Source organism: Bufo gargarizans, chromosome 10 (genome assembly GCF_014858855.1).
Source record: "Bufo gargarizans isolate SCDJY-AF-19 chromosome 10, ASM1485885v1, whole genome shotgun sequence".
Classification (NCBI taxonomy): Eukaryota; Metazoa; Chordata; class Amphibia; order Anura; family Bufonidae; genus Bufo; species Bufo gargarizans.
Genome location: NC_058089.1, coordinates 117,706,934 through 117,851,112, shown reverse-complemented (window position 1 = coordinate 117,851,112; position 144,179 = coordinate 117,706,934). Strand labels below are relative to the sequence as shown.

Sequence of the window (144,179 nt, the reverse complement as noted above, 5' to 3'; positions counted from 1 at the left end):
GAGTCCACCAACGCCTGGGTCGTCACCGAGCCCCCGACCCAGGAGAGGACAACAGTAATCAGTGGTTTGTCAACACGGGAAACCGGGGACGAGGAGACTCCACCCAAGATCTGCCCCCGACAGGATCTCAGGTGCGAGCGTTTCCCGGACGGTTCGGGCATGCCAACCGAAAATGCCCACCGAGACCACAGTACATGCATCGGCCCTCGCGTCTCCGGAGTACCCTCTCCCCCTCGGACAGGCGAGCAACCCCCAGCTGCATGGGTTGACCCCCAGACCAGTCATCCCCAGGAGGCGTGGGAGGAGAGGGAGGCACGGGTGGGACAGCAAACGTAGGCGCCAATCTGTTAGAAGGCCTCCGCAGGCTCTCCTTAAAGGAAGGTCTCTCCCTGAGTCTGGTGTCAATCAAAATCAGGAAAGAAATAAGGGACTCGAGCTCCACTGGTAGGTCCTTGGCTGCAATCTCATCCTTCAAGGCATCCGAGAGACCATGAGAGAAAGCAGCGACCAGAGCCTCATTATTCCAGCCCACCTCTGCTGCCAGGGTACGAAACTCAATGGCGTATTCAGCTACGGATCGTGAACCCTGTCTGATGGACATAAGGAGCTTCGCAGCAGAGGCAGCACGAGCCGGCACATCGAATACCTTCCGAAGAGAAGCAACAAAACCGGAAAACTCGGCAACCACCGGATTGTTGTTCTCCCATAAAGGGCTGGCCCAGGCCAAGGCCTTGTCCGAGAGCAGCGAGATCAAGAAGCCCACCTTTGATCTCTCAGTAGGAAAGGCATGTGGCAGCAACTCGAAATAAATGGCCACCTGGTTGAGGAAACCTCGGCACTGAGTTGGCTCTCCCCCAAAGCGCTGTGGAAGGGGGGCAGAACCGGTCATACCCCGAAACACCGCAGGTGCAGCAACAGGTGTCGGGGTAGACTCTGGCGCAACAACCGGAGCGGCAGTAGGAGCGGGCCCAGGAGCGACAACCGACCCATCGGCAACGGAAGCTAAATGAGCCGTGCGTTCAAGCAGGGTTTGTAACGCCACAGCGAACCGACCCAACAGGTGATCCTGCTGATCAAGTCTGGCAACCAGCGTAGGTAGCGAGGATGGCCCTGTACCGTCAGAATTCATGGCTTGGTCCTAATGTCATGGAACCATGAACCAGACGTACAACAGAGATAGGTGGAATAAGAAGGCTTTATTGAAAATCAAGCCGTAGCTAAAGTCCAAACGGATGGCTAAACTGAAGCAGGGTCTTGCGTAGACGGAGGTCAGGAACCAGGAGGGTAGTCAGACGTAGCCAGGATCAGGAACCAACGGGGTAGTCAGACGAAGCCAGGATCGGGAACCAACGGGGTAGTCAGACGAGGCCAGGATCAGGAACCAGAAGCAGCAGCAGTCTTTGAAGCATGTGCACACAGGAGGACCAAGCAAGGAACTGAAGCCACAGACCTTCTATATATATGAGCTAGACATCCAGCTCCTCCCAGTGGGAAGGAGGAGCCGCAGGGTGGGAGGCTACAAGAAACCCAGAAACCAAGATGGCCGCCAGCACATGTCAAACGAAGGAGAACAGTGAGAAGGTAAGACCATGACAACTGGGTGAATGTGGTTCCTGCACAGCCACACCAGCAACTTGGCCAGGTGACGCCGCTTATGCCTCCATGTTCTCACGCAGGTGGTCCTGCGACAATGTCCGTCTCTGCCTCCTCATCCTCCACCGTGTCCTCAGCCTCCACTGCAGGGACAATTCACAGTGCCCCTCCAACATACCACATGTGCAGGGCACGACGGTGTCACGCTGTTCTGCACCTCGTTTGCCTGGGCGAACGGAGTCACACAGGGGAGGAACTGCTCCGTGTCCTTCATCGAGAAATCGAATCCTGGCTTTCTCTGTGACAACTGAAAATCGGAAACATGGTGACCGACCATGGAAAGAACATGGTGTCGGTGCTGTGTCAAGGAGGGCTGAGCTATGCACCCTGCATGGCACACGTGTTCAATCTGGTTGTCAAGCGGTTCCTGAAGTCTTCCACCCATCTGCAATACATCCTAAAATGGCCAGGAAACTTTGTATGCACTTCAGCACCCTGAAAGCACATCCTCCTTGAGCTGCAGCGGCAGAACGGCATCCCCCAACACAGGCTGATATGCAATGTTTCCACCCATTGGAATTCCACCCTCCATATGTTGGACCGACTATACGAACAGAGAAAGGCCATAAACGATTTCTTGATGATCCAAGCGGACAGGAGTACTCCCCTGGGTAACTTCGATGTCAGCCAGTGGCAGCTCATGCGTGACACCTGCCATTTGCTCAGGCCCTTTGAGGAGGCCACGTTCTTTGTCAGGACTACGGGATGAACAACGTCATTCCACTGCTTCATATCCTGGAACAGATGCTGGTAAATCTGGCAGGTCAGGGGACTGGAGATGTGGCGCCTAGATCTCATGGGCACATGTGGGGCCTGAACTGGAGGAGGAGGAGCACAAGCAATGTGTAGCGAAATGGGTGGTTTTTCTACACAGTTGACAGGAGAGGAGGAGCAGGAGCAGCCAGAGAAGCTACAGGGCGATGAGGAAGACGAGGCAGAGGACCCAGACACACCGTGGCAGTATGCAGTGGAGATGGAGGCAGGGAGTCCCTCCGAGTCACTTGCACAAATGGCCCGATGCATGCTCACTTGCTTACGCAATGACAGCTGAATTGTCACCATTCAGCAGGGGGATGACTTCTGGCTCTCCACCATGTTGGACTCTCGCTACCAGTCCGAAATGGGGGCCTTTTTTTACACCCGCTGAGAGGGAGGACAAACTGAACTACTATAGAGACATCCTATGTAGACAGTTGGCCGCTGCCTATCTGCGCTATCGTCCATCCTCTCGCAGGTCTGACCAGGGGGTCCTCTGCACTCACGTTCCTCTGCCATGGCTGCTGTGGCAGGGTGGGGTGGCAGGAGCAGTACCAGCTCCATCAGCAGCAGCCTGAGTCTAGAGTCGCTGATGAGCAGCTTTCTTCACCCGCCCAGTGAAGAAACTACTCACCAGCAGCAGCTAGACCTGGAGCAGGACCTGAACCAGCAGGTGGTGGCATACTTGGACAGCACCCTGCCACCCCACAATGAAGATCCACTGGACAACTGGGCAGCCAAACTGGATTTGTGGCCACAAATGGCAGAGCTTGCCCTGGAAAAGCTGTCCTGCCTGGACAGAGCACAGAATTTGTGCTGTATTTGAGGAGATTAACCATAATACTGTAGTTACTTGTCACTGTAACTGTGGAATTTTATAGGAGAACAAAACATCTAATAACCTTATAAGGTAAAGGGGCAAATTCAGGCCGAATACAGGTGAAACTCGGTGAAAAATTTATGCAAACTCGAATATTGTGCAAAAGTTCATTTATTTCAGTAATGCAACTTAAAAGGTGAAACTAATATATGAGACTCATTACATGCAAAGCGAGATATTTCAAGCCTTTATTTGTTATAATTTGGATGATTATGGCTACAGCTTATGAAATTCACAATCTCAGAAAATTTTAATATTGTGAAAAGGTTGAATATTCTAGGCTCATAGTATCACACTCTAGTCAGCTAATTAATCCATAACACCTGCAAAGGGTTCCTGAGCCTTTAAATTGTCTCTCACTCTGGTTCAGTAGGAATCACAATCATGGGAAAGACTGCTGACCTGAAACCATCATTGACACCGTCCATAAGGAGGGAAAGCGTCAGAAGGTAATTGCAAAAGAAGTTGGATGTTCCCAAAGTGCTGTATCAAAGCACATTAATAGAAAGTTATGTGGAAGGGACAAGTGTGGAAGACAAAGGTGCACAAGCAGCAGGGATGACCGCAGCCTGGAGAGGATGGTCAGGAAAAGGCCATTCAAAAGTGTTGGGGACTTTCACAAGGAGTGGACCGAGGCTGGAGTTAGTGCATCAAGAGCCACCACACACAGACGGATCCTGGACATGGGCTTCAAATGTAGTATTCCTCTCGTCAAGCCTCTCCTGAACAACAACGTCAGAAGCGTCTTACCTGGGCTAAAGAAAAAAAAAAAACTGGTCTGTTGCTCAGTGGTCTAAAGTCCTCTTTTCTGATGACAGCAACTTTTGCATCTCATTTAGAAACCAAGGACCCAGAGTCTGGAGGAAGAATGGAGAGGCACACAATGCAAGATGTTTGAAGTCCAGTGTGAAGTTTCCACAGTCTGTGTTGATTTGAGGAGCCATGTCATCTGCTGATGTTGGTCCACTGTGCTTCATTAAGTCCAGAGTCAACCAGGAGATTTTGGAGCACTTCATGCTTCCTTCCGCAGACGAGCTTTATGGAGATGGTGACTTTGTTTTCCAGCAGGACTTGGCACCTGCCCACACTGCAAAAAGTACCAAAACCTGGTTCAATGACCATTGGATTACTGTGCTTGATTGGCCAGCAAACTCGCCTGACCTGAACCCTATAGAGAATCTATGTGGCATTGCCAAGAGAAACTTAAGAGACATGAGACCGAACAATGCAGAAGAGCTGAAGGCTGGAAGCATCGTGGTCCTCCATAACATCACAGCAGTGCCATAGGCTGATAGCATCCAGGCCACGCCGCATTGAGGCAGTAATTGATGCAAAAGGGGCCCAAACCAAGTACTGAGTACATATGCGTCATTATAATTTTCAGAGGTCCTACATTTTTCTATTTAACATCCTTTTTTTTATTGATTTCATGTAATATTCTAATTTTCTGAGATTGTGAATTTGGGGTTTTCATAAACTGTAAGCCATAATCATCCAAATTATAACAAATAAAGGCTTGAAATATCTTGCTTTGCATGTGAGTCTATCTCATATGTTTTACCTTTTAAGTTGCATTACTGAAATAAATGAACTTTTGCACAATATTCAAATTTTTCAAGTTTCACCTGTACTTTATAATTTGTGCTCAGGTAAACAATAATTGCCTTACCTGTAAAAGGGAATGTGGTATCTACCCATCCAGGAGTAAGTGCATTAACTAGAAGAAAAAATACAGATGATCCAACATCATTATAATCATTATGATAATAAAAAAAACAATAGTATAGAAATTTCCATATGTACAACAATATAACTACTATAATACCGCTCCTATGTACAAGAATATAACTACTATAATACTGCTCCTATGTACAAGAATATAACTACTATAATACTGCCTCCTATGTACAAGAATATAACTACTATAATACTGCTCCTATGTACAAGAATATAACTACTATAATACTGCTCCTATGTACAAGAATATAACTACTATAATACTGCTCCTATGTACAAGAATATAACTACTATAATACTGCTCCTATGTACAAGAATATAACTACTATAATACTGCTCCTATGTACAAGAATATAACTACTATAATACTGCCCCTGTACAAGAATATAACTGCTATAATACTGCCTCCTATGTACAAGAATATAACTACTATAATACTGCTCTTATGTACAAGAATATAACTACTATAATACTGCCTCCTATATACAAGAATATAACTACTATAATACTGCTCCTATGTACAAGAATATAACTACTATAATACTGCTCCTATGTACAAGAATATAACTACTATAATACTGCTTCTATGTACAAGAATATAACTACTATAATACTGCTCCTATGTACAAGAATATAACTACTATAATACTGCTCCTATGTACAAGAATATAACTACTATAATACTGCTCCTATGTACAAGAATATAACTACTATAATACTGCTCCTATGTACAAGAATATAACTACTATAATACTGCTTCTATGTACAAGAATATAACTACTATAATACTGCCCCCTATGTACAAGAATATAACTACTATAATACTGCCTCCTATGTACAAGAATATAACTACTATAATACTGCTCCTATGTACAAGAATATAACTACTATAATACTGCTCCTATGTACAAGAATATAACTACTATAATACTGCCTCCTATGTACAAGAATATAACTACTATAATACTGCCTCCTATGTACAAGAATATAACTACTATAATACTGCTCCTACGTACAAGAATATAACTACTATAATACCGCCTCCTATGTACAAGAATATAACTACTATAATACTGCTCCTATGTACAAGAATATAACTACTATAATGCTGCCTCCTATGTACAAGAATATAACTACTATAATACTGCCTCCTATGTACGAGAATATAACTACTATAATGCTGCCTCCTATGTACAAGAATATAACTACTATAATACTGCTTCTATGTACAAGAATATAACTACTATAATACTGCTCCTATGTACAAGAATATAACTACTATAATACTGCTCCTATGTACAGTAATGTGGATCTGTCCATATAGAAGTATTGCCCAGTAACAGTAGCATTACAGAATCACTAAGGTCACACTGATGCCATCAATTGCCATGAAAATAAGCATAAATGCCATATGTCACTGATACAAATCTCTGTGTAGGGCATGACAGGATTATGATTATGGTTGCTAAAAATGGGACTTTAAGCCAATGTTATTATTAGGATGGAAAATATCACACAGGAGGAGGACGTGCATTTTTACAGAAACCAAATATAATATGTGACTCAATATAAGTTCAAACATTCAAGATTTGATAAAGCTGTACAGCAAAAGCTATAATTCACTGCATACAAAACATGTAGTAATACACTACTTACAAAAAGTTAGGGATATTTGGCTTGTGGGTGAAATTTCAGAATGAACCTAAAATGTACTCTAACCTTTGGAGGTGAACGTAATGTGATCTTCTCTAAACTTTTGCATTCACATGCCCAACTGTTTCAGAAGTTTTCTCACAACTTGCTGTTCTCTAACAAGGAGCTTAACAGCAAAATTCACAATAGGTGTTTGATCCATGAATCACCTAATAGATTTCTTAGTTAAATTAGAATTGGTATTTAAGCAGTCCTCCTCATCATGATGTTCACATTTTGACATCATGAGACCAAGACGACACCTAACAATTGATCAACAGTACCTCGCCATTGCCAGGCTTCAAGCAGGATGTTCAGACGGAAGTGGCCATTGAGCTTAGAGTGTTGCATCGAGGTGGCATCATTAGGGAATGGCTGCTGGAGACTGGGTGACCTCAAATGGAGTGGCCTGCACTTTCTCCCATTGCAAACCTATGGGATCAGCTAAGTCACCGTATAGAAGCTCGTAACTCTGTACCTCAGAACCTCAATGACATAAAGGCCGCCCTTCTAGAAGAGTGGGATGCCATGCCTCAGCATACAATAAGTTGACTTGTGAACAGCATGAGATGTCGTTGTCAAGCTGGACTTGATGCTGAAAGCCACATGACAAGTTTTTGATACATTGGAATTTTTTTGTGAGGATATACCCACCACTGGGGTTGGCTTTTGTTTAAAAAATAGTTTGAGATGAGGAAATCACCATTGCATCCTTTTACTTAAATGCCCTACTTTCATGATATAATATCACTGTAGCGTGAACTTTTTACGTTTTCCATAAATTTCACCCAACTTTTTGTGAGTAGTCCATTATGTAAACATTGGGTCATAATATAGGAATTCTTAACCACACCAAAATCAAACGAGTGCCACAGTGTGAGAACCAGCCTGCGGGAGAATGGTGCACATATTTTGTAGCAAAATGCAGTGCATATCAGCATCCTGGTATGAGTCCTCTCCATTATGTGCCTGAGCTCAGGAGTCCTCTCAATACAATTTACTGCTGGTTTGTTGGCGCACAGCTTCAGAATGCCAGTGAGTATAAGGATAAAAATTACATAAATGGACTCGGCATCACTTACACTATACACTGCTTACTCTAGTTTGGGGTTATTTCGAACCTGACAGAATCCCTTTAAGGACTTATGCACACAGCCCTATTTTTCATCCAGGTGCCTTCAATGACCGATTCATTTCTATGGTGTCAAGAACACATCCATATTATTATTTTTTTGCAGATCCGTGAGGCATTCTGCAAATTCTAGAACATGTCCTATTTTTGTCCGTACCATGGACAAGAATACTTCTTTCTAGTGATGAGAGTGATAAAAATGTGCAATGCACACCAGAGGACCAAAGTATGGGCACGTCCATGTGCATAAGAGTATGTTCACATGATGGATTTCGACCGTGTCAGAATCCACCGGGTCTCCCATGGCAGAAACCACAGCATTTTCTGCAATGGTTTTTAATTTTAAATTGTGCGGTCCCTCTCTCAGGTGGTCAGGATAACCCCATGTGAAAAATCTTCGGCTGCATGAACTGCGACGTCCCATTCAAACAGTTGGGGAGCAGTATTAGCTCAGATTCAGAGCAGTTTTTGGTGCCGAATCTGTGCTAAAGCCCACACCAAAAATTCTCCATGTGAACATACCCTAAAAGTTTTATTATCAATAAATATAAGTAATAATGGTCGCTTTTTTATGTTATTCAACAGACCACTGCTCATTGAGAGGTCATATCTAGAGTATGTGACTGGTCCCCATTACTCACAGGTTCAGCCATTTTTGACATTGGTGGGAACAGCCATCCACCCTGACATATAGAGGGAATGTAGGCAGGATAGGTGGTGGGCCGGCCGCCTCTCTTATTCCACCCTGCTCCTGTCACGGTAGGTGAGGGAAGGGAAGCAAACCAAATACAACAAAAGCAACAAAACACCAGGTTAGGCCCCAAAGCTAGGGAACACGGAAAGGTCACCACCTGACAATCCCTGAGCCTTTCCCTGACTGCTGACAACACGAGCAAATCCTTAGGGTGGAAGTGCTCATGCGCTGGAATCTAAACCTATGAAACTGAAATAAACCCTCAGCTAGGGAGCTGGAGATAAGACAACCGGTTCCTAGCGCAAGGTGCAGGAACCAGCGTCTTCCTGAGGCCTAGTCAGAACAAACAACAAAAAGGGAAGGATCAAGACTTAGCTTAAGACGGACGGGGAGCAGGAGATCCACCAAACACCAGCTGAGAACTCCAGAAGCAAATATAAACCGCAAGGGCTATAGTGAGAGGCGGGTATAAATAGCACCACTAAAATGCTAATGAGCAGAACCTGTGGGGAGGTGGGATCCTGCCCAAACCCACAACAAAGAGAAACAGAACAATCTGTCAGATAGACTCACGAGTAGCAAGTCTGTCAGATCTTCTCAGGCCTCTCACTGGGCAGGGTGTGACAGCTCCGTTTTTAAATTTAATTAGACGACCCGAAGGCTGATCTCCAGAATCCATCTCTACATCCAGTCAATAAATATTCTGCGATCTGCTCACAAAGTGAGCTAATTCTTCCCATCAATGGGATAATGATCACTCTGAATTCGTTTCTCAACAGACGAAGAATACGAGAAGATGGGAGCGAGAAGCTGTCTCAATATTGACTTTAGAGGATTGCCAGCAAGGAGACACTTGCCAGATTGCCGCAGGATTTCGAGCAACTCTTGTTCTATTGCTGCATGAGAGATGTCTGGGCCCACCTGCAAAAGTGGAAGCAGCTGGGGCGCGAGGTGGGGGAAGATGTCAGGAGTGGAGACTGAATGGAGATTTGCATACTGATAAAAGACACCACAAGGCGAGAAACACAAACGCCTCTCCACTGGCTCCAGGTGCCAATGTGATACCATCAAAATAACAGACTTTTTAATTCTGTTCTTGGGCAGTGTGAATGTTTAACTATTACAGTTCTGGTGGCACAAACACACATTTGCTGACGCAAGAGCAGTGGCGTAACGATCGAGAGCACATGGGGTGTCACGGATGGTGTTACAGAAAACTAGAAGACACAAATGAAGATCCGACTGACTTAGAAACATAGAATGTGTCGGCAGATAAGAACTATTTGGCCCATCTAGTCTGCCCAATATACTGAATACTATGAATAGCCCTTGGCCCTATCTTATATGAAGGATGGCCTTATGCCTATCCCATGCATGCTTAAACTCCTCCACTGTATTTGCAGCTACCACTTCTGCAGGAAGGCTATTCCATGCATCCACTACTCTCTCAGTAAAGTAATACTTCCTGATATTACTTTTAAACCTTTGCCCCGCTAAGGCCTCTTTCACACTTGCGTTGTCCGGATCCGGTGTGTACTCCACTTGCCCGAGGTACACGCCGGATCCGGAAAAACGCAAGTGTACTTAAAGCATTTGAAGACGGATCCATTTGAAGGGGCGCTCCAGAATGACGTCAGAGCGCCCCATGCGCATGGATGACGTGCCATGCGATCACGTCATCCATGCGCTTGGGGCGCCCTGACGTCACTCTGGAGCGCCCCGGGAGGCGCACGGTTGGTAAGTATACTGCTCCCCCGCTCCCCACTACACTTTACCATGTCTGCCGGGACTTTAGCGTCCCGGCAGCCATGGTAACCATTGAGAAAAAGCTAAACGGCGGATCCGGCAATGCGCCGAAACGACGTTTAGCTTAAGGCCGGGTCCGGATCAATGCCTTTCAATGGGCATTAATTCCGGATCCGGCCTTGCGGCAAGTGTTCAGGATTTTTGGCCGGAGCAAAAAGCGCAGCATGCTGTGGTATTTTCTCCGGCCAAAAAACGTTCCGTTACGGAACTGAAGACATCCTGATGCATCCTGAACGGATTTCACTCCATTCAGAATGCATTAGGATAATCCTGATCAGGATTCTTCCGGCATAGAGCCCCGACAACGGAACTCAGGATGCCGGAAGACAAGAACGCAAGTGTGAAAGAGCCCTAATTTAAAACTATGTCCTCTTGTAGCAGTTTTTCTTCTTTTAAATATTCTCTCCTCTTTTACCTTGATCCAAAACTAAGGAACAAAAGGGTAAGCCCTGTAACAGCCCTAGCTCTCTCCCTTACTGCTCAGCCTATGCAAAAATCTCAATGGTAGAAAATTGCATACCCTCGTTCCTCAACTGTATGACACCTGAACACCCTATAATAGTGAGGGGACACGACCACCGGCTCCCTACACTTAATACGTAGGGAGTCAGGGTCACCTAGGATCAAGCCCACAGGAAAACATAAATAAAGAAACAGACTTATCTTGTGGATGCAGCAGTAACAGCTTCTAGCATCAGCACACTCCAGGAAGTTGTATAAACTGCAAGGTGAGGCAGTATGGGGAGGAGATATATAGGGAGGCAATCACTGCTAATAGATGAAAGCTGGGAGAGGGAGGAGAGATGTCAAAACTAAAGCAAAACAAAAGAAGATCATGCAGAAGGTACTGAAGAACGTCTAACAGAACTTCTCAAAGATCTGGTGGTGACATGGGGTCCGACTGGGTCTAGCAGGGACAGGGGTCCGTCCAGAATCTCCATGAATGCGCCAAACAAAAGTATGGCAAAACCATTGGCTCTCTGCCCAGCCATTTTCTCAGGGTGTTTTAAAAGGATTTTCTGACATTTTATCCTATCCTCTGAATAGGTCATCAGTATTTGATCGGTGGGGGTCCGACACCTGGGAACTCCACTAATTAGCTGTTTGAGAAGGCACCGGTGCTCCTGTGAGCACTACGGCCTTCTCTCAGCTCACCAAGCACAGCACCGTACATTGTAAAGGCTCATGCACACAAACGTATGGGTTCCGTTTCTGTATCGCAGACTGCATATGTGGATCTGCAATAAACGGACACCGCTCCGTGGGCATTCACTTGTATGACTCCGCAAATCCCGAGATGCGGAATGGAAGCAAGGAACGGAACCCACAGAGGCACTACGGAGTGCTTCTGTGGGGTTCCGTTCCGTACTTCCGTTCTGCAAAATGATAGAACATGTCTTATCTTTTTGCGGAACAGAGGGATGCGGACCCATTCAAAGTGTGGTGTCCAATGCACGGAACGGAACACATAAGTTCGTGTGAATGAGCCCTAAAGCAGCTGTGCTTGGTATCTCAGCTCAACCCTATTCAGTTCTATGGAGCTGAGCTGCTCCTAGGCCGCGTGATCAATGAACACAGCTTAGGTCACATGGCCTAGGAAAAGCTGTGATAAGGCCGCCACGAACGCTTGCAGCTGCCTTCTCGAGCGGCTGATCAGCGACAGTCCCGGGTCCCACCAGTCAGATACTGATGACCTATTCAGAGGATAGGTCATCAGTAGTAAAATCTCAGAAAACCCCTTTAAGCCTGTTACCTAACAGAGGCCGGGAGCACATGGGAGGAAGTCAGGTGGCACAATAATGTCACTGCATCCTGCCACCTGTGCCAGGCCATGGGCATCTAGGCAGGGGAAGTTGACCGGGCCTAGCATTCATAATGAGAATTGGGTTAATTGATTTAGTTTTTTTATATTAATTAATTCAAAATGTAGCATGAAGGGGTACAAATGGGGCATAAAATGGGCAATTAGTCTTGTAGGGGGATAACATTTTGCATAGGTGCACAGGGGGTATATTATTATTACATGATGGCACAAAAGGGCCATCATTATTGCATAGGGCACAAAGCAGGACATTATTATTGTACAGGAGCACAAAGGTGGCATTGTTACTTTGTGGGGCACAAAAGGGGGTATTATTACAGTGTAGTACAGGGGGGGATTGACATTATTACCATCTGAGGTACTACTACGGATAAGAAGTGTTGAGGTAAGGAAGATACTAGAAAGTAATGAGCCAAAGATGCATTTGCTTTAAACTGTGCAGAAATATATTGTGGCTGGAAGAAGTCTTCATGGATGTCTGGTCCAGATGGAGAAGAAAGGGGAAAGTGAACAACTCCTATCAGAGATGTCACCTGTAAGTCACTGGATATAACCGTACTATAATCACTTAAAAAGCCTGTAAAGCACTGCATAGAACTGGTAATTACCAAAATACTGTCAGCGTATGGTGGTAATTTTGATCTTAGTACAGTGGTCAGTATGGTGGCTGCATATCCAAGCAACGTGGACATTGCTGCACAAGAGAGTTGTATGTTTCAATCATGCAATATATTATAATAATATAATATACATAATATACATTACATGACATTACATGACGTTTCATAACACAGCATCCACATACTTCTACTGTACCTATAATCTTTAAAAAAAAAATTGGGACATGCCCCAAAATGATAGTATGGAGTTCTCTCTGAGAAACATCTCTGCATGTCAGAACATGTATTGCCTACAAGTCTGCAATACGTGTACAAGGACCGTGAAGATGACCTTTTCCACACATACACACATATGTCTCCACGGGTGTTGCAATGTTATCATGAAATTACAATGACAGCACAAGTACAGATTGTGATGCTGTCAAGCAGCAGCTAAAAGAGGCCTCCGGCGCTCCAGCTGTGGTAAAACTACGACTTCCAAGATGTACTTGCTTGGCTGTTCTCAGAACTCCATAGAAATGAATGGAGCATGCTGGAAGTTGTAGTTTCACCACAGCTGAAGTGCCAAAGGTTAGCCATCACTGTTCTAGGTCCACGAACACTAGCACTGTAGCAGCCATAGCAGTACCTGAGACCATAGCCAGCTGAAGGATGGGCTGCTTTAACTGGCTCTATCTCAGGCTATATAGCAGCTAGAGTTATGAGCAAAGTCTTGTTTTAAAGCTGATACTCTAAGTGGTGCTAGTTATTATACAGATGGGAATAGGGCTTTAGAGACTGGGTCATGAGTGAGATCTGCAAGTAATACCTGCAGATATCATTCCCAATCTGGCTTCCAAAGATTCTATTTCTGGGTGTATTGTTAAGGTCTTGTTTTAATGCTTAAAACACCTTTGTCAGCTTTAAAACAAGACATGGCTCACATCTCTAGCTGCTATACAGCCTTTGACAGAGGAGATTAAAGCAGTCTCCACCTTTAGATGGCTATGGTCTCAGTCAGCATAAAGGAGGAGAGAGAGTGCTCACAGACTGTACAGAGAGGATAGAGACAGACATACATACTCCTCTCCCTGTGTAAGTGCTGTACATGACCCCAGGGGAAGGAGTAGCATGGACTTTATTCTCTCCCCAATCAATCACAGAAAAGGAGTGAAAGGATTAATGCTTGGATAACGGCGTAAAATAAGTTGCAACAAACACTTGCACCCCACTCACACTGTCCCTTTTACACTGTCCCTATCCCTGTCCTGTCCTTGTTCGATGAAATGCGCTATTACTGTACAAAAGTAGTAATAGGCAAAAAAGCTACACATATTTGGTATCACTGTGGGGCCCCTTTCACACGGGCGTTACGGGAAAAGGTGCGGGTGCGTTGCGGGAACATGTGCAATTTTTTCGTGCGAGTGCAAAACATTGTAATGCGTTTTGCACTCGCGTGAGAAAAATCGCACATGTTTGGTACCCAAACCCGAACTTTTTGACAGAAGTTCAGGCTTGGGATCAGTGTTCTGTAGATTGTATTATTTTCCCTTATAACATGGTTATAAGGGAAAATAATAGCATTCTGAATACAGAATGCATAGTACAATAGCGCTGGAGGGGTTAAAAAAATTTAAAAAAATAATTTAACTCACCTTAATCCACTTGATCGCGCAGCCCGGCATCTCCTTCTGTCTTCTTCTTTGCTGTGTGCAGGAAAACGACCTGTGGTGACGTCACTTCGGTCATCACATGGTCCGTCACATGATCTTTTAACATGGTGATGGATCATGTGATGACCGGAGTGACGTCACCACAGGTCCTTTTCCTGCACACAGCAAAGAAGAAGACACAAGAGATGCCGGCTGCGCGAGCAAGTAGATTAAGGTGAGTTAAATTATTATTTATTTATTTTTAACCCCTCCAGCGCTATTGTACTATACATTCTGTATTCAGAATGCTATTATTTTCCCTTATAACCATGTTATAAGGGAAATTAATAATGATCGGGTCCCCATCCCGATCGTCACCTAGCAACCGTGCGTGAAAATCGCACCGCATCCGCACTTGCTTGCGGATGCTTGCGATTGTCACGCAACCCCATTCATTTCTATGCCTGCGTTACGTGAAAAACGCACAAAGAGGAGCATGCTGCGATTTTCACGCAACTCACAAGTGATGCGTGAAAATCACCGCTCGTGTGCACAGCCCGATATAAATGAATGGGTCGGGATTCAGTGCGGGTGCAATGCTTTCAACTCACGCATCGCATCCGCGCGGAATACTCGCCCGTGTCAAATTGGCCTAATAGTACCAACCAAGAGAGTAACACATTATTTATGCCCCTTGGTGGTGGGGGGAACCATTCAAAAGTCTGCCATGGGGCCCAGGCTTTTCTAGCTACACCCCTGATGTAGACCACTGACCACAATAGTCAAATGTTGCCGTTGTCAACACTGTTGCTTTGCACATATTGAGTGGCTCTAGGCATCCATACAAGCACACACTTTCACCCCATTAACATTAAGAGAGGAAGCCACAGGTTTACAAAAAATCTTGATTTTTCAGATCACATTTCCAAGAACTGCTGCATTTCATGAACCGCGGAGCTGAACCATTGTTTTGCGGTGGAAGCATGATGTGCATTTCTGCAGGACCATTTCCGGTATGTATGAATCTACCCTCAGGGCCCGAGAGGCTGCCCGTCATGGAGTGTTCAAAGATAATGTACAACCTTAAAGGATCATCAAAACGGAGGCTGCCTGTCATCCGGCTCAACGTGTGCTTCTTTTGCTTATTATACAGAAATTCTTGCACTGTGTATAACAATAGAAAAGGTTCTGTGACCTGATTTGCCCGCGAGATTTTACTATTTAAAAGATATTCGGACAAGGGGTTTGGGAGTGAACCAATCATAGGTAATAAAAAATGCAAAAAAAATTGATTGCAGAAAGGGCAGCATAGGATCCTAGTCTCTACGGAGGAGCAAGCTGCCCCTCAGCCACAGCTAAAGACTAAGCCCTTTCTCCAGACATATTGTTGCACATGTTAAAAGATTGGGAGGATGAGATTTTTGTAAAGAGGTATTAATCATGTAGAGAAAGTTAATGCAAGCCACCTTAAATAAGGGAACTCCCCTATTGTATGTGAGCTCCAAATTCTGGGATTATAGGAATTCATGCATGTCTGTCTAGCCCCATGTCTGTCCATGGGTTGTGTCTTGTATTGCAGCGCAGGGTCATTGAAGTAAAGGGGGCTGAGCTGTAATATCGCGCAGGCACGGTTGGTGCTGTTTTTGGAAAAAAGCACTCATCCATTACTAGTCCTGGACAATTCCTTCAATAGGGGGTCATGCAGAGCAACTGAAATCAAAATCCACTTCATTAGCAGCTGAGGCTTTCATGCAATTGCTCAAGTCGCTCTAGAATTAAGGAGCCTTGCGTCATGAGTAGGAAAGGCATCACTGAAGGGTTTGTTAATTTTTGCACTTTCTTGCCAAAAATACCATTATAATGCAAGCTGCATTTGGTGAGGCCGGCTCGCTCTGGGCTGGAGATGAAAGGGAATCGGCTGTGGATTGCAGAATTCATCTGAGAGGTTATTTCCTAGCAACTCAATACATGGAACAGAAGTGACTTACAGGCAGCTCCGAAATGTGTAAAACCAAGTAAAATCTGCAATTCTGGCCTTTGCTTCTAAGTATAAGGTTATACATGACAACGTCAAACATCCAGGGAGACTGCAGGATTTATAAACAATGACAGTGGGGGCTATAATGACAGCTGGAGCGCTCACATAACAGTGACAGCTAGAGTGCTCACATAACAGTGACAGCTGGAGCGCTCACATAACAGTGACAGCTGGAGTGCTGCCCAGTGACAGCTGGAGTGCTCACATAACAGTGACAGCTAGAGTGCTCACATAACAGTGACAGCTGGAGCGCTCACACAACAGTGACAGCTGGAGTGCTCACATAACAGTGACAGCTAGAGTGCTCACATAACAGTGACAGCTAGAGTGCTCACATAACAGTGACAGCTGGAGCGCTCACATAACAGTGACAGCTGGAGCGCTCACATAACAGTGACAGCTGGAGCGCTCACATAACAGTGACAGCTGGAGCGCTCACATAACAGTGACAGCTGGAGCGCTCACATAACAGTGACAGCTGGAGTGCTCACATAACAGTGACAGCTAGAGTGCTCACATAACAGTGACAGCTGGAGTGCTCACATAACAGTGACAGCTGGAGCGCTCACATAACAGTGACAGCTGGAGTGCTCACATAACAGTGACAGCTGGAGTGCTCACATAACAGTGACAGCTAGAGTGCTCACATAACAGTGACAGCTGGAGTGCTCACATAACAGTGACAGCTAGAGTGCTCACATAACAGTGACAGCTGGAGTGCTCACATAACAGTGACAGCTAGAGTGCTCACATAACAGTGACAGCTGGAGTGCTGCCCAGTGACAGCTAGAGTGCTCACATAACAGTGACAGCTGGAGTGCTCCATAATGATTGCCACAGTGACAGCTAGAGTTCTGCATAGTGACAGCTACAGCTGCTCATAAAAGTGACAGCTAGAGTGCTCCGTAATGACTGCCACAGTACCCCATAACAGTAACAGCTGGAGTGCTCAGTAATGACCGTCAGAGCGCCCCATAACAGTGACAGCTGGAGTGCGCACATAACAGTGACAGCTAGAGCGCTCACATAACAGTGACAGCTGGAGTGCTCACATAACAGTGACAGCTAGAGTGCTCACATAACAGTGACAGCTGGAGTGCTCACATAACAGTGACAGCTGGAGTGCTCACATAACAGTGACAGCTGGAGTGCTCACATAACAGTGACAGCTGGAGTGCTCACATAACAGTGACAGCTGGAGTGCTCACATAACAGTGACAGCTAGAGTGCTCACATAACAGTGACAGCTAGAGTGCTCACATAACAGTGACAGCTAGAGTGCTCACATAACAGTGACAGCTAGAGTGCTCACATAACAGTGACAGCTAGAGTGCCCACATAACAGTGACAGCTGGAGTGCTGCCCAGTGACAGCTAGAATGCTCCATAATGATTGCCACAGTGACAGCTAGAGTTCTGCATAGTGACAGCTACAGCTGCTCATAAAAGTGACAGCTAGAGTGCTCCATAATGACTGCCACAGTACCCCATAACAGTAACAGCTGGAGTGCTCCGTAATGACCGTCAGAGCGCCCCATAACAGTGACAGCTGGAGTAGTCCGTAATGACCGTCAGAGCGCCCCATAACAGTGACAGCTAGAGTGCTCCGTAATGACTGTCAGAGCGCCCCATAACAGTGACAGCTAGAGTGCTCCGTAATGACTGTCAGAGCGCCCCATAACAGTGACAGCTAGAGTGCTCCGTAATGACCGTCAGAGCGCCCCATAACAGTGACAGCTAGAGTGCTCCGTAATGACTGTCAGAGCGCCCCATAACAGTGACAGCTAGAGTGCTCCGTAATGACTGTCAGAGTGCCCCATAACAGTGACAGCTAGAGTGCTGAATAGTGACAGCCAGAGTGCCCCATAACCATGACAGCTGGAGTGCTGCACAATGACAGCTAGGGTGCCCACATAACAGTGACAGCTAGAGTGCTGCATAGTGACAGCTAGAGTGCTGCATAGTGACAGCCAGAGTGCTGCATAGTGACAGCCAGAGTGCTGCACAATGACAGCTAGGGTGCCCACATAACAGTGACAGCTAGAGTGCTGCATAGTGACAGCTAGAGTGCTGCATAGTGACAGCCAGAGTGCTGCATAGTGACAGCCAGAGTGCTGCATAGTGACAGCTAGAGTGCTGCATAGTGACAGCCAGAGCTCCTCATAAGAGCACATGGGTGCAGGTGAACATGCAGAATATCCATACAAATTTCTGTGCGGATGTTTGTGCGATTCTGCACCCAAAATGCACAAAAAAAAACATTTTTAATGCGCATTTGATGCAGTTTTGCAGCAGATTTCGCCCTTCATTTTAAAACGGTGAAATCTGCAGCTAAAGCCGCAAACATAATTACCATGCTGCAGATCTGAAAATCTACATCGTAGGTCAATTTCCATGCAGAAAACATCCACAAAGTGTACATGAGAATGGTCCCCTCTCATACACTTTGCTGGTACTGTGCTATTCCATTCAGAAAAACGCACGTAATCCGCAACATGTGCAGGTAGCCTAATGGTGACAGCTGGAGTGCTCTACAGTGACAGCCAGAGCGTCCCATAACAGTGACAGCTGGAGTGCTCTACAGTGACAGCCAGAGCGTCCTACAACAGTGACAGCTGGAGTGCTCTACAGTGACAGCCAGAGCGTCCCATAACCGTGACAGCTGGAGTGCTCTACAGTGACAGCCAGAGCGTCCCATAACCGTGACAGCTGGAGTGCTCTACAGTGACAGCCAGAGCGTCCCATAACAGTGACAGCTGGAGTGCTCTACAGTGACAGCCAGAGCGTCCCATAACCGTGACAGCTGGAGTGCTCTACAGTGACAGCCAGAGCGTCCCATAACCGTGACAGCTGGAGTGCTCTACAGTGACAGCCAGAGCGTCCCATAACAGTGACAGCTGGAGTGCTCTACAGTGACAGCCAGAGCGCCCCATAACAGTGACAGCTGGAGTGCTCTACAGTGACAGCCAGAGCGTCCCACCATAACAGTGACAGCTGGAGTGCTCTACAGTGACAGCCAGAGCGTCCCATAACAGTGACAGCTGGAGTGCTCTACAGTGACAGCCAGAGCGTCCCATAACAGTGACAGCCAGAGCGTCCAATAACAGAGACAGCTGGAGTGCTCTACAGTGACAGCCAGAGCGTCCCATAACAGTGACAGCTGGAGTGCTCTACAGTGACAGCCAGAGCGCCCCATAACAGTGACAGCTGGAGTGCTCTACAGTGACAGCCAGAGCGCCCCATAACAGTGACAGCTGGAGTGCTCTACAGTGACAGCCAGAGCGTCCCACCATAACAGTGACAGCTGGAGTGCTCTACAGTGACAGCCAGAGCGTCCCATACCAGTGACAGCTGGAGTGCTCTACAGTGACAGCCAGAGCGTCCCATAACAGTGACAGCCAGAGCGTTCCATAACAGTGACAGCTGGAGTGCTCTACAGTGACAGCCAGAGCGCCCCATAACAGTGACAGCTGGAGTGCTCTACAGTGACAGCCAGAGCGCCCCATAACAGTGACAGCTGGAGTGCTCTACAGTGACAGCCAGAGCGTCCCATAACAGTGACCGCTGGAGTGCTCTATAGTGACAGCCAGAGCGTCCCAGAACAGTGACAGCTGGAGTGCTCTACAGTGACAGCCAGAGCGTCCCATAACAGTGACCGATGGAGTGCTCTACAGTGACAGCCAGAGCGTCCCATAACAGTGACAGCTGGAGTGCTCTACAGTGACAGCCAGAGCATCCCATAACAGTGACCGCTGGAGTGCTCTACAGTGACAGCCAGAGCATCCCATAACAGTGACCGCTGGAGTGCTCTACAGTGACAGCCAGAGCGTCCCACCATAACAGTGACAGCTGGAGTGCTCTACAGTGACAGCCAGAGCGTCCCATAACAGTGACCGCTGGAGTGCTCTACAGTGACAGCCAGAGCGTCCCATAACAGTGACCGCTGGAGTGCTCTACAGTGACAGCCAGAGCCCCCCATAACAGTGACAGCTGGAGTGCTCTACAGTGACAGCCAGAGCATCCCATAACAGTGACAGCTGGAGTGCTCTACAGTGACAGCCAGAGCGTCCCATAACAGTGACAGCTGGAGTGCTCTACAGTGACAGCCAGAGCGTCCCATAACAGTGACCGCTGGAGTGCTCTACAGTGACAGCCAGAGCGTCCCATAACAGTGACCGCTGGAGTGCTCTACAGTGACAGCCAGAGCGTCCCATAACAGTGACCGCTGGAGTGCTCTACAGTGACAGCCAGAGCGTCCCATAACAGTGACAGCTGGAGTGCTCTACAGTGACAGCCAGAGCGTCCCATAACAGTGACAGCTGGAGTGCTCTACAGTGACAGCCAGAGCGCCCCATAACAGTGACAGCTGGAGTGCTCTACAGTGACAGCCAGAGCGTCCCATAACAGTGACAGCTGGAGTGCTCTACAGTGACAGCCAGAGCGTCCCATAACAGTGACAGCTGGAGTGCTCTACAGTGACAGCCAGAGCGTCCCATAACAGTGACAGCTGGAGTGCTCTACAGTGACAGCCAGAGCGTCCCATAACAGTGACAGCTGGAGTGCTCTACAGTGACAGCCAGAGCGTCCCATAACAGTGACAGCTGGAGTGCTCTACAGTGACAGCCAGAACGTCCCATAACAGTGACAGCTGGAGTGCTCTACAGTGACAGCCAGAGCGTCCCATAACAGTGACAGCTGGAGTGCTCTACAGTGACAGCCAGAGCATCCCATAACAGTGACAGCTGGAGTGCTCTACAGTGACAGCCAGAGCGTCCCATAACAGTGACAGCTGGAGTGCTCTACAGTGACAGCCAGAGCATCCCATAACAGTGACCGCTGGAGTGCTCTACAGTGACAGCCAGAGCGTCCCATAACAGTGACAGCTGGAGTGCTCTACAGTGACAGCTAGAGCGTCCCATAACAGTGACAGCTGGAGTGCTCTACAGTGACAGCCAGAGCGTCCCATAACAGTGACAGCTGGAGTGCTCTACAGTGACAGCCAGAGCGTCCCATAACAGTGACAGCTGGAGTGCTCTACAGTGACAGCCAGAGCGTCCCATAACAGTGACAGCTGGAGTGCTCTACAGTGACAGCCAGAGCGTCCCATAACAGTGACAGCTGGAGTGCTCTACAGTGACAGCCAGAGCGTCCCATAACCGTGACAGCTGGAGTGCTCTACAGTGACAGCCAGAGCGTCCCATAACAGTGACAGCTGGAGTGCTCTACAGTGACAGCCAGAGCGTCCCATAACAGTGACAGCTGGAGTGCTCCATAACGACAATTAGAGCGCCCAATAACAGTGACAGCCGAGTTCTCCATAGTGACAGTAGGAGTCAGTGTGCAACTTGTGCAAGGGGTGGGGGACCGGAGGCCTACCTTGCTCAGGGGCCATCGCGGTCGGTACCTGTCCCTGTCGGCCAGTCCGAGCCTGGATGAGCCCCAAGTCCTTTGTCCAATAGTGGCACCAGAGGACAGATTTCTAACTAGATATACAGGTCCTTCTCAAAAAATTAGCATATTGTGATAAAGTTCATTATTTTCTGTAATGTACTGATAAACATTAGACTTTCATATATTTTAGATTCATTACACACCAACTGAAGTAGTTCAAGCCTTTTATTGTTTTAATATTGATTATTTTGGCATACAGCTTATGAAAACCCAAAATTCCTATCTCAAAAAATTAGCATATCATGAAAAGGTTCTCTAAACGAGCTATTAACCTAATCATCTGAATCAACTAATTAACTCTAAACACCTGCAAAAGATTCCTGAGGCTTTTAAAAACTCCCAGCCTGGTTCATTACTCAAAACCGCAATCATGGGTAGGACTGCCGACCTGACTGCTGTTCAGAAGGCCATCATTGACACCCTCAAGCAAGAGGGTAAGACACAGAAAGAAATTTCTGAAGGAATAGGCTGTTCCCAGAGTGCTGTATAAAGGCACTTCAGTGGGAAGTCTGTGGGAAGGAAAAAGTGTGGCAGAAAACGCTGCACAACGAGAAGAGGTGACCGGACCCTGAGGAAGATTGTGGAGAAGGACCGATTCCAGACCTTGGGGGACCTGCGGAAGCAGTGGACTGAGTCTGGAGTAGAAACATCCAGAGCCACCGTGTACAGGCGTGTGCAGGAAATGGGCTACAGGTGCCACATTCCCCAGGTCAAGCCACTTTTGAACCAGAAACAGCGGCAGAAGTGCCTGACCTGGGCTACAGAGACGCAGCACTGGACTGTTGCATGTCATTCGGAAATCAAGGTGCCAGAGTCTGGAGGAAGACTGGGAGAGGGAAATGCCAAAATGCCTGAAGTCTAGTGTCAAGTCCCCACAGTCAGTGATGGTCTGGGGTGCCATGTCAGCTGCTGGTGTTGGTCCACTGTGTTTTATCAAGGGCAGGGTCAATGCAGCCGCTATCAGGAGATTTTGGAGCACTTCATGCTTCCATCTGCTGAAAAGCTTTATGGAGATGAAGATTTCATTTTTCAGCACGACCTGGCACCTGCTCACAGCGCCAAAACCACTGGTAAATGGTTTACTGACCATGGTATTACTGTGCTCAATTGGCCTGCCAACTCTCCTGACCTGAACCCCATAGAGAATCTGTGGGATATTGGGAAGAGAAAGTTGAGAGACGCAAGACCCAACACTCTGGATGAGCTTAAGGCCGCTATCGAAGCCTCCTGGGCCTCCATAACACCTCAGCAGTGCCACAGGCTGATTGCCTCCATGCCATGCCGCATTGAAGCAGTCATTTCTGCAAAAGGATTCCCGACCAAGTATTGAGTGCATAACTGAACATAATTATTTGAAGGTTGACTTTTTTTGTATTAAAAACACTTTTCTTTTATTGGTCGGATGAAATATGCTAATTTTTTGAGATAGGAAATTTGGGTTTTCATGAGCTGTATGCCAAAATCATCAATATTAAAACAATAAAAGGCTTGAACTACTTCAGTTGTGTGTAATGAATCTAAAATATATGAAAGTCTAATGTTTATCAGTACATTACAGAAAATAATGAACTTTATCACAATATGCTAATTTTTTGAGAAGGACCTGTACAGGCTCGTCCATATGTGGCCATAATGGTTGACAAAACCTAAAATATCTGCCTATGTATGAAAGCACTTACTGTCTGGTATCATTATCTATAATGACTCCTAACCCCAGCTATTTATAGGATTGTCAGAAGCGCCGCGCTGTGACACATGATGTAATGCTTTATGAACAATGTTACACAACACTTCAGGAAATGTATACATTTCCAGATAATGTCACATGAGCGCCTGATACAATGTAACCCCCCAAGCATTGTTCCTGCCGCCTCTGAAGTCATCAGTTTTAGCTCTTTCACACATTTATTCAGAATATGCAGGAGAATCAGACACAAAGGGGTCCATTCGCTTCAGGTCGCTGTGAACCACACCTGCCGAACACTGCTAGTTACTGCTGAGTCATAATGTGAACAACACTGAATCTTTCACAGCAATGATCTCCAACCTGTGACTCTCCAGCAGAAACTACAACTCCAAGTAGGCAATGATAAACTTGTCATGCCATGTTAGGAGTTGTAGTTCCTAATTTAGTAAATTTAGTAAAGCGGTTATCTGCTGCCAGTGTTTCCTTTCAGCCGTTTGCTGCTGGTTTCTTGCAGCATTTCCTGAAGGGCCGGCGCACGTCACTTCCTGTGTTTTATGGGTTGGATCATGTGACCTCGCCAACCAATCCTAGCCCTCCTGCACATATATAAGTGGCTCAGCCTCCTTCCCAGATGCCTCAGTGTCAGGGTGGATAAAAATCTAAGATTTTTATTTTTTTTTAAATCCGATTTTTTTCATTTAAATGGGATTTTTTTCATTTAAATGGGATTTTTTTTATATAAAATGCTTTTTGAGGAAAATATATTACCATCCAAAAGGTTATTCCATCATGAAATAAAGATTCGTTTTTTAATTATGTAGAATAAGGCTGTATATGTTCAATTTTTTTGGTAAAAAAAAATCCATTAATCCATTCACAATGACATGCTCTTCCAGAGGTTTTTGTAAGATTATTGGGCAGTTTCTCTGCCTACAAGATATTATCACAGATGCTTGGTTTACTTTTGCAGTTCTCAAAACTTTATTTGACTCAGCAGAGATCACATGCCTCTTCTTCACAGCAAAAATGTTATAACACGAACAGAGTTGAGAAAAAGACCTTAATCCTAACTTCTACAAACCTATGAATACAGAATCAACCTAATATGAAAAGTTGTTATTCTAAAAATCTTCATCTACTTGCCTATTATAAGTTATACCAGAAAGAATTAGTCTTTATGTAGAAAACTATGATTTAAATCAAATCCACCCTGCTCAGTGTTAAGGTCCTTGTGTCCTGCTAAGGTCCCTGATAGTTGCTTGTGGTCCTGGGCTCTGCTACCTGTTTGATCCCTGCCTGCTTGACTTGACTCTCCTGTTGCTGATCTAGATTGCCTGACCTGTGCCGCCTGCCCTGACCTATTTCCTATCTGACTTTGCCTCTGCCTCATCCTTCGGTCCTGCACTGTTGCTCCTGGTAATGACTGCTGACAACGCCTGTACCTCTGGTACCTTTCTCAGGTACCTCCTGGACCAGTTGCCTTGTGTGCCTATCCTCCTGAAGAGGTAGTGACCTGGTGTTCCCCTCGGGAAAGTCTATCCCCACCATCAGGGGTACTGTGACGATCGAGGGGTTCACTTAGACAATGACCTTAGAGGAGGTAGGACTCGTGGCACAGTGGGTTCACACCCGCTAGTTTGTGACAAAAGTGAATGGGGTTTCCAAAACCCTGTTCACATGCAAAGGAAAATTTCCGAGTGGATTTCAATTAGCATGGCAGAAAAAATACTTTCCATTAGAAATAACTGTTACTTATTTTGGGTGGAAAATGGGAGGAATAAACTCCCATTGAATGACAATGTTGCTATTCTGTGGGTCAGCTGAGGGTTAACCTCAGATATCTGCTACGGAAGATGCACAGTGGGGGTGAATATGATGTGTGAACAAAGCTTTATTGGTGCAGCCAAAAAAGAGGTACATTAGGAGACATGGCTTGCAAATAAAAAAAAGAATCATTACTCACCTCACCTGTCTACTGCCTCTAACGTCTGGTACTGTTCTGGTCTCTACTGTTCTCCACTTCCTAGTCCTAGCTTGACACACAGGAAATGGTTGGAAATGCCCAATCAGCTAATCACTGGCTGAGGGGGGTCACCGCTGTGGCCAATGACTGGCTGAGTGGGCATTTCGTGTGTCAAATGTGGATCAGGAAGTGAAGAGCAGCAGGGATTGGAGCGGTGATAGAGACTGGTGAGGTGAGTAATGCCTTTTATTTCATTTCCAAACCATTCTGTTAAAAAATTCACCCAGTAAAACCTCTTTAACCCCTGTAGAAATGCATGGGCTTTATCTATTGTGAAAGATAATAATCATACACTATTATACATGGGTCTTGGGCCACAATGCAAAACTTGTAGCAGGGTCCCGACCTACCATGTGCCATTTGTGCCTTCTTATGTAGCAGAGGGACTCTTTGTTTGGGCCCCATTAGGCACCATGGCCTGATTGTGACCATTACCTCTATGCTCCCCATAGCTACAACCTTACACAAAATATCAGCTAAATAGCTAGACATTCGGGTCCAGTATGAGGATGGTATTAATAGTACAAGCTGTATGATGTGGAGAAAGTGATGGATATTTGTCAGAAGGTTCTCCATGCAATGGTACCTCCTCTTAGGCTAGGTACACGTTATTTCACATAGAAGGAACCTCGAAAACAGATGTCTTACAAAACAATGGCAAATGATCATACCTTATGCAGTCGTGCGCAGTTTTAGCATTAATTTTGCAATGACAAGTACTGTTGCTGACAATGTGACTAATGTGAGATATCCGGGTTTATTAATGTAAAGTTGTCTTTCGTTGTTTTATCACATTTATTGTTGCTGTAGGTTATTTTTTATTGAACTTGGACAACCCCTTTAAGGTGTATTCTAGGGGTTGTCGGCTAACACCAAGAAATGGTATAAAATAAAAATAACCATTAAAGGCGTTATCTGAGCCTGGAAATGCCCCCCCCCCCCCCCATATGCCTGGGCCCCTCACATGGATTCTACTTAACCCTCTACCTGCACCGCTCCTGGTCCCCGCACCGCCTCAGCTGCTTCTCCCCGTGCGCGGATGAAAACACTCGAGGTCGGGGGGGCTTTCTAACAATGGGAGTGAGAAATATGCGGATTGCACACGGAATGTGTCTGTATTTTGTGGATCCGTGGTTTGGTGGACCGCAATACGGACATCGTCCTGTACATGAGGCCTTGATGTGTGTAGTCACAAAGCAGTGGTTTTCCAGGGTCCGTGGTGACACCATGGAAGCATGTCCTACTTTCTGAGTGATTACAGGTCCTCCATGCAGGTTATAGTCTAGGGGTCAGTCAACATCTGTGATACAACACGTGTTTGGTCGGTGGTCTGCATGGACCATTGGTAGGAGATGGACTGGGAACTAAATTTCCGCCTAGCTGAATACGGATGACACCCGGACCAAACACGGATCCTTGTTGGACATCTTCTCAGAAGGACGACCAACCATTTTGTCAGTGGTTGTGTGTTTTAGCTGGTATTACATATCAGCCCCCTTCACTTGAGCTGTAATACTAGACACTGGCCATGGACAAAAGCGAAAAAAAAATAGACTTTTTTTTTTTTAAACAAATTTGTGACTAAATTTAAAGGTGTGAGTCATGTAGTATGGCTGGATGTGGTCTCCTCTCTCGTTACCCTGTTCTGATCTTCTACATGGCCTGGCCTCCACCACAGAGATCAATGCTGTCAGGATCCATCTCGCTGACATTCACCTGTCAAATACAACAAAGAGCGCGGACGGTATAAAGACAGGAGTGCGCGCTCTATCCCTGCAGGGCTTGTCCTGTAGGAATACTACCACGCGTTCTGTTGTGTTTAGATTGGGGTTGTCGGGGTAGTAACAGCAAGAAATAGCATAAAATAAAGAGAAAAATTACCTATTACTCATTAAATTTTCCCACCGCTCTGGTGGTCAACTGGCAGCATTGATCTCAAATGTGGAAGCGAGGACAATTGGCCAAAATAAAAGATGCATCAAAGTGAAATCACATTCTATGTGAGCGCATAAAGTAACTAGATGTGCTCACACCTTCTACAGCTCCAAATTTTATAGGGTTCCACGAAATTCGAAAAAAGTGTGTCCCCCCCCCCCTCGAGAAACAGCGCCATTCTTGACCATAGGTAGCACAGTGATTGGAGCTGAACTGCAATACCAGACAAAACCCATGGATGATGGTGGCGCCTTTTCAGGAATAAAAAAAGTACCCTTTTTGTCACATCTCATAGAACCCCTTTAATTTCAAGAGCAGCAGCCGAGAGCCCCCCCCCCCCCATGATTTGATGGTAAACTTTTTACGCCGATATATTCGCTTTTTTTTTTTTTTGCATCTCTGATTAATTTAAAGGGGTTGTCCTACCATAATACACCGAACCCATCACAGGGTTAGCAGAACCTCAGGCGGTCCGGGTGTTGCAGACATAATATGCCCCATTATGACCCAGCCTAAATTCATTTAAAATCGGATAGCTACCCCCCAATATCCCACTGCTCCGATGTGACCCTTATGGAGGTCTACGGAGAAGAGACCCAGGAAGCTATTTGCTGAGATCCTCACACTGTGTTCACCATTTGCTGTCATATATACATCCCCCACCATCACCTGTCCTAACAATGCGCCACGCTCCTGACAGCCAATGGCACTTGATGCCCACCTGTAATAATATTACAAGAGGTTTGTGTTGGCTGCCGTCAGCTGTTGCCGGCTGCTGTGTGCAGCAGAGATGGATGCAGGAGCAGCGGTAAGGGCCACAGGAGCAGCCCAAGTCCTCAGTGGCACATTTAGCAGATGAGATCATAGTATTAACCCCTATCAACCCTGATGCAGACTGTACGGACAGCAATGGAAGCCACTGCAACGGCGCAAAGCTGGGGGCACAATAGGAGTTATTGGCATTGCATCCAGTAGATACCCCCCAATATCACGCACTATGTAATCCTCTGCTGTGGTTATAAAAGGAAGGGGGGGGGTGCAGGTACTCACCAAAGCAAATGACAGATATATGATGGAGAAAGTCCAGCCTGGCAGAGCTGTGCATGGTGTTGAGGGGGGCTGTGTTCCTTTGTCAGGCAGCCAGGGGGGTGCAGGAGGAGAGAGGCTCCACATCAGCTGTGTCTTTTGTTAGACAGGGGATGAGCACTTGTCATTTCCAGCAGCACATGCATTGAGTGAGCCTTTCTCTGTGTGTGTGCTGTATGGGAGGAGGAGTGCAGGCTGGAGGAGGTGGGGAAAAGGAAGCATCTCCTGGTGCAGCAGCTGATGACACTACTTCCTCATACACACATTGCCAGACCCCCCAACCCCCTCCTCTTCTTCCCCTGGCACTAGCACCATTCCCCCTTATTCTAGCAGCAGGATAGCCACTCACCTCAATATACCTAATGGCAGAAACCACCCCCAATACTGCTCATCTCTATCTGCCTCCCTCTCCTGGTCAGTCAGAGTACTGCACCTCAGGGAAGTCACCAGCCCCATGTCCCTGCACTGAGATCATCTGGAAACCCCCCTGGGTCTGTGTGACACTGACCTGTGACTGGTGCTTCTCAGCCCAGCTGTCACCAGATAGCAGTCTCCACATTGCTACTATGTATCAAGCTTTGCAGTAAAAGGAGGCATGAGGAAATCTGGAATAATTGTTACATATTTTATTTATTTATTTTGGACATTGTTATTTTTAGTAAACAAAACTACATATTGCAATTGGAGACACAGACTACAAGCTACACTGGGCTCCCCCTGGCAAAGTCAGAAACGTTTACGTCTTTCACACCAGCGATACGGATCTTGTCAGGAAAAAAACGGATGGTTTTGCACACAAGTTCAGTCAGTTTAGGGTCCATTCGCACATCCGTAGTGCATTATGGATCTGAAAATTGCGGATCCGCAATACACCCGGCCGGCCCCCCATAGAAATAACTATTCTTGTCTGCAATTGCGGACAAGAATAGAACTTGTTCTATTTTTTTCGGGAGCTGCAGACAGGAAGATCGGGGCCGCGCTCCGGAAATGCGGATGCTCTTCGCATCCATTCCATCCCCATAGAGAATGAATGGGTTCGCATTATTACAGATGTGTAAATGGAGCCTTAGGGCTCATGCACACGACAGTATTTCTTTTTCAGTGTTTTGCGGTCCGTTTTTTACGGATCTGTTGTTCCGTTTTTTGTTTCCGTTGTGTTTCCGTTTCCTTTCCGTTTTTCCATATGCCATATACAGTATACAGTAATTACATAGAAAAAAATTGGGCTGGGCATAACATTTTCAATAGATGGTTCAGCAAAAACGGAACGGATACGGAAGACATACAGATGCATTTCCGTATGTGTTCCGTTTTTTTTGCGGCCCCATTGATTCGAATGGAGCCAAGCATGCTGCGGTTTGCTCTCCGGTATGGGAATGCAACCAAACGGAAGGGAATGCATTTTGGAGCGCTGCGTTCTGTTGAGTTCCGTTTTTCTCCCGTATTGAGATCCTCTGCCGGGTCTCAATACCGCAAAAGTTAAAAAGTTGTGCGTGCAGGACTTTTGTCTCCGCTTCAAAAATCTTGCACTGAGCGGAAACCTAATGGACCCCATTATAATCTATGGGGTCTTTAGGTTCTGCTCGGCTCAGTTATGTGCCGAATCCGTCCTTTCCGTTCTCCGGCTACCAAACGGATCAGGAAAACGGATGGGCTGAACGGTGATGTGAACTCAGCCTTATACAGGTTTTATGTACAGTATTTGTATACGTAGAGTGTTGTTCCCTTCCAGGTTTCTGACCTGTAGCAGCAGCATATGGCCTATTGCACACGACCGTATGGCTTTTTCAGTGTTTTGCGGTCCGTTTTTCATGGATCCGTTGTTCCGTTTTTTGTTTCCGTTGTGTTTTTGTTTCTGTTCCGTTTTTCCATTCCGTTTTTCCGTATGGCATATACAGTATACAGTAATTACATAGATAAAATTGGGCTGGCCATAACATTTTCAATAGATGGTTCAGGAAAAAACGGAAGACATACGGATGCATTTCCGTATGTGTTCCTTTTTTTGGCGGATCCATTGACTTGAATGGAGCCACGGACCGTGATTTGCGGGCAATAATAGGACATGTTCTATGTTAAAACGGAACGGAAAAACGGAAATACGGAAACGGAATGCATACGGAGTACATTCCGTTTTTTTTGGCGGAACCATTGAAATGAATGGTTCCGTATACGGAACTCAAAAAACGGCCAGTAAACGGGGGAAAAAAACGTCCGTGTGCAGGAGGCCTATGTATGAGGATAATTGCACTTCACATCTCACACAGCACTTCTCTAGCTGACGTTGGATTTCAAAGGGCCATTATCAACAGGAAATGATCGGGCTCCTGGAATGAAATCACTTTCTTTTTTTTTTTTTTTTTTATGGCGCCATCTTTTAACTTTTAGCGGTTCATTAGTTATCGTAATCATAATAACTTGGGCTCGTTTGCTTTGAACTTTCTGATTATTACAGCTTTCTGCTCACTAGGATTACTCATCCCCACTTCTCAGTGTCTCACACCAGGATGGAAGTCCCTTTATTCTGGATCTCCTCTCTATTATTTATAGATTATTTTTTCATTCAGAGATGTTTTGCATTAGCTTTAGAATTATTAATAACCGTTCGGTGCTGATTCTCCCCAGAGTTTGCCCTCATTCTGTCATTATCTCCAGCGAGCAGTAATAGTATTTAGTGCATTTACAATCTAAAGCGTAATGCCATTAAATGGGAAACCCATAGGAAAATGACGCTTATGATTAACCCCTTGTTTCATATATATAGTAAGAGGAATTTCCAGAAAGCCACCTATTGAATCCACATTTTTTGTCATTACATTTTGTAAAGACCTCAATATAAAGTTGGAATTTTACCTGTACTAAAATTTCCTAACAAGCCAATAAGGGTCCATTCACACGTCCGTTGTTTCTTTCCTGGACCAGATCTGGACCCATTCATTTTGAATGGGTCCAGAAAAAAATCGGACAGCACAATGTCTGATTTTTTTTCAGGACCCATTGAAAATGAATGGGTCCAGATCTGGTCCAGATCTGTTCCGCAAAAAAAGGAACAGATCAGGAAAGAAACAACGGACGTGTGAATGGACCCTTAGAGCTTCACCCGTATTCCCCTCCCGTCTACAAACCCTGACAACCAATCAGCGGGGCAGAAGGGAGGACATCACGTACTACCCTGCAGTCTGCTACTTTCACATCTCCAGTTTGAATTCCGGCAGGCTGTTCCGGCAGAGAATAGCCAGCCGTAACTCCACCGGATCCGGCGCTGCTGGATGCAGACGTAATGTCTGCCAGCCCCATTAGGTATGAGCGGACAACCAGCTGGACAGAAATCGTTGTGCGCTGCGGTTTGTGTCCGGCTGATCCTCCACTTGTCTACCGGTACGGCCATGCCGTAATTTCAAACCGGAGATGTGAAAGTAGTCTTAATAAAGTGCAGAGGGCGCAGCAGTTGCAGAGAGAGCTGAGCCTCTAGGTGTAATGGTAACGCCCCTGTTGCTCCTAGAGGCTCATTTGCATATATTAAATCATCATTTTTCTCAGCGATGCGGACACATATGAACATGGGACCAACACAGAAGCCTTCAGCTGCCAAGTGCACATGTAACAGGTCAGCCAGTGTCATAGGGACAAATCTCCTGACAGAAGCCCTATAAGAAACTCCCTAAGGTGTCAGGAGTGCAAAGCCAGATTTAAGGCTCATGTATATGAACACGTGCAGCCCGTGTCCGTATTTCGGCCCAGCGGGTCCTCAATGCATAGGCATCGGCCGTGTGCGCTCTGTATCACGCATACGGACCCATCCACTTGAATGGATCTGCAATCCACAAGATACAGAGCAGTGCAGAGCATTTCCGTGGGATTTCGGTCCGTGCCTCCGCACTGTAAAAAATAGAACTTTTTTTTTTTTTGCGGTGCGGACTGAATCTTGCAGATCGCGGATCCATTCAAGTGAATGGGTCCAAATCCGCAAACGTTCGTGTGTGTGAGCCCTGGTCCACTCTATTCCGATGTGCCTGGGATCTGAGAATATTGGACTCCTAAAGCTGGCCATATATCTAATGTGCATGGGGCCTCCCGACTTTGCCAGCTGATGTTGGGGGAGATAAGGATCGGGCATACTGAAATTCCTTTTGTTCTCTAGGACATAAGCTGCTGCCAGAGATGTCTGCATCAGTTTCCCCCCTTCTATCCAATTACTCCATATGCATGCTTGGCTGAGCTCGAGCATGCATATGTATGGGAAAACCGGGAGAGATGCCTGCCAGGCCGATAGTTATCTCATGTGTATGGTGGCTTTAGGCAAGGGCTACGCGGCGAGACTGGTCGCTGAGTAGAGGTGATCCTATAGAAATTAATGGGATCTCCGCCATTCATTTCTATGGGATCACCGCCACTCAGCAATCCTGGCCGTGACCAGTGTCCCCGTGTGGCCCTTGCTTCAGAACCAGAATCTGATCCCAGTCCAGCACTGGGTGGGACTCATTTCACTTTGGCCCACATATATTGAACTGATAATGTCTCGATTATTAATATAGAACCCCTCTATCTGGGAGGAACGTATAGTGATGATTTCTTCATCCTGAGCTCCTGATGCATGAATACAGTGCTACATCTTCTTTTAAAGGGTTCCATGCTTAGAAACACATGGTCTTTCAAAAACAGCACCGCATGTGTTCGTAGATTGCGGGTGGTATTGCAGTTCATTTCTATTCACTTCGCTGGAGCTGGACTGCAATACCAGACGCAGAAAGCTGTACAGAATATTGACCGCACTGGTGAATGTGCATGTTGTTTTCTGCTCGTGCATTAATATAGCAGATTAAAATAAAACAGCAAAGCATTTCCTGCCTACTCCTAAGTAAGCAAAGCTGTCATCGACGGGGGAGCCTGGTCAGCAGAGCTTATCTGCACACAACCATCATGGGGCTTACCGTGGGCGCAGCTCTCTGTGGTCATCGGCTGGTGGACACGGATAAAACGTCTGCATTACAGTCCTCTAATCCATATCACAGAGAGCTGGGTAACAGCCATAAAAGCTTGCACTGGAGGGATACACATTTATGATCTGAACAATGTGGGATCACAGGGGATCTGATCCGAGCGATTCCCAAGTGGACAGGGCTAAGCTGCAATACCAGAAAATGCACCACTATGCCTGGATAAGCACCGAAGTAGCTATAGTCTCTATGTTTTAGTGATCGCTGGGGGGGACCAGAGGTCGGACCCCCACCGACGACCTATCCTGATATGGATATCTACTATAGGCCATCAATATCAGATTGGCGAGGGTCCTACACTCCGCACCGCCACCGATCAGCTGTTTCATCGTAGCTCCAGCTCCCAAAGTAGGCACTGACATTGCTCCCAACTTCTGAAACCTGCAAAGAGGAACAATAGGCAATTTGGGCAATCTAGGCCGCACCTCTGACTTCACCCAAAACATAACTATAGACACCCAGTCCCCCTGATGCCACCACATTAATTATTCCCTTTGTGCCACCACACAGTGGTAATGCCCACATGTGCCCCTTCACAGTAGTTATGCCCCCATTGTGCTCCCTTCTCAGTAGCTATGCCCACATGTGTCCCCTCCATAGTAGTTATACCCAGAAACGTGCCCCTTCACAGTAGTTATGCCCAGATGTACCCCCTTCACAGTAGTTATGCCCAGATGTGCCCCCTTCACCGTAGTTATGCCCAGATGTGCCCCCTTCACCGTAGTTATGCCCAGATGGGCCCCCTTCACAGTAGTTATCCCTAGATGTCTGCCCCTTCACAGTTGCTATGCACAGATGTAGCTATACTTGGATATATGCTCCCTTCACAGTAGTAATGCCCACATGTGCCTCCTTCACAGTAGGTATACCCAGAAATGTGCCCCCCTTCACAGTAGTTATAACCATATAAATGCCCCCTTCACAGTAGTTATAACCAGATATGTGCCCCCTTCACAGTAGTTATAACTAGAGATGAGCGAACCTCTGTTTTAAGTTCGGCGTCTAAAGTTCGGGTTTGGATTAGCGGAGAATCCCTATCTGGAACCGGATATGGATTCCGACTTCCGTTGTGGTCCGTGGTAGCGGAATCAATAATGGCCGATTATTGATTCCGCTACCACGGACCACAACGGAAGTCGGAATCCATATCCGGTTCCAGATCGGGATTCTCCGCTAATCCAAACCCGAACTTTAGACGCCGAACTTAAAACAGAGGTTCGCTCATCTCTAGTTATAACCATATATGTGCCCACTTCACAGTCGTTATAACTTATAACCATATACATGCCCCTTTCACAAGAAGTAAAAAAATAAAAATGTAAATACTCACCAAGTTCCTCCAATGATCATCGCAGCTGACCCTGCACTCCCCGGCAGCAGCAGGCAGGATACAATCACACATCGCGCTGCTGGGCTGTGTAGGAGGAGTACAGGCTGATTCCCGGGCCTGCACCGCTCCTCCTACACAGTCCAGCCGAGGGATAGTGGAATGCCCAACAGCATCCTGCAGGGGAGCGGCGGCAGCTGAGCTGAATGGTGAAGCGGGAACGGACGGATCCCTGCTTCACCATTCAGCTCAGCTGCCGTCGCTCCCCTGCAGGATGCTGTTGGGCATTCCACTATCCCTCTGTGCAGTGGATGGAGCTGGTTACCATTCACTTCAAAGGAAGCTGCGCTGCAGTTACAGCTGCATCCACTATACCACGGACGGAGCTGTTCAATCCTGGAACCGACTTCCAGCATCAGAGCTACAACTGAACTGCTGATTGACGGGGGGTGAGGGTTGTCGCACCTCCGCCCATGTCACATCAACCCAAATGCAAATCCCATTCAGTAACATACAACGCGGTGGTAAAATAACTGCAGCAGCCAGAACGTAACTGCAATGTGTGAACAGGCCTTATATGCTTGATTTACAGTCCCTGAGTCTGACCTCAGTTGTGCAGGTGTTGCATTCTCCGGCAGTTCTTAACAGATTTAAACCTGACTCATTAGCGCTGATTTCTGACACAGAATTGTTAGAAAATCGCAAACCTTCACACTATTCCTGCGAACAAACCGAGAGGGGAGAGATTCAAATCTATTCATGTCTCCTGCAAAACGTTCTTAACTGACCCCCGAGAGGAGGCCGGGCACAGAGACCGCTCCTGGACCACCAGGCCACAGAGGTGTTTTTTTTATGCTGCTGCGGTTTAGGGTAAATGCACAGCAAGGTTTGCAATGCACAGTTCTGTTCATCTTGAGGGACATGAATAGAATGCGAAAATGTCGTTTAAGACTGACGCTGACACACAGGGAGAGCAATGTTGGTTACTAAAACGAAATGTCTGTGGATCACTGCAGCTGATTAATGGATTCAAGGTGCTCATGGTTTGTGTGACCCACCCAGTCACATAAAACGTATAAAACGTATAAAACCATATTTACCAACGTATAAATCCATATTTTGATCTATAATCCATATTTGAGTGCCTGGTTTAATCTCTATAATGTTGGTTACTAACCTTAAAGGGGTCGCCTCATCACAGACGATGGGGGCATATCGCTAGGATATGCCCCCATTGTCTGAGACCAGCACTTATACCGGGAGGGCGCATGCGCAGCCGCCCTCTATTCATTTTCTATGGGGCTGCCAAAAATAGCCGAGCGCTGGCTATCAAGAAGGTTTCTCATGTGCCCAAAAGAGACAGAATCTAAAGGGTATATTAGACTGCCAGATTTTCCCGCAATCATCTAATACTGCCTCCAAATGCCCAATGAACGAGCATGTTTAAAAATCATAACGGCGCGGCCCTGCATGTGGATGAGCGGTGGACATCGCTGCATGTAACGGCAGCAGTGTCCTCCGCAGCGGAGTCCACGGGTGCAATCGCAGACACTCAACAGACTCCCTAATGGTAGCTGTTCAGTGGGTGCAGTAGCACCCAAGGGCGCTGATAGATGCCCCTGGCAGGTCCTTGTTGATTCTGAAAAGTCTTGATTGTCACAGATGCTGCACATGTCACCCCCGCACCGTGCGCGCCATACTCTCCCATCATATAACGTGTTGTGTATACGAGTGACGCCCTCGGCAGCCTCATGTCGGGACACCTTTCATCAGAAGCTTTCATCCCCGTTGCCTAGCAACACCTGTTTGTTAATAGAACCCAGAGCCGGCGAGACGCTGACGAGGGTAAACACTTGTCTTCATGCCGCCAACAATAAATGAAGGCACCTTCACATGGCGGCTGGTTACGACAGTAGATGTGAAGATGTGGGTCCTACCTGATGTAAGAATCGGAAGATCTGAAATAAATTCACCGTTTTTAAAAGAATCTGGATGGGTGCCAACTTCATATCTTTCACTTTTTGCAAATTTCCCAAGGACACAACCAATACCTCTCCGACTGTTGTATGTTAGGCCCTGCGTGCACAGGACATGTATGGAATCCACTATAGCGTGCAACGTGTTATGTTAATAAAGTGATATTCCGGGGAGTTAAATATCGATCACCTATCCTCAGGTAGGTCATCAATATCTGATCGGTGGGGGTCCGACTCTCAGCACCTCCGCCGATCAGCTGCAGCGATTGGCATTGTATACCGAGCGCAGCGCCGTACATTGTATGGTGGCTGCACTTAGTATTGCATTTCATTCCCATTCACGTGAATGTGACCAAAGGCCATGTGACTGATGAATGTGACCTCGCAGGCCAAGGAAGTAGGTGTAACGCTCTCCCGGGTGGGGTGACCCCTTCCAACAGCTGATTGGTGAGGATGTGGACAACCTGATCTATGTGGGCCCAAATCAGACACATGCGCTGCCTCTATGGCAGGGGTCAGCACGCCTCGGCACCCCAGCTGTTGTGAAGCTACAACTCCCAGCATGCTCCATTTATTTCTAGAGGAGTTCAGAGGACAGTTGAGCAGCGGTGAATGCTGGGAGTTGTAGTTTCACAACAGCTGGAGGTTGCTGAGTCCTGTCTATGGCATATTTGGTCTTGTGTCACACTGAGAAAGGGATAAGAATTTCTATATTTAAAGTGGTTATCCCATGAAAAATATTCTAAATTTTTTCAAACCAGCCCCTGGATCTGAATTATTTTGTAATTGCGTGTAATTAAAAATTTTGCATAGCCACTGAGTTATTCAATAAAATGTATCTGTATAGCGCCACCTGCTGTTTGTATTTTTCCTATTTCTTTGTCCGGCTCACTGAGATGGCCGCACATGCTCAGTTTCATCCTTCAACTGCTTCCTGAGCTGTGATAGGAAGAGCATGGACACGCCCCCTGAGCTGTGATAGGAAGAGAGGGGACACGCCCCCTTAACTGCAGCAGAAAAGACACTCCCCTTCAGCTGTCAGCCTGATATAAATCCCGCAGAGCAGTCAATGCGGAGATCTCTGGATCCATGTGAGGTACAGGGCTGGTTCTGGCTTTGTTAGAAAGAGGTTGTCATGTACTAGATGATGTCTGATTTTAATTTTTTACATTACTCATGGGATAACCCCTTTAAAATAGAGCGGTGTCTATTTTTATCTTTTCGGCCTAAAACCATGAGAACCTCTATTCTAAATGCCATGGGAATCACAGCTGGAATGGGACGGGAAATACGGGATGTCTGTGTCCCGAAGCCAAGGACCCAGAGGAAAATAATCAACTACATTCTATATTACATAGAAATGATGCCAGAAGTCCACATTTGTGAGCGGGGGTGCACCTAACCTTTCTGCTGCCTGAGGCGAAAATTGAAACAGCGCCCCCCCCCCATGCAAATTTCTTAACCTAACCCCTTTACCACAATGAAAGCGCTCATTACCCATGGCCCTTTCGCTGCCCCCCTCTTGCCCCTACCTGGTGCTGCCTGAGGCGATCGCCTCACCTGGCCTCATTGGTGGTGCACCCCTATTTGCCATGATCTGGACCCTCATCATCTACAAATACTCTGGCTTCAATGGGGATGTAACTTGCGGGGAGCAGCATTCACAGAGCGGTCAGATGGCGGCTGTTCCACCGCACACAAGACCACTGGCCACATTCGCAATCGTTCTATAAACGCAAACTTCTGGCAGCTGTTGGGTGCTGTATACAGAAAGCAGATGTACATTTAAAGGAACGCGTTCCCTTTAAATTACCGTATATACGATCGTGTCGATATCCAGTGCATAGATCTCAGTCTGCAGACCCTGCCATCCGTACATTTAGTGCTCCTGATTTACAATCTGTTTATGTGAGATGCAAATGCTGCGCAGCGCGCGTGGTAGGTCCACGTCATTTTACAGCACCAGCCAAGTGGAGGAGAGTCTACAGTGGATGAAATCTGCAGTGTAAGGGCATGGCCACATGGGGGCGCAATTTACACTGCAGATTTTCTGTGCTTCAACAGCAAAACCTGCAGTGACTTTGAGACAAAATTCCCATGTGCTACATGCAGATTTGTTGAGGATTTTTAGTGGACTTTACCCGATGCATTGCAAAAAGCGAAATCCAGGGAGCAAATCCGCAGAATGCTGCGTATCATTTATTTAAAATCCGTACTGCAATGCAGTGAAATCCGCACCAAAATCCATGACAAATCTGTATGTAACACTGAAAATCCACAGAGTAATTTAGGGCGCAGAAAATCCCCCCCTTGTGATTGTACCCTTAAAGGCTATGTACACCTTTGGAGGCATTTTTTATGATTGCATTTCACTCATTTTTGGCTAAAAATTATATTTATATTAAAAATATTGAGCCATTCTGTCACAAAGGGTTAACTGATTTTCTAGCTGTGTGACTAGTACTTTCACTTTCACTTTCACTTTGTGCCGGTGTTCTGCCAGATTCCTATACCTTGCCAGAACGCTATACCGGAAGTGACGCGGTCGCACAGGAATCAGCTGGAAAAGGGTGTGTGCAGAGCTGCGCACGCGCACATCCACTGGATTAGCAAAAAATCATTGCAGCGCTGCGGGAGAAGGACCTCATGTGCATGCGCAAAACCGTACACCGCGCGTGCGCACTTAGGGGTAGGTAGATTTTCCAGCGCAAAATGTTCCATCAGATCTCCCTACCCCTGAGTGCGCACGCGCGTACAAGTCATCAGGGTCAGTTCATCCTTATCGCAGAGCTGAGTGCAGAATATCGAGGTCACCACATAGCAGAGCTAAGTGCGGGATATTGGGGGACACCGCAGAGCTGAGTGATGGATATTGGGGTAATATCCCGCACTCTGCTATGTGGTGACCTCGATATTCTGCACTCAGCTCTGCGATAAGGATGAACTGACCCTGATGACTTGTACGCGCGAGCGCACTCAGGGGTAAGGAGATCTGATGGAACATTTTGCGCTGGAAAATCTACCTACCCCTAAGTGCGCACGCGGTGTACAGTTTCGCGCATGCGCATTAAGTCCTTCTCCCGCAGCGCTGCAATGATTTTTTGCTAATCCACTGGTTGTGCGCTTGCGCAGCGCCGCACACACCCTCCTCCAGCTGATTCCTGTGCGGCCGCGTCACTTCCGGTATAGCGTTCTGGCAAGGTATCTAATAAACCTTATCTCTAAACTACTGACAGCTCATAAACACTTATTTAGGCCGCATTATTATCAGTAAGATAAGAACTGAGCTATAATTAGTGTTTATAACGTCATCGATCAGAGATAAGGAGCCCGTCTGCTCCCTGACTGACGCAAAAGAGAAAATTCAGATCCTGCTACTAGAGCATCTCAGCCCTGTACCGAGAAAAAGGCTCCATATTTTTAATAAAAAACGAATTAAAAAAATATTTTTAACTCAAAATAAGTACAATGAAATAATAACAACAAATGTATCCAAAGGTGTACATACATAGCCTTAAAGGGATTTTCTGAGATTCTGGAACTCTGTCCATATGATCAATTATCAGGGGGTCAGACACCCAGGACACCCAATGATCAGCTGTTTTAGGAGCTTATAGCACTCCGGTGAGAGCTGCGGCCTCCTCACAGTATACCAAGCACAGCGGAATCCCTTGTAGATTGCATCTCAGCCCCCAGTCATGTGACAGATGTACGCAATGTCACTGGCCTAGGAAAATGCCCCATGGCCTTCAAAAATTTGCTGTGGGGCCCAGTCAGTTGTGGTTCCTGATAATTATTTTATAAATCTAGTTAATAACAATAATATAAAATAATAAAACTGCAGAACACGTAACCACTGAGCCAGGAAGCAAACTGGAAACAAGACTGAGCCGCGCTGGTCAGGACTATGTTCTCCAGAGCGAGGATCAGGAATGACGGACAGGGCGCATTCCCAGCGGGGACACAGTCATCCTGTATTCTGGGCATACATGGCGATGTATGAGCCTAAAAGCCCTGGCATGGGGTCCGTGGGTCAGGACCCCCCGTATCAGTCCAGCACCAGGATAAAAGCAATTCTTTTTTATTGAAAAATCACATTTAAAAAAATGGATGTTTTGCACCTTCAACAGATACGTATGCAGTCTTACATACAAGCCACTGTTCACACTGCACACAAAGTGGACCTCACGTATCGCTGAGCCAAGTTCACACTTCAGTGATTTCCATCGGTGATTCTGAGCCAAAACCAGGTGCGGCTCTAAACCCAGAACAGGTGCAGGTCTTTCCCTTATACCTTATGTCTGTGGAGGCTCCACTCCTGGTTTTGGCTCACAATCACTGATGGAAATCACTGACCGAACACTGACGTGTGAAGTGGAAGATTTTATACACCACCCATGGACACGGGACATTTCACTTTTCTGTGGTGCAGTTTTTGAAACCGCAAGCGGGGAAAAAAAGCAATGCAAGTTTTAACACCCCCTAAAGACCGGGCCTATTTTCATTTTTATATTTTAGATTTTTCCTCCCCAGGTTCCAATAGCCATGACTTTCTTATTTTTCCGTTCACATAGCTATATAAGGGCTTATTTTTTGCGGGATGCTATGCATGTTTTAATGTCACCATTTGTCTTGTATTAGAAAATGGGAAAAAAATCATTTGTGTGGCAAAATTGAAAAAAAATTAATAAAAAGAGCTCCGCCAAGGTTTTTGGGGGGTTTTGACATCACAGAATTCTCTATGCACAGAAAATGACCTGACATCCTTATTCTGCAGCTCAATACGAATGCGGCGATACCAAACTTGAATTGTTTTTATTTTGTTATACTACTTAAAAAAATATAAAAACCTTTGGAAAAATCAAAATTTTCTTTGCATTGCTACATTCTTACAGCCATAACTTTTTAATATTTCGGTCTACAGAGCTGTATGAGGGCTTGTTTTTTTGGTACTAGTTTTGTAGCATGTACGACTTTTTGATCACAGTTATTCAATTTTTTGGGGGGACAAGATAACAAAAAAAAGGCAAATCGCATGTTTTTCATTTGTTTGGTCACGGCGTTCACCACACAGGATTTTTTTTTATATTTTAATAAAGGGGGGTGATTTAAACAGTTAATATATTGGGGTTTCTTTTTTTAGACCTGCTCCATACATCCCCTCTTGCATTATGACGTACAGGGTTATGGGTTATGGGTTACGGGGCACTGAAATGAACGGGAAGCTTCTGCAGGCCTTTCTGGCGAGGATTTTTGGTGCGGAATCTGTGCCAGAATCCTCATCCAAATACTCCGTGTGAACCTAGTCTTACAGTTTATGGGGGTACTCTCTGGCAGTTTATGGGGGCACTCTGGCAGTTTATGTGGGGTACTCTCTGGCAGTTTATGGGGTACTCTCTAGCAGTTTATGGGGGCACTCTCTAGCAGTTTATGGGGGTACTCTCTAGCAGTTTATGGGGTACTCTCTGGCAGTTTATGGAGGTACTCTCTAGCAGTTTATGGGGTACTCTCTGGCAGTTTATGGGGGTACTCTCTAGCAGTTTATGGGGTACTCTCTGGCAGTTTATGGGGGTACTCTCTGGCAGTTTATGGGGTACTCTCTAGCAGTTTATGGGGTACTCTCTGGCAGTTTATGGGGTACTCTCTAGCAGTTTATGGGGTACTCTCTATCAGTTTTTGGGGGCACTCTCTGGCAGTTTATGGAGGTACTCTCTAGCAGTTTATGGGGTACTCTCTGGCAGTTTATGGGGGTACTCTCTAGCAGTTTATGGGGTACTCTCTGGCAGTTTATGGGGTACTCTCTATCAGTTTTTGGGGGCACTCTCTGGCAGTTTATGGAGGTACTCTCTAGCAGTTTATGGGGTACTCTCTGGCAGTTTATGGGGGTACTCTCTAGCAGTTTATGGGGTACTCTCTGGCAGTTTATGGGGGTACTCTCTGGCAGTTTATGGGGTACTCTCTAGCAGTTTATGGGGTACTCTCTGGCAGTTTATGGGGTACTCTCTAGCAGTTTATGGGGTACTCTCTGGCAGTTTATGGAGGTACTCTCTAGCAGTTTATGGGGTACTCTCTGGCAGTTTATGGGGGTACTCTCTAGCAGTTTATGGGGTACTCTCTGGCAGTTTATGGGGGTACTCTCTGGCAGTTTATGGGGTACTCTCTGGCAGTTTATGGGGTACTCTCTAGCAGTTTATGGGGTACTCTCTGGCAGTTTATGGAGGTACTCTCTGGCAGTTTATGGGGTAATCTCTAGTAGTTTATGGGGGCACTCTCTTGCAGTTTATGGGGGTACTCTCTGGCAGACTATGGGGGTACTCTCTGGCAGTTTATGGGGGCACTCTCTGACAGTTTATGGGGGCACTCTCTGGCAGTTTATGGGGGCACTCTCTAGCAGTTTATGGGGGCACTCTGGCAGTTTATGGGGGTACTCTCTGGAAGATTATGGGGGTACTCTTTGGCAGATTATGGGGGCACTCTCTGGCAGTTTATGGGGGCACTCTCTGGCAGTTTATGGGGGCACTCTCTAGCAGTTTATGGGGGCACTCTGGCAGTTTATGGGGGTACTCTCTGGCAGTTTATGGGGGCACTCTCTGGCAGTTTATGGGGGCACTCTCTGGCAGTTTATGGGGGCACTCTCTGGCAGATTATGGGGGTACTCTCTGGCAGTTTATGGGGGCACTCTCTGGCAGTTTATGGGGGCACTCTCTGGCAGTTTATGGGGCACTCTCTGGAAGATTATGGGGGCACTCTCTGGAAGATTATGGGGGTACTCTCTGGCAGTTTATGAGGGCACTCTCTGGCAGTTTATGGGGGTACTCTCTGGCAGTTTATGAGGGCACTCTCTGGCAGTTTATGGGGGTACTATCTGGCAGTTTATGGGGATACTCTCTGGCAGTTTATGAGGGCACTCTCTGGCAGTTTATGGGGGCACTCTTTGGCAGTTTATGGGGGCACTCTTTGGCAGTTTATGAGGGCACTCTCTGGCAGTTTATGGGGGCACTCTCTGGCAGTTTATGGGGGTACTATCTGGCAGTTTATGGGGATACTCTCTGGCAGTTAATGAGCAGCTTATGACTGGCACAGTTTATGGGGGCACTCTCTGGCAGTTTATGGGGGCACTCTCTGGCAGTTTATGGGGGTACTCTCTGGCAGTTTATGGGGGTACTCTCTGGCAGTTTATGGGGGTACTCTGGCAGTTTATGGGGGTACTCTCTGGCAGTTTATGGGGGTACTCTCTGGCAGTTTATGGGGGTACTCTCTGGCAGATTATGGGGGCACTCTCTGGCAGTTTATGGGGGTACTCTCCGGCAGTTTATGGGGGCACTCTCTGGCAGATTATGGGGGTACTCTCTGGCAGTTTATGGGGGCACTCTCTGGCAGTTTATGGGGATACTCTCTGGCAGTTAATGAGCAGCTTATGACTGGCACAGTTTATGGGGGCACTCTCTGGCAGTTTATGGGGGCACTCTCTGGCAGTTTATGGGGGTACTCTCTGGCAGTTTATGGGGGTACTATCTGGCAGTTTATGGGGATACTCTCTGGCAGTTAATGAGCAGCTTATGACTGGCACAGTTTATGGGGGCACTCTCTGGCAGTTTATGGGGGCACTCTCTGGCAGTTTATGGGGGGTACTCTCTGGCAGTTTATGGGGGTACTCTCTGGCAGTTTATGGGGGTACTCTCTGGCAGTTTATGGGGGTACTCTCTGGCAGTTTATGGGGATACTCTCTGGCAGTTAATGAGCAGCTTATGACTGGCACAGTTTATGGGGGCACTCTCTGGCAGTTTATGGGGGCACTCTCTGGCAGTTTATGGGGGTACTCTCTGGCAGTTTATGGGGGTACTCTGGCAGTTTATGGGGGTACTCTCTGGCAGTTTATGGGGGCACTCTCTGGCAGTTTATGGGGGTACTCTCTGGCAGTTTATGGGGGCACTCTCTGGCAGTTTATGGGGGTACTCTCTGGCAGTTTATGGGGGTACTCTCTGGCAGATTATGGGGGCACTCTCTGGCAGTTTATGGGGGTACTCTCCGGCAGTTTATGGGGGCACTCTCTGGCAGATTATGGGGGTACTCTCTGGCAGTTTATGGGGGTACTCTCTGGCAGATTATGGGGGCACTCTCTGGCAGTTTATGGGGGTACTCTCCGGCAGTTTATGGGGGCACTCTCTGGCAGATTATGGGGGTACTCTCTGGCAGTTTATGGGGGCACTCTCTGGCAGTTTATGGGGGCACTCTCTGGCAGTTTATGGGGGCACGCTCTGGAAGATTATGGGGGCACTCTCTGTCAGATTATGGGGGTACTCTCTGGCAGTTTATGGGGGCACTCTCTGGCAGTTTATGGGGGCACTCTCTAGCAGTTTATGGGGGCACTCTGGCAGTTTATGGGGGTACTCTCTGGAAGATTATGGGGGTACTCTTTGGCAGATTATGGGGGCACTCTCTGGCAGTTTATGGGGGCACTCTCTAGCAGTTTATGGGGGCACTCTGGCAGTTTATGGGGGTACTCTCTGGCAGTTGATGGGGGCACTCTCTGGCAGTTTATGGGGGCACTCTCTGGCAGTTTATGGGGGCACTCTCTGGCAGATTATGGGGGTACTCTCTGGCAGTTTATGGGGGCACTCTCTGGCAGTTTATGGGGGCACTCTCTGGCAGTTTATGGGGGCACTCTCTGGAAGATTATGGGGGCACTCTCTGTCAGATTATGGGGGTACTCTCTGGCAGTTTATGGGGGCACTCTCTGGCAGTTTATGGGGGCACTCTCTGGAAGATTATGGGGGTACTCTCTGGCAGTTTATGGGGGCACTCTCTGGCAGTTAATGAGCAGCCTATGACTGGCACACTTTATGGGGTCAGTCTCAGGTTGCTATGAGGTCAGTGGAAATAGCTGTGACGCAGGGTGTAAGTAGAAGGTAAACGTCTCCTGACGTCATGACGAGCACAGTCCTACAGTTCAAGACAGGCCTGGAGAATCACAGACTGCGACTTTTTTACCTCAGAAACCCGAAATGTCACCCTAATTGGACAGACTCGTCACTCCAGTTCGTGACACAGCGGAAATAAAACGGATTATTCCACCAATGAAGAGAACATATGTTACACAAGAAATAAAGCCACATAAACGGTCGTTTTCTACGTCACCTTATGACGTCACTTACATCCTGCAACCAGTGTGGGAAAACTCAGCCGCGGATCCCAAGTAGCCGTGCTCTGCCGCCAGATGGCGCACCGCGCAACGTAATGTCTCCTGGGCGCTCCGCCCGTGACTGGCAATGGACGCACGACGTGAATTATACCACTTCTGTAATATTATATTATTTTATAAGCACCAAGGAGGCGCCATGCGCTTCAGTCCAGAGAGCTGGCAAAGTGCGGTATGAACGTGTCCATTTTACACGAATAAAACACATGAGGGCAAAAGCTCTGAGGGAAAATATTAAAAGGTGCGACATGTCTCACAATCAGGCCAATCTAGTGAATTCAGAAAACACACACACACAAAAAAATGGGTTAAAACAAAAAGGCACCGCTGGGATTCGAACCCAGGATCTCCTGTTTACTAGACAGGCGCTTTAACCAACTAAGCCACGGCGCCGCACGGTGGCTTAGCCTCAAAATAGAATCCATCAGCCACACAGCGTCACCATGGAGATGAGTCAGCAGATTAGGAGGCCTTCAATCAACATTTATAACTTTATTTGTGATAATTATTCATATTTTATTACAGAGTATAGAATGAAAATGACATTATTCAGTTATGAACCAATGTCCTGTCTTTGGCCGTGAGATCCGGATTGCGGACCCATTGAAGTCAGCGGTCACGGTCGTATGTATGGGGCCTAATGTGGGCGTATTTTAGCGTCCGTATGACAGCCGCAAACCCTGCCTGACCACAGGTCTACCATACTGTACCCCCGATCATTAGACCTGCGGTCAGGCTGGGTTTGCGGCTGTCATACGGACGCGAAAATACACAGATATAATGAAAGTGAGAAATATTTTATTATATCATTTCCTGGGACAACACTGACGATCTGACACTTTGATAAAATGTACAGTAGTCCGTGTAAATGTAGTGTGCCCTCAAATTAACTCAACACGCCGCCATTAATGTCGAAACCGCTGGAAACAAAAGTGAAAATGGCTAAATTGTGCCCAAATATTTGGTGTGGCCACCGTTATTTTCCAGCACTGTCTTAACTCTCTTGGTCATGGCGCTCACTGGAGCGTCACTGGTGGCCACTGGAATCCTCTTCCATCCTCCATGATGACATCACGGAGCTGGTGGATGTCAGAGACCTTGCGCTCCTTCACCTCCCGTTTGAGGATGCCCCACAGACACTTAATAGGATTTAGGTCTGGAGACATGCTTGGCCGGTCCAGCACCTTTAGGCCTCATGGACACGACCGTTGTGTTCTGCGGTCCACAAATCGCAGATCCGCAAAACACGGATGGCGTCCGTGTGCGTTCCGCAATTTGCGGAATGGCACGGACAGCCGTTAATATAACTGCCTATTCTTGTCCGCAAAACGGGGCCAAGAATAGGACAGGTTATATTTTTTTTGCGGACCACGGAACGGAGCAACGGATACGGACAGCACATGGAGTGCTGTCCGCATCTTTTGCGGCCCCATTGAAGTGGATGCGGACCAAAACAACGGCCGTGTGCATGAGGCCTTACCCTGAGTTTCTTTAGCAAGGCAGTGGTTGTCTTGGAGGTGTTTGGGGTCGTTATTGTGTTGGAATACCGCCCTGCGGCCCAGTTTCTGAAGGGAGGGGATCACGCTCTGCTTCAGTATGTCACAGTACACTTTTGGCATTCATGGTTCCCTCAATGAACTGTAGCTCCCCACAGCCGGCAGCACTCATGCAGCCCCAAACCAGGACACTGCCACCACCATGCTTGACTGTAGGCAGGACGCACTTGTCTTTGTACTCCTCGCCTGGTTGCCTCCACACGCGCTTGACACCATCTGAACCAAATAAGTTTATCCTGGTCTCATCAGACCACAGGACATGGTTCCAGTAATCCACGTCCTTAGTCTGTTTGTCTTCAGCTAACTGTGTGCTTTCTTGTAAATGATCTTTAGAAAAGGCTCCTTCTGGGACGACAACCACGCAGACCAATCTGATGCAGTGTGCGGTGTATAGTCTGAGCCCCCCTAACCCCCCTGAGCACTGACAGGCTGACCCCCCAGCTGAGCCTGTGCACTCAGCTTCTTTGGTCGACCATGGCGAGGCCTGTTCGGATGGAACCTGTCTTGGTAAACCGCTGTATGGTCTTGGCCACCGTGCTGCAGCTCAGTGTCAGGGTGTTGGAAATCTTCTTATAGCCTCGGCCATCTTTATGTAGAGCAACAATTCAGTTTTTTTCAGATCCTCAGAGAGTTTTTTGCCATGAGCTGCCATGTAGAACTTCCAGTGACCGGTATGAGAGAGTGCGAGAGCGATAACACCAAATATAACACACCTGCTCCTTATTCACACCTTGTAACACTAACGAGTCACATAACAATTTGGCCATTTTCACTTACCCTGCTTTCACACCTGAGCGTTTCTCAAACACGCGTTTTACGCGCGTTTTTGTCGCGCGTTTTTATGCACGTTTTTTGTAATAATAAACGCGCGTTTGACGCGCGTTTGTGTCATTGACTGCAGTGTCCTATGGCCACAAACGCGCGTCAAAACGCCCCAAAGAAGCTCAAGTACTTGATTATGCGTCGGGCGTTTTACAGCGCGATCGTACGCGCTGTAAAACGCCCAGGTGAGAACCATTCCTATAGGGAAGCATTGGTTTTCATGTGTTGAGCGTTTTACAGCGCGTTTGAACGCGCTGTAAAACGCTCAGGTGTGAACTTAGGCTGGGTTCAGACCTGAGCGTTCTGAAACGAGCGCTCTGTATGCGCGATTGTACGGGCGTTTACAATCGCGCATACAGAGACTGGCGTTCACACATTGTCGCGCGTTCCCGAATATCTATGTGCGGGAACGCGCGACAAACGCCCCAAAAAAAGCTCAAGCACTTGTTTGAGCGTCGGGCGTTTTACAGCGCGATCGTACGCGCTGTAAAACGCCCAGGTGAGAACCATTCCCATAGGGAATCATTGGTTCTTGCCTGTTGTGCGTTTTACAGCGCGTAGGAACGCGCTGTAAAACGCTCAGGTGTGAACCCAGCCTTAGGGTCAGGGGTGCACTCACTTTTGTTGCCAGCAGTTTAGACATTGATGGCTCTGTGTTATTTTGAGGACACACTGTTATACAAGCCGTACACTGACTACTTTACATTGTATCAAAGTGTCATAGCTTCAGTGTTGTCCCAGGAAAAGATAGAATAACATATTTACAAAAATATGGGAGGTGTACTGACTTTTGTGAGATACTGTATACAGACACACACATACACAGATATATACAGATACTGTACACACACATACCATATTTTTCAGACTATAAAACGCACCTCAGATTAAGAGGAGGAAAACAACATTTTTTTTATTTTTGATCAGATCTCAGATCACACCCCAAAAATCAGACCGCCAAGCTCCATTAACCTCAGATTGGACCTCCACCCCCCAGCCTAAGATCAGACCACTATCAGCTTCAGATCAGACCCCCATGAGCTTCATATCAGACCCCATCAGCCTCAGATCAGACCCCAATCAGCCTCAGATCAGACCCAAATCAGCCTCAGATCAGACCCAAATCAGCCTCAGATCAGACCCAAATCAGCCTCAGATCAGACCCAAATCAGCCTCAGATCAGACCCAAATCAGCCTCAGATCGGACCCAAATCAGCCTCAGATCGGACCCAAATCAGCCTCAGATCGGACCCCCATCAGCCTCAGATCGGACCCCCATCAGCCTCAGATCGGACTCCCATCAGCCTCAGATCGGACTCCCATCAGCCTCAGATCGGACTCCCATCAGCCTCAGATCGGACTCCCATCAGCCTCAGATCGGACTCCCATCAGCCTCAGATCGGACTCCCATCAGCCTCAGATCGGACTCCCATCAGCCTCAGATCGGACTCCCATCAGCCTCAGATCGGACTCCCATCAGCCTCAGATCGGACTCCCATCAGCCTCAGATCGGACTCCCATCAGCCTCAGATCGGACTCCCATCAGCCTCAGATCGGACTCCCACCAGCCTCAGATCGGACTCCCACCAGCCTCAGATCGGACTCCCACCAGCCTCAGATCGGACTCCCACCAGCCTCAGATCGGACTCCCATCAGCCTCAGATCGGACTCCCATCAGCCTCAGATCGGACTCCCACCAGCCTCAGATCGGACTCCCACCAGCCTCAGATCGGACTCCCACCAGCCTCAGATCGGACTCCCACCAGCCTCAGATCGGACTCCCACCAGCCTCAGATCGGACTCCCACCAGCCTCAGATCGGACTCCCACCAGCCTCAGATCGGACTCCCACCAGCCTCAGATCGGACTCCCACCAGCCTCAGATCGGACTCCCACCAGCCTCAGATCGGACTCCCACCAGCCTCAGATCGGACTCCCACCAGCCTCAGATCGGACTCCCACCAGCCTCAGATCGGACTCCCACCAGCCTCAGATCGGACTCCCATCAGCCTCAGATCGGACTCCCACCAGCCTCAGATCGGACTCCCACCAGCCTCAGATCGGACTCCCACCAGCCTCAGATCGGACTCCCACCAGCCTCAGATCGGACTCCCACCAGCCTCAGATCGGACTCCCACCAGCCTCAGATCGGACTCCCATCAGCCTCAGATCGGACTCCCATCAGCCTCAGATCGGACTCCCACCAGCCTCAGATCGGACTCCCACCAGCCTCAGATCGGACTCCCATCAGCCTCAGATCGGACTCCCACCAGCCTCAGATCGGACTCCCACCAGCCTCAGATCGGACTCCCATCAGCCTCAGATCGGACTCCCATCAGCCTCAGATCGGACTCCCACCAGCCTCAGATCGGACTCCCACCAGCCTCAGATCGGACTCCCATCAGCCTCAGGTCTTACCTTGCATTCTCCGAACAGGCACACATACACAGATCTATACAGATACTGTACACACACACTTTTACATCTACAGGACACGATAGGAAACATTTTATTTTGCATTCTCAGTTCTTTGACATTTATTTCTGGTTTAAAAATATAAAATATCCAATAATGAACCGCTATCACATGGCACACAAGGTCTGGGGCACGGTGGGTAAGGAGGGCACACTATTGGACGGGGTGGACAGGCGACAGAAGACGCATTTGGTGATTACGTTTGCGTTGTCCCAATGCATGACAGGAAATGGCTTCTCACATTCTTCACACTTCAAGAAAAAAAGCATAAAAAGGTCAATTTTAGGTAAAGAAATGCAATTGTGATTGGACATTGCCGCTGCTCAAAATATGGCTGTCTGGCTGCACACTGAATTCATCCGCACCCTCAACACATGTGCATCGGTCAAACCTGACGATTTCAGCAGGACAAGCCACCATCTAATGTGTGTGGGGGCCTCCCGGTGGCAGATGTTAGGGGAGAGATTGGGCTGTTCAACTTGAACATGTCCCATCTTTTAATTCTAGGGGCATTAAGCCACCGCCATAGGCGCCTGGAAGCAGCTTTCTCCTCTCTCCCCAATCAGAACACATGCATGCTTGGCCAAGCCTAGCGAGCATGTGTATGGAGGGGTCAGGGACGACAGGTGTCGGCAGAACAGCTATTATATGTGCATGGCCTGCCTTATAATCAGGCGATAGGTTTGCAAATATCAGGGTCTTCAGAGTCCTGGTAAAGGGCTGATGCTGAGCAAAGGATTATAAAAGAAGTTGCTCTGTGCTCATTTATCAAGCCTTTACACAGGCCAATGGAAACCATATGGGGATGAATGATCGTTATTACGATTGTTGTCCCCCATACTTTCACATTATGTCTGCAGCACATTCCCTGCTTAAACGGGAGAAGTGCTGCAGATCTTTTCGTATACAACAGGGAAGCCCAACCTCCAGCTGTTACAAAACTATAACTCTCAGCATGCCTGGACAGCCTACAGCAGGGCATGGTGGGAGTCAGGGGCAGACATAAGCCGGTGCAGCCGGTTCAGCTGCACAGGGGCCCGGCGTGTGAGGGGCTCATTCATACTAGTGAGCACATCCAGAAGCGCTCACTAGTATGCAAGAGATCGGCGTTTACTCACCCCTCCGGCTCCGCTTCCTTCCTGGTCTCCTCCAGCCTGACTGCGTACAGCGCGCACTATGACGTGAGACTGTACGCAGTCAGGTCATGTGACTGTGCAGCGCGGGCTGTTGGAGCCCAGCAGGGCAGGCACTCACATCAGGACACAGAGAGCAGCGGAGCAGGAGAGGTAAGTTTCAATTATTTATTTTTAGTCTGATGGGGGCCCTGGGGGTCTGTCACACCGATATGGGGGGCCTGAATGAGCATATGGGGGTGCCTGAGCAAGTGACATTTGGGGGGCCTGAATGAGCATATGGGGGTGCCTGAATAAATAAACAACTGATATTGGGGGGTTCCTCCTGATCATCTTATATGTGGGGGGTCCTAGGCAACTGACATATGGGGGGCCCAAATAAGCAACTGATATGGGTGCGGGTCCTGAACAAGTGAGATATGGGAGGTGGGTCCCCCTGAGCAACTGATATGGGGGGGAGGGGGTCTGAGCAACTGATATGGGGGCGTGAATGGGCATCTAATATGGGGGAGGGGGGGTCCTGAGCAACAGATATGGGGGCCTATCTGAGCAATTGATGTATGGGGGGGCCTGCCTATTTTATATACTGGCAGACATGGGGGGGAACTATGGAGGGGGAAAAGCACTATGGGGGGCACTATCTTGTATACTGGCACACATGGGGGGGCACTATGGGTGCCCTATCTTATATACTGGCACACATGGGGGGGCACTATGAAGAGGGAGGAGCACTATGGGGACCCTATCTTGTATACTGGCACACATGGGGGGCACTATGGAGAAGGGGGGAGAGGAGCACTATTGGGGTCATTATATAGGGGAATTATATTGGTACACATTATGGGGGAATTTTATACTGGCACATTGTCAGGCACCATGGGGATAAGGGGGGGCACGATATAGGAGTATTTTATACTGGTGCAAATTATAGGGCACTATGGAGACCTTGTCTCAACTGGGGGCACTAAGAGGGTTTTTTGGGCACACGGTAGGGGGCATTGGCACACATTATGAGGGTACTATGGGGACATTATAAAGAGAATTATTACTACCGGGGGCATTATGGTGGGCTTTATTACAGTTGAGGGACTATGAGGAACATGAATACTAGTATGAGCACTATAGGAGCATTATTACTTCTGGGACACAGTGGAGACATTATTACTGTAGGGGCACTATTACTACTATGTGTTGTCTGGTAGATAATTATTTCTATTGGTGGGATTGTGGGGAGCACTGTTACTGTGGGGGGCACCCTGGCACGGTATCAGCTTAGCACAATTATTTTTGGGGAACATAATGTTTACACTATTAGTGTCAGGGACACTGTTTCCTGGGCGCAGTTATTTTTTAGGACACTGTGTTCCAATATTGAAGGGGAACTATCTGTGTGTAACTAGTATATGGAGCACAGCGGGTACCGTATTAGAGGGGTGTTGATTAGGTGGGAGGATGATGGAAATTAGGAAACTAAGATGTCTGTCTGTCAAAGAGAAGCGATGACTGAAAGAAATCATCATGGCGGTCTGGTCTGAAAGGAGAAGATGAGGACAGAGAACATCTACATCAAAGAAGACGTCCCTGGATGTAAGAGATATGTGGTCCTGTATTAGGCTACCTTCACATCTGAGTTAGTGATTCTGGCAGGCTGTGCTCCGGAACTGCTGGATGCAGACAGAATGTCCGCCGGCCCCATTAACTATAATGGGATCTGGCAGAGATCCGGCCACAATCTGGCAAAAATGCAGAGAATCAGCGGGACACAAACCGCTGCATGCTGCGGTTTGTGTCTGGCCGATTCCTTGCATTCTTTGCCGGATCAGGTGCCCGGAGCGTAGTGCCGCAGGTGTGAAAGTAGCCTTAACCTGTATGTTTTGTATTGCTATAAGTAATGTTAGGACGGAATTGGTTAGGTTGCAAATTTGGCTTGGGGGGGGGGGGGGAGGCACATTCTTTGCACAGGGGCCCTCTGCTGTCTGTGTCCGCCCCTGGTGGGAGTTGTAGTTTTACAACAGCTGGAGGGCGGCAGGTTGGGCATCCCTGGTATAAAAGATCAGTTGCTCATTTGTTGGCTGATTGGCAGAGCCCGGGTGCGAGCGTTTGTATGAATGCTCGTCTCCCCGATCATCGGGCCTCAAGTCCTCTCAGTTGTTCTTCTATGAGTCAAGGACAATGCTAATTCTTACTTACTGACGTGAGCACTTACCTGAGACAGCCGAGGGCCAATTGCTTTCTTGTTCTCGATGACAGCGGGAATTTCCTGATAATTCTCTATGCTCCACAGCCGTAATGTAGAGTCCTGTGAATATACAGACCGAGAGGCACTGCCCATAACACCACTGCTTTCATGTGGCCAAAGCTCCTGAGACATCATGGTCTGAACAGGCGGCAGAACCGGTCATGTAGGTGCCAGCAGTAGGAGTATGTCATGTTTATGTGCCTCTAATGTCAGCCGCTTATGTGATCGTCTTCAGAAAATGCTGTCATGACTGATGAAGGAGAAGCTCGTGTTTTTACCTTTGAAGAAGAAAGAATCCACTTCTTACTGGCGCTCAGTGCAACGTCCAGGACCCAATCAGTGTGACCCTAATGGGGTGAAAATAATAGGGTGATATGAACTGCAAAGATAGATAGATAGATATGAGATAGATAGATAGATATGAGATAGATAGATATGAGATAGATAGATAGATATGAGATAGATAGATATGAGATAGATAGATAGATATGAGATAGATAGATATGAGATAGATAGATATGAGATAGATAGATAGATAGATATGAGATAGATAGATAGATAGATATGAGATAGATATTAGATAGATAGATAGATAGATAGATAGATAGATAGATAGACAGATATGAGATAGATATGAGATAGATATGAGATAGATATGAGATAGATAGATATGAGATAGATAGATAGATAGATAGATATGAGATAGATAGATATGAGATAAATAGATATGAGATAGAAACATATGAGATAGATAATAGATAGATGATAAATAGATAGATAAATAGATAGATAGATAGATATGAGATAGATAGATAGATATGAGATAGATAGATAGATAGATAGATAGACAGACAGGACAGATAGACAAATAGATGCAGCTCGCCAGAATAACGCACCTTTAGCACAAGCTTCTTGCACTTGGAGGGCACGTCCCAGAGGACTATTGTTCTATCGTATCCTCCAGATAAAAGGACAGAAGCTGGCAGGACACAATAACATCGCATTACATGGTACCTATCATTTCAGAATGAGCTGTCCAGTTTGTAAATTGTAATTACTATTGTTATTTATATAGCGGCAACATATTCTGTACACAGACGGTCATTGTCATCACTCACACTATATCCGTCCATTATATGGCGGCACTTTTCAGCAGTTTTACCCCTCTGCAGGCTCCATCTCTAAGGCCTCATACATCAGTGAATCACAGACGTGTTCTGTCTACACGGACCGCTCACATACCCGCTGACTTTAATGTGTGTAGTCACACATCAGCGGTTTTCCATAGACAGTGGGCGACACCACGGAAGTATGCATTATTTTTGTCAGTGACTACAGATCCCTAACGCACATTATAGTTTATGGGTCCGTGAAAACCACTGACCCAACACGGATGCCATCCGTGTTTTAACCGTGATTTTTCATGTCCGTTGGTAGGAGTTGTGTCGGAAACTAATATTACACGGGGCGCAAAAAACAGACACACAAATCAAACATGAACCCTTCACGGACACCACTATCTTGTCACATAGGTCATCACAGATATGGACGTGGGAAGGAGCCCTAATTGTCACTTTCCCCTAAGTGATTGGGCAGAGACAAGCTGCTATCATGTCTCTGATACAGTGCCCCTGGAGAAGAGGAGATTCTCCTCCCCACCTCTCTGTATACAGCAGTACAGCTCAGTGTAGTTGTGAATCCTGCACTGCAGTGAGGTAATACACTTACTAGATGTAGCATCAGGGTCCCTGTGTCTCTACCTCTTTCTCCCTCCAGCAGCTCTCCCCCTTCCATCTCCATAGAATTCTATGGGCAGCTGTAACCCAATCTCTCTGTACTCTGATTAGTGCGGGAGGCTGGGAGAGAACAGAACAGGGGTCTGAAAAGTGGAAAAATAGGTATTTTTCCTCTATTAATATATATTACAAAGTTTCTACTCTTTTCTTTGCTTGTACTATTGTTGATCGGTAGGAACACAAGGACATTGGTTACTATCTGCATCCAATGTATTTTCCGTATTTCTGCACAATAAGAGACGGTACGGCTCTGTTCACACTGGTATCACGCCTTCTGTATGTTCACAGAATCCGTGCTGGATAAGTCAGATCCGTTATAATTTACTACGATCGCCATGATCTGTTTATTTCCTCTTATTGATTTATAATGTGTGGGGTCAGTTTGCCGAAAAGCAATGTAAACCGGACAGAGGGGTGAGCAGAACTACTTGGACTTTCCAATATAACTCACCATCCTGAGAGAACGCGCAGGAGCTGACCGATCCCGTGTGGGCGCTGAGGAGATTATCCGCTCCGCGGTGGCGAAACTCTCCAGTGTTAACATCCCAGATTCTCAAACCTTTGTCCCAAGACGCTGTGCACAAGGAGCGGCCATTGGCACTGAAGCCGCAGTCCGAAATAACATTGCTGTGTGCTCTGCAATAAAAAAAAATATTATAAAAAAGTAAAGGACATCTCCTTAACATTGCTGTTGCTTACCGTTGTATTTGGATAGTTGCACGTTTTGCAGTTACGTCCCACAATTTCACGGATCTGTCAGATGACACTGAACAAATTCTCAGACTTTCTGGATCAAAACAGCATCTTGTTATGGTGGACGTGTGATGGTCTGGAGGAATGAAGAATAAATGTGCATTATACATGAACCTACGGAGCGTGGGGCCTCATTTATCCCATACGTCAGCAGCTAATTATTTGCAAACATGCCAGTCTTTGCATGAACATTTAAAGGCTATGCAAACCTTCGGAGCCCAATTTTTTTTATGATTGCATTTTACTCATTTTGGGCTAAAAAACTTTTTTTCAATAGGTCTTAATTAAAAATATTCAGCCGTTCTGTCACAAATGGTTAACTGTTTTTCTATCTGTGAGAATGTACTTTTTACTTACACTTTGTGCCCATCTAATAACTCTTATCTCTAAATTACTAAAAAGGTCATAAACACCTATTTTAAGCCTGTATTACACTGTAGTGATCATCTGGCAGTGTAATACTGCCACCGATTGCCCGATGAACGAACAAACGCTCCATCATTGGGCAATCCAAATCTTAGGACATGTTAAAAAATTATTATTTGCAGGCGGCAGGTTGTGCTGTCTAATCACGATCTGCCGCCGGAAAATCACTACAGCATGGGGACGAGCGATGGCATGGAGATCTCTCCTTCCCATGCTGCGGAGGAGATTGCTGCATGTAATAGCAGTGGTCTCCTCCACTAGCGAGCAGGGGATTGCCGGGAAGGAACGCTTTCCTCCCGATAATCGTCTGCTACATCTGGCTGTGTAATACCGTCTTAAGCTGCACTGTTATCAATCAGATAAGAACTGAGCTATAATGAATATTTGTTAGATTAGAGATCAGAGATAAGGAGCCTGTCAGATGAGCTGCCTGAGTGAAAATTTAGATCCTGTTACTAGATAAACTCAAGGCTGCAGAAAGACAGTGGTTACATTTTTTAATAAAGACCAATTGAAAAAAAAATTTTTTAGCTCAAAATGAGTACAATGCAATAATAAAAGAAATTGCTCTCAAAGGTGTACATAGCCTTTAAGGGGGTAGAGTTTTTAAAAAAAGAGGAATTATGCTTAAACAGAAAAAAAAAAGTGCAGTCAATATGAATAATTATAGTTCTTAAAGGCGATGTACACCTTTGGAGGCAATTTTTGTTTGGCTAAAAATCATATTTTTAATTGGCAAAAATATTGAGCCATTCTGTCACAAAGGGCTAACGGTTTCTCTAGCTGTGTGACTGGTGCTTTCACTTTGTGCCGGTCATCTAATAAACCTTATCTCTAGGTTACTAAGAGGTCATTAACACTTATTTAAGCCACATTCTTATCAGTAAGATAAGGATTGAGCTATAATGTCAAAGAGCAGAGATAAGGAGCCTGTGTGCTCCCCAGATGACGGAAGAGACAGTAAAATCCACAGGCAGCTAGTAAAGCATCTCAGCTCTGTACACAAAAAAGGATTCCATATTTTTGAATTAAGACCAATTGAAAATAAATACAATGCAATAATGAAAAAAAACAATTGCCCCCAAAGGTGTACATAGCCTTTAAGTCTCTATGTTCTAGCGCACTAATACAGAGGCCCCAGCCGATGCAGCTCATGGAAGACTATGAGGGGAAAAGGAAAATATATTTTATCACAGCAAGAACTCCCCTTGTTGCCTGTAATATGATAAAACAGGTTGGTGACCCCTGCACCACTAATATAGCATTATTGAGAGACTTGCCTTTAACATACATCACTTTGGAAGCTGTTGCACAATCAATGATACAGATGGCATTGTCCACGTCCACGGCACATACTACGTGCTTTCCATCTCCTGAAACATTGCATGATGTCACCAGGCCGTCCAGGCTCACCGACCACTGTTAACAGACAATGACATCCTGGGGTGTGTTATATGGTATGTATTATGCAGAATTTATCATAGAATATATGTAGACTGCGAATGCATTTATGTAAGAGCAGTACATACCAGGACTTTCCCGGTCTGCATATCCCAAAGCTTCACAGTTTTGTCATATGATGATGTCACCATCCTAGATAACAAGGAATTGGGGGAAAATTATGACACTAGAGGTGGAAATATTAAAAGGGTTCCTGGATATAAAATAATGATGACCTATACTGAGACTTGATGGGGGAGTCCGACTTCCGGCATGGCCACTAATCAGCTGTTTGAAAAGGCTACGGGGAGAGCGGTGGCCTCTTCCTCGACCAGTGACGTCACGTTCATCAGTCACATGGCCTAGGTGTAGCTCAGCCCCATTCAATTGATTGGGCCTGGGCTGCAATACAATTAATGGAGCTGTTCTTGGTAAGATGTGAGAAGGCTGCGGGGCTCGCCCCTATCAAACAGCTGATCAATGATTTTGACCCGAGAATTTCGGTGAAGTTTTGGTGAAAAATGGTGCACCTTAGGCCACGTCCCATTCCCCCACTAATTCCTGCCCTTTCTGCTAAACCCCACCCCTTAAAAAAAAGAAGAGGTAGAAGCCCTAGCTGAACCAAATTGCACCACTTTCTAGACATTAGTAAATCTGGGACTATGTGTTCAAGCCTATGTGAGTGCAACAATGTTAAAAGTGCATTATATTATTTGTTGGGTCAGTATTAACTTCCTTCTAGAATTAAATTCATCTGTCTTTATTGTCTTGAGGTGCTCTGTAGACTATCTAGTCACGATTCTGGGAAATGCGCCAGTTCTGGGTGTGCAAACAAAGAGTTAGCAAGGAGACAAAAACATAGGTATGGGGAGTATGTACAAGGAGAGTACAAGGGACCATCCTTCTTCTGTACCAATCAATGTAAATGTCGAATGTTATTTTATGGTTTATGAAGGTTGGTATCATGGTGTGAACCCACTGTGCCACGTGTCCTACCTCCTCTAAGGGCTTTGTCTAAGTGAACCCCTGGATCTTCACAGTACCCCTGATGGTGGGGATAGACTTTCCCAAGGGGAACACCAGGTCGCTACCTCTTGAGGAGGATAAGCAAACGAGGCAGCTTAGAAAGGTAGCAGAGGTGCAGGACCGAAGGATGAGGCAGAGACGTAGTCAGACAGGCAAAAGGTCAGGGCAGGCGGCACAGGTACAGGTCAGGAAATCTGAGTTGGCAACAGGAGAGTCGAGGCAAGCAGATAGAGATCTAACAGGTAGCAGAGTCCAGGAATACAGATACGAGTCAGGAACACTAGCGGAAACCAGGAACCTTAGCAGGACACAAGGACCTTGACACTGAGGCATCTGGGAAGGGGGCTGAGCCACTTTTATATGCGCAGAAGGGCTAGGATAGGTCAGCGAGGTCACATGACCTAACCCATAAAGCCCAGGAAGTGACGCGCGCCGGCCGTTAAGGAAGTGCTGCAGGAAACAAGCAGCAAGCATGCTGTGGCCAGGGCTGAGAGCAAACTGTGGAGCGGATCCCAGAACAACAGCACCCACACAGACAGAGCCCAGGACTGCAGCGGTGAATGGGAAGCTCCGGCTGCAGATCAGTGCTGAACACGGCGCCCGGGACTGCGGCGGTAAGCAGGGGAACAGCGGCGCACAGTAGCCGCTGTTACAGTTGGCATGTATCCGCCACCTTATCTGTAAGTATTATATAATCTTATACACTGCTTCATTTAAGTGGAATGATCTTGTTGGACACATAGCATTTGTGTCTCAAGATAATCACCTCCGAGCTCGGTAACTTTCTACTAATTTGGATTTCACATGATAATTAGTGGAACCTGACTGAGGTTCGATAACACCTAGTGAACCGCATGAACGCAGGGTGGTAGACTGTAAGCAATTCCTCAAAGGGGTTGTTTTAGGATGAAAACCCCTATCCATATTAGAGCATATAGGTAAATAGACGGGGTCCCCCTGGTTGGAATCCCCATCTATGTGCCAAAATGACAGCTAGGTGGTCTATAAACTACATGTGTGCCTAGACGCAGCTTACCCGGGTTATTGACAGCTGACAGCAGAGCATGACAAAGGCCTCATGCACACAACCGTGTGGTTTTTTGCAGTCCGCAAACCGTGGATCTGCAAAAACGGAAGCTGCCCATGTGCCTTCCGCAATTTGCAGAACGGAACGAGCGGCAAATTGTAGACATGCCTATTCTTGTCCGCATCACAGACAAGAATAGGAAATGCTATATTTTATTTGCGGGGCCACGGAACAGAGCAAAGGATGCGGACAGCACACGTAGTGCTGTCCGCATCTTTTGCGGCCCCATTGAAGTGAATGGGTCCAAATCCGAGCCGCAAAAAACTGCGGCTCGAATGCGGACCACAACAAGGGTATATCTTCATGAAACAAGTCCTTTAAATCAAAGTTGTGAAAGAAAGCGTCACCTCTTGTTGTCGCCTGCTGGGCGGCACTCGGAGATAGGACCAGTGTGCTCATCTTTAAACTCACAGACTGGGGAACAGGTAGAGAAATCCTAAAAAAGAAACAGCAAAAACAACGCCAGGTCAATAGGAATCACGATCTGTAATGGAGGCAATTTGCGGTCCCCAATGCATGGGCAACATCCGTGCGGATTCTGCAGACGGATCCAGACCCATTCACCTTGAATGGGTCCGTGGTCCGTCCTTCCCTGCCACGCCCACTTTTTTTAGACCTGCTTTGAGAGGGGAAAAGTCGTAGATTGCGGCGCAACGTTTTCGGCAGAAATACGCCAATTAAAGCCGTATTTCTGAATAATAAATGACACCTAATATGTATATAAGAGATACAACACGTATATAACAGATACAGCGCGGATCCAACAACAGATACAACATGGATAAAACTCGGATCCGACAACAGATAAAAGACATAAAACATGGATACAACATGGGTCCAACAACAGATACAACATGTATGTAACATATATACAACATGGATGCTACATTGATCCAAGAATAGATACAACATGGTTACAAGATGGCTACAACAAGGATCAAACAACAAATGAAACATGCATATAACATGGATACAACACACAGTAATATTCCTTCTTCTTGGTTGATCAGATTATCGGATTTTAGAATGAAGGAATTCGATCATAATGTACTGAACCTGTATTTGCAATTAAAAGGGTTTTCCGAGATTTTACTCCTTATGGCCTGTCCTCCGCTGATTACTTGTTTGAGCACGGCGCTGTACATAGTATAGCAGCCCAAGACTAATCACTTGAATGTGACCGATGAACGCGATGTCACGCGGCCTGACGCTACTGCGAGCACCGATACCTTCTCAAACAGCTGATTGGGTGACAGACCGCCCCCCCCCCCCCCCCCAGAGGACGTATCCAGAGGATAGATCATCAGTATAAGGCCTCATGCACATGCCCGTTTTTCGGGTCCACATCCGAGCCGCAGTTTTTGCGGCTTGGGTGCGGACCCATTCACTTCAATGGGGCCGCAAAAGATGCGGACAGCATCCGTTGCTCCATTCCGTGGCCCCGCAAAATAAATATAGCATGTACTATTCTTGTCCGTTTTGCAGACAAGAATAGGCATTTCTACAATGGGCTGCCCGTTCCGTTCATTGCGGAAGGCACATGGTCTTTGCGGAGAGCAAAAAAACTGAACGGTCGTGTGCATGAGGCCTAAAAGTCTTGGAAAAACCCCACAGATTCACATGTAAAGACGGTATCCTGAGGAGCTCAAGGGTAACCTACCCACAGTTTTGCGGTTCCATCGTAAGAACCTGTTAGGATTTTTGTATCCTCAAGACAGAAATGACAAGAAGTCACAGCCCCTCGGTGTCCCTTTAAGATTCTGAAAGGAACCTGCAAAAAAAAAGAAAAAAAATGGTTGGAAATAAAATAATTCAATACAAGTGACAAAAAATGCACACTATGGCGGTGGAGGCGCAGCGCTGATCTGTGCCGTCTGCTCACCTGTATTTCCTAGCAGTCTTTTTCCTCTCCTTACTGTCATGTGCCACTGCACCGTATATATGTGTGGCCGGTCTATCTGTACCATGATTTGTATATATATATATATATATGTCCTTGTGTGGCGGTATTATTTTGACAAAGCATGGTGCAGTTATTTGGTTACTATTTGGCGGTATTATATAGGGACCGTATGATGCAGTCTGACCAGTCTTGTACTATGCCATTTCCGGGCTCATGCACACGAACGTATTATCTTTCCGTGACCGTTCAGTTTTTTTTGCGGACCGTACACGGAACCATTAATTTCAATGCGTCCGCAAAAAGAACGTAAGGTACTTCGTGTGCACTCCGTTTCCGCATGTCCGTATTTCCGTTCCCCCAAAAAATAGAACATGTCCTATTATTGTCCGCATTATGGATAAGGATAGGGCTGTTCTATTTGGGGCCAGCTGTTCCGTTCCGCAAAATACGGAATGCACACGGACGTCATCCGCATTTTTTGCGGACCGCTAAATACATACGATCGTGTGAAAAAGCCCATCATTGAAGAAAAACACTGAAAATGCTGAAGAAAAATAAAAAATAAAAATACCCCAAATCCCCTGCAGCTCCCACCCTGAGCCCCGACTTCTTGACAAGGACATGTGACTCTGCAACCAATCACTGACCACAGTGGTGACCTGCTATGGCCAGTGATTGGCTGCAGTGGTCACATGTCTGTGGGGAGTCACCTGCTACATTGGTTGGGAGTGACAGCATAAGACTCAGGTACACGTATGTATTTTATGGTCCGCAAAACACTGATCCGCAAAAAAACAGATGACATCCATGTGACATCCGTATTTTTTGAAAATCCGTTGTAACAATGTCTGTCCGCAAAACAGACAAGAGTAGGACATTTTCTATCTTTTTGCGGGAACGGACTTGCAGACATATGGATACAGAACACACGTAGTCATTTCCAGTTGAAATGACTGGTTTTGCATACGGGCCGTAAATAAAAAAGAAAAAAAAACTTAATGGACACGGACGAAAAATATGTTTGTGCGCATGAGCCCTAATTGAAATTATATTATGTACATGGATCTATGCCAAATATGTACACAGTGAAAAGTATAAATAAAGTTCAGTGAGAGGGGAAAAAAAATTAATTCCCAATAACAACCAATGAGCTTCTTTCTTTCATTTTTCTCACTGCCTCTGACGTATGAAAGATGCAACCTGATTGGTTGCTAAGGGCGAGAACCATCCTCCCCAAGTTATAATGGCGGAAACTGTCGCCTCTATAAGCTGACCTGGGACAGTCTCTCACTGTGCCACACGGTCTCCTCATCGCTGGGTTTCGTCTCCAGGAGGCTCCCCTTCTCTTGCAGCGGCATCTTCCAGACACACGTTCAGCGTTCCCGGAGTTCTCGTCTCCATAGCAACCAGCTACAGAGGCCGCGCTGGTCCAAACTACTGCAGTAATGCGCCATCTATGGGCCAGTTGGTGGAAGTGTCCTTTTCCTGGGGTGCTGTGGAGGCTCTTTCAGCCTGTAATGGAGGAGGTCGGTAGGTGGCCTCATTACAAGCTGGATGTGAGGAAGGAGACTTTGGGGAGAGATTCTCAAAGTTTCTAAAGTTTTAAAAGGCGTTTTCTGGGATGTTATAATGAAGGGTTATCATTAGACTATTAATGGATGATTGGAGCCGACAACCCCTGGGGGCGGCGCGTCCTCTAAGGGTGCTGCTACACCTTGCGGCTGTGCTGCCTTTTGGACGCGGCCAAAAAGCACATTTAAAAAAAGACACGTTTTTAAAAAAAAACGCATGCGGTATCTGCAGCGACATATCTGCGTTTATGGTGTTTTTCTCCCCCCAGCAAATGGAAAATACACAGCAGACTTCTGAACATAGGCCATCAGTGAAAAAAAAACTCTTGGAAAACCCCTTTAATGTGAATTTGTTTTGTAATTCATGTTTTGCTGTGCGTTTTCCCTTTTCTGGAAGAAATGTTGTTGCAAAAACCACATGTTGCGTTATTTTTTTTTTTTGCAGCTCCTAAAATGCAGCACCCTAAGGCCCCTTTCACACGAGCGAGTTTTCCCGCGCGGGTGCAATGCGTGAAGTGAACGCACAGCACCCGCACTGAATACTGACCCGTTCATGTCTGTGGACATGAGCGTTTTTTTTTTTCACTCATCAGATCTGCGTTAGAATCGCCGCATGTTCTATTTTCAGCCTTTTTTTATTCAGCCCATGCCCCATAAAAGTGAATGGGGCTTCCGTGAACGGATATAACCCGGATACAATGAGTTTTTCACTGATGGTCACTAGGAGATGTTGTTTGTAAGTCTTCAGTTTTTTATCCCGTGCGTGAATAACGCATCAAAATGCATTGCACCAGAGTGTAAAAAACTGAACGCAAATGCAGACAAAACTGACTTAACTTGCTGGCGAAATGCGGGCCGCAATGCACGAGCACAGTCCGTGGGGCAGCCGCAGCGGATCACTGACCCATTCACTTGAATGGGTCCGCGATCTGGCCGTTCCGCAAAAAGATAGGACATGTTCTATCTTTTTGCGGAACGGAAGTATGGGACGAAACCCCACGGAATGGGTCCGCATCCGTGATGCGGAATACCCACGGAACGGCACCTGTGTATTGCGGATCCGCAAATGCGCTCCGCAATACGGCAACGGGAAGCAGACGTTCGTGTGCAGGGGGCCTAATACTGTAGAGGGGGCCCTGACAATAAAATATTTTAGTGTTCCTCCTGGGTGGGCCCCTTCTGAGTTTGGGCCCCAAAGCAGCTGCTTCCCCTATAGCTATGCCCCTGACTCTCCCTGTCTTAGGCCTCATGCACATGATCACATTATCGCTCTGTGCCCCTTGTGATTGCTATACAAGTTTATGTGACCTGGTAGGATTGTACAGAGGTGCTTTTTAATGCAATCCATGTACTGTTATTTGGCTGCACTAGATGCTGAATGAATGTGTAAGGGCTCATAGAGTATCTGCATGGAACACCATATGGAAGTCATGTACTGTACAAGTACACAGAATGCAGAGGTATCTATATGGAACAATATACAGGAAAATATGGTCAAAATGTTCAGTATAGATAGATTAAAAAAAAAAAAAATTTAATAGTTATGTGCACGAGGTTTTAGTAAGAATTATGTAGAGGAGGTCATTAGTATTTGTGGCTGAGCTGCTCCATTTGGATATCTTTCTTATAGCAGATGCTGGTGATCTAAAAGATGGATCCAAAGAAGAAGAGGACATCTTGGTTGTGTATTGGCCTGTAGATTCTTGTGCTGGTGATGAATTTCCCAAGAGTGGACAACGGACATGAAGCTGAAGAAGGTAAGAGGATTTTACCCAGATCAAACCATCACCTCATCCCGCAAAAAGTGAGCCCCTACATACAGGGCCGGCCTTTGGGGTGTGCGGGCTGTGCGGCTGCACAGGGCGCCATAGCAACAGGGGCGCTGGGCGGCCGACAGCTCGCAATGTAATATGCGGCAGGCGAGGCTGCACTTGTGTTCTCCCTCGGGGCGCCCCCTCCATCTCGCCCTCCCCTGTCTGACCTGATTCGTTCCTCCTCCCCTGTGTCTGACCTGCCTGCTGCCCCCGCAGCTGCCAATAAGAAGAGAGACGGGAGGAGGAGGGGAGGGGCTGAGGCCACTGTGCCACCAATGAAGATAACTGACCTGTAATACAAATACAGGAGGCGGGTGCCGGAATAAAATAGCCGACACCCGACCTCTGTGACAGGGAGCTGCGATCAGCTGCAGTTGAGTTAACCCTTCAGGTGCGGTACCTGAGGGGTTAACTGCCGCTGATCGCAGCTCCCTGTCACAGAGGTCGGGTGCCGGCTATTTGATTCCGGCACCCGCCTCCTGTATTTGTATAAGAAATGTTGGTGGCAAGTAAGCCCCCCCCCCCCCCCTCAACACCCCAGTATAAGAAACATTGGTGGCACAGTGGGAAGTGCCAATGAGGGTTAAAAAATAATTAAAAAAATTAACTCACCTCCTCCAGTTGATCGCAGCTGCCGGTCTCCTGTTTCTTCAGGACCTGTGGTGACGTCACTGAGCTCATCACATGGCCCATTACCATGGTGATGGATCATGTGATGCATCATGTGATGAGCACAGTGATGTCACCACAGGTCCTTTGACAGGTTCTGAAGAAAGGACAGGAGACGATCAATTGGAGGAGGTGAGTTAATTATTTTTTTATTTTTTAACCCTCATTGGCACTGCCCACTGCGCCACCAATGTTTATTTAATGGGGGGTGCACTGCGCCACCAATGTTTATTATACTGGGGTGTTGGGGGGGCACACTGAACCACCAATGTTTATTATATTGGGGGGCGCACTGCGCTCATGTTTGTTATATTGGGGGGGCGCACTGCGCTCATGTTTGCTATATTGGGGGGGCGCACTGCGCCAATGTTTATTATATTGGGGGGGGGGGCGCACTGCGCCACCAATGTTTATTATACTGGGGTGTTGGGGTGGCGCACTGCGCCACCAATGTTTATCATACTGGGGTGTTGGGAGGGGCCCACTGCGCCACCAATGTTTATTATATTGGGGGGGGGCGCACTGCGCACAACGACGGGTTAGGGAAATTTCACAGCAGAGTGCGCATGCGCTGGGAGCCTCGCCGGCGGTTAGGGTAGGGAAAAATTATGGGCCAGTGCACAGGTGCGGTGATCGGATGGATGTTCTCAGCTGGACACCGGCCGACACTGCGCATGCGCTGGGAGCCTCACCAGCGGTTAGGGTAGGGAAAAAGCACTGGCCCGTACGTAATTTTTCCCTTCCCTAACCGCTGGTGAGGCTCCCGGTGCATGCGCAGTGTCGGCCGGTGTCCAGCTGAGAACATCCATCCGATCACTGCGCCTGCGCACTGGCCCATAGTTTTTCCCTACCCTAACCGCCGGCGAGGCTCCCGGCGCATGCGCACTCTGCTGTGAAATTTCCCTAACCTGCCGTTGTGCGCCTGCGTGGCGCTGCACACCTCCTCACGTCATGTCCGGTGCGACCGGAAGTGACGAGGGTAGGGAGATCTCACGAAGTAGGGAAGTATAACATTACACCGGCCTTTGGGGTGTGCGGGCTGGTAACTACTTGGTTGGATAGTCAGCCAGCCTATGCCATGATGCCAGCAACAAGCAGTGGTTTGTTTTTTTGGGGGGGGGGGGGGGGCGCCACAAGGTTAGCTCGCACAGGGCGCCTGAACACCTAAGGCCGGCCCTGCCTACATAAGACAATCGGCCAGAAAAAAAAAATATATATGACTTTCAGTAACTAGAGACACTAAAACATTTTTTCTGTTTCAAAAATGCTTTTATTGTGTAAAACTGAAATAAAATAAAAAGTATACATATTAGGCATTGCCGCGTCCGTAACAACCAGCTATATAAAGGTATCACGTGACCTACCCTCTCAGGTGAACGATGTAAAAAATAAAAACAGTGCCAAAAAGGCAATTTTTTTGTCACCTTACAAAAAGTGTAATACCAAGCGATCAAAAAGTCATATGCACCCCAAAATAGTAGTAATCAAACTGTCATCTCATCCTGCAAAAATCGAGTCCCTACATAAGACAATCAGCCCAAAAAAATAAAAATAAAATATGGCTCTCAGAAAATGGAGTATACATATTAGGTATTGCTACGTCCATAACAAACTGCTCTTAAAAAATATCACATGACCTAACCCCTCAGGTGAACGCTGTAAAAAAACAACTGTGCCAAAACAACAAATTTTTTGGTCACCTTGCCCCATTAAGTGTAATGTTGAATGATCAAAAAATCATAGGTACCCAAAAATGATACCAATAAAAAAAGTCAAATCTTCCTGCAAAAAATGAGCCCCTGCACATGACGATCAGAAGAAAACAAAAAATATGGCATTCAGTAAATGGAGACACAAAAACATATTTTTTATTCAAAAAGGTTTGAAACAAACCAAAAAGTAGATATATTTGATATTGTCGCGTCCGTAACAACCTGCTCTATAAAAAATAGCACATGATCTAACCTGTCAGATCACGACAAATAAAAACTGTGCCAGAACAGCAATTTTTGGGTTACCTTGCCTCCCAAAAAGTGTAATATCAAGCGATCAAAAATCATATGTACCCCAAAATAGTATCAATAAAACTGTCACCTTATCCCGTAGTTTCCAAAATTTTAGGTGAAATATATTGACTCAAATTTATGACATGAAGTACTATGTGTCACAAGAAAATTGTCTCAGAATGGCTTGGATAAGTAAAAGTGTCCCAAAGTTATTGCCACATACAGTGACACATGTCAGATTAGCAAAAAATGGCCTGGGCAGGAAGGTGAAAGAAAACTGGCTCGGTACTGGCGACTTCGGGCGACTCTGATTCCCCAGGCCTTGTTGTGTCCTTAGATAGCTGCAAGGCCTTTGATTCAATTGAGTGGTCTTACCTCTGGGACTTATTACCAAGATTTAATATCAGACCTCAGTTCTGTAGGTTGCTGTATGATTCCCCCAGAGCCCGCATTAGAACAAACTTAGACGTATCCAGCCCTTTTCCACTAAAATGGGGTATGTGTCAGGGTTGCCCCCTATTCCCCTTATTATTTGTTCTGGCAATTGAGCCCCTTGCGGTCGTTATCTGTAGTTCCCCAACCATCAAAGGCATTGCTCAAGGCTTAATGGTGGAGAAGGTATCCATATACGCGGATGATACTTTAGAGTATTTGGTGGACAAGTGTCCTTCCTTGATGGCACTCCTACAGCTACGGGCGAATTGGCCATAGACCTTACAGGGAAATTTCCCAGTGAGCCGATGCCTACGGGGCCGCCTAAGCCCTCCTCTCTGCCGCTGGCTGGGTACAAAATGAGCTCTTAGCGGGAATTAAAGTTGTGAGAATCACGTACCAATGTACCAGGCCATTAACCGCAGGTCCCCTCCTGAATTCAACTGCTGTGGCCTACATCTCACCTGATGGCCACCACAGAAGAACAGCATTTGGGGCAATATATAGTGCTGCACTGTGATATATGTTTCTGATGGGACAGTATTTTGCGCTATGGTACTGCTGACCTCGCCTACTTGTGTTGTCCCCCACCTTCCATCAATTTGGATCCACCAACAAAATGGGGCCACTTTTAGTTATTTATTTTTTTCAGGGCCACTTTAGGTTCCCAGTCCGCCCCTGCCTACAACTACTGGAGACGTTTAGGTCTTTTACGGGTCTTAGAGTAAATTGGGAAAAATCTTTCCTTCTCCCTTTGTCCCCCAGTTATCAATGTAATTCAGTACTTTCAGTCAATATACCAATCGTGCGTTCTATAAAGTCCCAAAGGGTGTTAGTCCACCTGGAGGTGTCCAAATTTATGGAACTGAACCTTGAACCATTACTAAAGAGCACTGAGGTGAGGATGAAGGCCTGGGACCACCTCCCTCTTACACTTATTGGTAGAATTAATCTTTTCAAAATGATTTATTTACCAAATTTCCTGTACCTCTTTCATATTGCACCTGTAATCATTCCCAGAATTTTTTTTTTTAATTACTCAACGCCATATTGAGACACTTTTTATTGGCGGGGCAGAGCTCCAAGGTTTAGTCTAGCTACTCTATGTGGCGGAACCCGCCTCGCCACTGGGCATTGGAGAGGCCTGGCTTCCCGCCTCCTACCTGCTGACTATGGCCCCTGGTAAATTTGTACGTTTGAATGCAATTTGGGCATGTGGTATTTTATATTGCTGCTACTGGCCCTTTAAGGACCATCCGTGGACATATTATGACTTTTAGGAACAATGCCCTTTAAGACTGTGTAGCAGATTGCATTCAGGCTGTCTTAAATATTATGTATGTTATTATGGGTTTGGTTAAATTGTATTGTAAACTGTATATATCTTGCTCTTACTGTAATGTTTACTATGTTAAAGGCATTGCTGTTCTGTGCCTCTTCTCCGCCCCCTTTTTCCTGTCCCATTGTTCCCCCAGCAAGGTGTTGTCTCAGGGACACTGGGAGACCAGTTTAAACCAGCTGCTCTGTCCCTCCTCAATCTCCCATCAGCCCTTGCTATTGTCTGGCCCCACCCTTTCTTGTACCATAGTCCTCCATGTGCCCTATTGTATGTAAATGAGGCTGTTGGGGGGTTTAAAGTAGGTGTGCTATGTCTAAATAAAGTCAGTTCCTGTTTTAACCCTCAAAGTGAAGTGTCGTCTCATTCTTGGGGAAGGATTTATGGTATGCTGTTCCAGTTTGACTGCTAGGAGCGTAAACCTATTCGTATGGTTTCCTATTCAACTGTCTACAGCATTCATATGCTTGAGAGGATTTATATGCTTCTTCGGTTCGGTGATTGTGGAGTCTGCCAGAGCGCTTGGAGATCTCAGGAAAACGTTAGGAGCATCCATCAACGGAGGTACTCAGTCGGGGTGCCAGGTGATCCATTACACTCTACAAGCACCAAAATGATCTGGTGGCCTCTCTGCCCCTAATATGTACTATTATTTCTTGGCATCCCAGCTGGTTTAGGCTCATTGGTGGGTAGACACATATTACAGCAATGTTGCGACTACGGGGGCTCTCCTGGGATCATTACTGGGATCACTCCGCTGGTTCCTATCACTTGAGCCCAGGTTTGGACTAAATCGCAGAAACTATTCCAGAGTACTGGCATAAATGTATATTCACCTAGAGCTCCACTGTGGGGTAATCCTCATTGTCTGCACTTTCTGAACCTTCCGGGAGCAGAGATGTGGGCTAGAGCAGGCGTTAAATATCTGGCCCACTTATTTCCTACTGCTAATAGCTTCCCCGCCTATGTTGATTCCCCAACACTAATTCTTTTACTACCTCCCTCTTGCTACACAGGCAGAGTTTGGGTCATTGAAGGTCCAAACTGGAGGGTCTTATTGGCACTCCGGACCTTTCTAAATCCTCAACCACAGCCTACATCTCAATACAGTCAAGTGGGACCATTCTTTTGAAAAAAAAAACGTATTATAAATGGTTAACAGATATTCCTACACTGTTAGCGGAGGAGTAGAGGTAGGCGGAAAGCTTTTACTTCTCTTCAGTGGTTAATGACCGTGATCCACGTATTCAAACGAAATTCGTTAATATAGTATATTACACCCCTGAGAGACTCAAAAGAATGGGTATCTCCCCATCCGAGGTATGTTTCTGCTGTCAGGTGGATATAGGAACGTACATACACTCAGTGTAGTCCTGTCCTGTGTCCTCCTCTTCCTGCACACACACTTTCAATTTCCTAGGATCTTCACCCCCCAGTTTTGTCTGCTTGACATCAAAGATGTAGTAGGGGGGCATTTGATAGGTTATTATTTCGCTTTGTTCTTTTCTGTGCTCATAAAATGTTGATTATGTTTTAGAAATCCACTGCCTGCCTAGTTTGACTCGCTGGATTCAATTAGTTATAGGGGTTCTCCGGGAATTAAGAACATGAAAATACGTAAATATTACTTTATTATAAATATATTCCCAAATACCTTTCATTCGTTATAATGCTTCGTTTTGTCTAGGGAGCAATCATTAGGAGAAACAAAATGGCCGCTGTCCTATTAGTGCACAGAAAACCTGTCCTAATCACACAGGAGGACAAGTTACTTCACAACACCGAGGTAAAAAGCTGCCTCATCATCCTCTCTGCTCTTCTGTCAGGGATTAGTATCCTGAATACAGATTAATATGATATTTAGCTGAATCTTTGTGGGAATGGAGTTCATGAGAAGACATGAAGTACAGAGAGGGCGGACAGGACAGACTGTGGTGATGGAGACTGCATACAAGTGCTGCTGCTCAGCCTCACCCCACCTCCTCTCTGTACTTTGTCTCCTCATGAACTCCATTCCTACAGAGATTCAGCTGAAGATCTTATCAGCTGTATTCAGGACCATAATCCCTGTCAATCAGAGAGGAGGATGAGGCAGCTCTTTACCTCAGTGTTGTGAAGTAACTTGTCCTCCTGTGTGATTAGGACAGGTTTTGTGTGCACTAATAGGACAGCGGCCATTTTGTTTCTTCTAATGATTGCTCCCCAGACAAAACGAGCCACTATAACTAATGTAAGGTATTTGGCAATATATTTATAATGAGGTAATATTTAAGTATTTAATTTTCTTAATTCCCGGAGAACCCCTTTAACCCCTTAGTGACCACCCATACACCTTTTTACGCCAGTCACAAAGGGGCCTTAGGCTGGGCTGCCGCTTTTTTACAAGCTTTATTGGACATCATATTTTTGGAGTTCTGATATTCATGAGCTTCCGGCTTCTCCTCCAGTGGACTTTCCATTTAGCGGACTCCATGCTGGAGCTGTTCAGTACTTATTTTAGCTAAACAACAGGGTCAATTCAAAAACGTGACCCAGCAGGTATCAAGATGCGACTTTTTGAAGTCACATTTGATGTCACTTAGAGTTGGCAAAAGGTGTCCCAAATGTATCAAAAGAGTAGCACAATAGATATATATGCGTCATGTCATAGATAGTGTGAGAGAGTGACTGGAAAAGTAGTAGAGAATCGTTAAATTTCCCCTAGGTTTCTTTCATATACCATGTACTATGCTACAGGAGGTGGATATCTCAACTAGGAAACCTGGGTGAGATATCAGAAATCCAGGAAAAGATGGTCTGCCTTAGCAAAGCATAGTTTGCTGAGGACTTTGGTAAATTGTGTTGTCGGGCCTGGATTTTATTGGAATGAGGATGCAGGTTGGCAGCGGGGCTCTTCATTCCCTTCCTGTCCAGAACGGGTTTCATATAGAGCTCTCAGCCAGGTGATGGAGCTCAGCTCACTTCTGGGCTTTAAAGGTTTGCACTGTGAGCATGTCTGGGGTCTGCTAAAGCAAAAAGGACACTGTGAGCTTATTTTGCATTGTGTCGTGTGGCTGGTAGTAGGCCGCCCGTATAGAAAGGGTGATTTTATGTTTAGTTAGTGCTCAGCCGAGCAGGAATTTATTTTGTATCTTTGCCTGAATGTAAAGGCCTTATATTTTGTTTGTGGATGAGAATAAAGAAAACAGGCAAACCCCTGTGTGAACTGTGCCATTGTGGCCCTGTGCCTACTACTATTGAGCTCAACCCCACAATAGATAGATAGATATCTATGGCCTCATGCAAACCGCAACCATATTATAAATTTACCTGATATTTTAGTCTACGTATAATATTTGTTCTGTACTATGTTGCCTGTTTTTTTAAGTTTTTTTTCTATTACAGATAGGTCAATGTCCAGCGTGTTTTTATTTCATCCAGAACACAGATGACTATTTAAAATCCAAACCGCTCACGTGTTTCAAGCGAGACCTTGGATTTTACCTTCAGTGCTGGACATCGACCTGTCTTTGGAATTATTGACTGTGAGCCAGCCCAGCTTGACCTACGAGCACTACTTTCTCTTCCAACAGCTGATCAGCAGGGGTGTCGGGTGTCGGTCCAGGTGATCTTGCATGTCGTGTTTCTGTTCCAGGATGAATCGATTAAAGGGCATTCTCCACCAAATCAATTGCTTGTAATTTTTTGTGGCACTTACTTCCTCTGCATACCCTTGAATATAACGGTGAGGCAGAGTTTTTAGCCTTCTTCACCCTTCAACCCATGGTTTGGCACCGGCAGGCGTCATTCGGTGATGTCGTCATTCTTGCTGTGCAAGCTGCCATTAGAGATGTTCTCTATTTGTCATGGCAATATAGGCTAGTAGTAATTGTTATGCAGCGTGAGATTTTATTCCATTAATCTAACAGATTCACAGCCATTTCTTCCTTAGTTTTTTGCAGTTTCTCTGAGCATTGCACGGTCAGACCTTGGGGTACATTTGCTAGGACATCAACTCCTGGGTAGATTGACAGCTGCGTTGAGTGTTTTTTTTGCTTTAGATCTTTCTGACTTTAGAATGGTGAACTTCAGATTCTTTGAAAATGGCTTTATAACCCTCCCCAGATTGATGGGTACCAACAATAGCTTCTCTAAGATCATTGCTGATGTCTGTCTGCTATGGGATTGCGTTAACACACGCCGGAATGCTTCAGACCTGCAAACTGCCAAAATGTCACCGGAACTGCCTGCCATATCCGGCAATCTGGACGCAAACGGGTGGCATTTGTCAGACAGATCTGGATGCGGATCCGTCTGACGAATGCATTGAAATACCGGATCGTCTCTCCGGTGTCATCCGGAAAAACGGATCCAGGTATTTATTTTTTTCACAGATTTAAAGGTCTGCGGAAGAACGGATCAGTCAATGCAGCAATTTTACATTTCAATGGAAATTAATGCCGGACCCGGCTTTCCGGCAAGTGTTCAGGATTTTTGACCGGAGAGGAAAAATACAGCACGCTGCGGTATTTTCTCCGTCCAAAAAACGTAAGAAGGACTGAACTGATGCATCCTGAACGGATTGCTCTCCATTCAGAATGCATTAGGATAAAACTGATCAGTTCTTTTCCGGTATTGAGCCCCTGTGACGGAACTCAGTGCCAGAAAAGAAAAACTCTTAATTCACATGGAAGAATCAAGGTTGTACTTCATTTTTCACACAGCTTATACACTTTGCCATAGTTATTTTTAAGTAATGACACTATTTAATTTGTCATGCTCCATAGAATTCTTAGAGGCTGTACCTGTGACTTCCTAGCCACCCTGAACGTGGAGATCACTTTATGTTTTGAAGTAAAAATCTTGCAAGTAGATGGGGCGCCTCTAATGAGGTGTACATCCCACAACCCTATTGGTTCATTTTGCCCTCCTTAAAGGATCTGCCTCACTTGACACTTACAGAAGTCTAATGTATAGATAAGAAAAGTTATTTGGGTCTTTTTTCTGGTTGGTTGGTCGATATTTTGAGAGATTATGGACTAATGTCAAATAAGGGGTTTGCCAAATTCTTGGCAACTAATGTTATGTTGAGCAAATTGCTATGCTTCATAAACTATGTCCTCCTCTTGGGCAAATGCTCTGTGCTGTCTGCATCCTTTCCATAAGACGGCGGCCAACAGACAGTCACGTGACTCTAATATTGACTATTTAGAGGAAGCAACAAAAAAGGAAAGGACATCGCTGCAGACTGAATGCTTCCCAGTGATATGCCACCAATGTCTTAGATGAAACAATCCCTTTAAGGAAAATTTGGGTATAGGGCACTCGAGAGGTGCTACATGGCACAAATAAAACGAATACACTCTTTTCTGCCATTGTTAGTTTTATTGATAATAGCTAGCAGGAGAGTTTCATTTTACCTGGCTAATTAGTTGGAATTATAATTTCTTCCAATAGAACAGAGGTCACCTCAAAGTCAGTGATCTGGAAATCTTGGAATAGTTTAAAACATAAAAGCAGAAAGCAAGATGTCACATTTTCAATATTGGAAAAATGTATTTTTTCATGTTCAATCAACTCATTGCGTACATCAGTAATCTGCACATTAAAGAACAAGTATACAAAATTGTGTCTAATCGGAAAAAGCAATGCACATCACAGGTATAGCATTCATGACTCCCTCTTCTGGCTTACATGGTATCATTCCACGTGTCACATCCCTTTTTAAAATTTTCTTTATAGTGAGGTGTCTGTATTTTTCTGACTTGAACCAGTTTTTCACAATGACTTTAAGTTCTTCATCATTTTTATAGTTAATGGTTATGTGAAGGTCATCTTGGGATCTCTGTTGACTGATTTCTAATTGCACATAATCATCAACATAAATGTCATCTGCTTTCCCGTCACTGGCAAAATTATCAATCATTTTAATTCCTGTAGCATCTATCAGATTATAGATATCTTCTCCTTCTCCTCCCTGAAGAAAGTCAAAACCACCCAATGGTTGAATAAGATCGTTACCTCCTGCACCTCTGATGTAGTTACTATCGTAATTTCCTATCAAAATGTCATCATAACTGGTGCCCACTACATTTTCCATTCCAGAGTAGAGGTCGCCTTCAGCATCTGAGCCAGCTCCATATCCAAGATACAGATTTACATATACCCCAGTTTCATTGCCATGATCTCCAAAGAATTAATAATGTATCTGATCCTGAACCCCCATATACTGTGTCTGCCCCCAGGCCAGGGTAGATAACATCATCACCTTTACCACCTAAAATGAGATCATTCCCTTCACCTCCATGAATCTTGTCATCACCAGCTCCTCCTGAAAGATAGTCTTTCCCACGAGAACCTTGGAGAACATCATTTCCTTCTAGACCATACAGTACATCAATGTCCATTCCCCCTATTATTGTGTTATTCAAAGAATTTCCAGTGATGAAGTTTCTTCTCTGGAGAGATCCATATACAGTTGGTACAGAGTGGAGACTCTTACTAGAAAGATCAAGGTGTAAATCAGTAGACATGGATCTTTCATCAACAAATAGTGGCTGGATCTCCAAACTGTCAGAGAAGGTGAACCACACGTCATTGGTCTTAACTATCAAATGTCTCTGATTCTTACTTTTGACCAACCATTAAAAGACGACATTGCCATCGGGCAACACGTGGAGCACTGATTTGTACGTTCTGAAATTTATTTCCCACTTTGAACTGAATATCTTTATAGTTGATATCAAGTATCAAAAAATCCACTTTTTCATCTTCCGCGTAATTGTTAATTTCATAGTTGCCTTCGTAATGTTTTCTCAGTACATAGGTGTCGCTGCCTTCTCCACCTGTCATTGATGCTCCCCGTGTTTCCGGGTCAATATAATTGTTTTTTCCATTTCCGTATATGTTAATGAATCTAGGAGGACCCATTACCTTAGTAGCTCCTTCATATATACCTGACCTGGTGTCTATGACACTGATCGGTAATGTATCTCTAGAGTTGTCTACGGCAAATATCACAGGAATGCTTCCCCTGGGAATGCTGAATGTAATTCCATCCTCCGTCCATATTTGTAAATGTCTGTACCCTTCTGATGAGTGCCAATTTAATAGTGTAATGTCGCAGGTGGAATTAACACTGATCCTAAGATTTTTCCTAACATTTATATCAAAGTAACTTGACTGAACTATTGTATTAAATTTTAGTGAGCTGTATTTCTCCTTGATAAAAAGAATATCCATGGTGTCATCTTCTGAGTAGTTATCTATAATGAATTCACCTTTCTTACAGTCGATGACATATGTGTCACTTCCTCCTCTTCCGGTAAGTCTTCCTCCCCCTTTACCTCCCTGAATGAAATTCGGCTTATTATTCCCTTTGATATTATCATAATGCGAGGAGCCTATCACAGTCATTATATTTTCATTTCCAGGAATGGAATTTAAGGTCAACTTCTATCCCGTCCGTAGAGTCACTATAGTCTAATATCAGTGGAATCAACTCTGGCTTTGATGTGTTTGTGATCTGGAACAACACAAAATCTTTGGATTTCAGTATGATGTGTTGCCATTGCCACCCTCTGTTCCAATCCTTCATGATAACACACGTCTTTCCCTTGGAATCCCAAATCTTCAGAGACCGCAAGGGAACAATGGCAGCCCTCAGGTCTGCATAGCTTCCCGGCAACTCTACTATATCTATCAGGTCATCATTAGCAAAATTATTAATGGTGTCACAGTCTTGCTTTTCTTGGATAATATACATGTCTTTCCCGTCTCTTCCAGCAAGATCATTTTTACCCCCTCTTCCCTGAAGAACATTATTGAGGTGATTCCCTTGTATATTGTCACTATGGTTACTGCCAATAACTGCGACCACTGTCTCCCAAAGTGGATCTTCAAGGGAAATCTGTGCACCTGAATCTTTACTAGAAAAATCCAACGTGTAAGGCTCCAAAGGAACAATCCCATTCAACTTAACTTCCCCAACCTTAAAGAGAGCCCCGTCCATGCTCTTAAAGCTCATATGTCTATATTCTTCTCCACTAAACCAGTTTTTTATCAGGATTTCATGAAGATTGTTGTTGAAAAGCTTAAGGTCATTTTTTACCTTTCTTGCATTATTTGTCGAAGAGGAATGTGGAAAATGAGGAGGTCCATCTCTTTATCATCTGCCTGATTACAGATCTCAGTTTGTCCCGCGTTGTTCGGGATATAATAGACATCCTGACCGTTTCCACCATGGACAAAGGTTTTCTGAGGCCCTAAATAGAAAATGTCATTGCCGTCATTGCCATATAATTCATAGTGGTATTTGTCCAGGGTGTAAGAAAGTCCTTCAATTACATTCTGCTGCACGGCATAGAATCGATTAGGTTTGGAATTGCCCACGTATGTACCATGCAGAGATTTGTCATCTGGTGTCAAGAAGAAATAACATCTTTTGTTTTCACGGGAATGAACCATAGCAAGGTGGCCGTTTTCTGTGTCAGTTTAATATTCACACCTTCTCCAATCCCCATAACTAGATCCACCAACTCACAGTCCTTTTCAAAGGGAATCTCCTTCACAATTCTGTTGGACGTAAGAGGATCGGTTAATGTAATGATCACTGAACTGTGGTCTGTTAACTCAACGTGTAACTTTCCTCCATAGGCAGATTTCTCCCCTTGAGTGAAGTCTATCCTTTTGTGACACACGTCTCCATCGCTTTCATCTAAGATTTTGTAGTAGTTCTCAGCTGTTTGCAAGTTGTGTATGATGTCCATGGACCTTTTGTGCTCTTGTTCAAGGTTATACACATTATAAATTACACCTGGTATACTTATTTGTTCCCATATTTGTACAAAGCTATTCCCTATGTCTCTTAGGGCTAATCCAATTCCCTTGACCACAGCCACAAACTTGTCGCCTACACTGGCATCAGGGGGTAAAGCGTCCAATTCATGTTTTATTTCATTGTACATTGGGTCAATAGCTAGACGGACAATACTCAAGACCACAGTGACTGGAAGCATTTCAGGACCGGCCAGAGCGGTTATAAATATTGCACCATCAAGAGCAGCATCTACTATCCCAGTTGTAGTGCCCTGGTGGAGATCCTCATATATATTAAACACAGTGAATCCTAATGATAGAATTGGGACTGCTTTAGCTAATTCACCAGCTTCAGCCAGAGCGCTTGTGAACTTTACTGCTGAAGCTTCCTCAAGCCCGGTAGATATCTGGGAGATGGATTTCTGTGCAATATTTCCAGCAATTTTATTAACTGCTGAATTTATACCAGTCATCTCTGTTACTCCATGAACGCCCTGGGCCAGCATCACTCCTCCTTCCCACTTTCGTCCTTCAGCAAACATCTGATTGGCTCCTTGAAATCCCATTAGGGTCCCATAGATTGCAAGTCCATGATTGACTTTATTGTAACCGGAAATATCATTGAAATAGGAATGTAAGACTTCTTCTGACCTTAATGATCTGATTTCACCAGGGAGAAAAAGATCTAATGTCACTGAAGGATTTTTTATATCTTCTACTACTGCTTTAGTGCCACTTTCATAATTCTCTATTGACTTAACTCTCCAATTCTTAGCAAAGTCTTCAGAGACTTGTTCCTTTATTTTATTGGACAACGTCTCCACCAGTTGCTGTTTGTCCTCCATAATTTTTAAATGTAATTCTGTCTCTAAGCTCTTTCCTCTTGCTCGCTCTTCCAGGTCGTGAAAATAACTTGGAAGATCTTCAGATAATTGCCCTGGACGCTTTCTGCAGTTCACATCAATTATTGGATCATATAGAGGAAGCCTTTCACATTCACGTCTAATGTTTACTTTGGCCTCATCTGATGAAATTTCTATTGGTTCTGGTAGACGTTCAGGTTTGTAGTCATAATACATTTCTCTGTATTTTCTGGTTAGCCAAAGCTTCATAGCAATTGTAGTTTCCCGTGCAACTTGTTCATTCATGTCATGATCAGCGGTCTCATAACTCAGGCCTATAGCTGCATGGTTTCCTTTCCACGTATCTCCTCTTGTCATGGGGTTTCTGTAACGAAACTGTCCCCACGATGCTTCCACATCCCACAGGAGGCGATTTATCATAAACATTTTGGGATTCCGAACAGCCTCAGAAATATGAGTGGCGAGGACAGCTATCCCGTCATATCCATTTATTTCACCTATATTGTTGTGGTTGTTCATTACCCATTTTTGTGCCATGCTTGTAAATGATCTAGTATTTATCATATCTTTCATGTCAGGATATGCTACATGATCTTTATTTCTAAGGTCACAAAACTCAACAGATTTATCCGAGTCTTCTAACAGATTTTCATCAGTTGTTCCATATAAGGTAACATAAAAGTCTTTTAGGTTGATGCGGTAGATGTAGTCCTTAAAGCGATAGTATTTAAATGTGTTTTCCAAAGTGTTTTGAATGTCATTATAAATTAGTCTAATTTGTCTGTTATTCCTTAGATTTGAGAGAACTTTCCATGTTTCTTTCAGATTCATATTATTGTCAGCTGTAATTCCATTCCTTCTCAGTACATTAGCTTTATCTATCAGCTTTTGCCTTCTTATGTCATTAGAACTGTCTATGATGTCTTGGATATTATTTTTTAGACTCTCTAGTCCATCTACAACTTGGACCTGGATGTTTGTTTCATGCACTATATCTGAATCAATATTTCTTTTATAATATACATCTAAAGACTGAGTGTCGACACGTTGACCTTCTGTGTTAAACAATCCTCTAACAGTCTCATCGATTCCTTGACCAATATGTTCATCTTCAATATGGTAGAGAACCCCATTGTCATAGTAGTATAGTGGGTTGTTGTCCATAGTCCTAGGAGCTAGAGGATCAAGTTCATTGACTATGCTCTGACTTTCTATCCATTCTGGACTTCTTTCCTTTGTGTTGCTCACTTCTATGAGATCCTTATTCTTACCTAAATAGAATTTACGCTTGTGATCGGGGATATGTTTGCCCCAATGCTCTGGATCATCAAAATCAACAGTCACTTTGCTCCCATCTTCCTGCACTATGGTCTTTGTTGTGCGAACAGAGAGTGAACCCACAGATAATCTTGCATTATCCAGGCCTAATAAAAAGTCTTTGGCAAAGGTTTTACCTTCTTCTCCTGCACCAACATCACAAGAGACTATGCTGATTTCTTCTACTTTGTGTAAACCAGATGGCCAGTGAACTGGGGATGAGGGTTCTCGAAGCTTTAGGATAACTTTTGCCAATTGTTCTGATGTTTCCCCACCCACAGACACTCGACCCTCTCTCTGACCTCCATGTCCAACCACAGAGATTTTGGTATTTTCAGTTATATGTACTGTGTCAGTTCCTTCCAGTTTTACCAGTTTGAATTGTCCTGATTTTACAACAAACTCCAGTAAGACTTTAGGACGATTTGTATTTGTCTTCTTGTTGAACAAGTAGTCTCCAGCATTTTGTACAGTTTCATCAGACCCAATTCGGACAATTATTTGTTGGTCTATTCCTGTCTCTGATATTTCTTTTGCCACTTCCTTGTCATATCCATTCATAGTTTTGGACACCACCTGTGAGTTGCATGTATGAAAAAGAAGTATATAAGTAACTGATAATAGGAACAGAGACAGGTTTATATAGTACTTCTAAAGAATAAAAGGGGAGAGAGGTAGAAGTGAGAAGAATGGTAAGTACAGCACAGGAGTCACACTTGGAAGAGTGTGTCTACTCTACAAAAAATTCCAAAAGGTATACACAAGTACAGAATAAGACAAAAATCGGTATTGTTCCTTACTGAAACAACCAGACATAAACCAAGAGGTTGTCCCATCATAAAAAGAGCTGATCACAGAGGGACCTGACGTGGGTCTTGTCTATGCCAGCACAGTTGGCAGTGAAGAACTCAATTTAATAGACAAAGTTTTGCAGTGGCTCTCTGCAGTGGATGGTTGTATGTGGTTAAATAATGTTAGAAAGTTTATCTGGTTTAGGAAACACTTTAAATACCTAAATAGGACATTTGAATTAATAATTAGGAACTCATATTCAGAGCCCTCATCTAATGGACAAAGTGAAGAGGGGCTACAAACAGCATTATTCATTCTAGACAAATCAAGATGTCCAGGTCTTACACAGACGAACCACAGCTGTCGGTGCGCACTGGGTAATGCTTAATTTTCCCTAAGGTAAAACTCCAAGGGTACTGAACATTTGCTGATAACTTAGGTTTTAGCTGAACACTGGAAGTCCAGTAGTAGGGCACTTAGAGATCAGCTTAGCACAGGAGGCTCATTCTAACAAAAAGCGTGTGTCTTAAACAGATAAACGATGAGAAGAGAGAAAATAACAGAGTTGCGGCACTCACCGGAGTAATAGTTGCTACTTTATTCGGGCTTCCTTAGAAGACAACACATGAAGGATCCAGGGGCGGACACAATGTTGTGTCCGCCCCTGGATCCCTGGATCCTTCATGTGTTGTCTTCTAAGGAAGCCCGAATAAAGTAGCAACTATTACTCCGGTGAGTGCCGCAACTCTGTTATTTTCTCTCTTCTCATCGTGAACCACAGTCTGAACCTCTGTGTTGCTGAGCACCACACAGCGGAGCATATTATACCACATTTACGGTTATCCCACTACTGAAGGCCATACTAGTGGAAGCAGTGCCGCCGTTTTTCCCTCTCTTCGCATATCTTAAACAGATAAAGCCTTTAATATGACCAAGTAGGGCATTTGATTTAAAGAGGTTGTTACTACAAAATGCATGCAATCTGCAAGCAGCATGTTATAGAGCAGGAGAAGCCAAGAAGATTGATATACAGCTTTGTGGGAAAAGAATCAGTAAAACATGTAATTTATACATTTATACCTCAGCTGTTCCCTCCCAGGAGGTAGAAAAAGCAATCGGTACAGGAGGGATTGGTTATCAGTGACTGATAGCACTTTGTATATAAATGTACATAAGAGATTGTTCCCCTGATTACCGCCGCGGTCCTGGGCGCCGTGTTCAGCGATGATCTGCTGCCTGTGCTTCCCCATTCACCACTGCAGTCCTGGGCTCTGTCCTTGCAGGTACTGTTTGTTCTGGGATCCGCTCCATAGTTTCCTTTCAGCCCTGGCCACAGCATGCTTGCTGTTTCTTCCCTGCAGCACTTTCTTAAGAGCCAGCGCGTGTCACTTCCTGTGCTTTATGGGTTAGAACATGTGACCTCGCCAACCAATCCTAGCCCTCCTGCACATATATAAGTGGCTCAGACCCCTTCCCAGATGCCTGAGTGTCAAGGTCCTTGTGTCCTGCAAAGGTTGCTGATTTCTCTGCTTGTGTTCCTGTGTACCTGACCCATGCTTGTGTTACTGGACTCTGCTACCTGTTTGATCCCTGCCTGCTTGCCTTGACTCTCCTGTCACCGACCTGGATTGCCTGACCTGTGCCGCCTGTCCTGACCTATTGCCTGTCTGACTTCGCCTCTGCCTCCTCCTTCGGTCCTGCACTGTTGCTCCTTTTTACGACTCGCCTGCTGACTGTGTCTGTACCTCTGGTACCTTGCTCGGGTATCTCCTGGACCACCTGCCTCATGTGCCAATCCTCCTCAAGAGATAGAGACCTGGTGTTCCCTTCGGGAAAGTCTATCCCCACCATCAGGGATACTGTGAAGAATGAGGGGTTCACTTAGACAACGCCCTTAGAGGAGGTAGGATGCGTGGCACAGTGTGTTCACACTCCCTGGTTCATGGCAGAGATAGCTGTCAGTCACTGATAACCCCTCCCCTGTACCTATAGCTCTTCACAGGAAGTGGAAAAAGCAAATAAATACAGGTTTTACTGAATATTTTTCCCACAAAACTATATAACAGTCTGCTCAGCTCCTCCTGCTCTATAGCTTGGAGCTGTCAGCTTGTTGTGACAGGTATTCTTTAAAGGGGTTTTGCAGTTTGTTTAAACTGATGATCTATCCTCTGGATAGAGCATCAGCATCTGACCGGCGAGGGTCCGACACCCGGGACCCCCGCCGATCAGCTGTTTGAGAAGGCAGCGGAGCTCCAGCAGCGCCGCCGCCTTCTCACTGTTTACCACTGGCCCAGTGACGTCATGACTAGTATCACTGGCCTGGGCGGGGCTAAGCTCCGTTCCCTTGAATGGAGCTTAGCCCCGCCTAAGCCGGTTGATACTAGTCGTGACGTCACTGGGTCAGCAGTAAACAGTGAGAAGGCCGCGGCGCTCCCTTCTCAAAAAGCTGATCCTGGAATATAAAAAAAAAACGTCCTAAAAAATGCAAGAGCTGTGAAGTCTTTTGGATCTTAAATAAATGCGAATCTCTCCTCGTTCCCCAGTTTTCTGAAATCCTGAGCGCCAAGACAGAGCAACACCCTGGGAGCGCCCTGCAAACTACAGGAATGAGAAGTGAGTTTAGTATGGGGTCTCTGTTAGTTTAGGGGGCTTCGTCTCGGATCTATATTTATTTTAAGTGAGTGGTCTGGGGCCTGGAGGGGGGTCTGATCTGTATATTTATTTAAGGGAGTCTGTGTTTAATGAGCTTGGTCTGGGTCTATATTTTTTGAGTTTCTAGGACCAGGATTAGTTTATGGGATATGGTTTCTGTTTTATTGTAGATGGTTTGGGGTCTATTTTTAATGTTTAGAAGCAATGAAAATATCATTACTTAATGCATCGCTTCTCAAAATGTCCCTGTTGTCACTTCACAAAAGTCGGCAATTATTGTTTCCGTCATGTCTGCTGCTATTCCCCCTACACACCCCATGATATCAGCAGGTAGGGCAGATTGGAACAAGATTTACTTTAGTATATTCCTGGTTGTTGTCCATAGGGAAGCATTAATAAAGTTTTAAAATTTCCATTTTCCCTAATATGTGCTCAATATCAGGATCATAATCTGCAGTTGAAAATTCTACTTGTTTGCTGACCTGATTTTTCTCCTTAGAATCTCTGCTATTAGACGTTTCTTTCCATGTTCGTAATAATTGGTTCCAAGCTCTGTAAAGAGTCATAGCAGACAGTGTTAATTATTCATCACCAAAGACCAAACCCAGGACTAATCCAGACCTCCCAGAATGGCTGACCCACAGTGGTGATCATACTTACCTGGTCCCCACCTCTGGGTCTGGTCTCTATTGCTCTCAGGCTGGCTCTTCGTCTGCCTGAAGCCCTGAAATCAAGGGGGATATGTGACCACTGCAGACAATCACAGGCTGCAGTGGTGACTTGCTTCTCTTCCATCACACTGGTCATGTGGTGCAAGGGGAGCAGCGGGGACCAGGTACAGTAAGTATGATCACCACTTTAATATAAATATATATTATATTCTCTTTAAAGAAGAATAAAGTTAAAGGGGTTATCTGCACTTACTAGCCCAAATGAAACAGATCATCTTGGTTTCTGACACAAAACAACATTTTCCTGCAGCCAACATTAAAGGGGTTCTCCAGGAATTAAGAAAATGATAATACTTAAATATTACTTTACTGTAAATATATTCCTAAATACCTTTCATTGGTGATAATGGCTCATTTTGTCTGGGGAGCAATCATTAGGAGAAATAAAGTGGCCGCCGTCTTATTCGTACACACAAAACGTTTCCTAATCACACAGGGCAAGTTACTTGAGAGCACTGAGCTAAAAAGCTGCCTCATCCTCCTTTCTGCTCTGCTTGTCAGGAATTATGACCCTGAATAGAGATGATACGATCTTCAGATGAATCTCTGTGGGAATGGAGTTCATGAGGAGACGTGAACTACAGAGAAGACGGACAGGACAGACTGTGGTAATGGAGGACTGGAAACAAGTGCTGCGGCTCATTATCCCATCCTCCTCTCTGTACTTCATGTCTCCCCATGAACTCCATTCCTACAGAGATTCAGCTGAAGATCATATCAGCTGTATTCAGGATCATAATCCCTGACAAGCAGAGAGGAGGATTAGGCAGCTCTTTAGCTCAGTGTTGTGAAGTAACTTGTCCTCCTGTGTGATTAGAACAGGTTTTGTGTGTACTAATAGGACGGCAGCCATTTTATTTCTCCTTATGATTGCTCCCCAGACAAAACAAGCCATTATAACTAATGAAAGGTATTTGGGAATATATTTATAATAAGGCAATAGTTAAGTATTTTAATTTTCTTCATTCCTAGAGAACCCCTTTAAGGGGAGCTAAGTGTAAAGAAATGTTATCAGCTGCCATTGAGTTCAGAGTCAACTAAACTCTTATGTACTGAGCTCCCTCTAGTGGTGGCTGCAGGCAGACAGTTTTTTTCACATCCAGAAACACAGTACATTTATGACAGGTAAAACATGGTGTTCAGAATGAGCACCATCTGACATAAGCATTGGGTAAATAGGTTAGGTGGAGCACATTTATTACAAATTTCACTTAATAAAGACAAGTTTTGCTTTGTCAACCTATGATATCTGTGTATCACCCTACTTCTATATACATTTATCCTTTATTTCCAGATTTCATATTCCTTTTCCTGCTCAGGAACTAGCACCACCATAAATTTACATCAGACAGTCCGGAATTTACCACTACACATTTAAAGTGTGGACTGAAGGCTATAGGCACCTTCGGCAGTACTATTCTTTATGTGAAAACAAAAACCACAATAGAACCCTGCAGATAAGTTAATAGGGTCCATTGCGCATCGGAGGTAAATTTTCAGCCATTTCTGAGTATAGGGGTTAAAAATCAGTCTGTTTGGAGGCTGTCAGTTTCGGTTTTCTTTGAATCTCCTGACCTCATAGACACTCATTATAGCTCAATTCTTATTAAACTGATCAGAATAGGGCTTAAATAAGTGTTTATGAGGTAAGGAGATTGGCGATAAATGCTACACAGATGATGGGATAAAAAAAAAGCAGAAACTGACAGACTGATTTAACCCATGTATCTCAGAAAAGGCCAAACATTTTTAATAAAGACCAACTGAAAAAATGCTTTTTAGCCCAAAATGAGTAAAACACATTCATAAAGAAATGCCCCAAAGATGTACATCATGGGTAGAGGTGTTAGGGGTTATGAGGAATGTTCTGTATCTTGAAAGGTTAGCGGTAGAACAGGATAAGGAAAGATTCATTGAAAAATTCATCAAGAAATGGAGAGACTTCATAGAGAAGCGATTATCTGAATGCAAAATTCTGAAACTTATGGCCCCTTTTAAAATGACTAAATGGTATTTGGAAGCGCAACTAGCTAATAGATTAGAGAAGTTAGAAATTTAGGCAGATATTAATTAGAGTCACGTTTAGGGTACGATACGATTTGTACTATCCAAGTGAATGCGCCGGCATAGTCCCAGAAGAGTGTTCATGGGTTGGGGTATAATAGGGAGGGATGTTTGGGAGGTAGGGCACAGGGATTAGGGCAAGGTATTTGGGTGAAAATTACAAAATATTTGTGATTTGAGAATAATGTAATGATATCCACTGGTCTTTGATTGTACAGTGATATTCTGTAATGAAATGCCATGTATGACTTATTGACCATATGTGTAACCCATGAAAATTCTCATTTCAATAAAGAGATTATAAAAAAAAATAAAAAAAAATGTGACCTGTACGGTTCTGTTTTGATTTCTTTAGTTTGCACTCACAGAACAGTAGCTCCAAGGCAAATCGCAGTGGTTTTAATATGCTTGTGTCTTTGCCGTTTTTGCTAATAAACTGCAAAAACCCTGCAGATATGGACAGGCAAGACTATGCTGATTTATGATACACCTCAGTTTTTGGGGCTGCAATTTGGACACAACATGTACCCCAACACTACGAGATATCACCCAGGCTTGGACTGGCCCACAGGGATACAGGGTAATCTCCCGGTGGGCCCCTAGTCTCCCACCCCCTGCACAAGTGGCACATAACAGAGTAGACTTACTGCACCACATACAGGTGAAACTCGAAAAATTAGAATATCGTGCAAAGTTAATTTATTTCAGTAATGCAACTTAAAAGGTGAAACTAACATATGAGACTCGTTACAGGCAAAGCAAGATATTTCAAGCCTTTATTTGTTATAATTATATATTTGTTATAATTTGGATAATTATGGCTTACAGCTTATGAAAGTCACAATCTCGGGTCCCCTTTGCTCAGGGAGTATGGATTAATTAGCTGACTAGAGTCTGACACTTTGAACCTAGAATACTGAACCTTTTACAATATTCTAATTTTAAGTTGCATTACTGAAATAAATGAACTTTTGCACGATATTCAAATTTTTCGAGTTTCCCCTGTACATATATTCAATGTACAGGACCTCAACCAGCCTATGTTCATATAAAATAAATTGTTTAGCATATAAAAAACATGTTAGATGATTTATTATATTTGAATGTATCCGTACGGTGGGCCCCATAATAATGTTTACTGGTGGGCCCTAAGTACCCCAGTCCAACACTGATATCGCAGATTATTTGATGGCACTGACCTGAGATCCTCATTTCTCTCTTCTGTACCAGAGAAGACGACTCGGTAGTTTTCTAAGTGCTGAAATCCTTCAGGTACTGGAAACAGACCATATATAAATACATGCTACTTACTCAGGCTGGAGCAACACATCTCATGGCTAAAGATCAGAGTGTGAAGATGCAGCATTGTAACTAGTGAATGGGATTGCAGTGCTGTCCTCAAGAACCTGACCGTTACAAAAATCTAGATCTGCTGGACTTTTTGCCAGTGTCGGATAGCAGTAATATGCGGGTCACAGTGTGAGCCCACTCATTTTCAAGATGTTGTGATGTACGGTACAGGAGCATCAAAATGCTTCAGATTTTGGGAGCGAGAATTGCATTATCGACAACATCAGCATGTAGCACCAGCCTAATAGAAGATAAATCCCGTAAATGGATCACAATACCACAGAAATAAAAAGATATTACTATTATAAAGATCTGATGGTCATTACTCAGCATCTCCAAGATGATGTTTATTATACCTATAGCACCTCTTCTGGCAAATCCTAGAACTGGAAACTATATTGAACCAGCAGAATGGCGAGCGCAGCTCTGGAGTATACTACAGGCTTTAACTCAAGATTGGGACAGGATAAGTAATGTAATATTTGTGCTCGGATCGGCTATCAGAAAGGTGTCCCTAACCTATCTAACCCTATCTTGCAACAAGCAGTAGAATTGTGCCATAACTGCTGCGATAGGGCAGCCTAAAGGGGGCCACCCCTATATGAAGTGACTGTAAGATGGCGTGGGTGGGTGGGTGAAATCAGCTGAATCATCATCAGCCTAGGCCTGCAGGAGCCTATAAATAGCCTAGTACCCACCCAGCCTGGCCTCACAGGTGCAAGTAAGTAGCCGTGTAATCAGCCTCTCCTCTCACAAATACAGCAAAATACTTTTGCTTAACACTTGTGCTCGGATCGGCTATCAGAAAGGTGTCCCTAACCTATCTAACCCTATCTTGCAACAAGCAGTAGAATTGTGCCATAACTGCTGCGATAGGGCAGCCTAAAGGGGCCAAAAAGCATAGACCTTATTTAGAGTAAACATATACATACCATTAAGACACCCGCTTTGAACGCAGAAGACTCTACCCGATGAAGGTGCGGAATATACCGTACATATCAGCGACTTCTATATACCTTACCTCTTTGTCACGTGCCGTTGTTTTTGGAGGTAGCTAAAGTTGATGTTTTGAAAGAGCGGTCGGTAGTCAAAACGATTTACCCCTATGTTGACGATCATATGAACATATTACGAGAAGGTCTGAACCCGGGAGCTGCGGACTGAAATAACAATGGTGAATGTGATAGAAGACTTAATGAAGTCCAACCATTCGCTAAGGGCCCTGCTCGGACACCAACTATTGCTGGTAGCAAATACTTCACCTATACTTCTTCCCCAGGCCACTGCTTAAATTATTTCTTATTATTTATAAAGGACCCAAAAGTTAGAAGATGGCATATGCCGCTTAACTCTGATAATGGATCGGGACTTCGTAACCGCCTGTAGTCGTGACAGGACTTCGTAACCGCCTGTAGTCGTGACAGGACTTCGTAACCGCCTGTAGTCGTGACAGGACTTCGTAACCGCCTGTAGTCGTGACAGGACTTCGTAACCGCCTGTAGTCGTGACAGGACTTCGTAACCGCCTGTAGTCGTGACAGGACTTCGTAACCGCCTGTAGTCGTGACAGGACTTCGTAACCGCCTGTAGTCGTGACAGGACTTCGTAACCGCCTGTAGTCGTGACAGGACTTCGTAACCGCCTGGCGCGAGAGACCCTAATGGCGGGGCCAGGCGCCAGTGAGGGAAGAAACGTAAACCTGAAAGAAAGCTGCTATGTTCATCAGGGGAACGGTATCAGAGCGGTGCACTGACTCCCCCAGAAAAATACTGAGTAAACATGATGTAGCAATGAAAAGGAAAATGCAGCCTTAAGTGGAAGCCGAAGTGATGTATGAACAGGTGGGTGAACGCAGCTGTGGATGTGAGTAGTGCCTAAAACATGGTATGGGCCCAGCTGTGAGCATGAAGAGCCCGGTATAACGCAGCTGTGAATGCAATCTGAGATGACAGGGTATCAATGTGATGCAACAGCAACGCATGAACGCAGCTCTAGTGGTGAACAGAGTATAAATTGGGAATGCAGTTGTGATACACCATGTATGCTGCTCCTGTAGTTGTGATAGGATCTGTCGTGTCTGTAGACGTGACAGACTTTGTCAATTGCGCCTTATTACTGTACCTCCTACTGGAAGACAGACCGATACCCAGGCCGGACACCAAACCCTCAGCCAGAGTTTGTAGATGAAGTAAGCCTGCCTTGGGAGAAGGTGATGTCCGCAAAGGCAGGCTTGAGATGACTGCTTAAAAAAACCCAACAACCTAGAAAATAAAAGTCAGAGAAAACGACAATGTGAGAGAGGCTCTAATGGCGCGAGACACCACAAGAAAATTGTATTGCGAGCCAAATATGACCGAGCCATGCGAGCGGGTCTGAGGGCAGAAAAGACATGGAACCTACTTGTGGTGGGACCACGTAGCCGGCCTCGAATGGCGGAGTTTATGTCTGTAAAATTTAACTGAGAAGCCATGCGTGACTAAAGGTGGAGCGATGCGTGAGGGACTCTAATGGCTGAGTCATACGTGTAAACTGAAATGGAAAAGCCATGCGCGAGACTCTAATGGTGGAGTCATACGTGTAAACTGAAATGGAAAAGCCATGCGCGAGACTCTAATGGTGGAGTCATATGTGTAAACCAAACGGAGAAGCAATGCGTGAGAGACTAATGGCTGAGCTATGCGTGAGAGACGGATGGCAGAGTCGTGTGTAACTAAAACGGAGAAGCCATGCGTGAGACTAATAGCGGAGCCATGCGTGAGACTAATAGCGGAGCCATGCGTGAGACTAATAGCGGAGCCATGCGTGAGACTAATAGCGGAGCCATGCGTGAGACTAATAGCGGAGCCATGCGTGAGACTAATAGCGGAGCCATGCGTGAGACTAATAGCGGAGCCATGCGTGAGACTAATAGCGGAGCCATGCGTGAGACTAATAGCGGAGCCATGCGTGAGACTAATAGCGGAGCCATGCGTGAGACTAATAGCGGAGCCATGCGTGAGACTAATAGCGGAGCCATGCGTGAGACTAATAGCGGAGTCATATGTGTAAAACTAAAACAGAGAAGCCATGCGCGAGAGACTAATGGCGGAGTCGTATGTGTAACACTAAAACGGAGAAGCCATGCGTAAAAGACTAACAGCGGAGCCACGCGTGAGCGACTAATGGGGGAGTCATATATGTAAAACTAAACAGAGAAGCTATACGTGAGAGACTAATGGCGGAGTCGTATGTGTAACACTAAACGGAGAGCCATGCGTGAGAGACTCTAATGGCGGAGTCGTGTGTGTAACACTAAAACGGAGAAGCCATGCGTGAGAGAGTCTAATGGCCGAGTCCTATGTGTAAAACTAAACGGAGAAGCCATGCATGAGAGACTAATGGCGGAGCTGTATGTGTGACACTAAAACGGAGAAGCCATGCATGAGATACTCTAATGGCGGGGTCATACGTGAGAGACTCTAATGGCGGAGTCGTATGTGTAACACTAAAACAGAGAAGCCATGTGTGAGAGACTAATTGTGGAGCCATACGTGAGAGACTCTAATGGCGGAGCCGTACGTGTTACTAAACCGGAGAAGCCATGTGTGCGACTCTAATTGCAGAGTCATGCGTGTGAGACTAATGGCAGAGCCCTGTGTGTAAAAGTTGAACGGAGAAGCCATGTGTGAGCGACTAATGGCGAATTATTATTATTATTTTTTTATTTTTTTTTAATTTTATTTATTATTATTTTTACCACTTATGCAGCACCAGTATGACTTGTGGACTCTCATAACCATGACCCTCTCCGACAATAAACCTCAGACGCTAACCAGCCTACAACCGTATTGTACCCCTAACGAACAACATGAAGCACGGTCATCGGGCCCCCGAAGCCATGTAGCCCCCCGAAGCCAAGAGACTGACCTGGATGACCTTACAGTGATGATAAGTAATCAAAACGTGAGCCAGACCTAATAAAAAATGCATATACATTAATGATCTGAACCACGTGCCTAGATGAAACATTAAACCAACCGCAAAATTGAACCAGATGGGAGAAAAATGAAGAGCCAGAGGCATTACGGTTCGCTAAGAGAAGACCCTTTGTCGTGACAAACGAATGAACAACTGTGAAAACATAGTAGGAACTTACTCCTATTGGCCCACAGTCCGCTAGGGAGCTATTTGGTTAACTGGGGCAGGGGACCAATCTGAGTAACTGCAAACCAGAAGTAAAGGAGACCAGTCTGAGTGAATGCAATCCAGGACTAAAGAACACAATTTTTTTTTTTTTTTTTTTAAGAAATGCAGCTTTAAGTGGAAGCAGAGTATAACACATAATGTAAGAACAAGTGAGTGAACGCAGCTCTGAATGTGAGTGGTGCCTAAAACATGGTATGGGCACGGCTCTGAGTATGAGCATGAAGAACATGGTATGAAGCAGCCGTATGAATGCAATGTGAAAGTGCACAGAGTATTAATGCAATGCAACAGCGGACGCATGAACGCAGCTCTAGTAGTGAATGGTGTATAGGACAAAACGTAAATGCAGACACCTCGACGAAGCTGTGCGTGAGAGACTCTAATGGCGGAGCCATGCGTGAGAGACCTATTCTAGGCACATGCTACACCAATAACAATATGCAATAGCCTCCAACAAGCCCCTAAACAGCCAGACAAACTATACTAACAACAGTCATTTTGACCATTAGCGCCCAACTCTGCTTCGTCCAAGCATATGCGCATACCGCAATGTGTGTCTCGTCCAAACAAGTCTGATTTGACCGTGAACACCAGCACTCGCCTGGCACTTCTGCCGCTGCCAAAGTGTGAACGAGCCTCCGCACAATGTAGCTGCTTTTTTATTTTTTTTTTCCATTGATCCACATTTACCATCACTTAAACACAGCACGTGTGCTTGAGCCAACTGCAGACACGCTCCCCGCATGTAAACCAGGTACCAGAAAACATACAACCATGCCCACTCTAAGCACATGCTACCCCAATACTGTATGCAATGGCCCCACCAGGCCTCTGAAATAGCCGGACCAACAATACAACCATCGTTCAACCCTTGGCGCCCAACTCTGCTTCATCCCAGAGCACTACATGTGGTGGACCGCAGCGTGGGTCCCGTGCAACAACTCCGATCCTACCATGAATACCAGCGCCCTCCTGAGACATTCTGCCGTCGCCCAGCCGTAAGGAGCCTCCACACCATGCTGCTGTATCCTAGAACTGACTCAGAGGTAGTGAAATCAGCTGAATCATCATCAGCCTAGGCCTGCAGGAGCCTATAAATAGCCTAGTACCCACCCAGCCTGGCCTCACAGGTGCAAGTAAGTAGCCGTGTAATCAGCCTCTCCTCTCACAAATACAGCAAAATACTTTTGCTTAACACATGTACACAGTGAGAGTGCAGCTCTGGAGCACCAGCACGAGAGTGAGTGTAGCTCTGTAGTATAATAGAGGATGTAAAGGATAAATAATGTATGTACGGTGACTCCACCAGAACAATACTGAGTGCAACTCCGGACTGAAATGCAGGAAGTAACTCCGGATCAGTACAGGATAAGTGATGTAATGTATATAGGATGTAATTCACTCTCCTGGACGCCACAAATAAAAAAAAAATCACCACTATATGTGCTTATTTGGTCTCCCAGATCAAGCACGAGACGTCTGATTTTCTTCGAAACTGGGAAACAGATCTTGGCACTTCCTTTTCTACTAGAGAAGTGACCCAGTTATTATCCTCTACCCAGAAAGTTGTGTGAAGCTACAAGAAAACTTTTATATAGTGCTCACCTGCTGGTACCATACTGCGCAGAGACTTCACGCTCTATTCCCAGAATGCAACCCAATATGTCGGTGATGCCACTCTTCAGTAGGCACTTTTCTGTATACCTGGTGGCAGTGCCCCATTATTTAATCTTTTTGGCACATAATTTGCAAGACAATCTCTCAGATATGCAAAGTTGAGATGGTACTCTCCCCAAGGACATGTCTACTGGGACTGCTTAGATGTATCCAATGGACTGAACCATTGTGGGCTTTAATCACACATTACTGGCTGAAGCTTGGATCCTAATTGCTTCTAATTGCAATGCAACATCTTTCTCCCAATGGCTGCTAGTAGATACTGCATGGAACAGATAGCAGGTTGGGAGACCAGGAGGACAGCCTGGTTTTCTGCACTGTGGGAGGCCTGGATGAAGTATAGAAAATTCTCTGGTCACTGATGGTTCTTTGAACCACAGTAGTCTGCTTTCATATTGCTTTTGCCTTGATATAATTTCCTTACCCTACTACCCTTCACACCTTCCCTAACCCCCCTTTACCCTGCTCCTTATTGTTGTTTATTACTTGGTTGATTCCATCAGATGTGGACATCCTGCTGTTGCTTGAATTACTGCCTCTTGCACTTGTTGTATTGCATGTGCTTTGTACACTGTTACTTGACTTTAGTCATGCTATAACTTTTATAAACAAACTGTTAAATCACAAAAAAATCATGTTCCATAACAGACCTGGGTACCAGATCAAACCAAGAAAACCTAAGTTTCTGAAATGAAAGTTGCATAACTTGTGCAGGTAAATTCCCCTTACCATCTTCAATGTCCTTCACACTTTCCACTCTCGGGGAAATCAGCACCAGAGCAAGAGTCCACAGGGCAACACACACCCAGGACGTCTTCTTTCGTGGCAACATCTTCAGATCATCAGCATCAACTACAGAAAAAGGAATACACAAGGTAAAGCTTGGTCACCACCAGTGATGAGAACATAGTCTCCTTGAAGTCAATGGGAGCAGAGCTGTAGTAACGAGCTCCCTCCATTACAAGGTTGCGGTGCTATTTACAACACCAGAGCTACACCTGAACAGTTCATCAGTGGGGTGTCAGACCCCCGCCAATCAGTTAGAAGTGACTTATCCTGATGATAGGCCCTATCTTAGTAAAGGCTGGACAACCCCTACTGCCTGACTATAATATGGGGTTTAGGGCTGGAATATGATAATAATATGGGGATTTGGGTCTGATGTTAAAAAGTGTGAGCGAGAAAAGAGCAGTGTCCAGAACGGAGAATGACTCTCACACACAGAGAGTGATTTCCGCACTAGACACGCTCGTCTGAAACAGCCCTTAAAAATGTATAAGGACCTCTAGAAACAAGTGCAGTCCTTAAAAGACTCAATTTAAAGGATTGGACTTGATGCATGACCGTCAGGGAGCACAATACCTGTGAACTGGTGTAATTGTATGAACCAGACAAAAAAGGACCATAAAAGTTACAGATTTTTTAGAAATATCTTACCTGAGCACTGCTAAGTTGATCGGTCTGACAATTCTGATGGGTGATACAGCACGTTGCATCCTCTGTCCAGTTTTTATAGAGACGGTTAATATGTTATCACTGCAAACATTAAATATATTCAAAGTTCAAGGGAAAATTGAAAGGACATTGACAGTTCCTAGGTAATAGGAAGCGATTTCTCTTTTCTCAGCTATTGGCTGTGGTTGCAATGCCCCCGGGTCTTTGTACACATTAAAGTTTCCCAAATTTGGCAAAAACAAGAGGTTAAGGTGGTAATAGGGTAATATGTATTAGCTGTGTAGGGAATGGTCGGTGCTGCCGGTGTCGTCTAATACTCACTTCAAGGGGCTGCCATCCCTCTGGAGGAGTGTAGATCAATGAGAAATAAACAGGATGGGGGGGGGGGGGATGCAGGCAAGTGGTGGCCCATGGTAATCTGACACTTAATATCATGACCACAGCAACGGGTAATAAGGGCTTTCTCTTCAAGAATGATGACAACGTATGAAGGGGTCTCCAAACAATAGGCCTTGCGCCTCTTTCCCAGATTCCGTCAGGGATAAATTTGCCAATTTAGGCTCAATTTTCATTAGAATGGCCTTTCTTCTTTCAATGGCAATTGAAGTATTTACATTGCCTGCCAGACAAATAGCCCTTTGGGCCCAACCGCTAAGATCTTCAGGGTCAACCTGGGTGCCCGCTGCCTTAGCAGATTCGGCTAGGTCAAAAATTTTGGCCAGCGGCCCTGTCATATCTAGTAACTTGTCTTGACAGGCTTTTAATGCAGAGTCCAACCCCTTACGCGGGTTGAACCCCGTTTTAGCTAGGAATTGAACCACTTTGGGGTCCACACTAGGTGTCTCACAAATCCTGTGGGGAATCAGGGGTCGTGGGCAGTCTGCCCGAAGCTTACTGCGAGCTTCTTTGGAGAGGGGAGTACGAATCCTCGCTTCCAGATATTGCGCCACATGAGTGGCGGGAAGCCATTCTGAGGACCTAGGATGGTGTAACTGGTCCGGATTAAATAGGGGGTCAGCCATGGGATCCAGAATTGTGTCCTTGCCGGACTCCAGAGGGTCTATATCGGTCCCCGCTAATTTAGACGGGTCCTCCTCAATAGCAGGATCCACTGCCACATCAGTTAAATTATCTTCCCCAGAATGAAGGGGGTAATCATCATACGCCTCCTCAACGGACTCTGCGTCCGAATCAGAAACCTGCTCCGGTAAGGACTGGGCGGTCTTCCATGCACGTGCCCTTTCTGCCGGGCGTGAATTAGCTCTTTTGCGCGATTTGACTGCGCATTCATTGGATGGGCTAGAGCCCACATTCACATTTGTTCTGGAGGCAGGAGGGGGCATTACAGGGTTAGTTTGAGCCCTTAGGGCCTGGGATATAGTGTGTGATAAGGACACTGACGCTGTCCCCATAGCAGCTACTATTGCTTCAGAAATAGACTGCTGAAGATTAGCAGTCTGCAACTCCTGCACAGGGGCATCATTAACCCTATGAGGAGGGGAAGGTGAAACCTGACTGGATCGTCTCACCTGTACAGAGCTGGCCGGGGACACAGGGACCATAGACATTATGAGATATATACCTGAGGAGTAGGTCACCCCACCAGATAGAGGAATAAAAGAAACGCTGGCACAGAGAGCAGGAAAAACCGACGAGCGATGCGGACAGCGCACTGCGATACAGTGAGCCGACGAGGAGCGCAGGGGTAAGACTCCTCCCCTTCCAAGAGAGAGACCAATGAGAAGACAGGGAGGAGAAAGATGGCGCCCGAGAATCTCGCCCAGAAACGCGAGATCTCGGCGTCTGAGGGGAAAAATCAAAGATGGCGCCTGAGAATCCCGTCCGACGAGATCTGAGACGCCGAAGCCCGGGAAAACGGAGCGGGAAGGCACAGGTAGGAAGAAGAAGAAGGGGAGAGACAAAATGGCCGAGAGATAATTAAGGAGGCTATCGAAAACGGCACCGAACGGCCGGTGACTGACCAGGCGTCACAGGGGTGAGCGGGAGGGACAGCAAAGCGGCACAATTAACCCCTGAAAGCAGGGACAAAAAACAGGATACACAATTAAGGAAATGGCACTGAAAGATAAAAGACTAAAAACCCTGTTCCAAGAAGGAACTGGGGTAAAAGATATACCCAAAAAACAACCTCAAAATAGTACCCCTCAGAAACGAATATGGAGAAAACCAATAAGACAGTTAAAATGGAAAATATTTTTTTTTTTTTTTAAACCACTTATCTGAGCTGGAGCAGCAAAGAAAGAGGAAGTGTCCAGCCAGTGATGTCCCTTATATAGGGGTAGAAGGGGTGGAGCTGTTACCATGGATACTCTTATGGTTTTTTCTTCAATTGTCTTTGCTGCTATTTTCCAGTAAAGAAAGAGTTAAGCAAATATGAGCCTCCGTGTCTTGAAATAAAACCCAAATCGTTAAATTTTATAGGTCAAAAAATCGTTGTGTGTTATAGGCCAAATAGAGGTGAATATACGTTGTTCACAATTGACTACACAGGTGTATCTCAGTTAAATACTGCACACCATTGACATGTGTGTGAGTCACGTGAACTGTTCCTCTGGGTGTCTATATGCAAGCTCAATCTGAGCCGTAATGCAAACGGACACACAGATCACTGCTGGAAATATTGACTGATACTGTCCATGCACACAGTGGACTATGTAGATGTCGCATAGACCAGCACTGCGCATCAGTTGGTAGCTATGAGTCGATACGATCAATGTGCCAGCAGCAAAAGTATCCACAACAGGCTCCGTCAGAGCGACAGTGTTGTAAATGGATACAAGAGTCACTCCAGAGGAAGTGCGCAAAAGGGACGCATGGAAACGCGTCGAGCATTTTATCACTCTTGCCAGCTATGACTGATGTTTGGCTGTATATGAACCATATCAGTGTGACACCATACTGGTCCTGAGTGAAGCACTAATTACTAGGAGTCCTCGGTTGCTGGCTAAGTACACAGCCGGCATCTGAGTGACTCTCTTGTATCCATTTACAACACTGTCGCTCTGACTGAGCCTGTTGTGGATACTTTTGCTGCTGGCACATTGATCCCTTAATAAGAATCAAGCCTAGTATGGCTCATAAGTAGGGACGTAAGTCCAAATATAAGGTTAAACCACTAATATAAATAATAATTCATAGCAAAAATATATGAAAAAAATAAAATAAAAAGAGTTCATTCTATTATACAGTATATTGGAATAATTCATAATGATAACAATGCTAAATGTCAAAATTAACCATCTGAAGGACAACACTATTTATATTATTTTCTTATATTTTTATTTTTTATTTTTCAACTTATTATTTTCCAATTGTTATATATAAAAAGCAAGGTGGCCTTTCATCACAAAAGACGATTCAGTTTGGAAAAATTATTTTGTTTATTTACATATATTACTGTATAATATTGCAAATTATTTAGAATTTGTTTCATGTGAATAAAATAAATAAATAAAAAATGAACAAATTAAAAAATGGTATGAACAGTTTCGTTGTTAGTATTGTTTGTATGTTAACTGTATTTTTTTTAAATCAAAATGGGTGGATTAGTGTTTTTTTTTCTTTTCCAATTGTTATATATAAAAACAAGGTGGCCTTAAGAGCAGGATTTTGTCTTGGCTATTCCAAAACGTTAACTTTATTCTTCCTTGAAAGGGCTATCCAAGACTAATATCGACCACCCACAGTGGCCAGCAAGCAGTGCTGATCATATGTACCTGCTTCCTGACGCTCCCCTTGTGTCATGTGACCAGTTGTTGTTGATGGTTTAATTATTCTATATGTTTATATTTGAGGAAAATCATGTTTTTAATGCTGATTGAAATGATAATTATGTACGAGTGCTGTCTCTCTCTCTCTCTCTCTCTCTGTATATATACAGTCCTGATCAAAAGTTTAAGACCACTTGAAAAATGGCAAAAAAATCCTATTTAGCATGGCTGGATCCTAACAAGGTTCCAAGTAGAGCTTCAACATGCAACAAGAAGAAGTGGGAGTGAGACAAAACATTTTTTGAGCATTCAATTTAATGAAAACAACAAATAAACTGAAACAGGCTGTTTTTCAGCTGATCCAAATTTTAGGACCACATGCCTTTAAAAGGCCAAATCTGTGCAAAGATGTGGATTCATTGTCATTTTCTGTCAGGTAGTCACACATTGTGATGGCAAAGGCAAAAAAACTCTCCCTTTTTGAACGTGGTCGGGTTGTTGAACTGCATAAGCAGGGTCTCTCACAGCGCGCCATCGCTGCTGAGGTGGGACGCAGTAAGACAGTCATTTGGAATTTCTTAAATGATCCTGAGGGTTATGGAACCAAAAAGTCAAGTGGAAGACCCAAAAAAATTTCACCAGCACTGAGCCGGAGGATCCAATTGGCTGTCCGTCAAGACACTGGACGATCCTTAAACCAAATTAAGGCCCTTACTGGTGCTGAATGCAGCCCCATAACCATCAGACGGCATCTGAGACTGAAGGGCTTCAAAAACAAAAAAAAACGTCTTCAAAGACCTCGTCTCCTTGAACGCCACAGAACTGCACTTTTGGACTTTGCAAGAGAGCACCAAACATGGGACATTCAAAGGTGGAAGAAAGTTTTATTCTCTGATGAGAATTTTTTTTACCTTGATGGTCCTGATTGTTTCCAAGGTTACTGGCATGACAAGCAGATCCCACCTGAGGTGTTTTCTACGCGCCACAGTGGAGGGGTCGCCATAATGGTCTGGGGTGCTTTTTCCTTCAGTGGAACAATGGAGCTTCAGGAAGTGCAGGGGCGTCAAACGGCCGCTGGCTATGTCCAGATGTTGCAGAGAGCATTCCTCATGACTGAGGGCCCTCGTCTGTGTGGTAACGACTGGGTTTTTCAATAGGACGACGCTACAGTACACAATGCCCGCAGGACAAGAGACTTCCAGGAGAATAACATCACTCTTTTGGCCCATCCTGCGTGTTCCCCTGATCTAAATCCAATTGAGATCCTTTGGGGATGGATGGCAAGGGAAGTTTACAAAAATGGACAACAGTTCCAGATAGTAGATGGCCTTCGTACGGCCGTCTTCACCACTTGGAGAAATGTTCCCACTCACCTCATGGAAACGCTTGCATCAAGCATGCCGAAACAAATTTTTGAAGTGATAAACAATAACGGCGGAGCTACTCATTACGGAGTTCATGTTTAGAAGTTGGATTTCTGTTTTGGGGGGGTTTAGTTTTTTTTGGGAGGTGTGGTCCTAAACTTTTGATCAGCTGAAAAACAGCCTGTTTCAGTTTATTCGTTGTTTTCATTAAATTGAATGCTCAAAAAATGTTTTGTCTCACTCCCATTTCTTCTTGTTGCATGTTGAAGCTCTACTTGGAACCTTGTTAAGATCCAGCCATGCTAAATATGATTTTTTTGCCATTTTTCAAGTGGTCTTTAAACTTTTGATCAGGACTGTATATATAGTATATATAATAGAAAAAGTAAGGCAGCACCAACATATAAACAATACTGTGGGTGCAAGCTCAAAAGGGAAAGCTTACCCAAAAATCCAGTCCAAAAAATAGAGCAGCACTCCAGGATAATGTGGAAAATAGTTGTTTATTCACCCATTGGTGACGCAACGTTTTGGCTCCAACATGAGAAAGGCTTTCATGTTGGAGTTGCAAATAAACCACTATTTTTCACATTATCCAGGAGTTATATACATAACAAAAAAGTGTGAAACAACTGAAAATATGTCATATTCTAGGTTCTTCAAAGTAGCCACCTTTTGCTTTGATTACTGCTTTGCACACTCTTGGCATTCTCTTGATGAGCTTCAAGAGGTAGTCACCTGAAATGGTTTTCACTTCACAGGTGTGCCCTGTCAGGTTTAATAAGTGGGATTTCTTGCCTTATAAATGGGGTTGGGACCATCAGTTGCGTTGTGGAGAAGTCAGGTGGATACACAGCTGATAGTCCTACTGAATAGACTGTTAGAATTTGTATTATGGCAAGAAAAAAGCAGCTAAGTAAAGAAAAACGAGTGGCCATCATTACTTTAGGAAATAAAGGTCAGTCAGTCCGAAAAATTGGGAAAACTTTGAAAGCATGGAGGAGGAGGTTGCTGCGACACCTTGTGTATTGATGCAGTAATCACGTATATAAATGCTGCTTAATTAAATTGAACCCCCGCCAAAAAAAAAAAAATTGCACCGTGTGGAAACTGAATAAGCGGAAATTGACAATTGAGGCTTGATGCTCAATTTCACGTTAACACTCAAAGGTAGATTGCTGCTACAACTTAATGCAGTAATCATGTATATATGCTGCTCAATTAAATTAAATTAAATCCCACATAAAAAGGATTTCTGTGAAAATAGGGGAAAAAATGAAATTATTTTCTTGCAGGTAGTTGCTTTTGAGGTCTACTCTGCACTGCAGCGGCGGCTGTTCTGCTAAGAGGCACAACCAGCCACAGCTCCTATCTTCTCTCGCCCTGCTCTGCTTGTCTCTATTCTACACACACAATTTTTCTTCTTCTTTGGAATCCTAGCCTTTCCCTTCACTCTCCCTGGCAATATGCTTGATTGATTTCTGACTGCCTAAGATGGTTTTCCTGGCAGACACTGTAACACTCAACCATTCTCATTCACAGCCCAGCACAAAATGACATTCTGCTCATTCAGCTAGCAAACCTGCCTGCTGCAGCACTGATTGGCTCATCCAGGCTCTTTGTCAGCCTAGAGGCCAATTAGGGCAAGCTCTTCGCCCCACTTGCTCTCAGGGTCATGTGAGAATCCTTCTTCAACCTCCCTAGTGCTTTTTTCTCGCCGACATGCGCACTTAAATGGCGCTAAGCACCATTTTAGTGGATTCGTCCGAACGAACCAGAAATTCTTCCTGGTTCGTCTGCCATCCGAGAAATAGCAATCATCGATGTAGCACCCATATCATTTAATTTGTTACACAAAGAGGTTTGAAAAAGAGAAAATTGAGTTCTCCACCCATCAGGCCATATATAAATTAACCAAAGTGGGAAAGAATTTCAATCCCATAGGGGCTCCTCTGATTTGTAAATAATAATTGGTGTCAAAACAAAATAAATAATGTTTCAGAAGATTTTCTCTTTTCAGAAGATACTCCACACAAAGCAGAATATAATACTGCAACTCCATGGAGAAATCACTATGCCTCCCTATGTAATGTTGTATAACAACCAAAGCTAAATCATGGGGAATCACATCACAGGAATTTTTTCCAACAAAAACCAACAAAACCCTGTATTACTGTCTTGCTGTCCCTTAGATATCCAGGGACAAACCCCCTAGAGATGGTAACCATAATAAGAAAACATTCAGCCAAGAGGCTTATTGGATACTATGCACTAGATTTCCTATGGGCCTAATTAAAACCAGATTTACTATATATTTACTGAAATATAGCGCACCTTCTCTGTTTCCAGTTTCTGTCTCCTGCTTTGTTCCTACATCTGAGTTTATAACTTTAAATCTAGATCGGATCTTCAATATGTACCGTGCAGGGGGAGGTTTTCGGTACATGGGTGTAACCCTCTTTTATTTTTTAATAAAATGTACATGTATTGAGAAACATACCGTGAATGAGGACTAAGTCAAGAATACAAAACACTTAGGTCATGAGTGATCCATTACTGGACCGCTGATTTTATTTGAAGATCAAATAAAAGAATATGTGATTTTACAAAACGCCGGATTTGGCTTCTTGAAACTGGATTTTTTATCTTCAGAATAGGTAATCAATTTCAGATTGGCAGGGGTCTAACTACCGACATCCCTGCCAATCAGCTGTTTCGTACAACCGCTGCCTTCTCTGTTCTGTTTACCTGCAAAGTGAGCAGTGGCGAGCAGTGTAATTACAAGTATGGCGTCCCCATTCACTTCTACGGGACGGCTCCATTCTATTCACTTGAACAGACCGAGTAACTACTGCGGCGTGCAGATAAACAGAGCCTCTGTACAAGCACTGCTTTCTCTTCAAAAAGCTGATCAGCGGGGGTGTCAGGTGTCGGTTCCCGCCTATCTGATACTGATGACTTGTCCTGACGATGGGTCCTCAATAGTAAAAAGCAGACAACCCCTTTAAGTCTGGAGCTCTTCTCCGCCTTACCAAGCCAATGAGGAATAAAGCAGAATCAAGAGGCATGAAGCAGCCAACAGAAACCTCATTGGAGTTATAGTACCAGGGATGTAACCAGGGAGGAGAGAACGGAATAAATGGAAGTTTCATCTTGCATGTAGTAATTATGTTGCAGACTTGTTGGCAGAATAAACTGATTAAAGGGCATTCTCCACCAGATCAATTGCTTGTATTTTTTTTGTGGCACTTACTTCTACTGCATACCCTTGAATATAACGGTGAAGCAGAGTTTTTAGCTTTCTTCACCCTTCAACCCATGGTTTGGCACCGGCAGGCGTCATGCAGTGATGTCATCACTTTTGCTGTGAAAGCTGCCATTAGAGATGTTCTCTATTTGCCATGGCAATACAGGCTAGTAGTAATTGTTATGCAGCGTGAGATTTTATTCCATTAATCTAACAGATTCACAGCCATTTCTTCCTTAGTTTTTTGCAGTTTCTCTGAGCATTGCACGGTCAGACCTTGGGGTACATTTGCTAGGACATCAACTCCTGGGTAGATTGTCAGCTGCGTTGAGTCTTTTTTTGCTTTAGATCTTTCTGACTTTAGAATGGTGAACTTCAGATTCTTTAAAAATGGCTTTATAACCCTCCCCAGATTAATGGGTACCAACAATAGCTTCTCTAAGATCATTGCTGATATCTGTCTGCTTGGGATTGCGTTAACACACGCCTGAATGCTTCAGACCTGCAAACTGCCAAAATGTCACCGGAACTGCCTGCCGTATCCGGCAATCCGGACGCAAACGGGTGGCATTTGTCAGACAGATCTGGATGCGGATCCGTCTGACGAATGAATTGAAATACCGGATCCGTCTCTCCGGTGTCATCCGGAAAAACAGATCCGGTATTTATTTTTTTCACAGATTTAAAGGTCTGCGGAAGAACGGATCCGTCAATGCAGCAATTTTACATTTCAATGGAAATTAATGCCGGACCCGGCTTTCCGGCAAGTGTTCAGGATTTTTGACTGGAGAGGAAAATACAGAATGCTGTGGTATTTTCTCCGTCCAAAAAACGTAAGAGGGACTGAACTGATGCATCCTGAACGGAATTGTCACGGACGGTGTACAGGAAACAAGACAAAGCAACATGCATATATGACTCACTGGATCCAAAGCTAAGGAACCATAAGGGAGACCCCTGCACAAGACCTGAGACTTTCCCTGGCTGCTCAGCCTATGCAACGATCCCAGAGGTGGATGGTTGCATATCCACGTACCTCGACTATATAACCCCTGAACACCCTACAATAGTGAGGGGACACGACCACCGGCTCCCCTACACCAGACACGGAGGGAGTCAGGGTCACCTGGGATCCAGCAAACAGAAAATAACAGATAAATGTTCAGCACTTAACTCTGTAGCAGACTGGAAAACAAGATCAGCATGCACACACACTCCAGGAAGTAGTATAAGCCGCCCAGTAATGCATTATGGGGCGGAATTTAAAGGGATGCAATCAGTCCAACCACATGACAGCTGAGAGAGGCTAACGAGATGAGGAACTGAACATCACAACAAAGAGAACTCAAGGAGGAGGTTCTGAAAGGCCTCTGTCAGAGCTTCTCAGCTGTCTGGTTGTGACAGTACCCCTCCCTCTACGAGTGGACTCCGGACACTCAGAGCCCACCCTCTCAGGATGGGACCTATGGAAAGCCCTGATGAGACGAGAGGCCTTAATGTCCGTCACTGGGACCCACATCCTCTCCTCAGGACCATAACCCTCCCAATGAACAAGGTACTGGAGAGAACCGCGGACAAGCCGAGAATCCACAATCCTAGAGACCTGAAATTCAAGATTCCCATCAACCATAATCGGAGGAGGAGGCAAAGGCGAGGGTACAATGGGTTGAACATAAGGTTTCAATAAGGACTTATGAAAAACATTATGGATCTTCCAAGTCTGAGGAAGATCAAGACGGTAGGCAACAGGATTGATGACAGACAGGATTTTGTAAGGCCCAATAAACCTAGGATCCAACTTCCAGGAGGGAACCTTCAATTTGATGTTCTTGGTAGACAACCACACCAGATCATCAACATTCAGGTCCGGACCAAGCACACGTCTCTTATCTGCCACACGCTTATATCTCTCACTCATGCTCTTTAGATTATCCTGAATCTTTTGCCAAATAGATGACAAAGACGAGGAGAATCTGTCCTCATCAGGTAAACCAGAAGACCCCTCTCCCGAGAAAGTCCCAAACTGCGGATGAAACCCATATGCACCAAAAAATGGTGACTTATCAGAGGACTCCTGACGACGGTTATTTAAAGCAAACTCAGCAAGGGACAAAAAAGAACACCAATCCTCTTGATTCTCCGCCACAAAACAGCGCAGATATGTCTCCAGATTTATTGACGCGCTCTGTCTGGCCATTCGACTGCGGGTGGAAAGCAGAAGAGAATGACAACCGAACCCCCAAGCGAGAACAGAAAGCCTTCCAGAATCTGGAAACAAACTGCGTGCCCCTATCAGAGACTATGTCTGAAGGAATACCGTGCAATTTGACAATGTGATCAATAAATGCCTGCGCCAGCGTCTTAGCATTGGGCAAACCAGGAAAAGGGATGAAATGCACCATTTTGCTAAAACGGTCCACCACCACCAGAATCACAGTCTTCCCTGAGGAACGAGGCAGGTCCGTTATGAAGTCCATGGACAGATGTGTCCAAGGACGGGAAGGAATGGGTAAGGGAAGGAGAGGACCTGATGGCCGTGAATGAGGGACTTTGGCACGAGCGCAAGTCTCGCAGGCTTCCACAAAACCCTCAACCGACTTACGAAGCGCAGGCCACCAGAATCTTCGAGCGATGAGATCCAGTGTGGCTCTTGCCCCCGTGTGCCCAGCAAGGACCGTATCGTGGTGTTCCTTAAAAATCTTGTGTCTTAAAGCGATAGGCACAAACAACCTCCCAGGAGGACAAAGATCAGGAGCCTCTGACTGGGCTGCCTGCACCTCTGCCTCCAATTCAGAAAAAAGAGCAGAGACCACCACACCTTCAGCCAAAATGGGACCCGGGTCTTCAAAATTCCCGCCTCCCGGAAAACAACGTGACAGGGCATCTGCCTTCACATTCTTAACTCCAGGGCGGAACGTGACAACAAAATTAAACCTAGAAAAGAACAAAGACCATCTGGCCTGTCTCGGGTCCATGCGAAAATCAGAAGCGGAGAGAAGAAACCCCAGAAATTGAATCTCTGGAACCGCAAACACACATTTTTCCAGTTTCGCATATAATTTATTCTCCCGCAGGATGAGCAAGACTTGACGTAAATGTTCCTTATGAGTTTTGAAATCAGGAGAAAAAATCAAAATGTCATCCAAATACACTAATACAAATTTTCCCATCAAATGATAAAAAATGCTGTTCACGAAATGCTGAAAAACGGCTGGGGTATTCATCAAACCAAAAGGCATAACCAAATTTTCAAAATGGCCCTCAGGGGTATTGAAGGCCGTCTTCCATTCGTCTCCTTCTCTGACCCTGACCAGATTGTATGCCCCTCTTAGATCTAATTTGGAAAAGACTTTAGCCCCAACAACCTGGTTAAACAGGTCCGGGATCAGAGGAAGCGGATAAGGGTCACGAATAGTGATACTGTTCAGCTCCCTGAAATCCAGACAAGGTCTTAAAGAACCATATTTTTTCTTAACAAAGAAAAAACCAGCGGCAACAGGTGACTTCGAGGGTCGTATGTGTCCTTTTCTCAGACTCTCAGAGATATAAGCACGCATAGCGATCCTCTCAGGTTGGGAAAGATTGTATAAACGAGATTTAGGCAGTTTGGCGCCTGGGATGAGATTAACCCCTTAAGGACATAGGACGTACCGGTACGCCCTATTTCCCGAGTCCTTAAGGACCGAGGACGTACCGGTACGTCCTGACTTAAAAATGTAATTCCGGCGCCGCGGGGGTTAATCGGAACGGGATTTCGGCTGAAATCATTCAGCCGGCATCCCGTAACAATGCAGGGGCGGCCCTCCAGATGTTGTAAAACCATAACTCCCAGCATGCCCAGACAACCTACAGCCATCATCAGGGCATGGTGGGAATTGTAGTTTTACAACATCTGGAGGGCCGCAGTTTTAGGATGCCTGCTTAGTGTCTCCAAAGTCTGAGAGCCATACATATTGGGCATCGTCGCGTGTGTAAAAGTCGTCGCTATAAAAATAACTTTTTACCAAACGCCTCGGATGAACGGTGTTAAAAATATAAAATAAAAACGGTGCCAAAACACCTATTTTTGGGCAAAATTTAAATTTAAATCCATTTTGCCGGTAATAAAGCAAGGGTTAACAGCCAAACAAAACTAAACATTTATTGCCCCAATTCTGTAGTTTGCAGAAACACCCCATATGTGGTCGTAAATGGCTATATAGCCGCACGGCAGGGCATAGAACGAAGGGAACTCCATACGGTTTCTGGAAGGCAGATTTTGATGGACAGTTTTTTTTTTTACACCATGTCCCATTAGAAGCCCCCCCTGATGTAGCCTAGACTAGAAACTCTAAAAAAAGTGACCCCATCTAAGAAACTACACCCCTCAAGGTATTCAAAAGTTACTTTACAAACTATGTTAACCCTTTAGGTGTTCCACAAAACTAAATAGCGAATGTAGAAACAATTTTAGAATTTTATTTTTTTGTTACATTGCCTCAAAAAAGAGTAATATAGAGCAACCAAAAATCAAATTTACCCCAAAAATAGTCCCAAAACAACAACCACCTTATCCCGTAGTTTCCTAGATGGGGTCACTTTTATGGAGTTTCTACTCTAGGGGGGCATCAGGGGGCTTGAAAGGGTACATGGTGTAAATAAACCAGTCCAGCAAAATCTGCCTTCCAAAAACCATATGACGTTCCCCTTCCTCTATGTCCTGCCGTTTAGCCAAATAGTAGTTTACCACCACATATGGGGTGTTTCTGCAAACTACAGAATCAGGGCAACCCATTTTGAGTGTTGTTTGGCAGTTAACCCTTGTTTTACTCCTAGAAAAAACTGATTATATTGGAAAATTTTCCAAAAAATAGAAATTTCAAAATTGTTTCTCCATCTGCCATTAACTCTTGTGGAACACCTAAAGGGTTAACAAAGTTTGTAAACCCAGTTTTGAATACCTTGAGGGGTGTACTTTCTTAGATGGAGTCACTTTTTTGAAATTTCTATTCTAGAGGTGCAACAGGGGGCTTCAAATGGGACATGGTATAAACAAAACCAGTCCTGCAAAATCTGCCTTCCAAAACCCATATGGTGTTCCCCTCCTTCTATGTGCTCCCGTTCGGCCAAACAGTAGTTTACGACCACATATGGGGTGTTTTTGCAAACTACAGAATCAGGGCAACCCATTTTGAGTGTTGTTTGGCAGTTAACCCTTGTTTTACTCCTGGAAAAAATTGATTATATTGGAAAATTTTCCAAAAAATAGAAATTTCAAAATTGTTTCTCCATCTGCCATTAACTCTTGTGGAATACCTAAAGGGTTAACAAAGTTTGTAAACCCAGTTTTGAATACCTTGAGGGGTGTACTTTCGTAGATGGAGTCACTTTTTTGAAATTTCTATTCTAGGTGTGCAACAGGGGGCTTCAAATGGGACATGGTATAAACAAAACCAGTCCTGCAAAATCTGCCTTCCAAAACCAATATGGTGTTCCCCTCCTTCTATGTGCTCCTGTTCGGCCAAACAGTAGTTGACGACCACATGTGGGGTGTTTTTGCAAACTACAGAATCAGGGCAACCCATTTTGAGTGTTGTTTGGCAGTTAACCCTTGTTTTACTCCTGGAAAAAACTGATTATATTGGAAAATTTTCCAAAAAATAGAAATTTCAAAATTGTTTCTCCATCTGCCATTAACTCTTGTGGAACACCTAAAGGGTTAACAAAGTTTGTAAACCCAGTTTTGAATACCTTGAGGGGTGTACTTTCTTAGATGGAGTCACTTTTTTGAAATTTCTATTCTAGGGGTGCAACAGGGGGCTTCAAATGGGACATGGTATAAACAAAACCAGTCCTGCAAAATCTGCCTTCCAAAACCCATATGGTGTTCCCCTCCTTCTATGTGCTCCCGTTCGGCCAAACAGTAGTTTACGACCACATATGGGGTGTTTCTGCAAACTACAGAATCAGGGCAACCCATTTTGAGTGTTGTTTGGCAGTTAACCCTTGTTTTACTCCTGGAAAAAATGTATTATATTGGAAATTTTTCCAAAAAATAGAAATTTCAAAATGGTTTCTCCATCTGCCATTAACTCTTGTGGAACACCTAAAGGGTTAACAAAGTTTGTAAACCCAGTTTTGAATACCTTGAGGGGTGTACTTTCTTAGATGGAGTCACTTTTTTGAAATTTCTATTCTAGGGGTGCAACAGGGGGCTTCAAATGGGACATGGTATAAACAAAACCAGTCCTGCAAAATCTGCCTTCCAAAACCCATATGGTGTTCCCCTCCTTCTATGTGCTCCCGTTCGGCCAAACAGTAGTTTACGACCACATATGGGGTGTTTCTGCAAACTACAGAATCAGGGCAACCCATTTTGAGTGTTGTTTGGCAGTTAACCCTTGTTTTACTCCTGGAAAAAATTGATTATATTGGAAAATTTTCCAAAAAATAGAAATTTCAAAATTGTTTCTCCATCTGCCATTAACTCTTGTGGAAGACCTAAAGGGTTAATAAAGTTTGAGAAAACAGTTTTGAATACCTTGAGGGGTGTAGTTTCTAGAATAGGGTCATTTTTGGGAGGTTTCTATTATCTAAGCCTCACAATATGACTTCAAACCTGAACTGGTCCATAAAAAGTGGGATTTTGAAGATTTCTCAAAAATTTCAAAATTTGCTTCTAAACTTCTAAGCCTTGTAACATCCCCAAAAAATAAAATATCATTCCCAAAATGCTACAAACATGAAGTAGACATATGGGGAATGTAAAGTCATCACAATTTTTGGGGGTATTACTATGTATTACAGAAGTAGAGAAACTGAAACTTTGAAATTTGCTAATTTTTCTAAATTTTTGGTTAAAAATGAATTTTTTTTATGCAAAACAAATTAACTTTTTTGACCCAATTTTAGCAGTGTCATGAAGTACAATATGTGACGAAAAAACAATCTCAGAACGGCCTGGGTAAGTCGAAGCGTTTTAAAGTTATGAGCACTTAAAGTGACACTGGTCAGATTTGCAAAAAATGGCCTGGTCCTTAAGGTGAAAATGAGCCTGGTCCTTAAGGGGTTAATAGGGCAATCGTACTCCCTGTGCGGGGGCAAATCCTGAACTCCACTCTCAGAGAAGACATTCGAAAATTCAGAGAGAAAAGATGGTACAGTCTTAGTAGCAACCTCAGAAACAGATGTTGTGAGGCAATTCTCTCTGCAAAAGTCACTCCAACCATTTATTTGCCTCGCTTGCCAATCAATGGTGGGGTTATGTTTAGTGAGCCAGGGTAGCCCCAACACTAGAGGAGTAGGCAAACCGCTAAGGACGAAACATGACACATCCTCAACATGAGCATCACTCACAATTAAACGGATATTGTGAACTATGCCCTTTAATGATTTCTGAGAAAGTGGAGCGGAATCAATAGCAAAAACAGGAATATCCTTTCCCAAAGTGCGCACCTGGAAACCATGAGTTATTGCAAATTGATTATTAATGAGATTGACAGCTGCTCCACTATCCACAAAAATCTCACAAAAAATGTTCTTGCTCTCTAGCGCCACCCTAGCCGGCAGGACAAAACGGGAACTACAAGCAAACGGAAAACCTTCAATCTCCGCCTCAACCCTGCCAATAGTAACAGACGGAACATTTTTAAAAGATTTTTTTCCTGTTTGTTTCTTTATTACTCCCAGAAAACTGCCTGAATCTCCTAGAAGGACAAACATTTGCCAAATGATTTATACCTCCACAACAAAAACAAACCCTCCCATGCGAGCTGAATCTTCTATTGTCAGAAGCAATCAACCCCAGCTGCATGGGCTCCTGCTCAGCAGGGGCTGACAGCGACCGAGACCCCTGCGCACAGAATGAGACCGCTGCACTGTCCTGGGACTGAGTATGACAGGAAGGGGACATCTCTCCTCTCTCTCTAAGACGCCTGTCAATACGAACGGCCTGAGACATAGCAGAGTCCAAAGAAATAGGCCTCTCATGAAAGGCAAATGCATCTTTTAATCCCTCTGAAAGACCATGGCAAAATTGACTTTGGAGTGCAGCATCATTCCAAACCAGTATCAGCTGCCCATCTCCGAAATTCTGAGCAGTATATTTCTGCGGATTGTTTACCCTGGCATAATAGACGTAGTCTAGACTCAGCCAGAGCAATACGATCCGGATCATCATATATCTGACCCAGGGCTAAAAAGAATTCATCCACTGAACGGAGAGGCCGTGCCCCCTCCGGCAGCGAAAAGGCCCAAGACTGAGCGTTACCCCTGAGCAGCGATATAATGATCCCCACCCTCCGTTCCTCATCACCAGAGGAATGGGGAAGAAGGCGAAAATGGAGTTTGCAAGCCTCTCTAAAACGCACAAAATTCTCACTACCCCCGGAGAACGTATCCGGGAGCGAGATCTTAGGCTCAGAACAAACTCCATGAACGCAAGCTGAACCGGTCACTTGAAGCTGAGAAAAAGTTTTACGGAGATCAGCTACCTCCAATGAAAGACCCTGGACGCGTTCAGCCAAAAGTGAAACCGGATCCATGCTTGAGACGGTTTTGGCGGCTTATAATGTCACGGACGGTGTACAGGAAACAAGACAAAGCAACATGCATATATGACTCACTGGATCCAAAGCTAAGGAACCCAGGGGGGACCCCTGCAGAAGACCTGGCACTTTCCCTGGTTGCTCAGCCTATGCAACGATCCCAGAGGTGGATGGTTGCATATCCACGTACCTCGACTATATAACCCCTGAACACCCTACAATAGTGAGGGGACACGACCACCGGCTCCCCTACACCAGACACGGAGGGAGTCAGGGTCACCTGGGATCCAGCAAACAGAAAATAACTGATAAATGTTCAGCACTTAACTCTGTAGCAGACTGGAAAACAAGATCAGCATGCACACACACTCCAGGAAGTAGTATAAGCCGCCCAGTAATGCATTATGGGGCAGAATTTAAAGGGATGCAATCAGTCCAACCACATGACAGCTGAGAGAGGCTAACGAGATGAGGAACTGAACATCACAACAAAGAAACTCAAGGAGGAGGTTCTGAAAGGCTTCTGTCAGAGCTTCTCAGCTGTCTGGTTGTGACAGGAATGCTCTCCATTCAGAATGCATTAGTATAAAACTGATCAGTTCTTTTCCGGTATTGAGCCCCTGTGACGGAACTTAATGCCGGAAAAGAAAAACTCTTAATTCACATGGAAGAATCAAGGTTGTACTTAATTTTTCACACACAGCTTATACACTTTGCCATAGTTATTTTTAAATAGTGACACTATTTAATTTGTCATGCTCCGTAGAATTCTAAGAGGCTGTACCTGTGACTTCCTAGCCACCCTGAATGTGGAGATCACTTTATGTTTTGAAGTAAAAATCTTGCAGGTAGATGGGGCGCCTCTAATGAGGTGTACATCCAAAAAGACCCTATTGGTTCATTTTGCGCTCCTTAAAGAATCTGCCTCACTTGACACTTACAAAAGTCTACTGTATAGATAAGAAAAGTTATTTGGGTCTTTTTTCTGGTTGGTTGGTCGATATTTTGAGAGATTATGGACTAATGTCAAATAAGGGGTTTGCCAAATTCTTGGCAATTGTTTACTAATGTTATGTTGAGCAAATTGCTATGTTTCATAAACTGTGTCCTCCTCTTGGGCAAATGCTCTGTGCTGTCTGCATCCTTTCCATAAGACGGCGGCCAACAGACAGTCACGTGACTCTAATATTGATAATTTAGAGAAAGCAACAAAAAAGGAAAGGACATCGCTGCAGATTGAATGCTTCCCAGTGATATGCCACCAATGTCTTAGATGAAACAATCCCTTTAAGGAAAATTTGGGTATAGGGCACTCGAGAGGTGCTACATGGCACAAATAAAACGAATACACTCTTTTTATTGATAATAGCTAGCAGGAGAGTTTCATTTTACCTGGCTAATTAGTTGGAATTATAATTTCTTCCAATAGAACAGAGGTCACCTCAAAGTCAGTGATCGGAAAACTTGGAATAGTTTAAAACATAAAAGCAGAAAGCAAGATGTCACATTTTCAATATTGGAAAAATTTATTTTTTCATGTTCAATCAGTAATCTGCACATTAAAGAACAAGTATACAAAATTGTGTCTAATCGGAAAAAGCAATGCACATCACAGGTATAGCATTCATGACTCCCTCTTCTGGCTTACATGGTATCATTCCACGTGTCACATCCCTTTTTAAAATTTTCTTTATAGTGAGGTGTCTGTATTTTTTTGACTTGAACCAGTTTTTCACAATGACTTTAAGTTCTTCATCATTTTTATAGTTAATGGTTATGTGAAGGTCATCTTGGGATCTCTGTTGACTGATTTCTAATTGCACATAATCATCAACATAAATGTCATCTGCTTTCCCGTCACTGGCAAAATTATCAATCATTTTAATTCCTGTAGCATCTATCAGATTATAGATATCTTCTCCTTCTCCTCCCTGAAGAAAGTCAAAACCACCCAATGGTTGTATAAGATCGTTACCTCCTGCACCTCTGATGTAGTTACTATCGTAATTTCCTATCAAAATGTCATCATAACTGGTGCCCACTACATTTTCCATTCCAGAGTAGAGGTCGCCTTCAGCATCCGAGCCAGCTCCATATCCAAGATACAGATTTACATATACCCCAGTTTCATTGCCATGATCTCCAAAGAATAATAATGTATCTGATCCTGAACCCCCATATACTGTGTCTGCCCCCAGGCCAGGGTAGATAACGTCATCACCTTCACCACCTAAAATGAGATCATTCCCTTCACCTCCATGAATCTTGTCATCACCAGCTCCTCCTGAAAGATAGTCTTTCCCACGAGAACCTTGGAGAACATCATTTCCTTCTAGACCATACAGTACATCAATGTCCATTCCCCCTATTATTGTGTTATTCAAAGAATTTCCAGTGATGAAGTTTCTTCTCTGGAGAGATCCATATACAGTTGGTACAGAGTGGAGACTCTTACTAGAAAGATCAAGGTGTAAATCAGTAGACATGGATCTTTCATCAACAAATAGTGGCTGGATCTCCGAACTGTCAGAGAAGGTGAACCACACGTCATTGGTCTTAACTATCAAATGTCTCTGATTCTTACTTTTGACAAACATTAATAGACGACATTGCCATCGGGCAACACGTGGAGCACTGATTTGTACGTTTTGAAATGTATTTCCCACTTTGAACTGAATATCTTTATAGTTGATATCAAGTATTAAAAAATCCACTTTTTCATCTTCCGCGTAATTGTTAATTTCATAGTTGCCTTCGTAATGTTTTCTCAGTACATAGGTGTCGCTGCCTTCTCCACCTGTCATTGATGCTCCCCGTGTCCCCGGGTCAATATAATTGTTTTTTCCATTTCCGTATATGTTAATGAATCTAGGAGGACCCATTACCTTAGTTGCTCCTTCATATATACCTGACCTGGTGTCTATGACACTGATCGGTAATGTATCTCTAGAGTTGTCTACGGCAAATATCACAGGAATGCTTCCCCTGGGAATGCTGAATGTAATTCCATCCTCCGTCAATATTTGTAAATGTCTGTAACTTTCTGATGAGTGCCAATTTAATAGTGTAATGTCGCAGGTGGCATTAACACTGATCCTAAGATTTTTCCTAACATTTATATCAAAGTAACTTGACTGAACTATTGTATTAAATTTTAGTGAGCTGTATTTCTCCTTGATAAAAAGAATATCCATGGTGTCATCTTCTGAGTAGTTATCTATAATGAATTCACCTTCCTTACAGTCGATGACATATGTGTCACTTCCTCCTCTTCCGGTAAGTCTTCCTCCCCCTTTACCTCCCTGAATGAAATTCGGCTTATTATTCCCTTTGATATTATCATAATGCGAGGAGCCTATCACAGTCATTATATTTTCATTTCCAGGAATGGAATTTAAGTCAACGTCTATCCTGTCCGTAGAGTCACTATAGTCTAATATCAGTGGAATCAACTCTGGCTTTGATGTGTTTGTGATCTGGAACAGCACAAAATCTTTGGATTTCAGTATGATGTGTTGCCATTGCCACCCTCTGTTCCAATCCTTTATGATAACACACGTCTTTCCCTTGGAATCCCAAATCTTCAGAGACTGCAAGGGAACAATGGCAGCCCTCAGGTCTGCATAGCTTCCCGGCAACTCTACTATATCTATCAGGTCATCATTAGCAAAATTATTAATGGTGTCACAGTCTTGCTTTTCTTGGATAATATACATGTCTTTCCCGTCTCTTCCAGCAAGATCATTTTTACCCCCTCTTCCCTGAAGAACATTATTGAGGTGATTCCCTTGTATATTGTCACTATGGTTACTGCCAATAACTGCGACCACTGTCTCCCAAAGTGGATCTTCAAGGGAAATCTGTGCACCTGAATCTTTACTCGAAAAATCCAACGTGTAAGGCTCCAAAGGAACAATCCCATTCAACTTAACTTCCCCAACCTTAAAGAGAGCCCCGTCCATGCTCTTAAAGCTCATATGTCTATATTCTTCTCCACTAAACCAGTTTTTTATCAGGATTTCATGAAGATTGTTGTTGAAAAGCTTAAGGTCATTTTTTACCTTTCTTGCATTTATTTGTCGAAGAGGAATGTGGAAAATGAGGAGGTCCATCTCTTTATCATCTGCCTGATTACAGATCTCAGCTTGTCCCGCGTTGTTCGGGATATAATAGACATCCTGACCGTTTCCACCATGGACAAAGGTTTTCTGAGGCCCTAAATAAAAAATGTCATTGCCGTCATTGCCATATAATTCATAGTGGTATTTGTCCAGGGTGTAAGAAAGTCCTTCAATTACATTCTGCTGCACGGCATAGAATCGATTAGGTTTGGAATTGCCCACGTATGTACCATACAGAGATTTGTCATCTGGTGTCAAGGAAGAAATAACATCTTTTGTTTTCACGGGAATTAACCATAACAAGGTGGCCGTTTTCTGTTTCAGTTTAATATTCACACCTTCTCCAATCCCCATAACTAGATCCACCAACTCACAGTCCTTTTTAAAGGGAATCTCCTTCACAATTCTGTTGTACGTAAGAGGATCGGTTAATGTAATGATCACTGAACTGTGGTCTGTTAACTCAACGTGTAACTTTCCTCCATAGGCAGATTTCTCCCCTTGAGTGAAGTCTATCCTTTTGTGACACACGTCTCCATCGCTTTCATCAAAAATTTTGTAGTAGTTCTCAGCTGTTTGCAAGTTGTGTATGATGTCCATGGAGCTTTTGTGCTCTTGTTCAAGGTTATAAACATTATAAATTACACCTGGTATACTTATTTGTTCAAATATTTGTACAAAGCTGTTCCCTATGTCTCTTAGGGCTAATCCAATTCCCTTGACCACAGCCACAAACTTGTCGCCTACACTGGCATCAGGGGGTAAAGCGTCCAATTCATGTTTTATTTCATTGTACATTGGGTCAATAGCTAGACGGATAATACTCAAGACCACAGTGACTGGAAGCATTTCAGGACCGGCCAGAGCGGTTATAAATATTGCACCATCAAGAGCAGCATCTACTATGCCAATTGTAGTGCCCTGGTGGAGATCCTCATATATATTAAACACAGTGAATCCTAATGATAGAATTGGTACTGTTTTAGCTAATTCACCAGCTTCAGCCAGAGTGCTTGTGAACTTTACTGCTGAAGCTTCCTCAAGCCCGGTAGATATCTGGGAGATGGATTTCTGGGCAATATTGCCAACTATTTTATTAACTGCTGAATTTATACCAGTCATCTCTGTTACTCCATGAACGCCCTGGGCCAGCATCACTCCTCCTTCCCACTTTCGTCCTTCAGCAAACATCTGATTGGCTCCTTGAAATCCCATTAGGGTCCCATAGATTGCAAGTCCATGATTGACTTTATTATAACCGGAAATATCATTGAAATAGGAATGTAAGACTTCTTCTGACCTTAATGATCTGATTTCACCAGGGAGAAAAAGATCTAATGTCACTGAAGGATTTTTTATATCTTCTACTACTGCTTTAGTGCCACTTTCATAATTCTCTATTGACTTAACTCTCCAATTCTTAGCAAAGTCTTCAGAGACTTGTTCCTTTATTTTATTGGACAAAGTCTCCACCAGTTGCTGTTTGTCCTCCATAATTTTTAAATGTAATTCTGTCTCCAAGCTCTTTCCTCTTGCTCGCTCTTCCAGGTCGTGAAAATAACTTGGAAGATCTTCAGATAATTGCCCTGGACGCTTTCTGCAGTTCACATCAATTATTGAATCATATAGAGGAAGCTTTTCACATTCACGTCTAATGTTTACTTTGGCCTCATCTGATGACATTTCTATTGGTTCTGGTAGACGTTCAGGTTTGTAGTCATAATACATTTCTCTGTATTTTCTGGTTAGCCAAAGCTTCATAGCAATTGTAGTTTCCCGTGCAACTTGTTCATTCATGTTCTGATCAGCGGTCTCATAACTCAGGCCTATAGCTGCATGGTTTCCTTTCCATGTATCTCCTCTTGTCATGGGGTTTCTGTAACGAAACTGTCCCCACGATGCTTCCACATCCCACAGGAGGCGATTTATCATAAACATTTTGGGATTCCGAACAGCCTCAGAAATATGAGTGGCGAGGACAGCTATCCCGTCATATCCATTTATTTCACCTATATTGTTGTGGTTGTTCATTACCCATTTTTGTGCCATGCTTGTAAATGATCTAGTATTTATCATATCTTTCATGTCAGGATATGCTACATGATCTTTATTTCTAAGGTCACAAAACTCAACAGATTTATCCGAGTCTTCTAACAGATTTTCATCAGTTGTTCCATGTAAGGTAACATAAAAGTCTTTTAGGTTGATGCGGTAGATGTAGTCCTTAAAGCGATAGTATTTAAATGTGTTTTCCAAAGTGTTTTCAATGTCATTATAAATTAGTCTAATTTGTCTGTTATTCCTTAGATTTGAGAGAACTTTCCATGTTTCTTTCAGATTCATATTATTGTCAGCTGTAATTCCATTCCTTCTCAGTACATTAGCTTTATCTATCAGCTTTTGCCTTCTTATGTCATTAGAACTGTCTATGATGTCTTGGATATTATTTTTTAGACTCTCTAGTCCATCTACAACTTGGACCTGGATGTTTGTTTCACGCACTATATCTGAATCAATATTTCTTTTATAATATACATCTAAAGACTGAGTGTCGACATGTTGACCTTCTGTGTTAAACAATCCTCTAACAGTCTCATCGATTCCTTGACCAATATGTTCATCTTCAATATGGTAGAGAACCCCATTGTCATAGTAGTATAGTGGGTTGTTGTCCATAGTCCTAGGAGCTAGAGGATCAAGTTCATTGACTATGCTCTGACTTTCTATCCATTCTGGACTTCTTTCCTTTGTGTTGCTCACTTCTATGAGATCCTTATTCTTACCTAAATAGAATTTACGCTTGTGATCGGGGATATGTTTGCCCCAATGCTCTGGATCATCAAAATCAACAGTCACTTTGCTCCCATCTTCCTGCACTATGGTCTTTGTTGTGCGAACAGAGAGTGAACCCACAGATAATCTTGCATTATCCAGGCCTAATAAAAAGTCTTTGGCAAAGGTTTTACCTTCTTCTCCTGCACCAACATCACAAGAGACTATGCTGATTTCTTCTACTTTGTGTAAACCAGATGGCCAGTGAACTGGGGATGAGGGTTCTTGAAGCTTTAGGATAACTTTTGCCAATTGTTCTGATGTTTCCCCACCCACAGACACTCGACCCTCTCTCTGACCTCCATGTCCAACCACAGAGATTTTGGTATTTTCAGTTATATGTACTGTGTCAGTTCCTTCCAGTTTTACCAGTTTGAATTGTCCTGATTTTACAACAAACTCCAGTAAGACTTTAGGACGATTTGTATTTGTCTTCTTGTTGAACAAGTAGTCTCCAGCATTTTGTACAGTTTCATCAGACCCAATTCGGACAATTATTTGTTGGTCTATTCCTGTCTCTGATATTTCTTTTGCCACTTCCTTGTCATATCCATTCATAGTTTTGGACACCACCTGTGAGTTGCATGTATGAAAAAGAAGTATATAAGTAACTGATAATAGGAACAGAGACAGGTTTATATAGTACTTCTAAAGAATAAAAGGGGAGAGGGGTAGAAGTGAGAAGAATGGTAAGTACAGCACAGGAGTCACACTTGGAAGAGTGTGTCTACTCTACAAAAAATTCCAAAAGGCACACACAAGTACAGAATAAGACAAAAATCTGTATTGTTCCTTACTGAAACAACCAGACATAAACCAAGAGGTTGTCCCATCATAAAAAGAGCTGATCACAGAGGGACCTGACGTGGGTCTTGTCTATGCCAGCACAGTTGGCAGTGAAGAACTCAATTTAATAGACAAAGTTTTGCAGTGGCTCTCTGCAGTGGATGGTTGTATGTGGTTAAATAATGTTAGAAAGTTTATCTGGTTTAGGAAACACTTTAAATACCTAAATAGGACATTTTAATTAATAATTAGGAACTCATATTCAGAGCCCTCATCTAATGGACAAAGTGAAGAGGGGCTACAAACAGCATTATTCATTCTAGACAAATCAAGATGTCCAGGTCTTACACAGACGAACCACAGCTGTCGGTGCGCACTGGGTAATGCTTAATTTTCCCTAAGGTAAAACTCCAAGGGTACTGAACATTTGCTGATAACTTAGGTTTTAGCTGAACACTGGAAGTCCAGTAGTAGGGCACTTAGAGATCAGCTTAGCACAGGAGGCTCATTCTAACAAAAAGCGTGTGTCTTAAACAGATAAATGATGAGAAGAGAGAAAATAACAGAGTTGCGGCACTCACCGGAGTAATAGTTGCTACTTTATTCGGGCTTCCTTAGAAGACAACACATGAAGGATCCAGGGGCGGACACAATGTTGCAAGTGGCCGCTTGCAACATTGTGTCCGCCCCTGGATCCTTCATGTGTTGTCTTCTAAGGAAGCCCGAATAAAGTAGCAACTATTACTCCGGTGAGTGCCGCAACTCTGTTATTTTCTCTCTTCTCATCGTGAACCACAGTCTGAACCTCTGTGTTGCTGAGCACCACACAGCGGAGCATATTATACCACATTTACGGTTATCCCACTACTGAAGGCCATACCAGTGGAAGCAGTGCCGCCGTGTTTCCCTCTCTTCGCATATCTTAAACAGATAAAGCCTTTAATATGACCAAGTAGGGCATTTGATTTAAAGAGGTTGTTACTACAAAATGCATGCAATCTGCAAGCAGCATGTTATAGAGCAGGAGGAGCCAAGAAGATTGATATACAGCTTTGTGGGAAAAGACTCAGTAAAACATGTAATTTATACATTTATACCTCAGCTGTTCCCTCCCAGGAGGTAGAAAAAGCAATCGGTACAGGAGGGATTGGTTATCAGTGACTGATAGCACTTTGTATATAAATGTACATAAGAGATTGTTCCCCTGATTACCGCCGGAGTCCTGGGCGCCGTGTTCAGCGGTGATCTGCTGCCTGTGCTTCCCCATTCACCACTGCAGTCCTGGGCTCTGTCCTTGCAGGTACTGTTTGTTCTGGGATCCGCTCCATAGTTTCCTTTCAGCCCTGGCCACAGCAGGCTTGCTGTTTCTTCCCTACAGCACTTTCTTAAGAGCCAGCGCGTGTCACTTCCTGTGCTTTATGGGTTAGATCATGTGGCCTCGCCAACCAATCCTAGCCCTCCTGCACATATATAAGTGGCTCAGCGCCCTTCCCAGATGCCTGAGTGTCAAGGTCCTTGTGTCCTGCAAAGGTTGCTGATTTCTCTGCTTGTGTTCCTGTGTACCTGACCCATGCTTGTGTTACTGGACTCTGCTACCTGTTTGATCCCTGCCTGCTTGCCTTGACTCTCCTGTCACTGACCTGGATTGCCTGACCTGTGCCGCCTGTCCTGACCTATTGCCTGTCTGACTTCGCCTCTGCCTCCTCCTTCGGTCCTGCACTGTTGCTCCTTTTTACGACTCGCCTGCTGACTGCGTCTGTACCTCTGGTACCTTGCTCAGGTATCTCCTGGACCACCTGCCTCATGTGCCAATCCTCCTCAAGAGATAGAGACCTGGTGTTACCTTTGGGAAAGTCTATCCCCACCATCAGACAACGCCCTTAGAGGAGGTAGGATGCGTGGCACAGTGGGTTCACACTCCCTGGTTCATGGCAGAGATAGCTGTTAGTCACTGATAACCCCTCCCCCTGTACCTATAGCTCTTCACAGGAAGTGGAAAAAGCAAATAAATACAGGTTTTACTGAATATTTTTCCCACAAAACTATATAACAGTCTGCTCAGCTCCTCCTGCTCTATAGCTTGGAGCTGTCAGCTTGTTGTGACAGGTCTTCTTTAAAGGGGTTCTGCAGTTTGTTTAAACTGATGATCTATCCTCTGGATAGAGCATCAGCATCTGACCGGCGAGGGTCCGACACCCGGGACCCCCGCCGATCAGCTGTTTGAGAAGGCAGCGGAGCTCTAGTAGCGCCGCCGCCTTCTCACTGTTTACCGCTGGCCCAGTGACGTCATGACTAGTATCACTGGCCTGGGTGGGGCTAAGCTCCGTTCCCTTGAATGGAGCTTAGCCCCGCCCAGGCCTGTTGATACTAGTCATGACGTCACTGGGCCAGCAGTAAACAGTGAGAAGGCCGCGGCGCTCCCTTCTCAAAAAGCTGATCCTGGAATATAAAAAAAAACTTCCTAAAAAATGTAAGAGCTGTGAAGTCTTTTGGGTCTTAAATAAATGCGAATCTCTCCTCATTCCCCAGTTCTCTGAAATCCTGAGCGCCAAGACAGAGCAACACCCTGGGAGCGCCCTGCAAACTACAGGAATGAGAAGTGAGTTTAGTATGGGGTCTCTGTTAGTTTAGGGGGCTTCGTCTCGGATCTATATTTATTTTAAGTGAGTGGTCTGGGGCCTGGAGGGGGGTCTGATCTGTATATTTATTTAAGGGAGTCTGTGTTTAATGAGCTTGGTCTGGGTCTATATTTTTAGGGTTTCTAGGACCACAATTAGTTTATGGGCTATGGTTTCTGTTTTATTGTAGATGGTTTGGGGTCTATTTTTAATGTTTAGAAGCAATGAAAATATCATTACTTAATGCATCGCTTCTCAAAATGTCCCTGTTGTCACTTCACAAAAGTCGGCAATTATTGTTTCCGTCATGTCTGCTGCTATTCCCCCTACACACCCCATGATATCAGCAGGTAGGGGAGATTGGAACAAGTTGTACTTTAGTATATTCCTGGTTGTTGTCTATAGGGAAGCATTAATAAAGTTTTAACATTTCCATTTTCCCTAATATGTGCTCAATATCAGGATCATAATCTGCAGTTGAAAATTCTACTTGTTTGCTGACCTGATTTTTCTCCTTAGAATCTCTGCTATTAGACGTTTCTTTCCATGTTCGTAATAATTGGTTCCCAGCTCTGTAAAGAGTCATAGCAGACAGTGTTAATTATTCATCACCAAAGACCAAACTCAGGACTAATCCAGACCTCCCAGAATGGCTGACCCACAGTGGTGATCATACTTACCTGGTCCCCACCTCTGGGTCTGGTCTCTATTGCTCTCAGCCTGGCTCTTCGTCTGCCTGAAGCCCTGAAATCAAGGGGGATATGTGACCACTGCAGCCAATCACAGGCTGCAGTGGTGACTTGCTTCTCTTCCATCACACTGGTCATGTGGTGCAAGGGGAGCAGCGGGGACCAGGTACAGTAAGTATGATCACCACTTTAATATAAATATATATTATATTCTCTTTAAAGAAGAATAAAGTTAAAGGGGTTATCTGCACTTACTAGCCCAAATGAAACAGATCATCTTGGTTTATGACACAAAACAACATTTTGCTGCAGCCAACATTAAAGGGGTTCTCCAGGAATTAAGAAAATGAAAATACTTAAATATTACTTTACTATAAATATATTCCTAAATACCTTTCATTGGTGATAATGGCTCGTTTTGTCTGGGGAGCAGTCATTAGGAGAAATAAAGTGGCCACACAAAACGTTTCCTAATCACACAGGGCAAGTTACTTGAGAGCACTGAGCCAAAAAGCTGCCTCATCCTCCTTTCTGCTCTGCTTGGCAGGAATTATGACCCTGAATAGAGATGATACGATCTTCAGATGAATCTCTGTGGGAATGGAGTTCATGAGGAGACGTGAACTACAGAGAAGACGGACAGGACAGACTGTGGTAATGTGGGGCTGTGGTAATGGAGGACTGCAAACAAGTGCTGCTGCACATTATCCACATCCCCATCCTCCTCTCTGCACTTCATGTCTCCTCATGAACTCCATTCCTACAGAGAATCAGCTGAAGATCATATCAACTGTATTCAGGATCATAATCCCTGACAAGCAGAGAGGAGGATTAGGCAGCTCTTTAGCTCAGTGTTGTGAAGTAACTTGTCCTCCTGTGTGATTAGAACAGGTTTTGTGTGTACTAATAGGACGGCAGCCATTTTATTTCTCCTTATGATTGCTCCCCAGACAAAACAAGCCATTATAACTAATGAAAGGTATTTGGGAATATATTTATAATAAGGTAATATTTAAGTATTTTAATTTTCTTTATTCCTGGAGAACCCCTTTAAGGGGAGCTAAGTGTAAAGAAATGTTATCAGCTGCCATTTAGTTCAAAGAGTCAACTAAACTCTTATGTAGTGAGCTCCCTCTAGTGGTGGCTGCAGGCAGACAGTTTTTTTCACATCCAGAAACACAGTGCATTTATAGAAACATAGAATGTGTCGGCAGATAAGAACCATTTGGCCCATCTAGTCTGCCCAATATATCTGAATCCTATGAATAGTCCCTGGCCCTATCTTATATGAAGGATAGCCTTATGCCTATCCCATGCATGCTTAAACTCCTTCACTGTATTTGCAGCTACCACTTCTGCAGGAAGGCTATTCCATGCATCCACTACTCTCTCAGTAAAGTAATACTTCCTTATATTACTTTTAAACCTCTAATTTAAAACTGTGTCCTCTTGTGGTAGTTTTTCTTCTTTTAAATATGCTCTCCTCCTTTACCGAGTTGATTCCCTTTATGTATTTAAAAGTTTCTATCATATCCCCTCTGTCTCTTCTTTCTTCCAAGCTATACATGTTAAGGTCCTTTAATCTTTCCTGGTAAGTTTTATCCTGCAATCCATGTACTAGTTTAGTAGCTCTTCTCTGAACTCTCTCTAGAGTATCTATATCCTTCTGGAGATATGGTCTCCAGTACTGCGCACAATACTCCAAGTGAGGTCTCACCAGTGTTCTGTACAGCGGCATAAGCACTTCACTCTACTGCTTATACCTCTCCCTATACATCCAAGCATTCTGCTGGCATTTCGTGCTGCTCTATTACATTGTCTTCCTACCTTTAAGTCTTCTGAAATAATTACTCCTAAATCCCTTTCCTCAGATACTGAGGTCAGGACTGTGTCAAATATTCTATATTCTGCCCTTGGGTTTTTACGCCCCAGGTGCATTATCTTGCACTTATCCACATTAAATTTCAGTTGCCAGAGTTCTGACCATTCTTCTAGTTTTCCTAAATCCTTTTCCATTTGGCGTTTCCCTCCAGGAACATCAACCCTGTTACATATCTTTGTGTCATCAGCAAAAAGACAGACCTTACCATCGAGGCCTTTTGCAATATCACTTATGAAGATATTAAACAAAATTGGTCCCAGTACAGATCCCTGTGGAACCCCACTGGTAACAAGACCTTGTTTTGAATGTTCTCCATTGACTACAACCCTCTGTTGTCTGTCACTCAGCCACTGCCTAATCCACTCAACAATATGGGAGTCCAAGCCCAATGACTGCAGTTTATTGATAAGCCTTCTGTGTGGGACAGTGTCAAAAGCCTTACTAAAATCTAGATATGCGATGTCTACTGCACCTCCACCGTCTATTATTTTAGTCACCCAGTCAAAAAAATCTATAAGATTTGTTTGACATGATCTCCCTGAAGTAAACCCATGTTGTTTTTCATCTTGCAATCCATGGGATTTTAGATGTTCCACAATCCTATCCTTTAATAGGGTTTCCATTAATTTGCCTACTATTGATGTCAGACTCACTGGTCTATAGTTGCCAGATTCCTCCCTACTACCTTTCTTGTGAATGGACACGACATTTGCCAATTTCCAATCTTCCGGGACGACTCCTGTTACTAATGATTGGTTAAATAAATCTGTTAACGGTTTTGCCAGCTCACCACTAAGCTCTTTTAATAATTTTGGGTGTATCCCATCAGGCCCCTGTGACTTATTTGTCTTCACTTTAGACAGCAAACTTAGAACATCTTCCTCTGTAAAGACACATGCATCAAACGATTTATTAGTCATCCTTTCTAGTGGAGGTCCTTCTCCTTCTTTTTCTTTTGTAAAAACTGAACAGAAGTATTCATTAAGGCAGTCGGCTAGCCCTTTATTCTCTTCTACATACCTTCCGTCCTTTGTTTTTAATTTAGTTATTCCTTGTTTTAATTTCCTTTTTTCATTTATATATCTGAAGAATGTCTTATCCCCTTTTTTCATAGACTGAGCTAGTTTTTCTTCTGCCTGCGCTTTAGAAGTTCTTATAACTTGCTTGGCCTCTTTCTGCCTAATCTTGTAGATTTCCTTATCTTCATTGCTCTGGTTTTTTTTATAATTACAAAATGCTAGCTTTTTATTTTTAATGATTTGGGCCACTTCTGCTGAGTACCACAGTGGTCTCTTCCTTTTTTTGCTTTTACTGACAAGTCTAATGCAATTTTCTGTTGCCTTCAATAATGCACCTTTTAAGTAGTCCCATTTCTCCTGGACTCCATGTAATCCATTCCAGTCTGATAAGGACTCATTTATGACTAATTTCATTTTTGAAAAGTCTGTCTTTCTAAAATCTAAAACTTTTGTTTTTGTGTGGTGGGACTCTTTCACAGTTCTTATATTAAACCACACTGACTGGCGATCACTAGATCCCAAGGTTTCGCCTCCAATGACATCATATACCGAATCCCCATTTGTGAATACCAAATCCAAAATGGCCTCCCTCCGGGTTGGCTCCTTAACCATTTGTTGTAGGGATAACCCCAGTAGGGAATTCAGAATATCTGTACTCCTGGTAGAACTTGCTATTTTGGTTTTCCAGTTTATATCTGGAAGATTGAAATCTCCCATAATGATCATCTATGATCTACTTATGCTGTCACATGACTCACGTGACAGCATAAGTTTTTATGACTAAAACACCATGTTTTTATGACAGGTAAAACATGGTGTTCAGAATGAGCACCATCTGACATATCTGACATAAGCATTGGGTAAATAGGTTAGGTGGAGCACATTTATTACAAATTTCACTTAATAAAGACAAGTTTTGCTTTGTCGACCTATGATATCTGTGTATCACCCTACTTCTATATACATTTATCCTTTATTTCCAGATTTCATATTCCTTTTCCTGCTCAGGAACTAGCACCACCATAAATTTACATCAGACAGTCCAGAATTTACCACTACACATTTAAAGTGTGGGCTGAAGGTTATAGGCACCTTCGACAGTACTATTCTTTGTGTGAAAACAAAAACCACAATAGAACCCTGCAGATAAGTTAATAGGGTCCATTGCGCATCGGTGGTAAATTTTCAGCCATTTCTGAGTATAGGGGTTAAAAATCAGTCTGTTTGGAGGCTGTCAGTTTCTGTTTTCTTTGAATCTCCTGACCTCATAGACACTCATTATAGCTCAATTCTTATTAAACTGATCAGGATAGGGCTTAAATAAGTGTTTATGAGGTAAGGAGATTGGCGATAAATGCTACACAGATGATGGGATAAAAAAAAAGCAGAAACTGACAGACTGATTTAACCCATGTTTCTCAGAAAAGGCCAAACATTTTTAATAAAGACCAACTGAAAAAATGCTTTTTAGCCCAAAATGAGTAAAACACATTCATAAAGAAATGCCCCAAAGATGTACATCATGGGTAGAGGTGTTAGGGATTATGAGGAATGTTCTGTATCTTGAAAGGTTAGCGGTAGAACAGGATAAGGAAAGATTCATTGAAAAATTCATCAAGAAATGGAGAGACTTCATAGAGAAGCGATTATCTGAATGCAAAATTCAGAAACTTATGGCCCCTTTCAAAATGACTAAATGGTATTTGGAAGCGCAACTAGCTAATAGATTAGGGAAGTTAGAAATTTAGGCAGATATTAATGAGAGTCACGTTTAGGGTACGATACGATTTGTACTATCTAAGTGAATGTGCCGGCATAGTCCCAGAAGAGTGTTCATGGGTTGGGGTATAATAGGGAGGTTTGGGAGGTAGGGCACAGGGATTAGGGCAAGGTATCTGGATGAAAATTACAAAATATTTGTGATTTGAGAATAATGTAATGATATCCACTGGTCTTTGATTGTACAGTGATATTCTGTAATGAAATGCCACGTATGACTTATTGACCATATGTGTAACCCATGAAAATTCTCATTTCAATAAAGAGATTATAAAAAAAAAAAAAAAAAAATGTGACCTGTACGGTTCTGTTTTGATTTCTTTAGTTTGCACTTGCAGAACAGTAGCTCCAAGGCAAATCGCAGTGGTTTTAATATGCTTGTGTCTTTGCCGTTTTTGCTAATAAACTGCAAAAACCCTGCAGATATGGACAGGCAAGACTATGCTGATTTATGATACACCTCAGTTTTTGGGGCTGCAATTTGGACACAACATGTACCCCAACACTAGGAGATATCACCCAGGCTTGGACTGGCCCACAGGGATACAGGGTAATCCCCCGGTGGGCCCCTAGTCTCCCACCCCCTGCACAAGTGGCACATAACACAGTAGACTTACTGCACCACATACAGGTGAAACTCGAAAAATTAGAATATTGTGCAAAGTTAATTTATTTCAGTAATGCAACTTAAAAGGTGAAACTAACATATGAGACTCGTTACAGGCAAAGCGAGATATTTCAAGCCTTTATTTGTTATAATTATATATTTGTTATAATTTGGATAATTATGGCTTACAGTTTATGAAAGTCACAATCTCGGGTCCCCTTTGCTCAGGGAGTATGGATTAATTAGCTGACTAGAGTCTGACACTTTGAACCTAGAATACTGAACCTTTTACAATATTCTAATTTTAAGTTGCATTACTGAAATAAATGAACTTTTGCACGATATTCAAATTTTTCGAGTTTCCCCTGTACATATATTCAATGTACAGGACCTCAACCAGCCTATGTTCATATAAAATAAATTTTTTAGCATATAAAAAACATGTTAGATGATTTATTATATTTGAATGTATCCGTACGGTGGGCCCCATAATACATTTTACTGGTGGGCCCTAGGTACCCCAGTCCAACACTGATATCGCAGATTATTTGATGGCACTGACCTGAGATCCTCATTTCTCTCTTCTGTACCAGAGAAGACGACTCGGTAGTTTTCTAAGCGCTGGAATTCTTCAGGTACTGGAAACAGACCATATATAAATACATGCTACTTACTCAGGCTGGAGCAACACATCTCATGGCTAAAGATCAGAGTGTGAAGATGCAGCATTGTAACTAGTGAATGGGATTGCAGTGCTGTCCTCAAGAACCTGACAGTTACAAAAATCTAGCTGGACTTTTTGCCAGTGTCGGATAGCAGTAATATGCGGGTCACAGTGTGAGCCCACTCATTTTCAAGATGTTGTGATGTACAGTACAGGAGCATCAAGATGCTAGCAGATTTTGGGAGTGAGAATTGCATTATCGTCAACAGTCAGCATGTAGCACCAGCCTAATAGAAGATAAATCCCGTAAATGGATCACAATACCACAGAAATAAAAAGATATTACTATTATAAAGATCTGATGGTCATTACTCAGCATCTCCAAGTTGATGTTTATTATACCTATAGCACCTCTCCTGGCAAATCCTAGAACTGGATACTATATTGAACCAGCAGAATGGCGAGCGCAGCTCTGGAGTATACTACAGGCTTTAACTCAAGATTGGGACAGGATAAGTAATGTAATATATGTACACAGTGAGAGTGCAGCTCTGGAGCACCAGCACGAGAGTGAGTGTAGCTCTGTAGTATAATAGAGGATGTAAAGGATAAATAATGTATGTACGGTGACTCCACCAGAAAAATACAACTCCGGACTGAAATGCAGGAAGTAACTCTGGGTCAGTACAGGATAAGTGATGTAAGGTATATAGGATGTAGGTCACTCTCCTGGACGCCACCAATAAAAAAAAAATCACCACTATATGTGCTTATTTGGTCTCCTAGATCAAGCACGAGACGTCTGATTTTCTTCGAAACTGGGAAACAGATCTTGGCACTTCCTTTTCTACTAGAGAAGTGACCCAGTTATTATCATCTACCCAGAAAGTTGTGTGAAGCTACAAGAAAACTTTTATATAGTGCTCACCTGCTGGTACCATACTGCGCAGAGACTGCACGCTCTATTCCCAGAATGCAACCCAATATGTCGGTGATGCCACTCCTCAGTAGGCACTTTTCTGTATATCTGGTGGCAGCCAGTGCCCCATTATTTAATCTTTTTGGCACATAATTTGCAAGACAATCTCTCAGATATGCAAAGTTGAGACGGTACTCTCCCCAAGGACATGTCTACTGGGACTGCTTAGATGTATCCAATGGACCGAACCGTTGTGGGCTTTAATCACACATTACTGGCTGAAGCTTGGATCCTAATTGCTTCTAATTGCAATGCAACATCTTTCTCCCAATGGCTGGTGAAACAGTAGATACTGCATGGAACAGATAGCAGGTTGGGAGACTAGGAGGACTGCCTGGTTTTCTGCACTGTGGGAGGCCTGGATGAAGTATAGAAAATTCTCTGGTCACTGATGGTTCTTTGAACCACAGTAGTCTGCTTTCATATTGCTTTTGCCTTGATATAATTTCCTTACCCTACTACCCTTCCCACCTGCCCTAACCCCCCTTTACCCTGCTCCTTATTGTTGTTTATTACTTGGTTGATTCCATCGGATGTGGACATCCTGCTGTTGCTTGAATTACTGTCTCTTGCACTTGTTGTATTGCATGTGCTTTGTACACTGTTACTTGACTTTAGTCATGCTATAACTTTTATAAACAAACTGTTAAATCACAAAAAAATCATGTTCCATAACAGACCTGGGCACCAGATCAAACCAAGAAAACCTAAGTTTCTGAAATGAAAGTTGCATAACTTGTGCAGGTAAATTCCCCTTACCATCTTCAATGTCCTTCACACTTTCCACTCTCTGGGAAATCAGCACCAGAGCAAGAGTCCACAGGGCAACACACACCCAGGACGTCTTCTTTCGTGGCAACATCTTCAGATCATCAGCATCAACTACAGAAAAAGGAATACACAAGGTAAAGCTTGGTCACCACCAGTGATGAGAACATAGTCTCCTTGAAGTCAATGGGAGCAGAGCTGTAGTAACGAGCTCCCTCCATTACAAGGTTGCGGTGCTATTTACAACACCAGAGCTACACCTGAACAGTTCATCGGTGGGGTGTCAGACCCCCGCCAATCAGTTAGAAGTGACTTATCCTGATGATAGGCCCTATCTTAGTAAAGGCTGGACAACCCCTACTGCCTGACTTTAATATGGGGTTTAGGGCTGGAATATGATAATAATATGGGGATTTGGGTCTGATGTTAAAGGAAGTGTGAGCGAGAAAAGAGCAGTGTCCAGAACGGAGAATGACTCTCACACACAGAGAGTGATTTCCCCACTAGACACGCTCGTCTGAAACAGCCCTTAAAAATTTATAAGGACCTCTAGAAACAAGTGCAGTCCTTAAAAGACTCAATTTAAAGGATTGGACTTGATGCATGACCATCAGTGAGCACAATACCTGTGAACTGGTGTAATTGTATGAACCAGACAAAAAAGGACCATAAAAGTTACAGATTTTTTAGAAAAATCTTACCTGAGCACTGCTAAGTTGATCGGTCTGACAATTCTGATGGGTGATACAGCACGTTGCATCCTCTGTCCAGTTTTTATAGAGAAGGTTAATATCTTATCACTGCAAACATTAAATATATTCAAAGTTCAAGGGAAAATTGAAAGGACATTGACAGTTCCTAGGTAATAGGAAGCAATTTCTCTTTTCTCAGCTATTGGCTGTGGCTGCAATGCCCCCGGGTCTTTGTACACATTAAAGTTTCCCAAATTTGGCAAAAACAAGAGGTTAAGGTGGTAATAGGGTAATATGTATTAGCTGATAGACGCAAATTTGAATAATTGGGCTCACCTTTTCATGTTGTGCAAACGTAGGCACAACACTAGTGTAGGCGTGTGTGTAGGGAATGTTTGGTGCTGCCGGTGTCGTGTAATTCATCCTCTGTCCAGTTTTTATAGAGACGGTTAATATGTTATCACTGCAAACATTAAATATATTCAAAGCTCAAGGGAAAATTGAAAGGACATTGACAGTTCCTAGGTAATAGGAAGCGATTTCTCTTTTCTCAGGTATCGGATGTGGTTGCAATGCCCCCAGGTCTTTGTACACATTAAAATTCCCCAAATTTGGCAAAAACAAGAGGTTAAGGTGGTAATAGGGTAATATGTATTAGCTGATAGACGCAAATTTGAATTTTTGGGGCTCCCCTTTTCATGTTGTGCAAACGTAGGCACAACACTAGTGTAGGCGTGTGTGTAGGGAATGGTCGGTGCTGCCGGTGTCGTCTAATACTCACTTCAAGGGGCTGCCAACCCTCTGGAGGAGTGTAGATCAATGAGAAATAAACAGGGTGGGGGGGGGGATGCAGGCAAGTGGTGGCCCATGGTAATCTGACACTTAATATCATGACCACAGCAACGGGTAATAAGGGCTTTCACTTCAAGAGTGATGACAACGCGGTTCGGAGTAACAAGACTCCTTTCTTGAGTCTATAGAAAGGGGGTATGTGACGGTATACGTCCAACTTATTAGTACCTCAAACAAATATCATAGAGGACGTTAAAAGCTCAAAAACAAAGGGTTTATTCGTTTATTGTCATTAAAGAAGGGTATAAAACCCAAATCGTTATATGTTATAGGTCAAAAAATCGTTGTGTGTTATAGGCCAAATAGAGGTGAATATACGTTGTTCACAATTGACTACACAGGTGTATCTCAGTTAAATACTGCACACCATTGACATGTGTGCGAGTCACGTGAACTGTTCCTCTGGGTGTCTATATGCAAGCTCAATCTGAGCCGTAATGCAAACGGACACACAGATCACGGCTGGAAATATTGACTGATACTGTCCATGCACACAGTGGACTATGTAGATGTCGCATAGACTAGCACTGCGCATCAGTTGGTAGCTATGAGTCGATACGATCAATGTGCCAGCAGCAAAAGTATCCACAACAGGCTCCGTCAGAGCGACAGCGTTGTAAATGGATACAAGAGAGTCACTCCTGAGGAAGTGCGCAAAAGGGACGCATGGAAACGCGTCGAGCATTTTATCACTCTTGCCAGCTATGACTGATGTTTGGCTGTATATGAACCATATCAGTGTGTCACCATACTGGTCCTGAGTGAAGCACTAATTACTAGGAGTCCTCGGTTGCTGGCTAAGTGCACGGCCGGCATCTGAGTGACTCTCTTGTATCCATTTACAACACTGTCGCTCTGACTGAGCCTGTTGTGGATACTTTTGCTGCTGGCACATTGATCCCTTAATAAGAATCAAGCCTAGTATGGCACATAAGTAGGGACGTAAGTCCAAATATAAGGTTAAACCACTAATATAAATAATAATTCATAGCCAAAATATATGAAAAAAATAAAATAAAAAGAGTTCATTCTATGATATGTTGGAATAATTCATAATGATAACAATGCCAAATGTCAAAATTAACCATCTGAAGGACAACACTATTTATAATATTTTCTTATATTTTTATTTTTCAACTTATTATTTTCCAATTGTTATGTATAAAAAGCAAGGTGGCCTTTCATCACAAAAAACGATTCAGTTTGGAAAAATTATTTTGTTTATTTATATATACAGTATATTACTGTATAATATTGCAAATTATTTAGAATTTGTTTCATGTGAATAAAATAAATAAATAAAAATGAACAAATTAAAAAATGGTATGAACAGTTGCATTGTTAGTATTGTTTGTATGTTAACTGTATATTTTTTTTTTATCAAAATGGGTGGATTAGTGGTTATTTTTCTTTTCCAATTGTAAAATATAAAAACAAGGTGGCCTAAAGAGCAGGATTTTGTCTTGGCTATTCCAAAATGTTAACTTTATTCTTCCTTAAAGGGGCTATCCAAGACTAATATAGACCAGCCACAGTGGCCAGCAAACAGTGCTGATCATATGTACCTGCTTCCTGCCGCTCCCCTTGTGTCATATTATTCTATATGTTTATATTTGAGGAAAATCATGTTTTTAATGCTGATTGAAATGATAATTATGTACGAGTGCTGTATCTCTCTCTCTCTCTCTCTCTCTCCATATATATATATATATATATATATATATATATATATATATATACAGTCCTGATCAAAAGTTTAAGACCACTTGAAAAATTGCAAAAAATCCTATTTAGCATGGCTGGATCTTAACAAGGTTCCAAGTAGAGCTTCAACATGTGACAAGAAAAAATGGGAGTGAGACCAAAAATTTTTTGGGAGCATTCAATTTAATGAAAACAACGAATAAACTGAAACAGGCTGTTTTTCAGCTGATCCATAGTTTAGGACCACATGCCTTTAAAAGGCCAAATCTGTGCAAAGATGTGGATTCAGTGTCATTTTCTGTCAGGTAGTCACACGTTTTAGTGGATTCGTCCGAACGAACCAGAAATTCTTCCTGGTTCGTCTGCCATCGGAGAAATAGCAATCATCAATGTAGCGCCCATATCATTTGATTTGTTACACAAAGGGGTTTGAAAAAGAGAAAATAGAGTTCTCCACCCATCAGGCCATATATCAATTTCAATAAGAATTTCAATCCCATAGGGGCTCCTCTGATTTGTAACTAGAAATTGGTGTCAAAACAAAATAAATAATGTTTCAGAAGATACTCCACACAAAGCAGAATATAATACTGCAACTCCATGGAGAAATCACTATGCCTCCCTATGTGATGTTATATAACAACCAAAACTAAATCCTGGGGAATGCAAGGATATAAGCCAATCACATCACAGGAATTTTATTTCCAACAAAAACCAACAAAACCCTGTATTACTGTCTTGCTGTCCCTTAGATATCCAGGGACAAACCCCCTAGAGATGGTAACCATAATAAGAAAACATTCAGCCAAGAGGCTTATTGGATACTATGCACTAGATTTCCTATGGGCCTAATTAAAACCAGATTTACTATATATTTACTGAAATATAGTGCACCTTCTCTGTTTCCAGTTTCTGTCTCCTGCTTTGTTCCTACATCTGAGTTTATAACTTTGAATCTAGATCGGATCTTCAATTTGTACCGTGCAGGGGGAGGTTTTCGTTACATGGGTGTAACCCTCTTATATTTTTAAATAGCATGTACATGTATTGAGAAACATACCGTGAACGAGGACTAGGTCAAGAGTCCGAAACACTTAGGTCAGGAGTGATCCATTACTGGACCGCTGATTTTATTTGAAGATCAAATAAAAGAATATGTGATTTTACAAAGCGCCGGATTTGGCTTCTTGAAACTGGATTTTTTATCTTCAGAATAGGTCATCAATTTTAGATTGGCAGGGGTCTAACTACCGACATCGCTGCCAATCAGCTGCCTTCTCTGCTCTGTTTACCTGCAAAGTGAGCAGTGGCAAGCAGTGTAATTACAAGTGTGGCGTCCCCATTCACTTCTACGGGACGGCTCCATTCTATTCACTTGAACAGACTGAGTAACTACTGCGGCGTGCAGATAAACAGAGCCTCTGTACAAGCACTACTTTCTCTTCAAAAAGCTGATCAGCGGGGGTGTCAGGTGTCGGTTCCCGCCTATCTGATACTGATGACTTGTCCTGACGATGGGTCATCAATAGTAAAAAGCAGACAGCTCTGCTCCGCCTTACCAAGCCAATGAGGAATAAAGCAGAATCAAGAGGCATGAGGCAGCCAACAGAAACCTCATTGGAGTTATAGTACCAGGGATGTTACCAGGGAGGAGAGAAAGGAATAAATGGAAGTTTCATCTTGCATGTAGTGTTTATGTTGCAGACTTGTTGACAGAATGAACTGATTAAAGGGCATTCTCCACCAGATCAATTGCTTGTATTTTTTCTCATTCAAGGTTTTATTAAGTAGATGTAATACATAAAGACAACATATTACAGTGTCATGCAATGCCGTGTACAGCATAGAGCAGTCTCCAGACATAGGAGGCAGCAAGGTATAATTTCCCATATAGAAGGGCATTAAGAACATGTGTCAATATATGAGTAAGAGGAGCATATTGTTCAAGTGGGACAGAGAAAGCTATAGGGGTCTAACCCTAGTAAGACATTTACACAACAGGAAAGGGGAACACTTAACGATAGACCAAAGACAGGAAAGTAAGGTACAGGGGAAGCGGAGAGTGGGGGGAATACAGGGTTAAAGACGGGCATTACGAAACTCATCTGACCCCCGGAAAGTTTCCCAAGGGCCCCAGGTTTGAATGAATCGAGAGGTGTCCTGAGGGGAGACGCAGATGACATCCGCACAATACGATGTACAAAGTTCCAGTAAGGTCGCAGGACGGTACAGTGCCACCAAATGTGTAACAAGGTGCCTTCATCGGTATGACACCTCCAACAGCGATCTGAAACAGATGGAAACCATTTGTGAAGCAAAGACGGCACTCTGTACCACCTGGAGAGAACTTTATAATTAGTCTCCTGCGCCTTAGTAGAAATTACTGCTTTATGAAAGAGAATAAAAGCCCGCTTCCATTGAGATGAAGTTAGGCCATTACTTAGATCACGATTCCAGGCGTGGCAAAAGAAGGGGAGTTGGTCAGAAGTCTGGAGAGCAAGCAAGTTATAAATGGTAGAGATGTCCCGGAGGACAGCAGAGGGGGCTAGACACATCTGTTCAAACACTGTAAGGCTCCTGCGTAAGGTGTGGGTGGTACGTATAGAGGAGTAGAAATGTTGGAGTTGTACATATTCAAAGTTATGCCGGGGGCGTATTTGAGAGGGCTCCATCAATTGGTTCAAGTGTTTCAGTCCTGAGGTCGTGAGGACATCACAGAACCGAAGGGGGCGCAGTTTGGTTCCAGTAAGGAAGGGTTTCGAGGAGTGTCCTGGGCGAAAAGCTGGGTTATCGGTAATCTGCGTTAGAGGGCCAGTAGTATCAATGAGGAGTGTACGGCGATTAATGGACGCAATCGTCGCGAACATGTGATTGGCTGTGAAGGACAGTGGGGGAGTTTTAAAGCCTGGCTTGCCGGACAGCCAAGGAAGGACCGCGAGCGCGTGTGAAGAGGAGTTGCGTGCGATATGGACCCACAGTTTCCTGGAATCTGATCGCAGCATATCTAGAAGTCTGGCGTATACCGCAGAATAGTAGTATAACTTACAATCTGGCAAACCAACACCCCCAAGTTCTTTAGACCGAGTCAGAACCTCCCATTTTATCCGCGGCCTGCCCGGGGCCCATACAAAACGCGTGAAACAGCGTCTGATTTGTGGCCAAAAAGTGAGCGGTAGTCGAATGGGTATGGTTTGCAAGAGGTAAAGCAGCTTAGGTGGTAGATTCATTTTCAAAATACTGACCCTGCCGAACCAAGATGCTTGTATTTTTTAGTGGCACTTACTTCTACTGCATAACCTTGAATATAACAGTGAAGCAGAGTTTTTAGCTTCCTTCAACCCATGGTGATGTCATCACTTTTGCTGTGAAAGCTGCCATTAGAGATGTTCTCTATTTGTCATGGCAATACAGGCTAGTAGTAATTGTTATGCAGCGTGAGATTTTATTCCATTAATCTAACGGATTCAAAGCCATTTCTTCCTTCATAGATTCATTGGGAGAGATCTATCAAGAGAAACTTACATGTAGCACTTACGTTTTTTGCAGGTTCTCTGAGCATCGCAAGGTCTTACTTTAGGCTACTTGCTAGAATGTCCATTCCTGGGAAGATTGTCAGCTGTGTTGAGTGTTTTAACATTAGATCTTTCTTACTTTAGAATGATGAACTTCAAAATCTTTGGAAATGGCTTTATAACCCTTCCCAGATTGATGGGTAGCAACAATAGCTTCTCTAAGATCATTGCTGATGTATGTCTGCTTGGGATTGCACCTAAATGCTTCAGACCAGCAAACTGCTTCTACATTTTGCCTTAGTTTTTGTGAAAAAATGGCACAACTTAATTTGTAGTGCTTTGTTGTTTATCCTAGGTTGTGTTCACCAAATTTTGAGACCTTCCAAGGACCAAAAGTATATTTATTATATCCTGATATGAAAAAAACATAGAATTCAAAGAGGCTGTACTTGTGTCTCCCTAGCCACCCTGAATGTGGAGATCACTTTATGTTTTGAAGTAAAAATCTTGCAGGTAGATGGAGCGTTTCTACTGAGGTGTACATCCAAAAAGACCCTATTGGTTCATTTGGCACTCTTCAAAGCGCCTGCCTCACTTTACACTTATAGAAGTCTACTGTATAGATAAGAAAAGTTATTTTGGGATATTTACCTGTTGGTCAATTATTATTTTTTTGAAATTCCGGACTAATGTCAAATAAAGGGTTTGCCAAATTCTTGGCTACTGTTTACCAATGTGTATGTAAGATAACTGTATGACACTTACTAATATAGCCTTTGTTTATGTATTGTAAGGGTATTTTTAAGTACTGATTGGTTCTATCCATTTTAATTATGTCCTCTTTTATATTATGTTTAATACTCTGTGTAATGTAGTGTGTTAGAGATAGTACCCATTACCCATTGTGCTGATAAGAACACATTCCTGAGTGATATCAGAGACATGCGTGATGCACACTGGAGGAGCGGCTGATGGGAATAACTTTGGTCTGCACTAACAATTAATGGGGATTCCACCTAGAACTTCATCCTTGGTAGGATGTCACTATTGAGTTGCCCTATCTATTGTACACCCTGGGGTGTCGGTAATGTGTTATAACATGGTAGACAGCCATGTGTTATAGCATGATCAACCGGATCCCTACCCCATATTTAGGCTAGTAATATTTATTCACTTTTTATTATTTTGTATGTGATTTGTTTGTGTAATCGAATATTTAATCACATTTAGTAAATATATTTGTTCACTTAGCCTGCGTAAGTTAATTCATTCTCAAATCTTTAGAATTCACGTTATGTTACACTTGGTGGCAGCGATGGGATTTGAGCAAATGAATATGCTTATCTCTGATAGGGTGTTACATAGAGAGAGGGTAGTTTGGACCCACCACTCTGAATGGGAAACCAGGGCACTTGCGGGAATTAATAGGGTTGCACATGTTTCGCAAATATGTTATGAGCTGTGAGTGGAGCTGTAGTAGGCTTGGTAGAATCTAGCAGCATTATTTTTGAAATTATAGAACTGAGCAGATTCTAAATAAAATCTGTAGGGCTTTGAGTAGTAGTAAGAGCTTGCAGACTGCGAACATCAGAGTTCCTGTGATGAGAGGGTTTCTGATGAGTTGGAAAACAGACCAGTGTCAAGATTTAAGATCTGTGGCTAGCACTAAAAATATGAAGGAAAATATCTTTGTTGAAATAGTTCTGGTTTCTAGAGTGTGAGAAGATATGTTAATCATAAAGATTACTTATTGTTCGGAATAGAAATGTGTCCTAGAAGAATGCTCCACCTTGGAACGAGGGTTGGTGTGCCTGGGCTGTTAAGGGATATAGACTCACACAGATACAGTGGTATTTTATGGCCCCATCCATGACCCTTCTAGTCTGATCGTATAGCTCTGTTTCTCTCCCTTTGCTGAAGCTTCAGGAAAGTTGGATGAATTGTTGAAGGTAAGTCAGGAAAGGGGGCTGACTGCTTCAGTGGGCTGATCCCATCCCCCAGCCTTAACAAAGTAGACTGGTTAAGAGACATTTATTTTGCTAAACCCAAACAGTCCTCAGATAAGGGAGTTTGTGCAATGCAAAAGAGACTATAAAGAAGGTAGGGGGTGGGGGTGTGAGGAGTAAGACAAAAAGAGTCTAAGATTGTTGAAATGTAGGATATGTTTAGTAAGTGATGCAATAGCTTTTTACAAGACACAGAAAAGTGAAGATTATTTAATCATTTCTCTCTTCTTTCCCAAGCAGATAGTTATACTGTGGGAACCCAGATTTAAAAAGAAAATTATTATATGTGCACCACCAATTGAGTCATATAAAATGATTCAGTTTTAACAAAAATTGTTTTATGATTATAACTTGTATGCTGTCTTGTTATAGGATTTTGATTGATTACAGACTGAAGACCAGAAGGCGTTGGAAAGAATGCCAGAAATAGACAATAGAGATTATCAGCAATTCTGGGTGTGGTGTGTATCCGTTTCCAGAAAAGCTGTGTAGCTGAGAGTCATAAATCATTCTGTGGAATGTGAATCGGTGTGGCTTTAAATTGTACTTGTGTTAAATATGTATGAAGTTGTGAAGATCTTGATGGATGCTCAGCAGAGCTGTGTGTGTAGTCTGTACTCCAGGAACAAGGTAGGATATGCCCCAATTGTCTGATAGGTGCGGGTCCCACCTCTGGGACCCGCACCTACAAGGAGAACGGAGTCGGGGAGAGTTGTGGCTGGAGGACCTCGGGTTTCCCGGGGTCTGTCCACCACCAGGAGCAGCTCCCCGCCTCTCCTATTGAAGTGATAGGGAGCGCATGCGCGGCAACCGCTCCTATTCATTTCTATGGGGCCAACAGAAATAGCCAAGCCAGCGCTCGACTATTTTCGGCGGCTCCATAGAAATGAATGGAGGGCGGCTGCGCATGCGCCCTCCTCAATTTTCTTTGCTCCGTTCTCCTTGTAGGACCCGCACCTATCAGACAATGGGGGCCTATCCTAGGGATAGGCCCCCATTGTCTATGATGGGAAAACCCCTTCAATATTAACCCCTTCAAGACCCTGCCATTTTTCACCTTAAGGACCAGGCCATTTTTTGCAAATCAGACATGTGTCGCTTTTACTTATCCAAGCCATTCTGAGATAGCTTTTTCGTCACATATTGTACTTCATGACAGTGGTAAATTTGATTCAAAATATTTTATTTTTATTTATAAAAAAATACAAAATTTACCAAAAATGTTGAGAAATTAGCAATTTTAAAAATTTCTATTTCTCTGCTTTTAAAACAGATAGTGATACATACTAAAATAGTTATTACTTTACATTTCCCATGTGTTTACTTCATGTTTGGATCATTTAGCAAATTACATTTTCTTTTTTTGGGACGTTAGAAGGCTAAGAAGTTTAGAAGCAAATCTTAAAATGTTTAAGAACATTTCCAAAACCCAATTTTTAAGGACCAGTTCAGGTCTGAAGTCACTTTGTGAGGCTTACATAGTGGAAACCACCCATATATGGCCCCATTTTAGAAACTACACCCCTCAAGGTATTAAAAACTGATTTTACAAACTTTGATAACCCTTAAATTAAAGGAAAATGTAGATTAAATTTCAGAATTTAACTTTTCTGGGAGATTTTGCATTTTAATCAATTTTTTTCCACTAACAAAGCAAGGGTTAACAACCAAACAAAACTCAATATTTATAACCCTGATTCTGTAGTTTACAGAAACACCCCATATGTGGTCGTAACCTGCTGTACGGGCACACGGCAGGGCGCAGAAGGAAATCGTTACAGATGCGGCAATACCCAATATGTCTGGTTTTATTTTTTCAATTTATTTTGGGAAATGTTATATTTATTTTTTCATTATGAAAAACAAAAAAAATGTTTTACTTTTTTTTTTGTCCCACACTGGGACTTGAACTTCTGGGGTCTGATCCCCTCTGCAATGCATTACAATACAACTTGTATTGTAATGCATTGACTGTCAGCTTTTATGCTGGCAGCCTGCCTGTGTGACCCAGCCTAAGTGCTGGATCTCACAGGCTTCCGTAGAAGGCAAGCCCCGATGCCTATGGAAGGCATCGGGCTTGCCTTCTCTGCCATCTGGTCCTCGCCACTGCAGCTGGACCTGATGGCGAAGCGGAGGGCACCCGTACCCTCTGCGAACCCTCTGCATGCTGCAGTCAGCTTTGACAGCGTCATACAAGGGGTTAACACGCCGGCTTCAGTGTTTTCACTGATCAATGTCCATTCCCCCTATCATTGTGTTATTCAAAGAATTTCCAGTGATGAAGTTTCTTCTCTGGAGGGATCCATATACAGTTGGTACAGAGTGGAGACTCTTACTAGAAAGATCAAGGTGTAAATCAGTAGACATGGATCTTTCATCAACAAATAGTGTCTGGATCTCCAAACTGTCAGAGAAGGTGAACCACACGTCATTGGTCTTAACTATCAAACATTAAAAGACAACATTGCCATCAGGCAACACGTGGAGCACTGATTTGTACGTTCTGAAATGTATTTCCCACTTTGAACTGAATATATTGATAGTTGATATCAAGTATAAAAAAATCCACCTTTTCATTTTCCGCGTTATTGTTAATTTCATAGTTGCCTTCGAAATGTTTTCTCAGTACATAGGTGTCGCTGCCTTCTCCACCGATCATTGATGCTCCCCGTGTCTCCGGGTCAATATAATTGTTTTTTCCATTTCCGTATATGTTAATGAATCTAGGAGGACCCATTATCTTAGTTGCTCCTTCATATATACCTGACCTAGTGTCTATGACACTGACAGGTAATGTATCTCTAGAGATGTCTACGGCAAATATCACAGGAATGCTTCCCCTTGGAATGCTGAATGTAATTCCATCCTCCGTCCATATTTGTAAATGTCTGTACCTTTCTGATGAGTGCCAATTTAATAGTGTAATGTCGCAGGCGGAATTAACACTGATCCTAAGATTTTTCCTAACATTTATATCAAAGTATCTTGACTGAACTATTGTATTAAATTTTAGTGAGCTGTATTTCTCCTTGATAAAAAGAATATCCATGGTGTCATCTTCTGAGTAGTTATCTATAATGAATTCCCCTTCATTACAGTCGATGACATATGTGTCACTTCCTCCTCTTCCGGTAAGTCTTCCTCCCCCTTTACCTGTCACGGACGTTTCGGTGCCAGGAGATCAATGAGACTGGCAACATGTGATTTCATCTGACAGGTTTCTTGTGGATTAATTCGTGTCTGTGTTGTTTCTGGTGATGGCCACACAGCTTGCCTCAGGTGGTGCTTATGTGGTCA

General features: G+C 44.3%; 3 protein-coding genes and 1 non-coding gene across 4 annotated transcripts; all 4 read right to left on the bottom strand.

Annotated features, from left to right (window-relative positions):
* Positions 1–46,460: 46,460 nt before the first annotated feature.
* On the bottom strand, positions 46,461–46,534 carry TRNAT-AGU. The gene has a single exon. It is a non-coding gene; the product is annotated as a tRNA-Thr (tRNA).
* Positions 46,535–51,100: 4,566 nt separating this feature from the next.
* LOC122920114 (WD repeat-containing protein 88-like) lies at positions 51,101–64,166 on the bottom strand. The gene is made up of 11 exons (XM_044269324.1): positions 64,071–64,166; positions 62,554–62,664; positions 61,241–61,329; positions 58,870–58,933; positions 58,621–58,759; positions 56,861–56,990; positions 56,613–56,797; positions 55,262–55,344; positions 54,644–54,712; positions 54,333–54,425; positions 51,101–51,244 (listed from the first exon to the last, which is right to left on the bottom strand). Exons 1-11 carry the CDS (start codon positions 64,152–64,154, stop codon positions 51,101–51,103), a joined length of 1,191 nt encoding a protein of 396 aa, XP_044125259.1. The 5' UTR covers positions 64,155–64,166.
* Positions 64,167–79,026: 14,860 nt separating this feature from the next.
* On the bottom strand, positions 79,027–96,617 carry LOC122920113. Its single transcript, XM_044269322.1, has 5 exons — positions 96,488–96,617; positions 95,780–95,902; positions 89,039–89,114; positions 85,527–85,596; positions 79,027–82,176 (listed from the first exon to the last, which is right to left on the bottom strand). Exons 2-5 carry the CDS (start codon positions 95,880–95,882, stop codon positions 79,027–79,029), a joined length of 3,399 nt encoding a protein of 1,132 aa, XP_044125257.1. The 5' UTR covers positions 95,883–95,902; positions 96,488–96,617.
* An 18,257-nt stretch (positions 96,618–114,874) lies between these two features.
* LOC122920289 lies at positions 114,875–132,834 on the bottom strand. The gene is made up of 5 exons (XM_044269680.1): positions 132,818–132,834; positions 132,108–132,230; positions 130,268–130,343; positions 124,232–124,301; positions 114,875–120,898 (listed from the first exon to the last, which is right to left on the bottom strand). Exons 2-5 carry the CDS (start codon positions 132,208–132,210, stop codon positions 114,959–114,961), a joined length of 6,189 nt encoding a protein of 2,062 aa, XP_044125615.1. The 5' UTR covers positions 132,211–132,230; positions 132,818–132,834; the 3' UTR covers positions 114,875–114,958.
* Between the last annotated feature and the right edge of the window lie 11,345 nt (positions 132,835–144,179).

Bases quoted from the DNA above. Each gene is read 5' to 3' on its own strand.
- LOC122920114 (XM_044269324.1), bottom strand. From the start codon at position 64,154: ATGCCGCTGCAAGAGAAGGGGAGCCTCCTGGAGACGAAACCCAGCGAT. The intron at 58,934-61,240 runs GTGACGCTTTCT...CTTGTTATCTAG, and splicing joins CCAGCAGGCGACAACAAGAG to GATGGTGACATCATCATATG. The intron at 55,345-56,612 runs GTGAGTTATATT...GTGTCCTGCCAG, and splicing joins CTGCGCGTTCTCTCAGGATG to CTTCTGTCCTTTTATCTGGA.
- LOC122920113 (XM_044269322.1), bottom strand. From the start codon at position 95,882: ATGTTGCCACGAAAGAAGACGTCCTGGGTGTGTGTTGCCCTGTGGACT. The intron at 89,115-95,779 runs GTAAGGGGAATT...GTCTGTTTCCAG, and splicing joins TGTGAAGGACATTGAAGATG to TACCTGAAGGATTTCAGCAC. The intron at 85,597-89,038 runs GTCAGTGCCATC...GACTCTTTACAG, and splicing joins GAGAGAAATGAGGATCTCAG to AGCTTGGAACCAATTATTAC.
- LOC122920289 (XM_044269680.1), bottom strand. From the start codon at position 132,210: ATGTTGCCACGAAAGAAGACGTCCTGGGTGTGTGTTGCCCTGTGGACT. The intron at 130,344-132,107 runs GTAAGGGGAATT...GTCTGTTTCCAG, and splicing joins TGTGAAGGACATTGAAGATG to TACCTGAAGAATTCCAGCGC. The intron at 120,899-124,231 runs GTCAGCAAACAA...TGCAACTCACAG, and splicing joins ATTCTAAGGAGAAAAATCAG to GTGGTGTCCAAAACTATGAA.